The 144,032-nt window shown below is 44.6% G+C and overlaps 1 protein-coding gene and 2 long non-coding RNA genes across 6 annotated transcripts; all 3 read right to left on the reverse strand.

Moving 5' to 3' along the window:
• Positions 1 to 5,611: 5,611 nt before the first annotated feature.
• LOC122931447 (zinc finger protein 436-like) lies at positions 5,612 to 107,334 on the reverse strand. Its single transcript, XM_044285519.1, has 8 exons — positions 107,286 to 107,334; positions 107,089 to 107,212; positions 106,911 to 107,005; positions 96,395 to 96,497; positions 70,095 to 71,129; positions 26,956 to 27,107; positions 20,745 to 20,784; positions 5,612 to 7,855 (listed from the first exon to the last, which is right to left on the reverse strand). Exons 1-8 carry the CDS (start codon positions 107,307 to 107,309, stop codon positions 6,741 to 6,743), a joined length of 2,688 nt encoding a protein of 895 aa, XP_044141454.1. The 5' UTR covers positions 107,310 to 107,334; the 3' UTR covers positions 5,612 to 6,740.
• Positions 45,849 to 49,308, reverse strand: LOC122933240. 2 transcript variants are annotated; one of them, XR_006388398.1, is made up of 3 exons: positions 49,289 to 49,308; positions 46,035 to 46,184; positions 45,849 to 45,905 (listed from the first exon to the last, which is right to left on the reverse strand). It is a non-coding gene; the product is annotated as an uncharacterized LOC122933240 (long non-coding RNA). The 2 variants fall into 2 exon arrangements; XR_006388399.1 differs by lacking the exon at positions 49,289 to 49,308 and adding an exon at positions 49,103 to 49,250.
• Positions 107,335 to 107,406: 72 nt separating the features above from the next.
• On the reverse strand, positions 107,407 to 109,543 carry LOC122930738. 3 transcript variants are annotated; one of them, XR_006388165.1, is made up of 3 exons: positions 109,428 to 109,543; positions 107,595 to 107,738; positions 107,407 to 107,465 (listed from the first exon to the last, which is right to left on the reverse strand). It is a non-coding gene; the product is annotated as an uncharacterized LOC122930738 (long non-coding RNA). The 3 variants fall into 3 exon arrangements; XR_006388164.1 differs by lacking the exon at positions 109,428 to 109,543 and adding an exon at positions 109,248 to 109,360; XR_006388163.1 differs by lacking the exon at positions 109,428 to 109,543 and adding an exon at positions 109,115 to 109,236.
• Positions 109,544 to 144,032: the final 34,489 nt, after the last annotated feature.

A 144,032-nucleotide genomic window follows, 5' to 3' on the forward strand; every position in this document is an offset into this window, starting at 1 on the left:
GGTGCAGCCCATCCCTACTGTAGAGCCTGTAACCGACAGAGAAGTCAGCCCAGTTCTCCATTAACCCAAACCCTTCCTTCCAGCACCAGCTTCTGAGCCACTTATTTAACTCCCTATGCTCCCGTTGTCTCTCTGGTGATGCTTGTGGCACTGGTAGTATTTTTGAAAACACTACCTTGGAGGTTCTAGACTTCAGCTTCTCTCTTAGTTCCCTAAAATAATTTTTAAGGACCTTCCATCTCCCCCTGACTTAGTCATTGATGCCAATGTGTACCATGACCGCCGGGTCTTCCCCAGCCCCACCCAGCAATCTGTCAATCCAATCCGCAATATGCCGAACCCAAGCACCTAGAAGACAACACACTGTTCGGCGACAGATGACCCTGTCTTTCCTCCTAATAATAGAGTCCCCTACCACCAGCCTCTGTCTGACCGTTGCTGCACTCCTTTTCTTATCCTTCCTGCAGCGGTCATCTTCCTGGTTGCTATGAGAAAGGCCCTGCTGCAGTGTTGCTGGTCTTGGGCTTTTATCCCTAATATCAGCCAAACAGGCATAATTACTAGGGCATTCCAGCTCAGGACTAGCCTCCCTGGCACTTTTCCCTCTACCCCTTCTTCCTACATTAACCCAATATCTACTCACATCCAGATCATAAAAATGGCTTCTACCCGTGTGAGTCTTCTGACATCTAACAACATGTGATTTCTGGAGAAAACATTTCCTACATTCTAAACCCTTCGTGACCAAGCCTGTTTGAGCCTTCATGATGAAGCCACATTTTAGAAATCTGCCATGTGTCACTTTAACAGAGAATAAATAAACTCACTAATAGTTTTGAACATTCAAGTAATTCTGACATTTTTCATCACATATTGTACTTTATTTAGGTGATAAAATTCAACTGATATAATTTGAATATATTTTTTCAAAACAATCTGTGAAAATTGTAAAAAACAAACATTTCTTTCCAATTTTTAACTACAATGTCACATATATACATACCGTTCAAAATGTATTTCCATTTGCTTACTTTACGTTTTACTTTTTTCATTAGTTTAGGAGACGTCCAATTTGAATGTTCATTTAAAAAATCTTGATGTATATTTTTCTTCTCTGCACCAAGCCAGGTTTGTAGAGACAAACATCCAAATAATAGAAACCTCTGGAGATGATGCAATTTTTAAACCCACGCATGTGACACACTATTGTTTAGTAGTGTGGGAAACTGAAACAGTCAGGTCCCAATTGTAAAACTATCAGCAGGGGCTGAGTAATATAATATAGCAATGGAGAATCAGGATTAGATCTGATGGTCAGCCATGTTGTCTTACTCAGACATCTTATATTTCTACCTTAAAGCTTAGTTAAAGAGTCACCTTGAATACTGATGTACTGTTGCAAAGAAAATAGAGATCCTTAGGTGATCAATTAAAGCCTATGTTTTCTGATTAGGACAAGCTTTCAAGGATAATGGAATCAGAAGATGATGGATGAAAGGTTAAAGATACATTAGATATTCATTCTCATAGGTGTTAGAAAACTTTTAGCCGATTACCTATAATGAAGTATACAGAGGAGTAAGTCTTCCTTATGCATATTGATGATGGAGGTGGAACTTATGTATGTCAGTGGTTATGAATAGTAAAGTATCTGTGAGGTCACATGTAATGTATAATAATGATGTACTTTAGGTGTGTCACTATTCACTCCTATGGATTGTGGTACACTGCTGCAAACCTGTATTATAATACTTATTATTCCTTTGTTCTCTGGGGTATAAAAGAGCGTGTTTGGGGACACACACAATCAGCACTGCTGCTCCACACCTCTATCTACCTCATGTTATATTCTGCCTTTTCTTTATTTCAATGCTGCCTTGCTGCTCTTGTCTCTGAATAAACAAAAGAATCTTCTCAAGAAGAAGTCGTCTCGAGAAGTTTTGTGTTGCTGCAGCTAATTTCCAACATCCTCCTCCGGAGATCACTGGCACTAAATAGCATTAACTCCCTCATCCATGTATTACCCTCCCGATCAGAAACTTTCCTCGCAATTACCTTTGTTGGTGTCTTTGTGAGATGGGAAAACAGCTCTCATTGTTGAACACTGTGTGCATTAAATTAAATGTTCTGGACTGACATTCTGCTGTTTGGCCACAAGAGGCCGCCGTTTCCCAGGCACAGCTGACTGACTGGATATACATATTTCCATATTCATGAGAGGTGGAGTTGCCAGACTGGAGGAGAAAGAGGAAGTCGCCATCTTGGTATCAAACAGAGACACAAGGAGGAGTGAATTCAGTCACATCCAAGAGTGGGATCAACATTTTGCGACCACAACCATGGTCAAGTTAAGCTGATTGTTGTTCAGGACCCGGATTCTGCCCAGGGGACAGAGGACTTCTGACAGGAGTGCTGATGGGAGCTGGGGAACAAAACTACTTGCTCTGTGGTACCGCATGTTTGTTGAATAGACTGCTTGTTTGGTTCAGAATCATCAGCGGAGACAGAGCAGACCCGGGCCGGTAAGATCGTGCACGCACCTCATTGCGATATTGGCACCTAGAGACTAGACCAGGCCTGTAGTTAGCTAGTTAGGGCTTCTGTTTTGTGCATCAGGCCGTGTTTCTACAGTTCACAAAAGGACTCCGTAATAAAAAGAGACATTGCACAATTGAGAACTGATAGACGTCTCACTGGCTGAATCCAGCTCAGCGTGTTGCGCAGGAGTAATATGCAGGCACGTGCCATAGGACCAGCTACAGGAGGGTGAATATTGTAGTTTATTATAAGATTGTGAACTTTTGTGCTGCACCGCAGGCCAGCCCGTATTATACACCCACCTAATTGTTCGTGTAATTTCTAGGGTAATACCAGGCACGGTGTGGCCATTTTAGCTGTGCCCACCAGTAGGCAAATTAGTGCAATTCTTTCTGGCATCCACTGCAGTGCACCATGCTGTGCAGCACAAGGGTCTCAGCCTGTGGGCTGAGTGTATGTAAATTAATGTTATGTTCCCAGATGTTAAGGTTTGCGTTCTGTGTCATATTGCATTACAAAGTTTGTTTTTGCAAAAGCTGGTGTTAGTTGTTTTTCTCGTTCGTGACTTCACTGTATCCTGGGGAGCCTACCCCGACACACAGCTTACAACTTTGTCCTTCAGTCATTGCAATTCAAGGAAAGCTTGTTGCAGTAATAGCTTTCCCCATGTTGCACACTGCGTATATTCTGTCCCTCAGATGAGATCTATAGAGCAGCAGTAGCTACAGTCTTCATATATTTACCAGTGTGTTGGTGTGTGTATATATATATATATATATATATATATATATATATACATACACACACTGTAAAATAAAAAATCTAGTAAAAAATTATCATTTCTAATTTGTTAAAAAAGATAAAATCAACGACACAATTACCATTGCTACATCTGTAACAACCTGATCTATAAAAGTATCATGCTACTTTTCCAGTGTGATGAACAATGTAAAAAAAAGTTAAAAAACAATAGCTGCTTTTGTCACCTTTCTCTCAAAAAAAGGTACAAAAAGCAATGCAGTTGTAGTGTATGTATCCTAAAACGGTATCAATAAAAACGACAACCCTTCCTGCAAAAAACTAGCTCTAAGATGTCGACATTGGTCGAAAAATAAAAAAGTTATGCATGTTAGTATATGGCAATGCAAAATACAACTGATTTGTATAAATAAATAAAAAAATAAAAAACAAAAAAAAGATTTTATGATGTAAAAGTAGTAAAGCGACCTGCAGAATTAAGTTATCATATCATATATAAAGCAAGGTGAACTCCATACAAAATAAAAATGAAAAAACACTGACAGAATTGCAGTGTTTCCCCATCTCACGTCCCAAAAAGTGGGATAAAAAGTGATCAAAAAAGTGATAAATTACACCTCTATTTTGCTTTAAATTCTGTGGAACACCTAATGGGTTAACAACGTTTCTAAAATCTGTTTTAATAATAGTGGTTAATGAATTAAGTGGTTAATGAACATGAATGGTGCTAATTGTATTTAAATTGTCAAATCTCCATTTTCACTCTTTATACCTAAAATCTATGATTGAGAAATCTAGACACTTGACTCTTAAAGGAAGTTAGACAAACACAGCAAATAGGGAACTGCTTGGCAGAATATGATAAATATAGACATGGAATTTTCCAGATATATGAGATATACCATCATGTTTCTGATTGGTTGCTCTATTAAATACATGTGATTGGACATATTAAAATTAATGTCTAAACGGGTGGTGACTAGACCCACAATGTACATCTAATAAAATTGGCTCGTTGGGCATTTCCTGGCAGAGAATCCTTTAACCAGCAAAGTGTGTCTGGCTGTTTCATTCTTAGGTCGACCACATCCCCTGGCACATGGAGAAAACGTAATAACCAATTTGAATCCCACAGACAAGCGAGTGTAGTCCCCTAGTTTGGGACTTATCCTAAATTGCAGCGACATTTCTATAATCAAAGTGACTTCAGAACTCAATTGGTCCTTAAAGGATAATTTTGGAAATTTTCTTGAAAAATTACTTCTAAAATTCTAAACCTTCTAAATGTTTTAAAATAAAAAATAAAAAGATATTTATAAAATTATGTCAACACAAAGTAGACATATGGAGACTGTTAAGTAATAACTATTTTGTGAGGCATCACTATCTGTATTGAAAGCAGAAAAATTCTAATTTCCAAAATTGTAAATTATTTAAAATTTTCTGGAAATTTAAAAATTTTTTAATAAATAAATGTAAATCAAATTTACAATTAACATGAAGTACTATGTGTCTCAGAATTGTTTAGATAAGTGAAAATATTCTAAAGTTACTACCACATAAAGTGAGATGTCAAATTTGCAAAATTAAGCCGTGTCAGGAAGGTGAAAAATGTCTTGGTCCTGAAGGGGTTGTAACTTCGCCCATGGATCTCGTGGATAACATCCATGGACCACAAATTTTGGGATTTATTTCCTGATACATTTTGGTAAATGTGTAAATATTAAAATATTATTGCTTTAGAGGGGTGAGTTATGGCCTCAATTTAAGTAGGCAATCATAGCCACAGACTTTTCTTGGGAAAACTTGCACGTTATCGATGAAATGCAGAAACCAAATGTTTGCTTCAAATAGATGAGTGACGTGAGCTGCATGTGTTGCCGAGTAAGAGCAGGCTGCTGTTTTTGACGAGACCATATTTTTATTTTACCAATACTTATGGGAGTAGAATAGACAGACTGGAATAGACAGATGTGTCTTTCTGCACAATAAACCATCTTAATAGCTTTTAAAGGGGTTATCCAAGCCTATAAAAAGCTCCCCCATAAGACGGATCCCTCACATTGAATATACTTACCCTGCTCCCCACACTGCTCCTGGTCCCCATACTGCTGCTGCTGCTTCTCCCTGTACGCAGATGAAAACATCCGGTGTCGGGGGGAGGGGGGCAGCCAATAGCAGATGGGGACGAGCCCCCCTAGTGTCACCTGTGATGCTAGGTAGGGTCGTCCCCATCTGCTATTGGCTGCTCCCCCCTACACCACATGTTTTCATCCGCACACAGGGAGAAGCGGCAATGCAGGGCCCAGGAGAGGCACAGGGAGTGGGGTAAGTATATGCCAAGTGAGGAGCCTGGCATTTGGGGAGGTTTTTATTGTCTCTGATAACCTCTTTAACTGATCAAGTCCTAAAACTAATTGTCCAAGAATTATATATAAAAAAATTAAAAAAATCACAATGTGAATACATTGACTCCCTAAAAAGACCCCTGCTTTTTGGTGTTCCCTAAAACTTCAATAAAATTAATAATTATGCACAGTCCAGTAATGGAGAACCGAGTAACAACACAAACTAAACAGAAAATATGAGTAACTTGGCTCCCAAATCCACACGGCCAACCCTTTTTGTTACAATTATAGTTATCCTAGCAGCAGACATCCCAGTAACAGACAAAAAAATTAGGAGTAAATTGATTTCCTCACCCCACAACCATTTTTTGGCATCCCCTAAATGTTACATAAAATTAATAATTATTGTGTGGTATGTTTCAAAGGTAATACATAAATCGGGCATCCCTCCTCCTTCCATGTTTCAAAATTATATTCTGGAGGTAGTGGCGGGGACTGGGGGAGGAAAATAACACTCTGGGAGCTTTCACGCCTCTTGAGACTCATGTAATTACTGAGGTGCAGTGGTATCAAACAGGAGGGTGCTCAATCACCTTCTGGAACCAGAGGAATGCGATTGTCCCTTTATAAAGGAGAAATCTATAATATGTAGCAGTCTGTAATGGGTGGATCGCTATCTTTTTATATCAGGGTCTTGTTTTATGCTTTATCAGTTATGGTTGAAGGACCTAGTCGGAGAGATACGCCCTGAAAAATTTATGATGTGTCACACAGATATTTTTTGACTGTCCCATAAGCCCCTGTATTTGTGGCTTTTACAGGAATGAAGGGAAGTCCCCATACTATGATGAACAATTTCAGTGAAAGGTGATTCACTTTTAACTGTATTTTACGGTTGATCACTGGTATTCATTCAATACAGGAGATCATTTGTGTTCAGGGACCTCTCATAGCATCCCCCGATTATTGGTCCAAGCCCTCAGCTACCTCTGGTAGCTAAAAGCAAGGTGCTGTTTTATTTCGACGCACCAACATAAAAAAGGGTATCTACTAAAATAAAGCTAGTTAGTGACCTTTGTAAAACACATATGGCAGTCAGGAACTAGCTAAACAAGAAGATGGCGTCTCTCTTTTGTGAATTTTTTGATGTCTAACAAGATGTGATTTCCGGGGAAAACATTTTCCACATTTTAAACATAAATATGGCTTCTCCCCTGTGTGAGTTCTTTGATGTTTAATAAGAGCGGATTTCTGGGGAAAAGATTTCCCGCATTCTGAACATGAATATGGCTTCTCTCCTGTGTGAATTCTCTGATGTGCAACAAGAGCTGGTTTCTGGTTAAAACTTTTCTCACATTCGGAACATGAATATGGCTTCTCCCCTGTGTGAGTTCTTTGATGTGTAACCAGACATTTTTTTACAGAAAAATGTTTCCCACATTCTAAACATAAAAATGGCTTCTCCCCTGTGTGAGTTCTTTGATGTTTAACAAGGTCTGATTTATGGTTAAAACATTTTCCACATTCTAAACATGAGAATGGCTTTACCCCGGTGTGAGTTCTTTGATGCGTAAGCAAATATCTTTTTATAGCAAAACATTTCCCACATTCTGAACAAAAAAATGGCTTCTCCTCTGTGTGAATTCTTTTATGTTTAACAAGAGCCGATTTCTGGCTAAAACATTTCCCACATTCTGAACATGAAAACGGCTTCTCCCTTCTGTGAGTGTACTGATGTTCATAAAGATTAGAAACGCTTACAAAACGTTTTCCACATTCTGAACATGAATATGGCTTCTCTCCTGTGTGAATTCTTATATGTCTAATAAGATCTTTTTTTTCAAAAAAACACTTCCCACATTCTGAACATGAAAATGGTTTCTCCCCTGTGTGAGTTCTTTGATGTCTAACCAGTTTTTGTTTTATAGAAAAACATTTCCCACATTGTAAACATGAAAATGGCTTCTCACTTATGTGAGCTGTTTGACATTCAACACCCCTTTGGTGACTTTCATTTTGTGTTACATTCTGTGATGCATCAGAAAATTGGACCAGTTTAAAAGGATCAAATAATACGTTTTTGCTGTGAATGGATGATGATATTTCTTGGATACTGGCATGTTCTTCATACATATCTTGTATGATACCACCATCATCTACCTTAAAATCTGAAGAGATAAGATGTCCCTGTGAGTTCTTGGTATAGTCATCTGCCAAGAATAAAAAAACATTTTATTATTCTTAAATAATAAAACTATAAAATTCTATTGATATACAACTTCTATATATAAAAACTCCATAAAGTTACATGGCATGGACAAAAATTAAAGTATCCATTGACAAAAACAGTGGTGGCCAAACAATCTAATAGTAAACTAGGGCTTCACTATAAAGGTTTGGACCCCATAGCAAATTTTTGAACACCTCCCTTCCTCCCCGAGCAACTTTTCCACGTACCACCTCCCGCAGCTAGCTAAGACCGCTCACGCTTACCAAACAAACCCCCACCCCCCAGTGATGGGAAAAAATAAAAAAATAAAACAAGAGTTTTCAAGAGTTTACTTTCCAGTCTGCTGCCTGGGCTCTGTATGCCGCTTGGTGCCCCAAACAGTAGTTATTCCCCCTTAGTGCCCACAAAGTAGAGTACCACCAAACAGCAGTTATGTGCTTTTAAAGCCACCTTTGTCTGCCATCTTGTCTGGTTACATTTACACGGGTGCTAAAGAAAAGTATAGTAGAACATTTTTTGAAGCTTAAAGGGATTGTCCGGGTTCAGAACTGAGATATCCCCTTCTTCACCCAGGCAGCCGCTCTGAGAAGAACATTGGAGCACTCTCCCTTTCCCTGCGCTGAATCGCGAAGACTAGGGCAGCCTAAAGCCTGCCCATTAGTACTGGTGACTTTACCGGCAACACTGATGGGAGGATCTATTTTTTCCTATGATTAATTCTTAGCATTTTCTTTACATGTTTTTTATTGCTTAACATTAAAGTGGTATTACCATCTCAGACAATGGGGGCATATTGCTAGGATATGCCCCCATTGTCCGATAGGTGCAGGTCCCACCTCTGGGACCTGCACCTACACCGAGAACGGGGCCCTGAAAGTTGTGGTAGGAGCACTGCACATGCGCAGCCGCCCTCTATTCATTTCTATGGGGACGCCAAAAGAAATGAATGGGAGAGGTAGTCGAACAAGTGTGGTGCGCTCCCATTCAGTACTATGGGGAGAGCGCTTGGTGGTGGCCAGACCTGGGGAAACCTACGGTCCTCTGGCCAACCCCTTCCCCGCTCCTTTCTCGGTGTAGGTACCGGTCCCAGAGGTGAGACCCGCACCTATCAGACAATGGGGGCATATCATAGAGATGTGCTACCATCGTCTCAGATGGGAATACTCTTTAAGTAACTCAATAAAGATGATATTTTTACATGTATTTGTGTTGTTTCTTATAAATAGACTTCTGATTTTCTTAAATGCACAAGGGGAGGACTTATTCTTTGCCTGCTCCAGGGACATGGGCAAATAGAGCAATATATCATGAAGAACCTGAAGAATAGTTCTATTCATCCTTCCTGCTAGTTCTTTTTTGTGGTCAAAAATGGTGGCACTTCCTACTACTCTCAAGGCTGTGCAGAGATTTCTATGGTTTGTCAATTACTATATTTCTGCTCTAAGTAAAAATGGAGGCATTGCTGCTGTTTGGTCTCCTGAAGCCCATGTCGACTTTTTAGATATTGATGACCTATCCTTTGCTGTTAAATAACAGTCACTGAGTAAAAACGATATACACATCTGCTCACCTTTTCTGGGATGAAATGGCCACATACCACTGGAGCAAACTTACAACGTTGTGGCATGGTCAATATCTTACCCTTTGAAGGATGACAGGTTGGACATTCTCTCAATATAGGCCTCTATTTTCCATATAATATTTGAATGGGGTCTTCTGTGCTGCCAAAGGATGTCCAGGAAAATTAAAATGTATTTACCTGAAATTTTCATTTCCAGCAGCCTGTAGGCAGCACAGTTACGAATGGGTTAAGCCTCCTATGTACAACTAGACAGATACAGGTTAATAAGCAGTAATAATCAAATAACCCATGACCATGGACTCTATAAAGCTGAGCAGGAGGAAGGAGCCAGTGTATTTTTTATAAAGCAATAATAAATTAATCAAAGAGAGTGAAAGTTGTGCTGACTACAGGATATAAAAATTTCAGGTAAATACATTTTAATTTTCCTGGACATCCTTTGGCAGCACAGAAGACCCCATTCAAATATTCTATGCAAATAGAGGCCTATGTTGAGAGAATGTCCAACCTGTCATCCTTCTAAGGGGAAGATATTGACCATGCCACAACGTTGTAAGTTTGCTCCAGTGGTATGTGGCCATTTCATCCCAGAAAATGCGAGCAGATGGATTGACTGACTAAACAGGTAGCACTTCTGAATAGATCTCCTGAACCACTGAACTACAGTTATTAATTGCTTTCTAGTCGTTATTGGGTCATTAAAGCTAAAGAGACAGGGCCTCAGATTTTCTGATGGAATTTAACCTATCTGACATCAATGTAAAGCCATTCCTCCTTTTCCTGACCTTGTGGATTCTAAATCTCTGAGATAAGGTCACTTGTATGTCCAGATCCTATAGTTAACTAATATGCCCTGTAGAGATGATGTCAACTATCAAGAAGATCTTGAAAATGGTGAATCAGAGAGAAGAATTATCTAATATTTTTATACTGATGGTGGTTGGAAACCTTGCTTGACAACTGTTTCTTGATGATGGTGAATTGCACAATGAGTGTTTTTTTCTTCTTCAATACATTCTACAATAATATCCTGAGGCTTTGTGAGGCAGCTGTCACGGGCTGTAAGTGAGCAACAAGAGCCTACACAGTGAATAGCAACTGACCAGACCCAAACTAGGGAGGATAAAGGGTGACCCCTGTCAGACCCTAAAAACTCTCCCTAAGCTGCTAAGCACATGTCCAGATCCGGATGGTGGATCGAGACATGCCCGCGTACCTAAGGCTGATGACCACTGAAACTCCTACAATAGTGGAAGGGGCACGGCCACCGGTGCCCTGCTCAGTATATGGACGGAACCGGGGTCGCCTCGGATCCAGTCAGCAAAGAAACAGAACACACAATGTCTGAACACTTAACTGAAGGAGCTGCCGCTGCAGTGAAAACAGATCCGAAGTCAGCAGACAATATCCGAAGTACTTGCTTCAGCAGAACACAGATCCAGTGAAAAGATATCACACAGGTGAAGATACTCAAGCGAGAGATACAGCTCAAATGAAAAGTTTAAGCCGCACCTCTACATGGGAGGAGGGGTGATTTAAAGGCAGCGAAATCAAACACAGGAGGGGCAGCTGGGAGGAAGGAAACAGAAAGTAAAGACCTCATCACAGGGGCGGAGAAACAGGGCAGAGGGAACTCCTCCAAGCTCTAGTAGTGACATCATCACAGGGGTGGAGAAACAGAGCTGTGAGAACGTCTCAAAGCTCTGGTAGTGACAGCAGCTTACATAATGTTGACAACCTCAGTAGAAATCCGAGCTTGTCCTTGCCACATTCCACACAATGAGATGTAAAGTGTAGATAAAGACAAAGACACCCCTACTGGAAGAGAAGCTTTGAAGGTCTGAAAAATCCAAAAATCTGTCAGGCTTCAGTAACTGTCCTTTGAGAGTAACTACAGAAATGGGAAGCAGGTCAAGAGATGCCTTCATAGGAGAAGGCCTATGACTCCTGTAAGCTTCTTCAGACTCTTCCTGAGCACTCTCAGCAATAATAGAAGCTGTTGGAATATACATACACCAGATATTCTTCCCAGCTGATCAATAAATCGTCTGATGCTAGAATATGGTGAGAACAATATACAGCAAATTTGGATATCATAGTTTTTCCTCCCTGTGACTATAGCACCCTGAGCTGTTTTTTTCCTCATTTCTTCACTATCCAAGAAAAGATTGTACAGTTGAAGCTCCTCTGCTCTGAATAAACCACCTTGTACCCTGTTTATTGAAATGAACCGTTTGGTAAATTAGCTTGACTGAACAAATATTTGATAGTTGTGAAGGTAAAGATGAAAGTGAGCCAAGGCAAGCCTGATAGCCCTGGATCTTTCAGGTTGTACAACAACCTCTTCTTATACCACTGCCATAATCCTAGACTAAAGACTCCATGCAATGGAAGCACAAGGGGTCACCAACTCAAAAGACATTTTGTGCATAGCAATCATCTAGAAAGATCATTGCAACATTTTTTGGGGATACAGCAGTTACTAGACAACAATTACTGGAGATACCTATTCTTCAACAATGAAGGAATTACGTGAGGTAATAAAAGAGAAACACATAACAATGCTCCAGCTCACAAGTCTCGCAAATCACAAGCTGCTTTCAAGGAATGCGGCTTCATAGATCTTAACCATCCATCCTACCGAGCACAATAGAAGTCAATGGGAGAACCCGAGCATTAAACCAGGCACCCCCTGCTCTGAAGAGGGGAGGGTGTCTGGTTCATAGGAAAAGGTCATAAATTGATGGAAACACCACCAAAATGGTTTGGAAACAGCATGGGTAGGATGTCTGGATGTATCTTCGACTCCCAGGTTGCTGCTGGGAACGATATTATCCAAGTACTACACCACTTTTACAGACTGACAATAATACACACAAACCAAAGATAAAATCGATTTTAGAGGAAAAACCTTATTTCCTGTATATTTACTTGTATATAAAGTGCAAGTGCTGCCAAAAATTACAAGGAAGAGGCACTCCGATACAACCTGTATATCACATAATGGAGGGCCTCATTCACATTGTGGTACAATAGTTCAGGTAGTGGGACTCCTACACTCATAAAGCCTATGCACTAGGTGAAAGGGCTTCCAAAAATTACAAGGAACCGGGACTCCAATGCACCCTTTATTACACAAAGTAGGGCATCATACACCCTTGAAAGATTATGATTGATGGCCTGCTGGTGACCCTTAAAAACATTAGGAGCAAGAGCCTGCTGGTGACCCTCTAAAACATTACGGGTGAGGGCCTGCTGCTGGGCAGACCATCTAAAACATTAGGGGTGAGGGTCTGCTACAGAGCTGATTCTCTAAGGCCGAATGCACACGGCCGTTTTTCACGGCCTGTGAGCAGGTCCGTGGAACCACGGGCTGGATTCCTGCTGAGAGCAGGAGCGCACGGCGTCATTGGTTGCTATGACGCCGTGCGCTCCCTGCTGCCGCCGCAATACAGTAATACTCTGGTATGATCTATACCAGTGTATTACTGTACTGTGGCGGCAGCAGGAAGCGCACGGCGTCATAGCAACCAATGACGCCGTGCGCTCCTGCTCTCAGCAAGAATACAGCCCGTGGTTCCACGGACCGCTCACGGCTGTGAAAAACGTCCGTGTGCATTCGGCCTAAAACATTAGAGGCGAATGCCTGCTTCTGATCTAAGCAACAAAAAAATTATGGGTGAGTGCCTGCTGCTGAGCTGACCATTGAAAAAATTATGGGCGAGTGCTGACCCTGTAAAACAATATGGTTGAGGGCCTGCTGGTGAGCTAACCCTCTAAAAAGATTGTACGTGAGGGCCTGCTGATGTGCTGACCCTGTAAAACATTATGGTTGAGGGCCTGCAGGTGAGCTGACCCTCTACAACATTAGGATAGAGGGCACACTAATAAGCATGTTGATATGATGGAAAAGGAGGAGGATGAGAAAAGGAAGATTGAACCATATACCCTTTTTTGTGGTGGAAGGGGAGCATGGGAATACAGTGTATTCAATACATTATAAAAACACATTTAAAGTGGCTTTATGTTCAGCCACTTTCCTATGGTGGATTATAGAAGTCAGGGGCAGTCAAGGCCTTGTTCATTTTTATAAGAGTCAACCTATTTTCAGTTGACAGGCGGATACGCTTATCAGTTATTATGCCCCCAGCAGCACTAAATACCCACTCTGACAAAACGCTGGAGGCAGGGCAGGGCAGCACCTCCAAGGTGTAGAGCGCCAGTTCGTGCCACGTGTCCAGCTTGGACAACCAGTAGTTGTAAAACACAGAGGGATCATTGAAGACACTAGTGAGCAATGGTTTCCTGATAATAATTCAGTCAAGGGGTTCAGGGTTCCTGCAGCAGCAAGAAGTCTTCTATTCTGAGGGCATCTGATCACTTGAGGCGAAGTGGAGTAAGTGCGTTGAAGTCAAAGGGTATTACATTGAAAAGTAGCAAGTTCAATTTTTTTTTCATATTCAGGTAGATGACTTATTGAACATCGCTCGTATGTCTTTACTTTCTTTATTCACCATGAACAATAGGAAAAGAGACCTTACATCGGTAGAATGATTGAAGACCATATAGATCATCAAACTGATCACTTCGCATAGAAAGTCCACCATGCTCTCAGCTTGGTCTATAGGTTGAGCAATTCACGAGCATTCTGAGTAGAATACCACCCTCGCTATCTGCAATGTTTCAAGGGACACTCCCGCTTTGACAAGTGGTATGCCATCGTCATGTAGCAGACTTACATACCCTGTCGTAGGCTCTCCTATAAAATACATATATTGTTAAAATTATTCATAATTAATTGATGACATTGCGATGGGTACACAAGTACAGGCCACTGTTTGAACTTAAAGTGTTTGTCCCATGAGTAATGTAAAAAATTAAATCATGCATCATATAATACATGACAACCTATTTCTAACAAAGCTAGAACCAGCCCTGTACCTCAGATGGATATAGAGATCTCCCCATTCATTGCTCAGTTCCCAGCGGGCATGTCCTATGTGCTGCAGCTGGTGGCAGTTGAAGGATGGAACTGAGTATCTGTAACCACCTCAGTGAAGTGGACAGAGAAATTAGAAACGGAGCAAACAGCAGGTGGAACAATACAAAGAGTTTGAAAACTGTAGAATATTTTTTGCGGGAAAACCCCTTTAATAGTGACTCTGTCAAGAAATCAAGTATTCACTTATTTTAACTCTGACGCAGACTTCAGTATGAGTAGGTTCTGTATGATGTATACTCTTAGCACAAATGGCTCAGCCAGATTCGCAATACCCTTGTCCTAAAAATAGATGTCAGGGCCATTTTTTGGACCACTGAAGGTGGGGTATGGCCCCTTTTATTTTTGTACACCTATGTAATGAATCCGCTTTCCTATCTATGGATCCTTTCAGATGTGAAGATTGATCTGAGGGAAACACAGCCACTGCTGAAACAGCTTTTGGGACAGCCTCCTACACTTTTCCATCTATTCTCTTGTTCCAATCATTCATCCAGGACTGGTTGACCAGGAAATGGTTTTCTTTGCCAGGTTAGAAAGCCTTTCACATTTAAGCTAAATTTTTTCACTTTCATCCTCTGGATAGATCATTATCTAATCAGCGGGGGTCCGACACCTGGGACCCGGGTGTTGGACCCCCGCCGATCAGATGCTGATGATCTATCCAGAGGATAGATCATCAGTTTAAAAAAACTGCAGAACCCCTTTAAGTAGAGGGCGCTATTGCTGGGTGTATGCAGAGTAGTAAAATAGAAATTGAAACCACCGTCACAACACCAGGTAGCACACAGACCATGAGTGAATTCAACAGGGACCTGAGCCCTTGATACTCAGAACAAAGTAAGATGCTCTACTAACTGAGCATCCAGGCTCATTTAGAGCAAACACCGTTTGGAGGAGTGCACTGACCTAGTATCCGGGCAGTCCGCCCTTCAAAAACAGAAATAAAAAATACATTGGCTCCTGTCTTCAGCTTTGTAGGGTCCATGGTGATTGGTTAATTGATTAATCATTACTGCTTATGAACCTATGTCTGTCTAGGGGTTAATCCATTCATGACTGTGCTGTCGTAGGACATCCAGGAAATAAAACTTACCACCATACCATGAATGATTACAGTGGTCATATACAGGAGCCTGGAGAGTATCGCCCCACTGCTGACAGGACAAATTAATAAAATAGTGACCAGATAATAAACAATTATATCCAGTGACTCACAGGTCTTCTCTGACTAGGGTTGTTTGCTTTCCCTATCTTCTCATGTGGCCCAGGCCTTCATGACGACTTCTTTCAGTGAGCATTCTTATAGTCTGTCTAGCACAGAAATCTATGGCCCCATGTTTTCCAGCACGTCTATACCCTTTTCACAGCCCCCACATCCTGCTGCCTCCTTTAACCCCTTCCAGCCCAGAGCCGTACATGTACGACACTTTAAATATGGTGTCTGCTCGATTGCAGACATTTAACGTCCTCAGATGGTGTGGTGAAATGTGACTAAGGCATCTGGGAGCTGGAGGGCACTCCAGGACTTTCAATGGCTCCCCCTAGTGGATCGGGGAAGTTGGATAGTGTGTGCAGCAGTCTCAGTTCTCCTAAATAATTCATGGCTGCTGTGTATGTTGCTGTGGAGACCCTGCCTGTTTATTGGAGTCTGAGAGTCAATGTTTTGTTTAATGTTTTTAACATTATGAAAAAAAAATAAAAAAATATTTTAAAAAAATCTAATCACTCCCCTTTCCCTAAATAAACAAATAAAAAACAAAGCATCATAGACATCACCATTTCTGAAAACACCTTTACTATTAAAATATAAAAATCTTGATCCCATACAGCAAACAGCGAAACAGAAAACAAATCAAAATGGCTAATTCTCATGTTTTTTTGGTCGCATCACCTCCCCAAAATATGTAATAAAAAGTAATAAAAGAGTTTGACACACCCCAAAAAGGAAGCCAGACCGCTCCATAGACATAACTACAATAACAATAAAGGGGTCAGAATATGAAAATGAAAAGAAAAATTAAACTTTTTAGGGAACACTATACAAATCTGGTATTGCTGTAATCATACTGTCCTGGACAATAAAGGTAACAGGTCTGTTTTACCACATAGGGCACACTATAAAAACAAAGCCCATAAAACTGTTGCAAAATAGTAGTTTTTTTTTCCCCAATTTGACCCCATTTGGGATTTTCTAACTTCCCACTAAAATGAATGCAATTATAAGGGGATTATCAGCTTTTTTTATATTGATGATGTCACGGCAATCACCAGCAAAAAATCTTCTTCCTTTATTTCTCCATGTAAAAACAAACAGGGTAGTTTTGCGCAAAACCACTGTTGCTGGGCGCCCCACATCTGACCACCCTGTTTGTTTTCATATGGAGAAATAAAGGAAGACTTTATGCTGGTGAGTGCCATGACTATATTCTTTGTATGGATATATTATTGGGACTTTGTTCTGTGAAAGAGCACCACCGCAGCAACTATATCACACAGACTCCATGGGCAGTATACACCATATTTTTCGCCCTATAAGACGCACCTAGATTTTTGGGGAGGAAAATAAGAAAAAATCTCCACAGATCCTCCATAACAGTGCCATCCACAGATCCCCCATAACAGTGCAATCCTGAGATGTTCCCCATAAAACTGTCATCCACATGAGAAGTCCACAGAGTGGACCTATGACATAGTGGTGAGGTGGAAGCAGCATGAGGAGACCACAGAGTGGCCCAATGACAGGGTCTGGAGGTGGAAGCAGTATGAGGAGGCCACCGAGTGACACCACGACAGAGTCTGGAGGTGGCAGCAGCAGCATCAGGAGGAGGCCACAGAGTGGCACAACGACAGAGTCTGGAGGTGGCAGCAGCAATAGGAAGCCACAGAATGGCACAATGACAGAGTGTTGATCAAACAAGATACTTCTGGGGGAACCTGCCGGGCATGAACAGGCCTCTAGTAGCTACAGACAATGACAAGACAAAAAGTCAAGATAGCTTTGAGCCCGGAAGAGTCGCGAAGTTCATCAAGATACGTCACTAAAGAGTTTACCGCATATAACCGTAGTGCTGACCACTGAATTCGTTTTGTTTACAATTTTTTTTTCCCATCTAAATAAGTCACAAAAGATTTTACCGCATATAACAGAGCCCGGAGTTGGAGAGGGTGTTCGGATTCCCCCCACACTATTCAGAAGTCTCAGAAATTAACTGTTGCTCCCGACAGCAGCTCCTGAGAAGGTCAGGGAGTGTCACGGTCATCCACATCAATTCGCTCCGCTGAAGGATGATTTTGAAAGTGTGTAGAAGCCACCACGCTGCAGATTTATCATGGAGACATTATGGAGATTTTACCGCATATACTGTAACTACAGTGCTGAACCCTAAATAAAAATTGTTTTTCGACCTAAATACATCAACAAAGATTTTACGGCATATAAGTACATCGCTGAACGCTGAATAAGATTTGTTTTTCCAACAAAATAAGTCACAAAAGATTTTACTGCATATAACTGCAGTGCTGAACGCTGAATACAATTAGTTTTTCCACCGAAATACGTCCCAAAAGGTTTTACCACATATAACTGCGACCGAAATATGTCAATTAAGATTTTACCACATATAACGGAGCACAAAGATGGAGAGGGTTTTCGGATCCCCCCACACTATATGGACATCTCAGAAATGAACCACTGCTCCCGACAGCAACAAACTGGGAAGGTCAGGGAGCGTCCCGGTCATCCGACATCTATTCGCTCTGCTGAAGGATGATTTTGAAAGTGTGTAGAAGCCACACGGGGCCCCCACGCTGCAGATTTATCATGTAGACATCATGGAGATTTTACCGCATATAACCGCAGCGCTGACTGCTAAATAATTTATTTTTCGACCAAAATACATTACCACAACTACAATAAAGATTTTACCACATACAACTGCCGCACTGAGTGACTGCTACCACTGCTACTTCTGTGAACCCCTGCACCACTACATCCCGGATAGGTAGGCTGCTGCGAATCAGGTGCTCAACCCTGGGCATGTTTGGCTCCCAACCTCCCACTGCTGCCACCCTGCTGAATCCCAGCCATGCTTTCAACACATATAACCGACGACGTGAACTGAGAATATATTTTTCTAGTTGGACTGAAATAGGCCAATAAACACTTTCAGGACATATAACCGCCGCCGACGTGAACTGAGAATGTATTTTTCTTTTTGTACTGAAATACAAAATAACACATATAACCTCCGCACTGACTGACTGCCACCGCCGCTACTTCTGTGAACCCCTGCACCACTACTTCCCGGGTAGGCAGGCTGCTGCGAAGCAGGTGCTCTACCCCGGGCACGTTTGGCTCCCGACCTCCCACTGCTGCCACCCTGTTGACTCCCAGCCATGCATTCAACACATATAAGGGTACTTTCACACTTGCTGCAGAGGATTCCGGCAATCCGGATGCAAACTGATGGCATTTGTCAGACGGATCCGGATCCATCTGACAAATGCATTGAAATACCAGATCCATCTCTCCGGTGTCATCCTGAAAAACGTATCCGGTATTATTTTTTTTTGCATTTTTAAAGGTCTGCGCATGCGCAGACCGGAAAGCTGGATCCATTTTGCCGGAACACTTAATGCCGGATCCGGCACTAATACACTTCAATGTAAATTAATGCCGGATCCGGCAAGTGTTCAGTATTTTGGGCCGGAGAGAAAACTGCAGCATACTTAAGAATGACTGAACTGATGCATCCTGAACAGAATGCTCTCCATTCAGAATGCATTAGGATAAAACTGATCCTGTGATGGAACTCAATACCGGAAAACAAAAATGCTAGTGTGAAAGTACCCTAACCGCCGACGTGAACTGAGAATATATTTTTCTTGTAGTACTGAAATACGCCCCTATACGCTTTCACCAAAAATAACTGCAACAGTGCAGTATGTATGTAGTTTCCTTTTTTACTGTAATACGCCCCTATACGCTTTCAACTGAAATAACTGCAGAAGTGAAATGCGTATATATTTTCTTGTCGTACTGAATCAGATACTAAGATATAATCCACTAAAGGCTTTTTAACATAACACTTGCAGCCCAATAACAAATAGCTGGAATGACAGAGCTGTCTAATGGCTATTTGGATCCCCAAATAATCGTTCCCTGCACTTGTGAATCACTTTCCTACCACTGTCCCTAGCGCCTTCTGACGTCTCTCCCTGCACTAAGATGCTGTGAAATGATTACTCCCTATCCTTTCCCTGCACTTAAAAATCTTTTTTTCTGTCTTTTTTCCCACTATGAGGTTTCTCCTATTGCTGTCCCTAGCGCCTTCACACGTCTGTCCTTGCACTCTGAATGCTGGAAAATGGCAGAATCTAAAATGGCTGCCGTATTTATAGGGCTGTGACATCAGGGGGCTGGCTGCTGATTGGCTGCATGCGGTCATGTCAATCTGGGTGATCCCGCCTTCCCAGAGTTCCTTGCCCCATGTCCTCACACGTGTAGCCGCCATTTTAGGAAAATTGTGATTCGTTACCACGAAGCACGAGGAAATTCGCATTCATTGCAAATCGAGTTTTCCTGAAATTCGGATCAAATTCCACTTTGTCAGCTTTAAGGTTCATATCCAGGACATCAACCTGTTGAGATGGTTTTAGAAGAACTAACCTTATAGATAAACCCCTTGTCAGTTACAGAATTAGATTGCCGATGTCTTCTCACAATACAACATAATTTGGGAAGTGATTGTCGTCTTTCTTACTTCCCATGAGGTTTGTTATTTTATGATCTACCATCTAGGTCTCTTTCTCCTAGACCCTACTGACTATCGTAACACCCATAGGGGGTGACTTAAGAACAGATTTATATATCTGGCACAGATTCTGTTGCACGCCAGCACAAGGGCTTATTAAGATCGGTGTCTAAAACGCCAGTGTTAGTTAATGTACCTCGATAGTAAAGACTCTTCTCTTATCTAGGAGCACGTCTCGATGTTCTGTATTGTTAGCACACAATAACTTGATATGACCCTAATAGGGGCTAATGAAATAGGCCTCGTTCACATATTTTATGTCCTTAATCCAAGTATACTTTTTATATCCATATTATAAATGCTTATCAGGACATAATGCTATCACATATACATCCATAATGAATTGGAATTTTAGCTAGAAAAAACCCCAAAAAACAGACAGAACCAAAAAAATTCTACATAAAATTTTAGTATCCAGTGAATGAATAGAATCTGTGAATCTTCTCTGCTTTACTTAGTGGTCACTACTCACCTGGGCGGTTATCTGTAGGAATGTCCTCTGTACTCTGCTCATCACCCCTCACATATGTCTCTGTAACATATATAATGTTCAGATCTTCACCCGGATTCACAAGCTGTGAAAGAAATATTGTAGAAGTCATCAGATGGTTGGAGAAGTTGTGTGGAAGGTTTTATGACTAGAAAAGATCTGGTCATAAAAGATCTAATTAGAATTAGAGATCAGTGAACCACAAGTCGTTTTGGGTCCAGATCTACAATTTTTTTAAAAAGTTTGGTTCAAACCCGAATCGATTTGGATCAAACCCAAGTTGCTCCAATTGCCCTGAAAGTTGGTATATAACGGCCTCTGGCCTCCTAGGACTTTTTAGAAAAACTTCTTATCTCTTTTTGTTTATTTATGAATCTTTTCTTTTTCCCTCCGCAATCTCTGGAAGCAATGACAACAATAGTACATGATGTCTGAGTGACACTGACATACTTAGCTATGGGTAAACGCACATTTGACAGTGTTAACATACAGCGCGTTCTGCTTTTTCATATTCCAAAAATTGTCCCTTATTGGGGGCAGATGATGTTTAAACACACTGTGTTATGGGATAGAAGAAAAAAAAAAAAGTGGCTTGGGGGACCAAGCATCAAAAAAATAAGCCTTGGCAGGGTGGGAACATCTGCCCATACGACACACCAGTTGTACCAGAAGAAAATGTGCCTCATTGTGAACAAGCCAAAATAAATTCTCCCTTTTAATTGGGAACAGCAGCAGTGTGGTGGGGATGTGGAAGAGGTATATAGTGGCATGTGGCTACAATAGTGGCAGAAGTGGCATAGCATGGAACATACAAGGATTTTTATGGGTAGTAGTAGTAATAGTAGTGGCAAATTCTGTGTGTTAATGGTGGTGGCAGTAGGGGATTAGCACCCGGATCTGGGTCCCAGGTCCTGTCCAGCACACAATCATCATCAGAGTCTTCACCCTCCCTGCCACTTTTATTAGACTGTGAGATATCATAGCAGGCTCTTGGTTCCCCCTCCCTTGAGTTTTCTCTAAGGCCCCTTTCACACGGGCGAGAATTCCGCGCGGGTGCAATGGTTATAAGGGAAAATAATAGCATTCTTTTTTGTTTGTTCAACTTTGTGTTTATTAAACAATTTTTATGTCAATGTAGTACACTTTACAGCAAAATTTTCCACATATATCATTACATAGTGTAACAGCCAACATATCGGATAATATATTATTGCCACAGGGAGTGAGAGAAAAGAACGCAACCGGCACTGCTACATGCACCCATGCAGTCACTGAGTGCCGCAGTGCTTTTTTCTTCTGCTATTATAATATATTATTGACTTACAAAAGAAATAAAGTAAACGCACTTCTCATGAAGAAAGAAGAAAATGAAAAAAGAGGGGGAAGAAAAGTAAAAAGGGAGGGGAAAAGGAATAAGTACCTAATAGTTCTTTCTATCGGACTATAGGTGCAAATCAGCATGGTGGAGATCCCAAAGGGACCAGATCTGCAAAAATGTGTCTACCTTCCGCCGTGCCAAGACTGTATAGTATTCCAATAAACATATCTCATGAATGCGGGAATAATAATCTGCCTTAGATCGGGGGGTAGTTATTTTCCAAAAGACGGTTATCAAACATTTTGCTGCAGTGAGAAGATGCCGGAGCTGCCTGGAGACGTGACCTCTCATCCCCCTAGGTGGGACATTCAACAGGTACGTAAGTGGATCCAACCCCACTGAACATCCCAAAACTTCCCACACCACAGAAGCCACCATACCCCAAAAAGGCACCACTCGGGGACACATCCAAAATATATGATAGATTGATGCGCCAACTGCTGAGCAACTCCAACAAGTAATAGGGATGTTTCCATTTAAAGCGTGTAGTACTTCTGGGGGACAGTACCGGTGCATCAACAATTTTAGTAGGGTTTATTTATAAGTTATGTAGGATGAACTAGTGAAAGCCCGTGACCACACCGTGCTCCAAAGATCCAGCCGGAGTTCTCTACCTAACCACTTTTCCCATTTCAACATATATAGATACTTTCCCCCTATCAGATAAGTCTGAGAGGTAAGTAAGTCAAATATATCCGAAATGAGATCTCTAACGGACGGGCCTCGGATACCAATTTTTTCAAATGAGGTGAGGGGGGTATTGATCCAGAAACAGTAGACGAGCGTCAATAATGGGATCTGTTGATAATGATATGTAGAGGAAGAGGGTATATCATATTTACTTTGCAATTCTACAAAGGACAAAAGACTGTTTGTTAGAGGGTTGCGTAAATCATGGAAACGAAAAAGTCCTCTCTTAATCCAGGGGCCAGCCATGTTTGATTCACTACTATTGCCTAGATATGGAGTAAATAAAAACTGGTGCAAAAGAGGAATGTAAGGTAGAGAGGCTACATTTAATCCTGCAAGTTAGCCATAGGCTTCTAGTAAAAGTCATAGGGCCTAGTAGATTTTGAGTTGCAATGTCAGCTGGGCGACTCCAAATCATAGCTCCCATATGAACCGGGGCCAGCCAGAGCCTCTCTATCTCTGTCCATTTATTAAAGAAGTGTAATGTAGTCCAAGAAGCTAAGTGTCTAAGATGCGTGACATAATAATAAAGAGCTATGTCCGGTAGCGAAAGGCCTCCTTGAGTTTTCTTAGAAGTCAGGACCATCTTAGCAATACGATGTCGCTTATTATTCCATACAAACGTAAGAAAGGCAGATTGGATTTGGTGAAAAATCCCCGCCGGCACTCTAATTGGGAGCGTCTCAAATAAGTACAGCAATTTAAGCAAGACCAGCATCTTGATTTCTGCTATACGACCCAGTAAGGATATATGTAGGGGTCTTCACTTATTGAGAAGCGTATTGATGTTAGCTATTACCGGGGGGGGGGGGGGGGGGGGGAATTTGCTCCGTATAAAGCAGAGTAGGTGGGGGTGATATGAACCCCTAAGTATTTTATAGAGCGGTTTTGCCAGGAGTATTTGAATAAATGTTGTAGGGCCGTCAGTGTTCATGGGGGAATATTCAAGGGTAATGCTTCCATTTTTTGGGATTTATTTTATAACCTGAAAGCCTACTGTAGTCAGCAATAGTTGCATGTAGAATAGGGAGCGAGACGATTGGATTTGTTAAATGTCAAAAGGACATCATCTGCAAATAAAGATATAGTAAAGGATCGTCCTTTATTTGAATGCCTTTGATGTCTGGGTTTGCCCGGATCCGAGGGGCCAGGTGTTCGATACTCAGTACATATAAAAGCAGAGATAGGGGACAACCCTGTCGGGTGCCATTTGTAATAGGGCAATACAGAGGAGCATGCATGGGGCAAATTGATACGTGCAGTAGGAAAATAAAGACCTCTAAGTGCCTGTAAAAATGGGCCCGCAAACCCAAATTTCTGCTGAGTGTGAAACATAAAAGACCAGCTAAGGCAGTCGAAAGCTTTTTCTGCATCCAGGCTGAGAAGTAAAGCTTCAATCGACTCCTTATTGACTGCATCAACCAGGTCCATCACTCTTCTCGTGTTATCTCCTGTCTGGCGGAACCGGACAAACCCTACATTGGTCCTTTAACTAGCACATTCTGATGAATCCTTTCCTGGTTTTGGTATGACTGTTATAGAAGATTGAAGCATGGTCTGTGGTATTGGTTCTCCCACCAGGAAAGAGTTAAAAAGAGAGGCCATATGTAAGCAAGCAAGCAAGGAAGCAAAATCTCAGCATATGTTTTATAGATATGTGAAACCATCAGGTCCCGGCGTTTTATTTCGCGGTAGATCTCGTAAAACTTTCCCCAGTTCCTCCAATGTAATCTGCTGATTTAGGTGTGTTAAAGCTTCTTGAGAAAGAGTAGGCAGAATACATTCAGACAAGTAATCATCTAGTACCTGGGATCTGGTCTCTAGGAAGCTCTGAAAGGAGGGAGTACATAAAAATGTCAGCGATCTTTTATAATCTGGGGAGTTGTTGTAGATTCGCGGTCCCATAACTGTTTTGCCAATAGCGTATGGGGTTTATTGCCAAATTCGAAAAAAACACCGTCTAGAGTATCTTAGAAGCGTCTCTGTTTTATAAGTGTAATATCTTTTAGTTGGTTTCTGAGGTCTAGTATCCTCTTGAGTAGGTGCTTTGATGGTCTGGTGGCCAGTTCTTGTTTTGCCTGATGTAACTCTGCCATGTATTTTTTGTAGTGGCTATCCCTGTCTTTTTTAATCTTAGAAGCTGTTGAGAAACTGCCTTATGGGCCTCCCATAATGTCCCAAGTGAGGAAACCGATGATTCATTAGTCTGAAAGTAATTGATTAGGTGAATTCTCAGTTCCTCCCTTGAAGCTACATTGGACAAAAGGGTTTCATTTAAACGCAAATGTGTGCGTTTTGGGGATGAAGCCTCACAATTCAAGTCTACAGTTATTGGGGGGTGATCCAACCAAGTGATAGGGCCCAATGCCGCTGAAGACAACGCTCGAAGAGTCAATAGATTGCCAAAAAAGAAGTCAATTCTAGTGTGCATTTGATGTGGGTGGGAAAAAAAGGAGTATTGTTGTGCAGTTCGATTATCAGTTCTCCATAGATCATACAGAGAATGGGCGTGTATAAGCTTACAAAAGTTTCTAGCAAGATGGGAAGAAGCCTGGGAAGGATGAGTAGGGCGTAAAGCTAGTCTGTCGGCCATGTCAGAGAAGTGGACATTAAATTCCCCTCCCAATATCAAGGCAGAGTTATGGCATGTCCTTAAGATTGACAAAACAGAGGAGAGGAAAGTAATCTGACCTGAGTTAGGTGAATATATATTGCAGAAAGTTACTTTCATGCCAGACAAGGTGCCATGTAAGATGAGGTAGCGAGCCTATGTATCAACCTCAGTTTTTTCAACTTGCAAAGGGCATGATCTAGCTATAAGTATGGCGACTCCTGCTATTTTGGTTGGGGCATTCACCATGAAAGATGTAGGAAACCAATGCTTTGCAAACAGTAGTGACCCCGTTCCTGACAGATGTGTCTCTTGGAGAAATATTATCTCCGCTTTAGACCAATGCATTTCTTGGAGAACAAGTCTCCGTTTAGAGGGAGAATTCAACCCCTTAACATTTAAGGATAAAAACCTAACCATATTGATGTATAAAAGACCTTAGCTGCATTTGATGGGGGGTATGTGATCCCTGTCAGGTATTTCAGGTCCCAGCTGAACCGTCTTTAGGCTGCTCATCACTCTCATAACCACCCACGTTCCTACATGTGCCAGGGGTGGAAAGTACCTCTAAGGAGCGAAGGAGAGAACAAAACAGAAAATAGAATAAGTCATGAGAAGGTAGAGCATAAAACATTCGGTTACTTTTGGAGTCTTATACCATGGCCCTGAAACAATATTAGGCCAAAGACTACCAATCAGATTCCCATTGGGAACATGGCGGAACCCAGAGAGAGAACCACTAAATATTAATAAAAGAGAGTATCAACTGGAGTCAAGACTAACAAGACTCCATACTAATAAAGTGCTATGTAATCCCTCAACAATAATAAAGTAAAGTAAGGCGGAATAAACTGATACTTAATCAACCGTCCAACAATTGTGTAAAGCATCTGGACAGCCTTCAGTTCCTGATGTATCTGTCAGCGGGTCGCTGTCGATTTCAGATGTCGTTTGCATGAGGCGACCGTAGACCAGGTCGGCGGGTGCGAAGGGAGATCTGTCAGGGTCTCCCAGTCAGGCAAAGATGGAGGCTGGATGCCCAAATGTGTGCGGAATTTCCATAAATCATCAGGTGTACCTAAAATTGCTGTAGATGCATTCTTCCTCGCTGAAAGGCTGAAGGGGAATCCCCATCGGTACGGAATAGCATTCTGGCTTTGCGCTTCTGAAGGTTATCCACGACAGATCTTGATAAACAGACACCTGTGAGACCTTGAAATCTAGGCTGCGTAGGGTCTGAGCTTTAGACATTATATCCTCTTTCAGAGAAAAGTCATTGACGTAGAAAATTATATCTCTCGGGGGAACGTTCATAGATTTTAGGATGGAGTGCACTTGGGCGATCAAGAATGGTGTTAAAAAGGTGATGTAGTATTGCAGTAACATCTTTACTTTCTTGGGATTCAGGGACCCCTCTCTGATATTATGGCGTCTGCCTCTGCAAAATCCTCTACATGTCTTTGTAGGTCGCGTAGAAGGGACTGCGTGGTAGTGTGTTCTTTGATATGGCATACCACTGATCTAGCAGCATTGTGATCTTTCTCCAGCTGGTTGAGGCAAAAGCCTATATTCTGGACATCTTTTCGGATAATCGCTACTTCGGCTTTAAGCACATCTTTAACTTCTGATAGTAGGGCTGGGCTTTGAAGTCTTGGTTCGTTGGAAGCTGTTGTATGTGGAACCACCAATTAAGTGGGGGAGTCCCAGGGGGGTCTGGGGTTGCTGAACTTGAGGATAAAGACGACCGATGTCTTGAAGGAGACCGAGACCGTAGGACCAGCGGAACGTCTGAGCAATCTGCAGGCTGAAGCATGGGCATCTCCTCAGGTGCAGGGTATGCAGTTCTCCTATGTTGGGAGACTCTCTGTGGCAGTGGAGCTGGGTCCTGCTCCGATATCTCAGAGGCATATATGACATGGGGTGAGAGAATCCCTGAAGGGGGGCAGATACATATGTCCCCTTCTGTAAGGGTGTAAGCCCATGTTCATTATCAGTGCCTCGTGGTGTATCTAGTGCCAGAGGTGTTAATGTAGCCTCCATTGGCAGCAGTTATGTAGCTTCTGGCTGGGGATTTAGGAGCGGCCTCTGAGAAGTTCTCTCAGCAGAGGGTAACGGAGACTGCGGCGCTGTTTGACGGGGCCCATGCTCATCTCCTACAGCATCCAGCCTCGTGGGCTTTAATTGCTGCCTTACCTTCACATTTGGGATCCAGGCTGGCGCATATTCTGCGCTCCGCTAGGTGCGGGGAGCAAAATAGGAACCAGGAAGGACACTGGCTGTGAGGCAAGTGCTGTCCCGCTTCTGAGCTGCGTGGTGTGGTGAGAGGGCGCCATCTTGGGATCCAGCACGTCCTTTTCCCTGTGCACGAATGTGTCCATAGTAAGAGATGCTGGGGACTCCAGGGGGTCCATGTTGTGTTTAGATGGCTTCCCTGTCCTCCTCTTCCCCATGTTTTACAGGGGGATGCTTATTTTAAGCTTGATGGAGTTTGCCTGGCACGGAGCTCAGTACTCAGACATCCCCCAATAATAGCATTCTTAATACAGAATGCTTAGTAAAATGCAGATTGAGGTGTTAAAAAAATAAAATAAAATTACTAACCAGTTCCAATTGATTGCAAAGCCGGCATCCTCTTCTTGCTTCTTCTGTCAGGAACCGCAAAAGGACCTTTGGTGACGTAATCGCGCTGACGTCAGCACAGGTCCTGCTGAAAGAAGATAGAAGATTTCTATCTTCATTCAGCAGGACCTGCGCTGACGTCAGCGCGATTATATCACCAAAGGTCCTTTTGCAGGTCCTGAAAGAAGAAGCAAGAAGAGGTTATTTTTTAACACCTCAATCTACATTTTACTAAGCATTCTGTATTAAGAATGCTAATTTTTTTCCCTTATAACCATGTTATAAGGGAAAATATTAAAATCTACAGAATACTTAACCCAAACCCAAACTTCTGTGAAGAAGTTCTGGTTCGGGTCTGGGTACCACATTCAGTTTTTACTCACGCGCGTGCAAAATGCATTGCACTCGTGTAGAAAAAACTGAAGAACGCAACACAATCGCATACAAAACTCACCCCACTTGCAGGCAAAATCGCACCATTTTCCGGCGATGCAACCGCATCCTATCCGGTCCTCACACGCGATGCCCGTGTAAAAGAGGCCTAACTGCCTCTCTCGCTGCCCCCACCGCCAATGCTGATGCTACAGGTGCCACAGTTACTACCACCCCAAACTCATCCTCAGGGCAGCCAAAACGGCGATGGCTCTCACACAAATCATTAAAAGAGAGACTCTCTTGACTATCTGTCATAGGTTTACTTGCTACTTCTTAGTAAAAAGGAAGATGTCTATCTAGGAATGGACAGTGAAGTCTAAGAGGGCTTTGTTTTGGGAGGAACGCTGTGACCCCTGGCTCCAAGAAACGGTGTCAGACTCTGAAGTCAGCTCCATGTCATTCTGCTGCATCTCAGAGGAGGAATATGCCATCCAATGCACAATCTCATCCTCTTTCTCCTCAACTATAATGTCGCGCCTTTCCAAAGCCAGCAGATACAACTGCAGCCTACTACTACTACTTCTGGCCAGATAACTGGTGCTACTACTACTCAAATTCTGGCTCTAGGTCTTTCGTTTGGAACCCTTCCTTAGTCCTGATATTTTTGGGCCTCTATACTGCACGATACTGTGTACTGATGTAGTAAACATGTATATGTGGAGCTAGTTTGAATATAATCCCCCACCCAAATTTTTTTTTATTGGAAATGTGTGGAGACAAGATCAAGGGAAAACGTATTTAGGCCTAAATTCGTTATCACTCACAGATAATTTTGTGTGCCACCCTGTGTATTGTTGTAGTAATCACGTAAATGCTGGTAAATTGAACAATCCCCAAAATAATACAGTTCCAACCATGTGGATATAAAATAAAGCAAAACAGATGATTAAGGGTCAGGTTTGATGCTCAATTTCACGTTAACACTCACAGGTAAGTTACTGCCCTAGCTTGTGTATGCTGGTTTCAATAAATTTAACAATCCCTAAAAAAATAAGTCCAACCATCCGCATATAGAATAAACGCAAATGGACGATTGAGGCCTGATGCTCAATTTTCCGTTATCACTCACAGAAAAGTAGGTGCCCAAGCCTATGTATTGCTATGCTACTGATCACCGATATGCTGGTTTAATTAAATTTAAATTTAACCCACTCAATGAAATAAAATTTTAACTGTATGGAAATAGAATTCACGGAAACGGGCAATTGAGACTTGACGTTCAATTTCTCGTTACCACTCGCAGGAGATAACTCGCATGAGGCTGCCAGTAGGCCAGAGGACACACAAATAGACCTGGTTGATGGCCCTGAAAAAGATGGTCTCCTTCTTTTAGTTTGATAATGGCGGAATAGACCGTCTCTGTCTCTCAATAGGTACAGCTGATAAATACAGATTTGCAGCTAAAGGGAATACCGGATGGGTTCCTGCAAATTTGGGAACCCAGGATCCAAGCACAAACATCTACTGTTATAGAGCAGTGAGGGCTGGGCGAGGTGCTTGTGTATGCTAGTTGCTGTGTGTTTTATTAGTATCTTCATGTCTTTAGAGATCTCATTTCCTTCTTCCTGGAAATCTATGTGAACTATTGTGTTTTTCTATATTGTCAGTTCCTCAAAGATACTGTAACCATTATTATGTTATTATGGACCTTGACTGGAACTATGTTGGCCACCTGGTATGTTGGGACCATACGCTAATGTACACTATAGTGTGATACGCACACTGCGTGTTTGCAGCCATGGAAGAATATGTAGTATCGGCCACAAAGAACCATGCATGTGCATATCAACCAAAAAAGGGCCCACAATAAATATAGCTAGTCATACAGTACCAAACAAAGCAAAATCACCAAATTGTACGACACCCAAGATACCATGATAAAACTACCATCTTTATTGAGAATTCATGGTAAAAGTAGATAACAAAGTCACATAAAATACAGAAAAAAAAAGTAAGGAGGGTGAGCCAGCTTACACGGTACAGATAATCTCAAAATCTAACCAATTAATAGACGTAAAGGCAAGTGCCGAGACAAAGCCATTGGTGAAACGCGGGTCGGGAGTGGTGGGTAAGCCGTGTTGCTACTTTTGCTATGTAAGTGTCACAACCAGACAGCTGAGAAGCTCTGACAGAGGCCTTTCAGAACCTCCTCCTTGAGTTTTCTTTGTTGTGGTATTCAGTTCCTCATCTCGTTAGTCTCTCTCAGCTGTCATGTAGTTGGACTGATTGTTTCCCTTTAAATTCCTCCCCATAATGCTTTACTGGGCGGCTTATACTTCTTGTGTGCATGCTAATCCTATTTCCCAGTCTGCTACTAAGTTAAGTGCTGTACATTTATCTGTTATTTTCTGTTTGCTGGATCCCAGGTGACCCTGACTGGTGTAGGGAGCCGGTGGTCGTGTCCCCTCACTATTGTAGGGTGTTCAGGTGTTATATAGTCGAGGTACGTGGATATGCATCCATCCACCTTTGGGATTTTTGCATAGGCTGAGCAGCCAGGGAAAAGTGCCAGCTCTTGTGCAGGGGGTCTCCCTTTTGGTTCCTTAGCTTTGGATCCAGTGAGTCACATATGCATGTTGCATTGTCTTGTTTCCTGTACACCGTCCGTGACATTATAAGCCGCCAAAACCGTCTCAAGCATGGATCCGGTTTCACTTTTGGCTGAACGCTTCCAGGGTCTTTCATTGGAGGTAGCTGATCTCCGTAAGACTTTTTCTCAGCTTCAAGTGACCGGTTCAGCTTGCGTTCATGGAGTTTGTTCTGAGCCTAAGATCTCGCTCCCGGATACGTTCTCCGGGGGTAGTGAGCATTTTGTGCGTTTTAGAGAGGCTTGCAAACTCCATTTTCGCCTTCTTTCCCATTCCTCTGGTGATGAGGAACGGAGGGTGGGGATGATTATATCGCTGCTCAGGGGTAACGCTCAGTCTTGGGCCTTTTCGCTGCCGGAGGGGGCACGGCCTCTCCGTTCAGTGGATGAATTCTTTTTAGCCCTGGGTCAGATATATGATGATCCGGATCGTATTGCTCTGGCTGAGTCTAGACTACGTCTATTATGCCAGGGTAAACAATCCGCAAAGATATACTGCTCAGAATTTCGGAGATGGGCAGCTAATACTGGTTGGAATGATGCTGCACTCCGAAGTCAATTTTGCCATGGTCTTTCAGAGGGATTGAAAGATGCATTTGCCTTTCATGAGAGGCCTATTTCCTTGGACTCTGCTATGTCTCAGGCCGTTCGTATTGACAGGCGTCTTAGAGAGAGAGGAGAGATATCTCCTTCCTGTCATACTCAGTCCCAGGACAGTGCAGCGGTCTCATTCTGTGCGCAGGGGTCTCGGTCACTGTCAGCCCCTTCTGAGCAGGAGCCCATGCAGCTGGGGTTGATTGCTTCTGACAATAGAAGGTTCAGCTCGCATGGGAGGGTTTGTTTTTGTTGTGGAGGTATAAATCATTTGGCAAATGTTTGTCCCTCTAGGAGATTCAGGCAGTTTTCTGGGAGTAATTAAGAAACAAACAGGAAAAAATCTTTTAAAAATGTTCCGTCTGTTACTATTGGCAGGGTTGAGGCGGAAATTGAAGGTTTTCCGTTTGCTTGTAGTTCCCGTTTTGTCCTGCCTGTGGCGCTAGAGAGCAAGAGCAATTTTTGTGGATAGTGGAGCAGCTGTCAATCTCATTGATAATCAATTTGCAATAACTCATGGTTTCCAGGTGCGCACTTTGGGAAAGGATATTCCTGTTTTTGCTATTGATTCCGCTCCACTTTCTCAGAAATCATTAAAGGGCATAGTTCACAATATCCGTTTAATTGTGAGTGATGCTCATGTTGAGGATGTGTCATGTTTCGTCCTTAGCGGTTTGCCTACTCCTCTAGTGTTGGGGCTACCCTGGCTCACTAAACATAACCCCACCATTGATTGGCAAGCGAGGCAAATAAATGGTTGGAGTGACTTTTGCAGAGAGAATTGCCTCACGACATCTGTTTCTGAGGTTGCTACTAAGACTGTACCATCTTTTCTCTCTAAATTTTCGGATGTCTTCTCTGAGAGTGGAGTTCAGGATTTGCCCCCGCACAGGGAGTACGATTGCCCTATTAATCTCATCCCAGGCGCCAAGCTGCCTAAATCTCGTTTATACAATCTTTCCCAACCTGAGAGGATCGCTATGCGTGCTTATATCTCTGAGAGTCTGAGAAAAGGACACATACGACCCTCAAAGTCACCTGTTGCCGCTGGTTTTTTCTTTGTTAAGAAAAAAGATGGTTCTTTAAGACCTTGTCTGGATTTCAGGGAGCTGAACAGTATCACTATTCGTGACCCTTATCCGCTTCCTCTGATCCCGGACCTGTTTAACCAGGTTGTTGGGGCTAAAGTCTTTTCCAAATTAGATCTAAGAGGGGCATACAACCTGGTCAGGGTCAGAGAAGGAGACGAATGGAAGACGGCCTTCAATACCCCTGAGGGCTATTTTGAGAATTTGGTTATGCCTTTTGGTTTGATGAATGCCCCAGCCGTTTTTCAGCATTTCGTGAACGGCATTTTTTATCATTTGATGGGAAAATTTGTATTAGTGTATTTGGATGACAATTTGATTTTTTCTCCTGATTTCAAAACTCATAAGGAACATTTACGTCAGGTCTTGCTCATCCTGCGGGAGAATAAATTATATGCGAAACTGGAAAAATGTGTGTTTGCGGTTCCAGAAATTCAATTTCTGGGGTTTCTTCTCTCCGCTTCTGGTTTTCGCATGGACCCCAAGAAGGTCCGCGCTGTGCTTGAGTGGGAGCTTCCTGAGAATCAGAAGGCGCTGATGCGTTTTTTGGGCTTTGCCAATTATTACAGGAAGTTTATTTTGAATTATTCCTCTATTGTTAAACCACTCACTGATATGACCAGAAAGGGGGTAGATTTTTCTTCTTGGTCAGTAGAGGCGCGTAAGGCTTTTTCTAATATCAAGGAGAGTTTTGCTTCCGCTCCCATCTTGGTGCAACCTGATATTTCTTTACCCTTCATAGTTGAGGTTGATGCTTCTGAGGTGGGTGTGGGGGCAGTCTTGTCTCAGGGTTCCTCTCCTGCCAAATGGCGACCGTGTGCCTTTTTCTCGAAAAAACTCTCCTCCGCAGAGAGAAATTACGATGTGGGAGATAGGGAATTGTTGGCCATCAAGTTGGCTTTTGAGGAATGGCGCCATTGGCTAGAGGGAGCCAGACACCCTATTACCGTATTTACTGACCATAAAAATCTGGCCTACTTGGAGTCAGCCAAGCGTCTGAACCCGAGACAGGCCAGATGGTCTTTGTTCTTTTCTAGGTTTAATTTTGTTGTCACGTTCCGCCCTGGAGTTAAGAATGTGAAGGCAGATGCCCTGTCACGTTGTTTTCCGGGAGGCGGGAATTTTGAAGACCCGGGTCCCATTTTGGCTGAAGGTGTGGTGGTCTCTGCTCTTTTTTCTGAATTGGAGGCAGAGGTGCAGGCAGCCCAGTCAGAGGCTCCTGATCTTTGTCCTCCTGGGAGGTTGTTTGTGCCTCTCGCTTTAAGACACAAGATTTTTAAGGAACACCACGATACGGTCCTTGCTGGTGCACCCGGGGGCAAGAGCCACACTGGATCTCATCGCTCGGAGATTCTGGTGGCCTGCGCTTCGTAAGTCGGTTGAGGGTTTTGTGGCAGCCTGCGAGACTTGCGCTCGTGCCAAAGTCCCTCATTCACGGCCATCAGGTCCTCTCCTTCCCTTACCCATTCCTTCCCATCCTTGGACACATCTGTCCATGGACTTCATAACGGACCTGCCTCGTTCCTCGGGGAAGACTGTGATTCTGGTGGTGGTGGACCGTTTTACTAAAATGGTGCATTTCATCCCTTTTCCTGGTTTGCCCAATGCTAAGACGCTGGCGCAGGCATTTATTGATCACATTGTCAAATTGCACGGTATTCCTTCAGACATAGTCTCTGATAGGGGCACGCAGTTTGTTTCCAGATTCTGGAAGGCTTTCTGTTCTCGCTTGGGGGTTCGGTTGTCATTCTCTTCTGCTTTCCACCCGCAGTCGAATGGCCAGACAGAGCGCGTCAATCAGAATCTGGAGACATATCTGCGCTGTTTTGTGGCGGAGAATCAAGAGGATTGGTGTTCTTTTTTGTCCCTTGCTGAGTTTGCTTTAAATAACCGTCGTCAGGAGTCCTCTGATAAGTCACAATTTTTTGGTGCATATGGGTTTCATCCGCAGTTTGGGACTTTCTCGGGAGAGGGGTCTTCTGGTTTACCTGATGAGGACAGATTCTCCTCGTCTTTGTCATCTATTTGGCAAAAGATTCAGGATAATCTAAAGAGCATGAGTGAGAGATATAAGCGTGTGGCAGATAAGAGACGTGTGCTTGGTCCGGACCTGAATGTTGGTGATCTGGTGTGGTTGTCTACCAAGAATATGAAATTGAAGGTTCCCTCCTGGAAGTTGGGTCCTAGGTTTATTGGGCCTTACAAAATCCTGTCTGTCATCAATCCTGTTGTCTACCGTCTTGATCTTCCTCAGACTTGGAAGATCCATAATGTTTTTCATAAGTCCTTATTGAAACCTTATGTTCAACCCATTGTACCCTCGCCTTTGCCTGCTCCTCCGATTATGGTTGATGGGAATCTTGAATTTCAGGTCTCTAGGATTGTGGATTCTCGTCTTGTCCGCGGTTCTCTTCAGTACCTTGTTCATTGGGAGGGTTATGGTCCTGAGGAGAGGATGTGGGTCCCAGTGACGGACATTAAGGCCTCTCGTCTCATCGGGGCTTTCCATAGGTCCCATCCTGAGAAGGTGGGTTCTGAGTGTCCGGAGTCCACTCGTAGAGGGAGGGGTACTGTCACAACCAGACAGCTGAGAAGCTCTGACAGAGGCCTTCAGAACCTCCTCCTTGAGTTTTCTTTGTTGTGGTATTCAGTTCCTCATCTCGTTAGTCTCTCTCAGCTGTCATGTAGTTGGACTGATTGTTTCCCTTTAAATTCCTCCCCATAATGCTTTACTGGGCGGCTTATACTTCTTCCTGGAGTGTGTGTGCATGCTGATCCTATTTCCCAGTCTGCTACAAAGTAAGTGCTGTACATTTATCTGTTATTTTCTGTTTGCTGGATCCCAGGTGACCCTGACTCCCTCCGTGTCTGGTGTAGGGAGCCGGTGGTCGTGTCCCCTCACTATTGTAGGGTGTTCAGGTGTTATATAGTCGAGGTACGAGGATATGCAACCATCCACCTTTGGGATTTTTGCATAGGCTGAGCAGCCAGGGAAAGTGCCAGCTCTTGTGCAGGGGTCTCCCTTTTGGTTCCTTAGCTTTGGATCCAGTGAGTCATATATGCATGTTGCATTGTCTTGTTTCCTGTACACCGTCCGTGACAGTAAGGATCCTAGTGGTGCCCTTCAGTGTTTCCTTTTTTATTTGCCTTTACTACTTTTGATTGGTTAGATTTTGTGATTATCTGTACTTTGTAAGCAGGGCTCACTCTCCTTATTTTTTATCCGTATCTTATGTGTCTTTATTATGTATTTTTGACATAAATAAAGATGATAGTTTTATCATGGTATCTTGGGCCTAGTACCTTTTGTAAACTAAAACTATCTGCTGGTCTGAGATGACAAGTATTTAATTTTGTATATATGTTGTCTTGACCCATGGGGTCTGAGCTTGATCTGAGCGTATGTTTTTAACCACCTCAGCTCCCCTAGCTTAAACCCCCTTAATGACCAGACCACTTTTTACAATTCTGCACTACACTACTTTCACGGTTTATTGCTCGGTCATACAACTCACCAGCCAAATGAATTTTACCTCCTTTTCCTCACTAATAGAGCTTTCATTTGGTGGTATTTCATTGCTGCTGACATTTTTACTTTTTTTGTTATTAATCGAAATTGACAGAAATTTTTGCAAAAAAAATAAAAAATTTCACTTAAAATTAAATTTCTATATACATTTTTCTCTAAATTGATTGTTCTACATGTCTTTAATAAAAAAATGCAATAAGTGCATATTTATTGGTTTGGGTAAAAGTTATAGCGTTTACAAACAATGGTGCAAAAATGTGAATTTATGCACTTTGACTTTCTGAGCACTTGTCATGTTTCCTGAAGTTCTACAATGCCCAGACAGTAGAAACACCCCACAAATGACCCCATTTCGGAAAGTAGACACCCTAAGGTATTTGCTGATGGGCATAGTGAGTTCATGGAAGTTCACTTGTTGGGTATTTATACTGCCCTGGCATTTTAGGGGACCTAAAGCATGAGAAGTAGTTTGGAATCCAAATGCGCAAAAAATGCCCTGTGAAATCCTAAAGATACTCTTTGGAATGTGGGCCTCTTTGCGCACTTATGCTGCAAAAAAGTGTCACACATGTGGTATCGCCGTACTCAGGAGAAGTAGGGCAATGTGTTTTGGGGTGTATTTTTACATATACCCATACTGTGTGAGATAAATATCTCTGTAAAAGACAACTTTTCCCATTTTTTTTATACAAAGTTGTCATTTTACAGAGATATTTCTCTCACCCAGCATGGGTATATGTAAAAAAAACACCCCAAAACACATTGCTCTACTTCTCCTGAGTACGGCAATACCACATGTGTGACACTTTTTTTTTTGCAGCCTAGGTGCGCAAAGGGGCCGAAATTCCTTTTAGGAGGGCATTTTTAGAAGTTGGATTCCAGACTTCTTCTCACGCTTTAGGGCCCCCATTTTGACCCATTTTGGAAAGAAGACACCCCAAAGTATTCCGTGACGGGCATGGCGAGTTCCTAGAATATATATTTTTTGGCACACATTAGTGGAAAATGTTTTTTTTTTTTTCTCTTACAAAGTCTCATATTCCACTAACTTGTGACAAAAAATAAAATTTTACACGAACTCGCCATGCCCCTCACGAAATACCTTGGTGTGTCTTCTTTCCAAAATGGGGTCACTTGTGGGGCATTTATACTGCCCTGGCATTTTAGGGGCCCTAAAGCGTGAGAAGAAGTCTGGAATATAAATGTCTAAAATTTTTTATGCATTTGGATTCCGTGAGGGGTATGGTGAGTTCATGTGAGATTTTATTTTTTGTCACAAGTTAGTGGAATATGAGACTTTGTAAGAAAAAACAAAAATATAACAAATTTCCGCTAACTTGTGCCCAAAAAAAAAAAAATCTTCTATGAACTCACCATGCCCCTCAAAAGTGATCTTTATAGCGCCTGCAGCGATTTTACGGTGTTTTTGCAGTGATCAGAAAAACAAATTCTGTCACTGCGGTGGGGCGGACTGAACGCAAGTGTGCGCACAAGATCAGGCCTGATCGGATGAACACTGCGTTTTTTGTAGATACTATAGAACATGTCCTATTCTTGTCCGCAATTGCGGACAAGAAAAGACATTTTCTATATAGTTCTGGCAATGTGCGGATCCGCAAAATGCAGAAAGCACATTGCCGGTGTCCGTGTTTTGCAGATCCACGGATCTGTGGATCCGCGGATCCGCAAAACACATACGGACGTCTGAATGGAGCCTTACAGGGGGGTGATCAATGACAGGAAGTTAATAAGTGAAAGGGGGGGTGTAGTGTAGTGTGATGCTTGGTGCTACTTATTACAGAGCTGCCTGTGTCCTCTGGTGGTCGATCCAAGCAAAAGGGACCACCAGAGGACCAGGTAGCAGGTATATCAGACGCTGTTAACAAAACAGTGTCTGATATACCTTTCAAGGGTTAAAAAAATTCGCATCTACAGCCTGCCAGCCGCTGTAGATCCACTCATTTACCTTCCGATCCTGTGTACGCGCGCTCCTGTGTGCGCGCGTTCACAGGAAATCCCGCCTCTCGCGAGAGGACGCGCCGGCGCGTCCAGGAGGAACAGACAGACCGCCGCCAGGACGCAATCCTGCATTTGGCGGTCCTGAGGTGGTTAAATTGATCATTAAAAGGTATTTTTAGATTTATGGGAAGGTGTTCTGGACTATTCTGATTTATACTTCTCTATACTCTATATGCTGCTGAGGCGGTTTCAGTGTTGACTAGTACCTTTTGTAACATGAACGCGCATAGTAGCATCTTAGCGGAGAATGGGCACAACCCTATGTGAAATTCCTAGGTGCGGCAGGCTATGGCAAGGAGTAGAGACCTATAGATACATTGTAGGACAGGCCATTCTTGTGCAACCAAGGTCTGCAGCAATTCAAAGAGGAGAAACCTCTTAAAGGCTGCATAGCCAGAAGATTGTGAGAAGATCCAGACAACATGCAATGTCTATGGTGCAGCTGTAATCCTGCCATCTCCAGCTTTCTCATTATACAACGATAAAACATATAATACTGGTGGATAAAACAAGACTGAACACAAGATCTTCACAGCCTTCTACAGATCATAGGGGACATTTAATGAGATATTGTGGTATATAGTCGGCTGGATCACAAATGGCGCAAAAAAACACTTCACCAGGCACTCACGTAGAGAATGAAAATTCTTCTTCTTTATTGCATATTTTTTTTGCCGTGTAAAAACAATACGTTTCGGGGGTCTAGAGTGACCCTATCCTCCCACACTGCCCAATCATGACATAAGCAGAGTTCATTGCTGCTAGGTAACGGGACCATGTGATCGCGATTGCGATCACATAACTACAAGACAATCCCTTAGGCCTCTTTCACACGGGCGAGATTTCCGGACCCATTCATTTCTATGGGGCTGTGCACATGAGCGGTGATTTTCACCCATCACTTGTGCGTTGCGTGAAAATTGCAGCATGCTCTATTTTGTGCGTTTTTCATGCAACGCAGGCCCCATAGAAGTGAATGGGGCTCCGTGAGAAACACAAACATCCGCAAGCAAGTGCGGATGTGGTGCGATTTTCACACATGGTTGCTAGGAGATGATCGAGATGGGGACCCGATCATTATTATTTTCCCTTATAACATGGTTATATGGAAAAATAATAACATTCCTAATACAGAATGCTTAGTAAAATAGGGCTGAAGGGGTTAAAAAATAAAAAATATTAACTCACCTCATACACTTGCTCGCGCAGCCCTGCTTCTCTAATGTCTTCTTCTTTGCTGTCCAGGAGAAAAATGGACCTGTGGTGACGTCACTGCGCTCATCACATGGTTCATCACATGATCCATCACCATGATGATGGATCCATGTGACGGACCATGTGATGAGCGCAGTGACGTCACCACTGGTCCTTTTCCTCAACGAAGAAGAAAGAAGAGAAGCCGGGCTGCGCGAACAAATGGATTAAGGTGAGTTAAATTTTTTGCATTTTTTTTTAACCCCTTAAGCCCTATTTTATTATAGGGCTTAATCTTCGCCAATATATTCTAACTTGAAGCATCCCCATCACTATGGGAACGCCTTTGTGTTAGAATATACTGTCGGGAGGGGCGTGGCCTAAGAGCGCATGGAGTAAGTCGCACCGCTCATCGCTCCTGCCGGTATCCTGAATAATCGAGTGGTAGCACCCAGTGGATTGCTGATCTTGTCTAACCTGGTGGAAGGAAAGTGACCGGAGGGTGCGGTGGTGACTTTGTGAGCTCCGACATGCCGAGAAAATCAAGCAAAGTGCCGAAGTCCGACAGACCGGAGGTGGGCCAAGATGGCGCTGATGGAGGAGAGGAGACGGCGCTGCTGACGATGAGTCAGAGTGCGGCGGCTAGACTGAGCAAGTATGCTCGTGCTGAAAGTAGAGTGGGCGATTGGGCTGAGGGAAAGGAGGCAGACATGCATACCTCCTCTGACCAGGAGGACGGATCCCTTGACGGTGAGGCCCTGGATGCGGTGAACTGGCCGCCGCTGACTCCTGCAGGCTCAGTTAAAAACACAGTAGGCCCTAAGGCCGCGGCCAGTGAGGAGCCCACTTTGAAAGACATTATGGCTGCTGTGGCCAGCTGTAACAGTACCCTGAAAGTGCTCACAGTGCAAGTCGGCAGCCTGAGATCAGATGTGTCTATAATTAGACATGACCTACACAAGATTTCTGAGCGCACCTCTGAATTGGAGAAAAGGGTGTCCACGATAGAAGATGTAGTACAGCCTTTGCAAATGGCGGCAAAAACAACTGCTAAGGACATTGCTGCTTTATATGCCAAAACTGATGATCTGGAGAACAGGTCCAGAAGGAATAACCTGCCGATTGTGGGGGTGCCAGAAAAGGCGGAGGGGGACAATGCCACAGAATTCGTGGAGAAATGGTTGCATCAGTTGTTTCATGAGAAAGGCCTCTCTTCCCTGTATGAGGTGGAGCGGGCGCACATATTGGCGAAGATTCTGCACTTCAAGGACCGGGACACTATTCTGCGGCAGTCTAGGGACAATGAGGAGATGGTCCTGAATGGGGTTAAAGTGTCCATATTCCCTGACTATTCGAATGAGGTGCAGCGGAGAAGAAGTAGATTTATGGATATAAAGAAAAGGCTGAGAGGTCTACAAGTCCAGTATGCTATGCTGTTCCCTGCTAAACTGCGTGTGGTGGCTTTGGGATCCACCAGATTTTTTGAGGATCCGGAGGAAGCGGCGCAGTGGCTGGACGTCCACGAGCGGCAATTGAGAAGTGGGGCCCTGGACACTTGAAGGAGGCTGAGATATGGTTTCTTAGGTTTACTATATATATGCGTTTGCACTTTAAGGTTGCTTTGATGTTGCACCAGTTAGGAAGTGTGTTATGCAATGCTACCGTATGGTAGATCCTGGGGAGGGAGTAGGTGGTTGGGAGTGTATGATGTTTTTCTCAGCTGTGGGGAGGATTCTCTACCCGAGAAAATGTGTTGTAATATGTTATGATTATAATAGGTTTAGGGGCAAGTTGCTCTCTGATTGCCCTGTTTTAGGGATGGCGGGTAATACACGGGGGACCGAGATCCCCAGTTACGGTAACCTGATTATGGATGGGGGGGGGAAGGGAGTAGGGAGTTAGATAGGAGTAAGATGAGGGGTGGGAAATCTGAATGGATGAGATCTGAGTGGGGTGTGAGATGCAGATATGTCATTATGTTTTACCATGACACAGGGGATTCAAGTTTTGAGCTGGAATGTGAGAGGTATGGCTGATGCGAGAAAACGGCAGAGTATTTTTCACTATTTAGGGCGCTTTCAGCCTGCCATCTTTTTGAAGAGCCGATTTCACTTGAGGAACTGGAAGCAGCACTGGGAGGTATGGCGAATGGTAAGGCCCCGGGGGCTGACGGACTACCTGTGGAGGTATATAAGAAATTGCAGGGGGTGCTCCTTCCGGAATTGCTTAAGGTGCTGGAACACTCACTGGAGACAGGTTCGCTACCACACTCGATGCAGGAGGCTATAATTGTAGTGCTTCCCAAGCCTGGGAAAGATCCCAAATTTCCAGAATCATATAGGCCGATTTCACTTCTCACGGCTGATGTAAAGCTCCTGGCTAAGGTGCTGGCGAACAGGTTGTCCAGGGTGATTCTGACTATTGTACATTCTGATCAGACAGCCTGGGAAGTCGACGGCTATAAACATCAGGAGGATATATGCTAGTCTGAATATCCCGGCAGACAACAGTGGAGACAGGGCCTTGCTTTCTTTAGATGCCGCTAAGGCATTCGACAGTGTAGAGTGGACTTATCTGTGGGGTGTTTTGAGAGTTATGGGTTTTGGGGACCGGTTCGTACGGTGGGTACAGGTATTGTATTCCTGTCCCAGAGCCCGCAGTAGAGCTAATGGAGGGTTGTCGGACAATTTTAGTTTGGCCAGAGGTACCAGGCAGGGATGCCCATTGTCGCCCTTATTATTTGCACTGGCCATTGAGCCACTAGCAGCTCTAATACGCCTGTCACCTCATATTGTGGGGTTCAGATATGGCGAGGTCCAGAATAAGGTGGCTCTGTATGCCGATGATACCTTGCTCTTTCTAGGCGATACTGGGTGATCTTTGGATGCTGCCATGTCACTGATAGATAGATTTGGGAGTTTCTCTGGACTTAGGATTAATTGGCAAAAATCTGCTTTGTGCTTTGATGCCTGTGGATGGACAGGCCTTGCCTGCTGTGCGAGTGGATGACAGAATTCCCTGGGTGAACAAGTTTAAATATTTAGGGCTGTACATAACGCCTAGATTGCTGGACTTTGAAGAACTAAATCTAACCCCCCTGCTTGTTGCTTTCAGGCTTAAGGTGAGAACTTGGTGTAAGCTCTTTTTGTCTGTAGTGGGTAGAGTGAACCTTTTAAAAATGGTAATGATGCCGCAGCTGCTTTATGTACTTAATAATGCTCCTGTCTGGATCCCTCTAGATAGGTTCAAGAAAATACACTCCATATTTAGAGATCTTATTTGGAAGTTTGGCCAAGCAAGGATTAAATTAGAGACGCTGCAATACCCTAAGACGGAAGGTGGTTTGGCAGTCCCGAATGCCTGGATTTATTTCCTGGCATCTCAGTGCCAGCACTTTAAGGGCTGGATTGATTTTCAGGCCTCGGATGTGACGGGGAATTTATTGCGGCATTGGGTGGGTAGTCGGGACCTTATGTGTATATTAGAGGGGGCGGGAATGCATGGGGGGAGAGAGAAAGTCCTAATTATTGAACTTATGAAGAAAGTATGGGCGAAGGTGAAGCAGCTTAGAGGTGTGGGAGGAGTTGGAGAGCTTTCCCCAATATGGGATAATAATTTATTGCCAGAATTCACGTCATTGTCGGGACTTAGGAATTGGGAGTCTCAGGAGGTGCTGAGGATAGGTCAGTTAATCGAGGGCAATGTGTTCAAATCCTTTCAGGGAATACAGCAAGAGTTTAATGTCCCCAAGAGATGGTTCTATCAGTATCTGCAATTGAGGCATGCCTATGATGTCACGGTGAGGAAAGGGTGTCGTATAGCTAAAATGGATGTGGTGCAGAAACTTATTCTTCCGAAGGGAGGGAAGAGAGGACTGATTTCACAGGTGTATACGCTATTGCTGGATAAGTTTCTGGATGGGTTCCCTCGGTCGCGGATGTTGAAGTGGGAGGGTGATTTGGGTGCAGTTTCGAAAGATCAGTGGGATGCTATATTAGAGGCAGTGCCCAGAGTGTCTTTAAGTGAGCAGGCGAAATTATCACAACTCTTTATCATTAACAGAGTATATAAAACACCAGTATTTTTACGGAAAATCGGGGTCAGGAATGATGATAGGTGTCCGAAATGTATGGTGGAAGGAGCGGATTTGGTGCATATGCTGTGGTCGTGCTCTGTGATAGGTAGATATTGGGATGAGGTGCTGAACATGATTAATCGCAGATTGGAGCTGAGATTGCAAAAAGATCCTAAGGTGTGTGTGCTGGGGTATGTGGCGGTGATTGGAGGAAGTGAGTTGGTTAAGGTGGCGGTGGGAAGATTGTTATATGTGGCCAGGAAACTGGTGGCGCAGAGGTGGATCCAGGGGAGTCCGCCAACGATTGAAGAGTTTGAAAGGAGGGTGAATGACATGTCGATCTTGGAAAAAAGTGTGTTTGTCAAGAGAGGCTGCCCATTGAAGTTTGACAGGTTATGGAACGAATGGATGTCTCATACTCATCTAATGCTATAAATTAGGACAGAAGGTTTCTTACTCCTTTTCATTGGGGGGGAGGGGGTGGGGGGGGCAGGGTGGGGTGGGGTTGGAAGGGGCGTTAATATGTTAGGTTTGGGGACATTGACAAGGTCAGCGGTCATATTGTATTTTGGTGATGTATCTTATATGCCATTTCAAGTACTCATGATTGTGTAATGTGTACTATTGTAATAGTCATTTCGTTGGATGACGTGATCTGTGATAGCATCTTATTCTGGTGTTTATAATGGCGTAATGTGAATGTGAGTCCTGGCAATGCTTTCTTAAAACATTCAATAAAAATGATTTGATTTAAAAAAAAGAATATACTGTCGGATCTGATTTTTCATGATCTAACTCAAATCTGATTGTGTATCCTAACATAGAGGCGTTCCCATGGTGATGGGACGCTTCAAGTTAAAATATACCATCGGATTGGAGAAAACTTTGATAGGGACTCCTGACTTTACATTAAAAGTCAATGGGGGATGGATCCGTTTGCAATTGCACCATATTGTGTCAACGTCAAACGGATCTGTCCCCATTGACTTGCATTGTAAGTCAGGACGGATCCGTTTGGCTCCGCGCGACCAGGCGGACACCAAAACGACTTTTTTTTTAAACTTTCCTTCATGTCTGGTGATCCTCCAAAAATCAAGGAAGACACACGGAAGAAAAAACGGACACGGAACCCCGTTTTGTGGACTGTGAAAAAATAATGTCGTGTGCATGAGACCAAAGAAGAAGAATTTTCATTCTCTACATGATTGCCTGGTGGGGTGTTTTTTTGGGCCATTTGTGATCCAGCCGACTATATAGCACATATCCCTTTGGAGAAGTCTTGGGCTCTATCTCCTAAAGCTTCTGGATTCTGCGGCAGCATCCACCCAACCGGACACTCCTTACCCACAAACACACGGTAGAGTTGTGCCTATTTCTAGCACAACTTGAAAAGGTGAGCCTCGATTCTGTTAGCTGTAATCACTCTAAGTTGTGAACATACTACCCTATGGTGCACACTTTACTTTTGCTTTTCTAGCAAAAGTTGCCTGACTTCAGAGATTTAATGAGATCTTATCTCCATCTACCTGATCATCCAGTGGGATATTGTGATGTTCTTCCAAATCATCCTGTGGAAGAAGAGGACTGGGACATCTCTCTGGTGTTTTTCTCTCTTCCTTAACTGTAGGAAACACATCCAGTGACTGAATTAATTCCTTACATACAGATAATGAGAGGACGTGTGTACTTAGTCATGTCTATTACCTGGTGATATGAGGGTCTGGTGATCCTCCATCATGATGTACTTATCTCCATCTACCTGATCATCCTGTGGGACATTGTGATGTTCTTCTAACCCATCCTGTGGAAGAAACGGACTGGGACATCTCTCCGGTGTTCTTATCTCTTCCTTAACTGTAGGAAACACATCCAGTGACTGAATTCATTCCTTACATACAGATAATGAGAGGACGTGTGTATTTAGTCAAGTCTATTACCTGGTGGTGTAAGGGGCAACCTGATCCTCCATCATGATGTCCTTGTACAGATCTTTGTGTCCTTCTAAATACTCCCACTCCTCCATGGAGAAATGGACGGTGACATCCTGACACCTTAAAGGAACCTGACAACACAATGATACAGTCATCACCCAGATCCCTTCATAGCGTTCCTGTATAATGTCCCAGCATTCCCAGCAGTGTCACCTCTCCAGCCAGCAGCTCAATCATCTTGTTGGTGAGTTCTAGGATCATCTCTCTATTGATTTCCTTATGTATCAGGGGGTGAGGTGGAGGCTCCATGATTGGGCTCAGGGTTCTTCCCCATCCTTCAGACACAGGGTCCTGACAGCGCTCACTAGAGGTCTTCTTCACTACTGTGTATTCCTGGTTATGGAGAGACACAGTAATAAATATCACTCCATACATCTCCAGAGTCCCTCACCTCTCCAGTCATGGCCACCTGTTAGTAACGTAGATAAGATGATGACATGTGACATCATCAGAATCTCTCACCTCTCCAGTAATCCGGAAGAGGATCTCTAGGGTGAGATTTATTATATTCTCCGCCATCTTTTCCCTGTCCCTATCCATCCTTGACGGGTCAATCAGGAGAAGGATCTTATATAGAAGATATCCACTGAGCGGATCCTATATTGTAGGAACCTGAATGGAGAGAAGATGAGACGATGGAAAATCCTACAAAATCCCATGTAAAATACAATTACTGGAGATAATAAGAGGAGACATCTGAGGAGATAATAAAGTGTAGATGTTGTGTTTTCTCCCTTTATAGCTGGGGACCAGCACTATGATGGTGGAGGAGGCAGGACACAGGAGACGGGGACCAGCACTATGATGGTGGAGGAGGCAGGGCACAAGAGGCCTGGGACCAGCACTATAATGGTGGAAGAGGCAGGACACGGGAGGCCGGAGACCAGCACTATGATGGTGGAGGAGGCTGGGGACCAGCACTATGATGGTGGAGGAGGCAGGACACAGGAGGTCGGGGACCAGCACTATGATGGTGGAGGAGACAGGACACAGAAGGCTAGGGACCAGCACTATGATGGTGGAGGAGGCAGGACAGGAGCCAGGGACCAGCACTATGATTGGTCTAGGAGGCAGGACAGGAGCAGGGACCCCTTCTATGATGGTGGAGGAGGCAGGACAGGAGCAGGGGCCCCTTCTATCATGGTGGAGGAGGCAGGACAGGAGCAGGGGCCCCTTCTATGATTCTATCACACAGGATAGAAGTCCTTCTACTATACAGCAGATAAATAATGGCTGCAGAGCAGGAGAAAAGTCCTCCCAGTACCAGTATCCAGCCTCCAGCCGCCGTCCCATCACTTACCACAGGAGCCTCCAGTGTCCTGCTCTGTCCTCTCACTCCTGATTCTGCCCCCTGCAGGTCACTGCTGGTAGGGATCTAGGAGGGGGCTGAATGCTAATTCTGATATACACTGCCTGTCCAAAAAAAGTCACCACCTGGATTTAACTAAGCAAATAGTTCTGAGCCTCCTATTGGATAATTACTGCATGGGCGATTATCTTTCAGCTGGCAATAGGTTATTTAATCCCAACTGGTGCAATGAGTTGCTTCTCATTTCTTAAAGGGATTCTGTCACCAGGATTTACCCTATAGAGATATGTATATGTGCCCATCAGTCTCCTTGTTTTGTATGATCCCACTCTTACTGCTCTGTGTGTCTTTTATTCTTCCAAAATGCGATTTTATAGATATGTAAATTATCTTGATAAGGAGCCCAAGGGGTTGTCCCACGATCTGTTGGAGCCCAGCCATACCCATCGTTCCGGAGCCCAGCACCGCCTACCAGTTAATTTATTCACTGCACTTGCCCTGTCGCCATTCCTTCAAAGCGCCGTAATCTCGCGCAGGCGCAGTGTACACAGTAGTCTGCGCCCGTGCAGACTACTGGCACAGGCTTCGTCGATCCAACTGCGCACGCAAGATTACGGTGCTCGAAAGGAATGACGTCAGGGAAAGTGCGGTGAATAAATGAATTGGGCTCCGGAACGATGGGCGCGGCTGAGCTCCAACAGATCGTGTTACATATCTATAAAATCGCTTTTTGGAAGAATAAAAGACACACAGAGCAGTAAGAGTGGGATCATTTAATACAAAACAAGGAGACTGATGGGCACATATAAATATCTCTATAGGGTAAATCCTGGTGACAGAATCCCTTTAAACAACCATGTCGAAAGACACATCTCGCGGTTGTGGAAAAGATGTTAATCTGTTTGAGCAGGGTCAAATCATTGGCATGCATCAAGCAGAGAAAACATCTAAGGAGATTGCAGAAACGACTAAAATTGGGTTAAGAACTGTCCAACGCATTATTAAAAACTGGAAGGATAGTGGGGACCCATCGTATTCAAGGAAGAAATGTGGCAGGGAAAAAATCCTGAATGATCGTGATCGGCGATTACCTAAACATTTGGTGAAATCAAATCGAAGGAAAACAACAGTAGAACTCAGGGCTATGTTTAATAGTGAAAGTAAGAGCATTTCCACACGCATAATGCGAAGGGGACTCAAGGGATTGGGACTGAACAGCTGTGTAGCAGTAAGAAAACCACTAATCAGTGAGGCAAACCAGAAAAAAAGGCTTCAATTTGCTAGGGAGCATAAAGATTTTACTCTGGAACAATGGAAGAAGGTCATGTGGTCTGATGAGTCCAGATTTACCCTGTTCCAGAGTGATGGGCTCATCAGGGTAAGAAGAGAGGCAGATTAAGTGATGTCCCCATCATGCCTAGCGCCTAATGTACAGGCCGGTGGGGGCAGTGCTATGATCTGGGGTTGCTGCAGTTGGTCAAGTCTAGGTTCAACAACAGTACGTGCTCCAAGAATGAGGTCAGCGACTACCTGAACATACTGAATGACCAGGTTACTCCATCAATGGATTTTTTCTTCCCTGATGGCACGGGCATAATCCAAGATGACAATGCCAGAATTCATCAGGCTCAAATTGTGAAAGAGTGGTTCAGGGAGCATGAGACATCATCTTCACACATGGATTGGCCACCACAGAGTCCAGACCTTAACCCCATTGAGAACCTTTGGGATGTGCTGGAAAAGGCTTTGCGCAGCGGTCAGACTATACCATCATCAATGCAAGATTTTGGTGAAAAATGAATGCAACACTGGATGGAAATAAATCTTGTGACATTGCAGAAGCTTATCAAAACAATGCCACTGCGAATGAGTGCCGTAATCAAAGCTATAGGCGGCGATTTTTTTTTTGGACAGGCAGTGTATAATGTTACCAATGAGTGACGGTGAAATCCCTGCAGCAGCAATGGAAAGTTACGGAGTTTACCCGTTGCTGCCTCTTGTACAGATGAGACCAAAGGGTTAATGTCCCCTCTGCCCCAGTTCGGGGGCCGGACAGTCCGGTTTTCAGTCCTCCGTCTGGCGCAGGGCCTGGACGGACACAGGGATGTTCTCCTTTTCAGTAGCTCACACTTAGACAGCAGCACTGCGCTGTCTGAGTGTGAGCTGCAGCAACTGAGTGAGGCTTCTCTCACCCCAGTGAGTCAGTAGAGCCCCCGCTCACCTTCCATTCACAAAGTTCTTCCCTCTCCTCCCCTGTGTTTTTTTGGCCGGCGGTGGGGCGTGGATTTATGAAGTTTGAGGGCGTGGTTTAGGGTGTGGCCGGTGAGGTCCGGCTTTCTAGGGTGAAGCCAGTGGCCACCCTAGCCCCAATAATCCTGACATACAATGGCGGTGACTGTACACATACCTCCACCTGCACCGCTGGACACTGCATCTATGTGTAAGGTGGAAGAGTAGTGGGCTAAAGGACCTTTCATGATGTCACGACCATGTGATCATGTGTGGGAGGAGTCAGGCTCCAGGATGCACTTCTGCAGGTGAAGGAGGTAAAGGACCTGTGATGATGTCATGACCATGTGACCATGTATGGGCGGGATCAGATTCTAGGCTGTGCCACTGGAGGGGCTAAACCATGTGACCATGTGTGGGAGGAGTCAGTTTCTAATCTTCATGAACCTGACACAAACACGTCTGTTCTGCTCTGAGAGAAAGAGAAATAAAAGCCCTGCAACAGAAAAATAAATCAAGAATGATAGTAAAATACTATGGCGTAGACGTATAGCCCGGACTAATTAAAACTAATAGCAGCACAAACTGATATTAAGCACCCCCTTACAGAGTCAGGAACCAGTGGCGGCCAGTTCGCAGTGTTCGCCAATGAACACATGCGGGCTGCCATCTTGACTCACAAGTCCGGCGATGCATAGGTAAGCCCTTACCTGTGCCTGTGTCGGGAGCCGGTTTTAAACAAATGGAACAGCCCGAGAACAGCCCGATGAAGGCCCCCGGTGGCTGTTCTCGGAACTGCCTGCTCCCAGTGACCGCATTTGATTTCAGACCGGCTAGTGGCGCAGGTAAGGGCTTACCTGTGTATCTCTGGACTTGTAAGTCAAGATGGCAGCCCGCATGTGTTTGCTGGCGAACACTGCGAACTGGACATCACTGGTTACAACACCTAAATACAAAAAGAGTTCAGTGATCGGGAACGACTCAAATACACCAGATGGAAAAACGTGAATCCAATAAGATGCCATGGTCCAATAGCTTCAAGTGTGATTCAGCCAAACTATACTATCTTCAGGTTTCTTAAGTATGATCGATTATCCTCCAAAACCTTGAGCTTCGCAGGAAATAACATGACATAACTCCGGGAAGTTGCTTGGCTCTCTGCGTCTGTTTTGCCTCAATGAATTTCTCACATTTCTCATTCCAAGGAGAAGTTTGGGAAAATCTAACTTTCTTGTCTGAAGACATTGATGGAGTCACTTCGACGGTTGAGTTCTAGACTTTTATCCTGATCGCGGTAATTTAGTACTTTAGTGATAAAGGTGCACGGAGCGTCTCCAGGTAGCGGACCCCTGCCAGGGGAAGGAATCAGCCCCAAAGGTAGTGTTGTGAAGACGCCCAAGAAATGAGCACAAATCACTCTGCTCTGTGCCTTCAGGGAAGCCCACCAGCCTAATGTGACATCTCCATAGGTGGTTTACATGTCGTCAGCAGAGATATCGTCCAGAGTCACCACATCTTCTAGGTCAGAGATGCGAGATTCCGTACCATTGGTATGTTGCATCAGCGCGGAGTAGAGAGTCGATTAGAGAGAGTCCGTTTTCCCAGTTAGAATTGATCAGCTTTCCAATATGGCCTTAAAGGGGTTATCCTAACAATAAAACATGCCCCCAATGACCAAGCCTCTCATATAGATTGAACTTACCTGCTCCCTGGCACCCGCATCGCTCCTGAACCCTGCACGCGGATCAAAACATCCAGCGATGGGAGCAGTCAATAGCAGGCCACGACAGGGACAAGCCTCCCTAGCATCACGAGTTCCGGGGATGATGAAGACACTGATGCCATTGACTGGCCCTCACATTCCCCAGACCCCTATCCCATTGAGAGCTTCTAGGTGTCCAGGTGCTCACTTATGCATTGATCCAGGTCTGGGAGGAGATCACCAAGGACACCATCCTTTGTATCATCAGGAGCATGCCCACATGTTGTCATGAGTGCATACAGGCACATGGGGGTCATACACACTACTGAGTCAAATGAGTTGCTGTAATGAAGTTCATTCTAAACGGATCACCTTGTAATTAGAATTTTTTACTTCCACTTTAAAATCCATCCCTCAATTGGTTGATGATCTGATGCACACTGACCATTGATTTTGTTCTCAATTAATTACACATCAGTAAAAATTTTCAACTTGAATTTTTTATTAATCAACATCTGGTGTGTGATTTACGTGTCCCTTTAAAAAAAATATGTAACAGTGTATGTAACAGCGGTTGCTATACGCCACTGTTCCTGGGCGCCGCGCTCAGCGTTAACCTGTGGTTGGTGTTTCCCATTTCATCGCTGCAGTCCTGGGCTCTGTGTCTGTAGGTGGTATTGCTTTTGAGAATTCCGCTCCACAGCTTCCACTCAGCCTTGGACACAGCATGAGGTTGGCTGGTTTCATGTTACACTGCTCTAAGGGCGGAGCGCATCACTCCTTGGGCTGTGTGTAGGGTTGCCACCCGTACAGGATTGGCCCGGACAGTTCGGGTTTAAGCCTTTCTCAGACCCGGGCACAGGATTAATTTCAAACTGCAGTGCAGACTGTATGACTTGCTCGCTGACTGTCCTCACAGCTGGCGGTGAGTGAGCAGGACCATATCGAACCTGAAGAGGACGAAGCCGCTGGTCAGTATGGATTGAAAGCCGGAGAGCTGGGGGCTGCGGGTGGTCAGGAGCACGAAGACGCTGCTGAAGGAGAGCAGGAAACCCTCGCCCCACAGCATGACGGCCGCGCTGGGACTGAGCTTCTCTCACTCCCAGATCAGGCCGGATAACAATGAGACGAGCCGCGGGCCTGAGCTCCTCCCATGTCTGTATCTTTTGCTGCGCTCCTTTCCTATCACGATACCTCCCCTCTCCCCCGTTCTCTGTTACCGGGCCCAGGAAAGCTGCCGGACTCTCACACAACACTCTACAGTCAGTGTGCCAGCCCAGAGTGATGGTTCCCAGGGGATGAGGGCCACATTACTCTAACTGAGGGTCACTAATAGGGGCATTATTCTTAATGGGTGGCACTAATGGGGGCATTACTCTTACTTGGGGCATTATTCTTCCTGGGGGGCACTAATAGGGGACATTATTCATTCTGGGGCGCACCAATAGGGACATTATTCATTCTGGGGCGCACCAATAGGGCCATTACTCTTACTGGGGCACACTAATGGGGGCATTACTATTACTGGGAGCGCTAATGGGGGCTTTAATATTCCTGGGTAGCCACAGTATGACAGTGACTTCACACCCAGTGTTATGCCATGCCCCCAAAACCACCTGAAGATACTATGGCTGCCGAGACAGGATTTTCTGACACCAACCGGCAGTTAGAATGGATGAAATACAATGCTGACACACACAATAAGACAAACTGTTATATATGGGGGGGGCACACCCACACCTAGGCACAGTGCCCTTGCCTTCTGAGACTGAAAGCTGCTTCCTCAGCCTATACACCAACACAAGCGTGAATGACTCTGCCTGTGAAAAGTGGAAGAGAAAATACCCCCTGGTAGTAAAAACCCCCAAACCAGGTGAAGGCATAACCATATACCCCGGTAACTACACCTGTTACTTCAACCCTGGCAGTCAGAGATTCTTGGGCAACTTCACAGAGGGGTACTGCTCATCCTATAGCAACCTGTCCACTAAAACACAGAATCAGAGGGTATCTTTGGGGGACATCTATTGGATCTGTGGAGATGGAAAAATAAGAACTAGGTTAGAAGGCAATTAGTCCGGTGAATGCGCCCTAGCAAAATCTATAATGCCCCTTCACATACTAGATGACCCCACAGTTAGAGGGTATACTTAACCTCTTCAGGACACATGACGTACCGGTACGTCATGATGTCCTGGTACTTAAGGACACATGACGTACCGGTACGTCATGTGTTGTTCCGATCACTGCCGCCCGGCTGGCAGTGATCGGAACAAGGTGCCTGCTCAAATCATTGAGCAGGCACCTAGGCTAAATGCGCGGGGGGGTTCTGTGACCCCCCCATGTCGGCGATCGCAACAAACCGCAGGTCAATTCAGACCTGCGGTTTGATGCGCTTTTTGCCGTTTCTTCCTCCCCCTGCACCCCTGAATGATATTATGTGGGCGGGAGGTGCAGGGGGAGGGTTGCGGGCGGTGCGGGATCGCGATCCCCCGCCCGCCTCCCCTTGAATAATCGTTGGTTTCTAGTGGGTATACCAGGGTGCCAGCACATTGCGGCTGGCACGGCTGACCCTTTCCATACAGTAAAAATCAAAAAACACATTTATCACTGAATAAAAATGAAAAAAAATAAAATTCCCTACACATGTTTGGTATCGCCGCATCCGTAACGACCGGATCTATAAAACGGTCAAGTTACTTTACCCGAACGGTGAACGCCATAAAAATAAAAAATTAAAAACTATGATGAAATTGAAATTTTGCCCACCTTACTTCCCAAAAAAAGGTAATAAAAGTGATCAAAAAAGCATGTACGCCAAATTTGTAACAATCAAACCGTCATCTCATCCCGCAAAAAATGAGACCCTACTTAAGATAATCGCCCAAAAACTGAAAAAACTATGGCTCTTAGACTATGGAAACACTAAAACATAATTTTTTTTGTTTCAAAAATGAAATCATTGTGTAAAACTTACATAAATTAAAAAAAAGTATACATATTAGGTATTGCCGCGTCCGTATGGACCGGCTCTATAACAATATCACATGGCCTAACCCCTCAGGTGACCACCGTAAAAAAATAAAAATAAAAACGGTGTCATCTTACGTCACAAAAAGTGTAATAGCAAGCGATCAAAAAATCATATGCACCCCAAAATAGTGCCAATCAAACCGTCATCTCATCCCGCAAAAAATCAGCCCCTACTTAAGATAATCGCCCAAAAACTGAAACAACTATGGCTCTTAGACTATGGAGAAACTAAAACTTTTTTTGTTTTAAAAATGAAATCATTGTGTAAAACTTACATATGTATACAATTTTTTTTATTTATTATGTATCGCCGCATCCGTGACAACCTGCTCTATAAAATTACCACATGATCTAACCTGTCAGATGAATGTTGTAAATAACAAAAAATAAAACTGTGCCAAAAAGGTATTTCTTGTTACCTTGCCGCACAAAAAGTGTAATATAGAGCAACCAAAAATCATATGTACCCTAAACTAGTACCAACAAAACTGCCACCCTATCCCGTAGTTTCTAAAATGGGGTCACTTTTTTAGAGTTTCTACTCTAGGGGTGCATCAGGGGGGCTTCAAATGGGACATGGTGTAAAAAACAAACAGTCCAGCAAAATCCAGCCTTCCAAAAACCGTATGGCATTCCTTTCCTTCTGCGCCCTGCCGTGTGCCCGTACAGCAGTTTACGACCACATATGGGGTGTTTCTGTAAACTACAGAATTAGGGCCATAAATAATGAGTTTTGTTTGGCTGTTAACCCTTTCTTTGTAACTGGAAAAAAATATTAAAATGGAAAATCTGCCAAAAAAGTGAAATTTGGAAATTGTATCTCTATTTTCCATGAAATCTTGTGCAACACCTAAAGGGTTAAAAATGTATGTAAAATCAGTTTTGAATACCTTGAGGGGTGTAGTTTCTTAGATGGGGTCACTTTTATGGAGTTTCTACTCTAGGGGTGCATCAGGGGGGCTTCAAATGGGACATGGTGTCAAAAAAACAGTCCAGCAAAATCTGGCTTCCAAAAACCAAATGGCGCACCTTTCACTCTACGCCCCGCTGTGTGGCCGTACAGTAGTTTACGGCCACATATGGGGTGTTTCTGTAAACGGCAGAGTCAGGGCAATAAATATACAGTCTTGTTTGGCTGTTAACCCTTGCTTTGTTAGTGGAAAAAATGGGTTAAAATGGAAAATAAGGCAAAAAAAGGAAATTTTCAAATTTCATCCCCATTTGCCAATAACTCTTGTGCAACACCTAAAGGGTTAAAAATGTATGTAAAAGCAGTTTTGAATACCTTGAGGGGTGTACTTTCTTAGATGGGGTCACTTTTAGGGAGTTTCTGCTCTAGGGGTGCATCACGGGGCTTCAAATGGGACATGGTATAAATAAACCAGTCCATAAAAATCAGCCTTCCAAAAACCAAACGGCGCACCTTTCACTCTACGCCCCGCTGTGTGGCCGTACAGTAGTTTACGGCCACATATTGGGTGTTTCTGTAAACGGCAGAGTCAGGGCAATAAAGATACAGTCTTGTTTGGCTGTTAACCCTTGCTTTGTTAGTGGAAAAAATGGGTTAAAATGGAAAATTAGACAAAAAAAATGAAATTCTCAAATTTCATCCCCATTTGCCAATAACTCTTGTGCAACACCTAAAGGGTTAACGACGTATATAAAATCAGTTTTGAATACCTTGAGGGGTGTAGTTTCTTAGATGGGGTCATTTTTGGGAGGTTTCTATTATCTAAGCCTCACAATATGACTTCAAACCTGAACTGGTCCATAAAAAGTGGGATTTTGAAGATTTCTGAAAATTTTCTAAATTTGCTTCTAAACTTCTAAGCCTTGTAACATCCCCAAAAAATAAAATATCATTCCCAAAATGCTACAAACATGAAGGAGACATATGGGGAATGTAAAGTCATCACAATTTTTGGGGGTATTACTATGTATTACAGAAGTAGAGAAACTGAAACTTTGACATTTGCAAATTTTTGAAATTTTTTGGTAAATTAGGTATTATTTTGTGCAAAAAAAATAATTGTTTTGACTTCATTTTACCAGTGTCATGAAGTACAATATGTGACGAAAAAACAATCTCAAAACGGCCTGGATAAGTCAAAGCGTTTTAAAGTTATCAGCACTTAAAGTGACAGTGGTCAGATTTGCAAAAAAATGGCCTGGTCCTTAACCCCTTAAGGACCGAGGACGTACCGGTACGCCCTATTTCCCGAGTCCTTAAGGACCGAGGACGTACCGGTACGTCCTGACTTAAAATCTGCATTCCGGCGCCGCAGGGGTTAATCGGAACGGGACGCCGGCTGAAACCATTCAGCCGGCATCCCGTAACAACGCAGGGGGGGGTCATTTGACCCCCCCGTGTCGGCGATCGCAGCAAACCGCAGGTCAATTCAGACCTGCGGTTTGCTGCGCTTTTTGCAGTTTCTGATCCCCGCGGTCCCTGACCGCGGGGATCAGAAACTTCTGAGTGCCTAAAATCAATATTGCGCACCCCCCCCTGCACCCCTGTATGATTTGATGGCGGCGGGAGGTGCAGGGGGGGTGTCGCAGGCAGTGGGGGCGTTGCGGGAGGCGGGCGGTGCGGCAGGCGGGATCGCGATCCCCCGCCCGCCTCCCATTGCATAATCGTTGGTGTACAGTGGGTATACCAGGGTGCCAGCACATTGCTGGCACCCTGGTATAAACGGCTGACATCGTTGATGCGATGTCAGCCGTTTAACCCTTTCCATACAGCGGTCCGTATGGACCGCTGTATGGAAAAGGTTAACAGCGCAAGGAGCTCCCTCCCTCTCCGATCGGGGGGCTGCTGTGCCTTTGCAGCCCCCCGATGGGAGAGGGAGAGAGCCCCCAGACAGCCCCCCGAAGCCCCGTCCTCACCCTTCCCCGTCTGCGAAGTTCTGACCATAACTGAGCAGACGGGGAAGGTTCCCATGGCAACAGGACGCCTGCTCAGGCGTCCTGCTGTCCATGGTGCTGAACAGATCTGTGCTGAAAGCATAGATCTGTTCAGTGTAAGTAAAATACAGTGCAGAACCCTATATAGGTTCTGTACTGTATTATACAGACATCAGACCCACTGGATCTTCAAGAACCAAGTGGGTCTGGGTCAAAAAATAAAAAGAATAAGTGAAAAAAGTTAAGAGAAAAAAATAAAACATTTATCACTGAATAAAAATTAAAAAAATAAAATAAACTACACATATTAGGTATCGCCGCGTCCGTAACGACCTGATCTATAAAACGGCCATGTTACTTTCCCCGCACAGTGAACGCCATAAAAATAAAAAAATAAAAACTATGAGAAAATTGAAATTTTGCCCACCTTACTTCCCAAAAAAGGTAATAAAAGTGATCAAAAAAGTCGCATGTACGCCAAAATAGTACCAATCAAACCGTCATCTCATCCCGCAAAAAATGAGACCCTACTCAAGATAATCGCCCAAAAACTGAAAAAACTATGGCTCTTAGACTATGGAAACACTAAAACATCATTTTTTTTGTTTCAAAAATAAAATCATTGTGTAAAACCTACATAAATAAAAATAAAGTATACATATTAGGTATTGCCGCGTCCGTATCGACCAGCTCTATATAAATATCACATGACCTAACCCCTCAGGTGACCACCATAAAAAATAAAAATAATAAATTGTGCAAAAAAAGCAATTTTTTGCCATCTTATGTCACAAAAAGTGTAATAGCAAGCGATCAAAAAGTCATATGCACCCCAAAATAGTGCCAATCAAACTGTCATCTCATCCCGCAAAAAATTAGACCCTACTCAAGATAATCGCCCAAAAACTGAAAAAACTATGGCTCTCAGACTATGGAGACACTAAACAATTTTTGGGTTTTAAAAATGAAGTTATTGTATAAAACTTACATAAATAAAAAAAATTGTATACATATTAGGTATCGCTGCGTCCGTGACAACCTGCTCTATAAAATTACCACGTGATCTAACCTGTCAGATGAATGTTGTAAATAACAAAAAAAAAAACGTGCCAAAAAAGCTATTTCTTGTTACCTTGCCGCACAAAAAGTGTAATATAGAGCAACCAAAAATCATATCTACCCTGAACTAGTACCAACAATACTGCCACCCTATTCCGTACTTTCTAAAATGGGGTCACTTTTTTGGAGTTTCTACTCTAGGGGTGCATCAGGGGGGCTTCAAATGGGACATGGTGTCAAAAAAACCAGTCCAGCAAAATCTGCCTTCCAAAAACCGTATGGCATTCCTTTCCTTCTGCGCCCTGCCGTGTGCCCATACAGCGGTCTACAACCACATATGAGGTGTTTCTGTAAACTACAGAATCGGGGCCATAAATAATGAGTTTTGTTTGGCTGTTAACCCTTGCTTTGTAACTGGAAAAAAAATATTAAAATGGAAAATCTTCCAAAAAAGTGAAATTTTGAAATTGTATCTCTATTTTCCATTAAATCTTGTGCAACACCTAAAGGGTTAACAAAGTTTGTAAAATCAGTTTGAATACCTTGAGGGGGTGTAGTTTCTTAGATGGGGTCACATTTATGGAGTTTCTACTCTAGGGGTGCATCAGGGGGCTTCAAATGGGACATGGTGTCAAAAAACCAGTCCAGCAAAATCTGCCTTCCAAAAACCGTATGGCATTCCTTTCCTTCTGCGCCCTGCCGTGTGCCCATACAGCGGTCTACAGCCACATATGAGGTGTTTCTGTAAACTACAGAATCAGGGCCATAAATAATGAGTTTTGTTTGGCTGTTAACTCTTGCTTTGTAACTGGAAAAAAAATATTAAAATGGAAAATCTGCCAAAAAAGTGAAATTTTGAAATTGTATCTCTATTTTCCATTAAATCTTGTGCAACACCTAAAAGGTTAACAAAGTTTGTAAAATCAGTTTTGAATACCTTGAGGGGTGTAGTTTCTTAGATGGGGTCACTTTTATGGAGTTTCTACTCTAGGGGTGCATCAGGGGGCTTCAAATGGGACATGGTGTCAAAAAAACTGTCCAGCAAAATCTGGCTTCCAAAAACCATACAGCGTACCTTTCACTCTACGCCCCGCTGTGTGGCCGTACAGTAGTTTACGGCCACATATGGGGTGTTTCTGTAAACGGCAGAGTCAGGGCAATAAAGATACAGTCTTGTTTGGCTGTTAACCCTTGCTTTGTTAGTGGAAAAAATGGGTTAGAATTGAAAATTAGGCAAAAAAATGAAATTCTCAAATTTCATCCCCATTTGCCAATAACTCTTGTGCAACACCTAAAGGGTTAACGAAGTTTGTAAAATCAGTTTTGAATACCTTGAGGGGTGTAATTTCTTAGATGGGGTCACTTTTATGGAGTTTCTACTCTAGGGGTGCATCAGGGGGCTTCAAATGGGACATGGTGTCAAAAAAACTGTCCAGCAAAATCTGGCTTCCAAAAACCATCCGGCGCACCTTTCACTCTACGCCCCGCTGTGTGGCCGTACAGTAGTTTACGGCCACATATGGGGTGTTTCTGTAAACGGCAGAGTCAGGGCAATAAAGATACAGTCTTGTTTGGCTGTTAACCCTTGCTTTGTTAGTGGAAAAAATGGGTTAAAATTGAAAATTAGGCAAAAAAATGAAATTCTCAAATTTCATCCCCATTTGCCAATAACTCTTGTGCAACACCTAAAGGGTTAACAGAGTTTGTAAAATCAGTTTTGAATACCTTGAGGGGTGTAGTTTATAGAATGGGGTCATTTTTGAGCGGTTTCTATTATGTAAGCCTTGCAAAGTGACTTCAGAGCTGTAGTGGTCCCTAAAAATTGGGTTTTTGTAAATTTCTGAAAAATTTCAAGATTTGCTTCTAAACTTCTAAGCCTTGTAACATCCCCAAAAAATAAAATATCATTCCCAAAATAATTCAAACATGAAGTAGACATATGGGGAATGTTAAGTCATCACAATTTTTGGGGGTATTACTATGTATTACAGAAGTAGAGAAACTGAAACTTTGAAATTTGCTAATTTTTCCAAATTTTTGGTAAATTAGGTATTTTATTATGCAAAAAAATTCATTTTTTTGACTTTATTTTACCAGTGTCATGAAGTACAATATGTGACGAAAAAACAATCTCAGAATGGCCTGTATAAGTAAAAGCGTTTTAAAGTTATCAGCACTTAAAGTGACACTGGTCAGATTTGCAAAAAATGGCCTGGTCCTTAAGGTGAAAATGAGCCTGGTCCTTAAGGGGTTAAGGTGAAATAAGGCTGTGTCCCTAAGGGGTTAAAAAAACTATTTATTGAGGTAAAAAAAGGAGTCCTCCCCACAAGGGAGCTTTGACCCACATGTGTATATAGACGCAATAGGAGTCCCAAGGGGGGTCCCCAACAAGTTTAAGGCCAGAGATCAGGTGGCAGCTGGATTTGAATCCATACTACCAATAGTGACAATCAACAAGAACGTCGACTGGATAAACTACATATATTATAATCAGCAAAGATTTGTAAACTACACCCGTCGTTAGAGGCTACTTCTGCTGTGGCCTTTCAGAAACAGGATGGCCCTAGATATGATCCTAGCTGAGACTTGGGGAGTTTGTAAAATGATTGGGGAAACTTGCTGCACCCAGATAACACTGGCCCCAAAGGGAAGGTAACTGAAGCAATAAACAAGCTTACTAACCTCTCAGAGGAATTAAAACATAACTCAGGGATAACAGACCCATGGGATGAGTACTTTGGATGGTTCAAAAATTGGAAATCCTTCTTCACCCAGATAGGTATGGTGATAGTATTGATGCTAGTATTAATGTCAGTAGTGTTATGTTGCATTGTACCATGTGTCCGAAAAATATGTGAAAAAATTGTGATTTCAACTACTGAACATCCCATCATGCTGCTATGTGGTGAAGAAGAAATGGAAACCAAAGAATTCAACACAAATTCCCCCACAAATTACGATGTCGTACCGAGATAGGGAAAGATGAATCCCAGGGTACTATCATAAGTCAGATTAACCGGGAGTCTACCCAAAAGGAGTAGGTTGTCGCCACTGTGGGTGAAGAGGATTGCGAATGGTATTCCCGGGGGTTCACTAGGCAGGGAAAGTTCTACAATCAAGAATCCAAGGGGGGACTGTTATGGAATATAATGGACACTTGCTTGTTACTTACAAAATGGTGTCTGTCCGAGAGACAACCCCCAGTATGCATTCTATGATTGAAACTATTTGCAGCAAAGACTTGAAACTGTCAGGAATTCCTCTGAGTCTATCATACATACAGTACAGACCAAAAGTTTGGACACACCTTCTCATTCAAAGAGTTTTCTTTATTTTCATGACTATGAAAATTGTAGATTCACACTGAAGGCATTAAAACTATGAATTAACACATGTGGAATTATATACATAACAAAAAAGTGTGAAACAACTGAAAATATGTCATATTCTAGGTTCTTCAAAGTAGCCACCTTTTGCTTTGATTACTGCTTTGCACACTCTTGGCATTCTCTTGATGAGCTTCAAGAGGTAGTCACCTGAAATGGTCTTCCAACAGTCTTGAAGGAGTTCCCAGAGATGCTTAGCACTTGTTGGCCCTTTTGCCTTCACTCTGTGGTCTAGCTCACCCCAAACCATCTCGATTGGGTTCAGGTCTGGTGACTGTGGAGGCCAGGTCATCTGGTGCAGCACCCCATCCCTCTCCTTCATGGTCAAATAGCCCTTACACAGCCTGGAGGTGTGTTTGGGGTCATTGTCCTGTTGAAAAATAAATGATGGTCCAACTAAACGCAAACCGGATGGAATAGCATGCCGCTGCAAGATGCTGTGGTAGCCATGCTGGTTCAGTATGCCTTTAATTTTGAATAAATCCCCAACAGTGTCACCAGCAAAGCACCCCTACACCATCACACCTCCTCCTCCATGGTTCACGGTGGGAACCAGGCATGTAGAGTCCATCCGTTCACCTTTTCTGCGTCGCACAAAGACACGGTGGTTGGAACCAAAGATCTCAAATTTGGACCCATCAGACCAAAGCACAGATTTCCACTGGTCTAATGTCCATTCCTTGTGTTCTTTAGCCCAAACAAGTCTCTTCTGCTTGTTGCCTGTCCTTAGCAGTGGTTTCCTAGCAGATATTCTACCATGAAGGCCTGATTCACACAGTATCCTGTTAACAGTTGTTCTAGAGATGTGTCTGTTGCTAGAACTCTGTGTGGCATTGACCTGGTCTCTAATCTGAGCTGTTATTAACCTGCGATTTCTGAGGCTGGTGACTCAGATGAACTTATCCTCCGCAGCAGAGGTGACTCTTGGTCTTCCTTTCCTGGGGCGGTCCGCATGTGAGCCAGTTTCTTTGTAGCGCTTGATGGTTTTTGTGACTGCACTTGGGGACACTTTCAAAGTTCTCCCAATTTTTCGGACTGACTGACCTTCATTTCTTAAAGTAATGATGGCCACTCGTTTTTCTTTACTTAGCTGATTTTCAGATTAAATACTTTGGCACCTTTAGGATTGAACGAAAATCTAGGGTTTAGCTCCTTCCTGTAAAATGCTGTGTCTTTTAATTAATTTTATGGGGATAATAAAGTAAATTTTAATGTCTAAAATTCTTTTTAGGTAACATATAATTTTAATAGTAGGTTATATAAATTTTGTCAAATTTGTCTTGATAGGTTGTTGATTTATCTATTTTTCATATATCTTCATTATAGGTCTTTTCCATTTAGGAGTTCATGGCGGAGAAGTGTATACCACCCCAAAGAAATGTTGTTTTTCAGGGGAGGCCTTCATCATCTGAGTCCAAATGTTATATTCTAATTTATTGGGATAGCAGAGGGAATAGTAGGTTAAGAATACTTTGCAGCATGATTAGAGAATTGTTTACTAAAAAAGGTCTTCTCATGAAATTGGCACTATCCATTATGTCCAATATTAATTTATGTCATTATATGCTGCTAATGTTTTTATTTTATATGTTTGATCATAATTGCACATAGGGTTCACTAATGGAAAAAATTTTGTTAATATGTGATTAAATATCTATATGCACTTTAGCACTATTAAATTCCTCATTAATTGGCGGATATTAAATAATTTAATTACACACGATTTGATGTATTTTAATGCACTTTAGCTTTACCTTTTTTTTGATCATATGTAGCATTTTAGTAGTGTTATTTTCACTGTATAGTAATTCGTTTTCACTGCTCAGCACTGCTATTTATTAATTATGTATACATATACCTTTTTGGTATAATATTTATTATTGATATAAATGTTTATTTTGTGATGTTGTCAATCATTAGTTAATCCACAGAATGACCACTATTTTGTACTGACTTATAAAATCAGCTAAATCTATGCTTCCCTCCTGTTGATAGAGGTTAGTTTTTAACACCTCCCCTATAATACCAACACATTTTTGAATAAGAATATTGTCCCCATTCTCTTACCGCCCTTATGTTCAATAGCGAATGCTAGCATTACAAGTGACGAGATCGGCTTAGTGCGCATGGCGGTCCGACGGTCAGCAGGCTTCCCTCTGTCTCCAAGGAGATCTGGTGTCGGTGACGTGACTTGTGACTGCCCTTGCCGGTGTCTGACTCGGGAGACGGGCGGAAGTGGATTCAATGCGGCCGGTTCTGATGAGTCATCCGCCTACATTGGCCGTCATCCGACACACTGCACATGTGACTACATTTGACTCCATTCATTGGATAAGACTTCATGTTAAATACCGATCACCTATCCCCATCTAATTACTCCTCCTGAGGACGCAGAACGGCAAAACATACGTCGGGGAGACTATACACCTATCCTTACTGGTACGTAATTTATTTGGTCTTTGGTTTGCTGTTTGGGAACATTCTTTACTTGACTGTTATTCCGACTGCCTAATAGGAATGGGGACTGTTTCTAACTTGATACTGGGTCACCATATAAATGAGAGTTAATCCTCACTGTGCCCCATGCAATATTGATTTATAGAGCCCCCATTTCCTATTATGGCATCCACCACTGACAATTTTCTCCTTGTATGAGATATACTCCATTAAGAATAGGTGTAGCAATTTATTGGATACATCCACTATAAGGCTTATTTATCATCATTATATGTAATGTGTAATAGATGTGGAATTATGTTTATATTGTGATTTGTGTAATAAAGATGATATATTTTAAATTTATGGGACGTGTAGTACTCAGTGAGGTTGATATTGATCTTTTTGAGTATCCCAGTGACAGCATTTGTTACTATATCTGACAAATTAGGTATTTATTAGCTGCTTTTTTCTTGCCATAATACAAATTCTAACAGTCTATTCAGTAGGACTATCAGCTGTGTATCCACCTGACTTCTCCACAACACAACTGATGGTCCCAACCCCATTTATAAGGCAAGAAATCCTACATATTAAACCTGACAGGGCACACCTGTGAAGTGAAGACCATTTCAGGTGACTACCTCTTTAAGCTCATCAAGAGAATGCCAAGAGTGTGCAAAGCAGTAATCAAAGTAAAAGGTGGCTACTTTGAAGAACCTAGAATATGACATATTTTCAGTTGTTTCACACTTTTTTGTTATGTATATAATTCCACATGTGTTAATTCATAGTTTTGATGCCTTCAGTGTGAAGCTACAATTTTCATAGTCATGGAAATAAAGAAACTCTTTGAATGAGAAGGTGTGTCCAAACTTTTGGTCTGTACTGTATATATATATATATATATATATATATATATATATATACATATATATATACACACACACATACACACACACTGTAAAATAAAAAATTCTAGTAAAAAAATCTCATTTCTAATTGGTTAAAAAATAAAATCAACTACACCATTACCATTGCCACATCTGTAACAACCTGATCTATAAAAGGATCATGCTACTTATCCAGTGTGATGAACAATGTAAAAAAAAGTTAAAAAACAATAGCGGTTTTTGTCACCTTTCTCTCAAAAAAGGTACAAAAAGCAATGTACTGTATGTATCTCAAAATGGTACCAATAAAAACTACAACCCTTCCTGCAAGTGCTAGTTCTAAGATGTCTACATTGGTCGAAAAATAAAAAGTTATGCATGTTAGTAAACTCCTAGTCTGAAAGGACCTTTAATTTCATCTACAGGCAACATTCTGGTGCACATGTGAGGCCTGGGCTAGATCAGCCAGTCTTGGGTTGAACTTAGAGCTCTCTCCCTCCTCCCATTGTAAGCATGCTGGAGGTAACTGGGCCTTTGCTGTGAGTCGGACCTTGAGCGCCTGTAATTTGCCCACTGGCTCCTGGTATTGCCCATACGGCACAGGTAGGTTTAGCGTTAGGGACTGCAGAGTGCACCTGTCCTTGTAAAAGTTATTGTTATATTGTTTGATTGTTTATCACATTCACACATTTGCTATCATGTGTAGGATGTCTGTTGTGGTACTTGTGGTCCGCTGCGGGCATCCTCCATTGTATGCATTTTTGCTGGGGATGGTCATTAGCAGCGGAACACAAGTGCAGGATCTGCCCCGCCCCCGTCCGGAATAGATGCGCCACTGCATATGGGGTTCACACTTCCTGCTTTTCATTACCACGCCAATTTGTAGTTTATGTTAGTATATGGCAATGCAAAATACAACCGATTTGTAATAAAAAAATATATATATTTTATGATGCAAAAGTTGTAAAGCGACCTGCAGAAATAAGTTATCATATCATATATAAAGCAAGGTGAACTCCATAAAAAATAAAAAAACACTGACAAAATTGCAGTGTTTCCCCATCTCACGTCCCAAAAAATGAGATAAATAGTGATCAAAAAGATAAATGTACCTAAAAATTGTGCCAGTTTTCTTGCTCAGTCAACAACAAAAATAAAAACGTTATGGCTCTTAAAAAAACATTTCAGTAAATTCCATGTTACAAAATCCAGATGTCGCTCCTTCCATTTGAGCCCTTCAGTGCGCCCAAACAGCAGTTTACGACTAAATATAGAGTATATATATATATATATCTATAAACTGCAGAATCAGTATTGAGGTTTGTTTTGCTCTTATCCCTTGCTGTGTTACAGGAAAAATTTATTCAAATGGAAAGAATGAAACTTTTAAAATTTCACCTCTATTTTGCTTTAATTTCTGTGGAACACCTAAAGGGTTAACAACGTTTCTAAAATCTGTTTTGAATATCTTGAGGGTGTCATTTCTAAAATGTGGTCATTTATGGGTGGTTTCTATGAAAGAAAAAAAGTGGTTAATGAACATGAATGGTGCTAATAGTACTTAAATTGTCAAATCTCCATTTTCACTCTTTTTTACCTAAAATCTATGATTGAGAAATATAGTCACTTGACTCTCAAAGGAAGTTAGACAAACAAGGCAAATAGGGAACTGCTTGGCAGAATATGATAAATATAGACATGGAATTTTCTAGATGTATGAGTAATGCCTGTGTGTGTCATTTTTAATACCATCATGTTTCTGATTGGTTGCTTTATTAAATACTTGTGATTGGATATATTAAATATAATGTCGAAAAGGGGGGATGACTAGACCCACAATGTACATCTAATAAAATTGGCTCATTGGGTATTGCCCGGCAGAGAATCCTTTAACCAGCAAAGTGTGTTTCCCTGTTTCATTCTTAGGTCGACCGCATCCCCTGGCACATGGGGAAAACGTAATAACCAATTTGAATCCCACAGACAAGCGAGTGTAGTCCCCTAGTTTGGGACTTATCCTAAATTGCAGTGACATTTTTATCATCTAAGAACTCAATTGGTCCTTAAAAAGTTGATTTTTGGAAATTTTCGTGAAAAATTGCTTCTAAAAATCTAAACCCTCCTAAATGTCCCAAAAAATTAAATAATATTTACAAAATGATGTCAAGATAAAGTAGACATATGGAGAGTGTTAAGTAATAACAATTTTGTAAAGCATCACCATCTGTATTAAAAGCAGAAAAATTCATATTTCCCAAATTTTTTTTTTTATAAATTAAGGTAAATCAAATATACTAATAACATGAAGTACTATGTGTCTTGAAAAAGCAATCTCAGAATTGTTTGGATAAGTGAAAACATTCCAAAGTTACTACCACATAAAGTGAAACGTCAAATTTGCTAAATTAAGCCGTGTCAGGAAGGTGAAAAATGTCTTGGTCCTGAAGGGGTTGTAATTACGCCCATGGTGCTCGTGGATAACATCCATGGACCACATTTGTTGGATTCATTTCCTGATACATTTTGGTAAGGGTGTAAAAATTAAAATATTATTGCTTTAGAGGGGTGAGTTATGGCCTCAATTTAAGTAGGCAATCATAGCCACAGACTTTTCTTGGGAAAACTTGCACGTTATCGATGAAATGCAGAAACCAAATGTCTGCTTCAAATAGAGGAGCGGTGTGAGCTGCATGTGTTGCCGAGTAAGAGCAGGCTGCTGTTTTTGACAAGCCCATATTTTTATTTTATCAATACTTACAGTTGCAAGAAAAAGTATGTGAACCCTTTGGAATGATATGGATTTCTGCACAAATTGGTCATAAAAAGTGATCTGATCTTCATCTAAGTCACAGCAATAGACAATCACATTCTGCTTAAACTAATAACACACAAAGAATTAAATGTTACCATGTTTTTATTGAACACACCATGTAAACATTCACAGTGCAGGTGGAAAAAGTATGTGAACCCCTGGACTAATGACATCTCCAAGAGCTAATTGGAGTGAGGTGTCGGCCAACTGGAGTCCAATCAATGAGATGGGATTGGAGGTGTTGGTTACAGCTGCCCTATAAAAAACACACACCAGTTCTAGGTTTGCTTTTCACAAGAAGCATTGCCTGATGTGAATGATGCCTCGCACAAAAGAGCTCTCAGAAGACCTACGATTAAGAATTGTTGATTTGCATAAAGCTGGAAAGGGTTATAAAAGTATCTCCAAAAGCCTTGCTGTTCATCAGTCTACGGTAAGACAAATTGTCTATAAATGGAGAAAGTTCAGCACTGCTGCTACTCTCCCTAGGAGTGGCCGTCCTGTAAAGATGACTGCAAGAGCACAGCGCAGACTGCTCAATGAGGTGAAGAAGAATCCTAGAGTGTCAGCTAAAGACTTACAAAAGTCTCTGGCACATGCTAACATCCCTGTTAGCGAATCTACGATACGTAAAACACTAAACAAGAATGGATTTCATGGGACGATACCACAGAGGAAGCCATTGCTGTCCAAAAAAAACATTGCTGCACGTTTACAGTTTGCACAAGAGCACCTGTATGTTCCACAGCAGTACTGGCAAAATATTCTGTGGAAAGATGAAACCAAAGTTGAGTTGTTTGGAAGAAACACACAACACTATGTGTGGAGAGAAAGAGGCACAGCACATCAACATCAAAACCTCATCCCAACTGTGAAGTATGGTTGTGGGGGCATCATGGTTTGGGGCTGCTTTTCTGCAGTCAGGGCCTGGACAGGATTGCTATCATCGAAGGAAAAATGAATTCCCAAGTTTATCAAGACATTTTGCAGGAGAACTTAAGGCCATCTATCCACCAGCTGAAGCTCAACAGAAGATGGGTGTTGCAACAGGACAATGACCCAAACCATAGAAATAAATCAACAACAGAATAGCTTAAACAGAAAAAATATGCCTTCTAGAGTTGCCCAGTACGAGTCTTCACCTCAACCCGATTGAGATGCTGTGGCCTGACCTCAAGAAAGCGATTCAGACCAGACATCCCAAGAATATTGCTGAACTGAAACAGTTCTGCAAAGAGTAATGGTCAAGAATTACTCCTGACCGTTGTGCACGTCTCATCTGCAACTACAGGAAACGTTTGGTTGAAGTTATTGCTGCCAAAGGAGGTTCAATCAAGGGTTCACATACTTTTTCCACATGCACTGTGAATGTTTACATGGTGTGTTAAATAAGAACACGGTAACATTTAATTCTTTGTCTGTTATTAGTTAAGCAGACTGTGATTGTCTATTTTTGTGACTTAGATGAAGATCACGCACACGGGGAGAAGCAGCAGTGCAGGGACCTGGAGTGGCACAGGGAGTGGGGTAAGTATATTCAATGTGAGGAGCTTTTTATTGTGGGGAGCTTTTTATTGTCTTGGATAACCCCTTTAACTGATAAAGTCCTAAAACTAATTGTCCAATAATTAAATTAAAAAAACAAAACAAAAAAAAACACAATGTGAATATATTGACTCCCTAAAAAGACCCTTTTTAGTGTTCCCTAAAACTTCAATAAAATTAATAGTTACAGACAGTCCAGTAATGGAGAACCCAGTAACAGCACAAACTAAACAGAAAATATGAGTACGTTGGCTACCAATTCCCCACGGCCCACCCTTTTTTCATAACAATTATAGTTATCCAGGCAGCAAACATCCCAGTAACAGACAATAAAAACTAACAGAAATTATGATTAAATAGATTTCCTCACCCCACAACCCTTTTGGCGTTCCCTAAATGTTACATAAAAAGTTATAATTATTGTGTGGTATGTTTCAAAGGTAATAACAGAGGCCTGGCTGTGATGGACACATGGCACAATAAATCGGGCATTCCTCCTCCTTCCATGTTTTAAAATAAGTTCTGGAGGTAGTGGCGGGGACGTGGGGGAGGAAAATAACACTCTGGCCAGGCCCCCGAGACAATGAAGGGAGGGGAGGGGGTGGTTTACACATAGGTATTGTAATATGTAATAGTATTATTGTATTGGTTTTACTATAGATGTATACCCAAAAGGGAGTTTATGTAAAATTCACCCTGGAAGGTATTGTTTTTCTTTTTCTATCTTTGTCTTTTGTGTTATAAAGAAAACTAATAAAAATGATTTTTTTTTAAAGTGCAAGTGCGAATGTAGCCGTTTTTCCACCTGCTTGGACACTAGTTGTTGCGGGAATCCAGCTCTATTTTTTGACTGTCCCATAAGCCCCTGTATTTTTGGCTTTTACAGGAATGAAAGGAAGTCCCCATACCAATCAGGGGCTTGAGGTTAATTTTTTTTTTTTCTCCATTTGATTAACAATTTCAGTGAAAGGTAATTCACTTTTAACGGTATATTACGGTTGATCACTGGTATCCATTCAATACAGGAGATTTGTGTTCAGGGACCTCTCATAGCAGCCCCAGATTATTGGTCCAAGTCCTCAGCTACCTCGGGTAGCTGAAAGCAAGGTGATGTTTTATTTCGATGCACCAACATAAAAAAGCGTATCTATCAGAATAAAGCTAGTTAGTGACCACTGTAAAACACATATGGCAGTCAGTAACTAGCTAAACACAAGATGGCCTCTCTCTTTTGTGAATTTTTTGATGTCTAACAAGATGTGATTTCCTGGGAAAAGATTTTCCACATTTTAAACATAAATATGGCTTCTCCCCTGTGTGAGTTTTTTGATGTGTAACAAGATGGTATTTCCGTGGAAAAGATTTCCCACATTCTGAACATGAATATGGCTTCTCCCCTGTGTGAATTCGCCGATGTGTAACAAGAGCTGATTTTTGGTTAAAACTTTTCTCACATTCTGAACATGAATATGGCTTCTCCCCTGTGTGCGTTCTTTGATGTGAAACCAGACATTTTTTTACAGAAAAACGTTTCCCACATTCTAAACATAAAAATGGCTTCTCCCCTGTGTGAGTTCTTTGATGTTTAACAAGGTCCGATTTACGGTTGAAACATTTTCCACATTCTAAACATGAGAATGGCTTTACCCCTGTGTGAGTTGTTTGATGCGTAAGCAAATATCTTTTTAGAGCAAAACATTTCCCACATTCTAAACATAAAAATGGCTTCTCCTCTGTGTGAATTCTTTTATGTTTAACAAGAGCTGATTTCTGGTTAAAACATTTCCCACATTCTGAACATGAAAACGGCTTCTCCCTTCTGTGAGTGTACTGATGTTCATAAAGATTAGAAACGCTTACAAAACATTTTCCACATTCTGAACATGAATATGGCTTCTCTCCTGTGTGAATTCTTATATGTCTAATAAGATCTTTTTTTTCAAAAAAACACTTCCCACATTCTGAACATGAAAATGGCTTCTCCCCTGTGTGAGTTCTTTGATGTCTAACCAGTTTTTGTTTCATAGAAAAACATTTCCCACATTGTAAACATGAAAATGGCTTCTCACTTTTGTGAGCTGTTTGACATTCAACACCCCTTTGGTGACTTTCATTTTGTGTTACATTCTGTGATGAATCAGTAAACTGGACCAGTTTAAAAGGATCAAATAATACGTTTTTGCTGTGAATGGATGATGATATTTCTTGGATACTGGCATGATGTCTCTCTGAGTTCGTGGTATAGTCATCTGCCAAGAATAAAAAACATTTTATTATTCTTAAATAAATAAAAATATACAATTCTATTGATATAAAAACTCCATAAAATTACATGACATGGACAAAATTAAAGTATCCATCGACAAAGACTGTGGTGGCCAAACAATCTAATAGTAAACTAGGGCTTCACTAGAAAGGTTTGGACCCCAAGCAAATTTTTGAACACCTCCCTTCCTCCCCGAGCAACTTTTTTCACATACAACCGCTTTGTGCCCCACATAGTAGTTATTCCCCTTTAGTGCCCACAAAGTAGAGTACAACCAAACAGCAGTTATGTCCTGTTGAAGCCACCTTTGTCTGCCATCTTGTCTGGTTACATTTACACAAATGCTAAAGAAAAGTATAGTGGAACAGTTTTAGAAGCTTAAAGGGATTGTCCAGGTCGAGAACTGACATATCCCCTTCTTCACCAAGGCAGCCGCTCTGAGAAGAACATCGGAGCACTCTCCCTTTCCCTGCGCTGAATCGCGAAGACTTGGGCAGCGCTAAAGCTCTGGGACCTGCACCTACACCGAGAACGGGGCCCTGAAAGTTGTGGTAGGAGTACTGCACATGCGCAGCCGCCTTCTATTCATTTCTATGAGGCCGCCGAAAATAGCCAAGCACTGGCTCAGCTATTTACGTCTGCCCCATAGAAATGAATGGGAGGGGTGGCCGCAGAAGTGTGGTGCACTCCCATTCAGTACTATGGCGAGAGCGCTTGGTGGTGGCTAGACCTGGGGAAACCCAGGCTCCTCTGGCCACCCCCTTCTCCGCTCCGTTCTCGGTGTAGGTGTGGGTCCCAGAGGTGAGACCCGCACCTATCAGACAATGGGGGCATATCCTAGAGATGTGCCCCCATTGTCTCAGATGGGAATACCCCTTTAACTAACTCAAAGATTATATTTTTACATGTATTTGTGTTGTTTCCTATAAATAGACTTTTAATTTTCTTAGATGCCCAAGGGAAGGACATGGGACGTCGGCAATAGAGCAATATATCATGAAGAACCTGAAGAATAGTTCTATTCATCCTTTCTTCTAGTTCTTTTTTGTGGTCAAAAATGGTGGCACTTCCTACTACTCTCAAGGCTGTGCAGAGATTTCTATGTTTTGTCAATTATAGGAGGCTCATATTACTGCTCTAAGTAAAAATGGAGGCAATGCTGCTGTTTGGTCTCCTGAATCCAATGTCGACTTTTTAGATATTGATGACCTATTCTATGCTGTTAAATAACAGTCACTGAGTAAAAACAATATATATACACATCTGCTCGCCTTTTCTGGGATGAAATGGCCACATACCACTGGAGCAAACTTACAACGTTGTGGCATGGTAAATATCTTACCCTTTGAAGGATGACAGGTTGGACATTCTCTCAACATAGGCCACTTTTTGCCATAGAATATTTGAGCGGGGTCTTCTCTGCTGCCAAAGGATGTCCAGGGAATAACCAATCACCATGGACCCTATAAAGCTGAGCAGGAGGAAGGAGCCAGTGTATTTTTATAAAGCAATATTAAATTAATAAAAGAGAGGGAAAGTTGTGCTGACTAAAGGATATGAAAATTTTAGGTAAATACATTTTATTTTCCTGGACATCCTTTGGCAGCACAGAAGACCCCATTCAAATATTCTATGGCAAATAGAGGCCTATGTTGAGAGAATGTCCAAACTGTCATCCTTGAAAGGGTAAGATATTGACCATGCCACAACGTTGCAAGTTTGCTCCAGTGGTATGTGGCCATTTCATCCCAGAAAAGGCGAGCAGATGGATTGACTGACTAAACAGGTAGCACTTCTGAATAGATCTCCTGAACCACTGAACTAGAGGCATTAATTGCTTTCTAGGCGTTATTGGGTACTGTGTTTTTCGCTTTATAAGACGCACTTTTCCCCCCCAAAAGTGGGGGGAAAATGGCCGTGCGTTTTATAAAGCAGATACTTCGCTGGCAGCTATGCTGCACAGCGCGACCAGGGAAGTATCAGTGTAGAGGGAGGAGGCGGGGACACTCATGGTGGGGCCCGGTGCAGTAAATCTACTCTAATACACCGGGCCCCGCAACTGTTAAATACATTCAATCCGATCCATATCTTAATGTATACCGCACTGTTCTGTACTTACTGTAGTACCGTATGTATAGCATTATGACGGCGCAGACCGGCAGCTCCCTTGGTCATGCGCCCCGTGCCGCAGCTCCCTCGGTCATGCGCCCCCTGCCGCAGCTCCCTCCTCATGCGCCGCCTGCCTGTTCATTCATAAAGTGAGATAAGCAGCCAGGCTGCGCATAAGGAGAGAGCTGTGGCAGGAGGGGTAGGGTGCGCATGACTGAGGGAGCTGCAGGTCTTCGCCGTCTTAATGCTATACATACGGTACTACAGTAAGTACAGAACAGTGCGGTATACATTAAGATATGGATCGGAATGAATGTACTTAACAGCTGGGGGGCCCTGTGTATTAGAGTAGAATCACTGCACCGGGCCCCACCATGAGTGTCTCCGCCTCCTCCCTCCACACTGATGCATCTGATGGGGGATCTGTAGATGACACTTATGGGGATCTGTGACAGATCCCCCATCAGTCTCATCCACAGATCCCCCATCAGTGTCATCCACAGATCCCCCATCAGTGTCATCCAAAGATCCCCCATCAGTGTCATCCAAAGATCCCCCATCAGTGTCATCCACAGATCCCCCATAACAGTGCATCATCCACAGATCCCCCATCAGTGTCATCCAAGATCCCCCATCAGTGTCATCCAAAGATCCCCCATCAGTGTCATCCAAAGATCCCCCATCAGTGTCATCCAAAGATCCCCCATCAGTGTCATCCAAAGATCCCCCATCAGTGTCATCCACAGATCCCCCATAACAGTGCATCATCCACAGATCCCCCATAACAGTGCATCATCCACAGATCCCCCCATAACAGTGCATTCATCCACAGATCCCCCATAACAGTGCATCATCCACAGATCCCCCATAACAGTGCATCATCCCAGATCCCCCATAACAGTGCGTCAATCCCGAGAATACAGGCATCCACAGATCCCCCATAACAGTGCCTCATCCACAGATCCCTCATAACAGTGCGGCATCCACAGACCACCATTAGTTCAAAACCTACCAAAAGCATACCTTTTGGTTCAAAATATATATTTATTTTTTTCCTCCTCAAAAACCTAGGTGCGTCTTATCATCAGGTGCGTCTTATAAAGCGAAAAATACGGTAATTGAAGCTGAAGAGAAAGAGCCTCAGATTTTCTGATGGTATATAACCTTCTGACAACAAGGTAATGTCATTCCTCCTTTTCCTGACCTTGTGGATTCAAAATCTCTGAGATAAGGTCACTTGTATGTACAGATCCTATAGTTAACTACTATGCCCTGTAGAGGCGATACCAACTATCAAGTAGATCTTGAAAATGGTGAATCAAAGAGAAGAATTATCCAATGTTTTTATACGGATGGTGGTTGGAAACCTTGCTTGACAACGGGTTTTTGATGATGGTGAATTGCACGACCAGTGATTTTTTTTCTTCAATACATTCTACAATAATATCCTGAGGTTTCGAGAAGCAGCTTAAATAATGTTGATAACCCCAGTAGAAATCCTAGGTTGTCCTTGCCACATTCCACACAATGAGATGTAACTTGTGTAGATAAAGACAAGGACACCCCTACTGGAAGAGAAGCTTTGAAGGTCTGAAAAATCAAAAAATCTATCAGGCTCCAGTAACTGTCCTTTGAGAGTAACTACAGAAATGGGAAGCAGGTCAAGGGATGCCTTCATGGGAGAAGGCCTATGACTCCTGTAAGCTTCTTCAGACTCTTTCTGAGCACTCTCAGCAATTATAGAAGCTGTTGGAATATACATACACACAGATTTTCTTCCCAGCTGATCAATAAATCGTCTGATGCTAGAACATGGCGAGAACAATATAGAGCAACTTTGGATATCATAGTTTTTCCTCCCTGTGACTATAGCACCCTGAGCTGTTTTTTTCCTCATTTCTTCACTATCCAAGAGAAGGTTGTACAGTTTAAGCTCCTCTGCTCTGAATAAACCACCTTGTACCCTGTTTATTGAAATGAACAGTTTTGTAAATTAGCTTGACTGAACAAATATTTGATAGTTGTGAAGGTAAAGATGAAAGTGAGCCAAGGCAAGCCTGATAGCCCTGGATCTTTCAGGTTGTACAACAACCTCTTCTTATACCACTGCCATAATCCTAGACTAAAGACTCCATGCAATGGAAGCACAAGGGGTCACCAACTTGAAAGACATTTTGTGCGTAGAAATCAGCTGGAAAGATCATTGCAACAGTTTTTTATGAAAACAGCAATTACTAGACAACAATTACTGGAGATACCTATTCTTCAAAAATGAAGGAATTACGTGAGGTAATAAAAGAGAAACACACAACAATGCTCCAGCTCATAAGTCTCACAAATCACAAGCTGCTTTCATGGAATGCGGCTTCATAGATCTTAACCATCCACCCTACAGTCCAGACCTTAATCACAGTGATTACTTTCTATTTCAGGAGCCTGAATATTTTTTTGATGTGAGCAATAGTGTTGATCGAGCACCAAAGTGCTCGGGTGTTCGGGTCGAACACCTCGGGATGCTCGGGTGCTCTACTAAGCACAATGGAAGTCAATGGGAGAACCCGAGCATTAAACCAGGCACCCCCTGCTCCGAAGAGGGGAGGGTGTCTGGTTCATAGGAAAAGGTCAGAAATTGATGGAAACACCACCAAAATGATTTGGGAACAGCATGGGTAGGATGACTGGATGCATCTAGGGACTCCCAGGTCGCTGCTGGGAACGATGTTGTCTAAGTAGTACGCAACTTTTACAGACTGACAATAATACGCACAAAACCAAAGATAAAATTCCTGTATATTTACTTGTATATAAAGTGCAAATGCTACCAAAAATTAAAAGGAAGAGGCACCCCAATACAACCTGTATATCACATAATGGAGGGCCTCATTCACATTGTGGTACAATTGTTCAGGTAGTGGGACTCCTACACTCATAAAGCTTATGCACTAAGTGAAAGGGCTTCCAAAAATTACAAGGAATCGGCACTCCAATACACCCTTTATTACACATAAAGGAGGGCATCATACACCCTTGAAAATTATGATTGATGGCCTGTTGGTGACCCTCAAAAACATTAGGAGCAAGGGCCTGCTGGTGACCCTCTAAAACATTAGGGGTGAGGGTCTGCTACAGAGCTGATTCTCTAAAACATTAGGGCAAGTGCCTGCTGCTGATCTGAGCAACAAAAAAAAATGATGGGCGAGTGCCTGCTGCTGAGCTGACCATTGAAATACAGTCAGGATATTGGGACACCGACACATTTTTGGCTCTATACACCACCACAATGGATGTGAAATGAAACTAACAAGATGTGCTTTACCTGCAGACTGTCAGCTTTACCTGCAGACTGTCAGCTTTACCTGCAGACTGTCAGCTTTACCTGCAGACTGTCAGCTTTACCTGCAGACTGTCAGCTTTAATTTGAGGGTATTTACATCCAAATCAGGTGAACGGTGCAGGAATTACAACAGTTTGCATGTGTGCCTCCCACTTGTTAAGGGACTAAAAGTAATGGGACGGAATAATAATCATAAATCAAACTTTCACTTTTAATACTTGGTTGCAAATCCTTTGCAGTTAATTACAGCCTGGAGTCTATAACGCATAGACATCACCAGACACTGGGTTTCATCCCTCGTGATGCTCTGACAGGCCTCTACTGCAACTGTCTGCAGTTCCAGCTTGTTCTTGGGGCATTTTCCCTTCAGTTTTGTCTTTAGCAAGTGAAATGCATGCTCAATCGGATTCAGGTCCGGTGACTGACTTGGCCATTGCAGAACATTCCACTTCTTTCCCTTAAAACACTCTTTGGTTGCTTTTGCAGTATGCTTTGGGTCATTGTCCATCTGCACTATGAAGCGCCGTCCAATGAGTTCTGAAGCATTTGGCTGAATATGAGCAGATAATATTGCCCGAAACACTTCAGAATTCATCCTGCTGCTTTTGTCAACAGTCACATCATCAATAAATACAAGAGAAGCAGTTCCATTGGCAGCCATACATGTCCACGCCATGATACTACCACCATCATGCTTCACTGATGAGGTGGTATGCTTAGGATCATGAGCAGTTTCTTTGGGTCTCCATACTCTTCTCTTCCCATCACTCTGGTACAAGTTGATCTTGGTCTCATATGTCCATAGGATGTTGTTCCAGAACTGTGAAGGCTTTTTTAGATGTCTTTGGCAAACTAATCTGGCCTTCCTGTTTTTGAGGCTCACCAATGGTTTACATCTTGTGGTGAACCCTCTGTATTCACGCTGGTGAAGTCTTCTCTTGATTGTTGACTTTGACACACATACACCTACCTCCTGGAGAGTGTTCTTCATCTGGCCAACTGTTGTGAAGGGTGTTTTCTTCACCAGGGAAATAATTCTTCGGTCATCCACCACAGTTGTTTTCCGTGGCCTTTCGGTGTTGCTGAGCTCTCCGGTGCGTTCCTTCTTTTTAAGAATGTTCCAAACTGCACCCCGGGATGTAGGAAACTGCTACACTTTGTGGCAGCGGCGGGCACCAAGGCAATTTTGCAAGTCTGGCTACAGCCCACAATTCCCCCTTTTAAATTATTCTTGGAGAAACTATCTTATATCATGCGCATGGACTGGGTGGAGGCGTCACATCAAAAAGACAAAAAAGTAGAACATTTCTTTCAGATGTGGGAAAGCTTTATTAATACTGCCGTTACATATCCGTAAGGCCATACACGAATGCTTTTCGGGTACCACATGGTTTCTGCAACAGATGACAGCTGGCGAAGAACCGGTTCTACTATCCTGATTGGGGGGAGGGGGGGGGACATTTTTTTCAGCCTAATGTTGGCTTGCTTCACCGATAGTGACCGCTCTTTGGATCTTATCTTGAGAGTTGCCAGCAACAGATTCCAAATGCAAATAGGAGACTTGAAATGAACTCTGGACCTTATATCTGCTCATTGTAATTGGGATAATAAGGGAATAACACACATCTGGCCATGGAACAGCTGAGAAGCCAATTGTCCCATTACTATTGGTTCCTTAACAAGTGGGAGGCACATATGCAAACTGTTGTCATTCCTACACCGTTCAGCTGACAGTCTGCAGGTAAAGCACATCTTGTTTGTTTCATTTCAAATCCATTGTGGTGGTGTATAGAGCCAAAAATGTTACAATTGTGTCGGTGTCCCAATATTTATGGACCTGGCTGTAAATTATGGGCGAGTGCTGACCCTGTAAAACATTATGACTACAAAATTCTCACTAAATTGTGAATAGACTGAACAAGGTTATATCATCTATTATACATTAAAACCAGTCTGGTTTTATCCCTGGCAGATCTACCTCTAGTATTATACGTAGGGCACAGGTTATTGCCCAGTTGGGATGTGCGGACCGGAAATTGTGGGCTTTGGCCGCCTCAGATACCGCCAAAGCGTTTGATTCAGTTGAATGGCCTTATTTAGTGCAAGTCCTGCAGTTTTTTGGCTTCGGTCCCACATTCATCAAATGGGTCAATGTTCTGTATAGATCCCCGACAGCGAACATAATGATCAATGACTCCTTGTCATCTACATTTAAACTGTACAGGGGTACCAGGAAGGGATGTCCCCTATCTCCCCTGCTGTTCGCGGTGGCCATTGAACATCTGGCATTGAGGATTCGCCAGGATGATGTTTATAAAGGTATTGCGTTGGGAAATAGAGAGGACAGGCTGGGCCTATATGCTGATGACCTCATTTTGTACATGGATTCCGTAGAATGTACCTTACCTAGAGCGATAACCATTATTGAGCAGTTTGGGGCATTTTCTGGACTGTGTATAAATTGGGCCAAGTCGGCCATTATGCCTCTGTGGGCCTCGGACTGGCCATTGGTGTACCGGAATTTGATGGTAGTGGACAGGTTTAAATATTTAGGGGTAATCATTACTAAAGTCCCAGCGTCCTCACATGTGCAGACAAGTTTAAATCTTGGAATACTTTACCGTTGTCCACCATGGGCCGCATAAACATAATCAAAATGATTCTCCAACCCAAAGCCTTGTACCCTATTGGAACACGTGCACCTGTCCCACGCACATTCTTTGATAGATTACACTCTCTAATGGTGACATTCATATGGGGTAGGAATAGACGGAAGTTAGCCATTAAATCTGTACAGAGGAGCTGGGATCAGGGTGGGGCGGCTTTACCAGACCTACATTTGTATTTTCTTGCTGGTCAGTTGCGGTACTTGGTGCCATGGGTGACCCGGGATGTTCTTCCTAACTCTGAATACTATCTGCGGGAATTCTTGCAGCTCCCCACCCTGTGGCCTGTCCTCGAGGGCCGGACATCCATATCAGGCTCGCTCCTACCGATTCATAAACTGGCACATCAGGTGTGGAGAGCTGCAAAGTTACAGCAGTACAAGGATCTGCCGGCATGATATTCCATTGTGGAATAACCCATTGTTTCCGCATTTACTGCACTGTGAAGGGGAGATGGTATGGAAAGGATATGGTGTATGTTATTTGAGAGATCTGTATTAAAATGGTATCCTGTTCTCCTCCCAGCTGCAGACTTAAGTGGGAGTACTGAGGCCGCACTTCTTTAGGTACCTGCAATTGAGACATGCCCTCCAAGCCCAGTTAAGGGATCTGAAAAGGCCTGTGTCCGCGTATCCACTAATCAGGGTTTTCAGGACCCAAGGTCAACGGGGGCTGATATCCGCCATTTATACACATTTGCTCAACCTCAAAATCTCAGCTTCTCCAATTGGGTGCGGAGCATAAATGGAGAGGGAATATACCCACTTTAACGGATGAGGAATGGGGAGAGGCTCCAGTGGATATACCTCCTTCTCTCACTAACAGATTAACACAACTCTTCATATTGAACAGGTGTTACTTAACCCCGACCAGGCTTTTCAAAATGGGTAGGAGGCCACACACGGAATGCCATAGGTGTTTACAGTTGAATGCGGATTTTTGGCATCTAATGTGGGACTGTAGACACATACAGTCGTTTTGGAAAGAGGTGGTGGACGTAGTTTCCTCCCTGATTCCGGACTCACTGGTGGTTTGCCCCAAATCTTGCCTTCTGGGTATTGTAGAGGACGAGTCACGTTCACGTTATACACTCACCTTCATCAGGGAGGCCCTATTTATGGCCAGGAAAGCCATTGCCCTTAGATGGATGGCGGACAGACCCCCTACGATTGGCCAGTGGAAAACCCTTGTTAACAACATCATCCCCTTTGAGAGGATTATTTATTCCCGCAGAGGTTGCCCCCAGAAATTCCAAAAGAAATGGGGGCCGTGGTGCGCTTCTCCTCTGACTGCTACGGCAGTCCACCTACACTCTATGGCTTAATCACTATGCTCATTCCATTGCGTATTTTCAGGATACTATGGATGTTTATTGGCATGATGTACTAATGATGTTGTGTCTTGACTTTTGCTCTGTGTAAAGATACTGATTATTTTCTTATTTAATTTTTTTCTCTTCAGTATTGTAAGGCATTGCATACTGTACTGTTCTTTGTCTGAACTGTTATATTTCTTGCTTGCTATTCTTCAATAAAGCAAGTTTAAAAAAAAAATAAACACTAATTGCTGTTCCCCAGCGTCATGTTCTTGTGACTCTGGATGCTGAAGAGGTTGGGAATCGGGGCACAAGATCTCAGGTCCCTCTTCAAGCGGGCTTGGCGAAAGGGCCAAATCAATTAATGGCGATGAAAAGAGGTCCTCGGAATATGGAAGTGTGGGATCACTTGTTTGGCCAGACTGTAAATGGTGGGAGGAAGGAGGATCAGGGTGAGAATTGCGTGGACCAGAGTCCTGGTTACTGAGACTGGACTTGGTGGAAGACAGGCTGGTGCTTAACCGACTGGAAGCACTATCTGCTGCAATCCAACCGACCATCTGCTCGCACTGGGCTGACTTCAAGAGTGGTGTCCTGCGCCGCCCTGCAAACTGGGACATGAAGCTAGGTATCGTGGATGATTGTTTTTTTTTTGTGCTCTGGCAGCACAGTTTCGCCGCGCCCAGGGCCTCTGTGTGCACCATCACGGCCACTTCCCCGTCTTCTTTATATTAAAATGTTATATGTTATAAAGGATCGTTTATAGGCAAAATGTGGATAAATTTAATTGTTTTCGCTAATATTTTTCGCAATATCTGGGCATGACACACACACACATACTTTATTTACATTTGACCCACTAACACGTGTTGAGACATGACAAGCTGATTATTTACAATTGGCCACTAGGACCAGTAATTGTCTCTGGGTTTACACGTGTTATTGTGGTATTAAAAATTAACATTTATTACTTGTCCTTAAAATTTCCTTAATCTAGAACTCCCTTAATTAAAAATATCAACCGTGTCTGCATTGTCACTGGTAATATCTAAATATTGTTGCAAGACCACTGGAGGGCAATCTTCACTTTTTTCTGCCTAGCTATCTCAACTATCTCCGCACAGTCTGCTGTACCCTGTTTGGTGCACACTGTTTGTTTCACAGTGCGCTACCTATTGAGAGCAAATTCCCTCCTAGCGTTGACTAGTTGCTTCTTATTGTATCAAAACTTCTTGCTTTGCATGACATGGCTGGCTAAAATGTACATGTTTCGCCAAACACTTGCAAAATTAGTTTCCACCCCCCAGCCATCTGAGTGTCCGTTGGCAAGGAAGAAAGCCCCAGGGGGTCCATGCTTCAAGGAGAAGGTCACACCTCAGGCCACCACTTTGGAGCCAAGCTGAATCCTGCAGGAAACCCCCCAGCATGGGGTATCCGCCCTTGCCCAGGATCAATGAGCCCTCCCAGACATGTTGGCACCTACCTTTCATAAGGAATTATGAATCGCCTGGCCATCGCAGGCGCAAACCGGATACATATTTGTGTCCCGGTGGCCACGAGGTACGTGCCCATGGTCTTTGTTTAATGTCACAAGGTCAGGGGAGGGAGGTATCCATATCTCCCCATAGAAACCACATAGCGGTACCAGGTTTGGACTCTACTTGCAGCCGGAACCTAGGAAGGTCCATTGGTCCCAGAACCATCTCCCTGTGACCCTCTGGTCTGAAGCTATGAACCCTAAAGGGTTTTGTGGGTCATTTGCTGCCAGCCCAGAAGAGGGGGAGTGGACCCCTCCCTGAGGCCGGGAGGGGAGGGGCTGGCTACAGGTTAAAAGTCTGGTGCCAGCAAGTAGGCGGGTCGTTCTCTGAAGAGGGGTCATATCCTACACATGTGTTTAGAGGGACCCAGGAAATAGCCGAGATCACTGCCCTTCATGTGGACTCCAGCAAAGAACATCTCAAAGGAACTTTCATCTTACCCGGTAACTGATTTTTACACTGCTTAACCCTGTTGTAACCATATAACCTGTATCTGTAACCTCAGACCACTGTATATATTGTCTGTGTATATTGTGTTAAATCTAGTGTGGCCATATGGCGATTAAATCTATAATTTAATTTTATGCTATCTTGTATCTCGATCACGAATCCCCACATCCGTGTTTTGGCCTACCGGGTTGGTTTCTGACCCTATATAATCCCGTTAGCGGACCGGGCTTATATCAAACGAGAACTGGTGGCACATACCGGGGCTCAGGGGGGCGCTGTTTCACTGCGGCAGTGAAAAGGCTCTCTCAGCTTGTTGCCTCTCTGTGCCCGCGTGGACAGGCGATGTGTGCGTAAACTATACCAACCTGACCTTACGTGCTCCACTGGAGGGCGTAACTTCACGTTTTTGGTAAAGCCGTGACCATACCAGGTCTCGTGAGCTCGACGTAGTTGACGTCAAGCGGGCACGAGGTGTGGTATTCATCACATATTAATAGACGAGACTGCCACGTCCCCTGTTAGGTCCCCGGGACCTGTCTCCTGGCCTCCTTCTGACTCGGCAGCCACTTGGTCGGAAGGGGAAAAGCCATCAGACCCCTGAGGGGCCCCTAGGGCCCCAGCACTCCCACTGCGCGTGACAGCAGCTATGGCCGCTACCACTGCTTGTAGTGCCTGCTTTCCCTCGGCTCCCGACCAAGTCGCCAGTCCAGAGGGACTAACCTGGCACTCTGATATCCCAGTGGGGGAGGAACCCTGCACTGAGGATTCACCTGGCAGCCCTACTTCTCCTGGGACAGCCTTGACCTAATTTGCATCCTCCTCCCCCGCAGCTGTCTGCCCCCTGCTTGTCCCCTCAGTCACCACACTGCCACAGCCTGGGGTTTCAGCCCAGCTGGCAGGAATGCCCCCCTCCCCACTAAGGGGAGAGGCACCCATTACATCCCTCACCCCCACATCCCCAACAGGCATTTTAGGTACATTCACAGTATCATCGGGGGGGACATTACTGGTACATCACATTCTGGGGAATCGGACATCTGGGAGGTCAGTGGCCACATACTTAGACACAAGCCGCCCCAGGTCTGTCCCCAGCAATATTTGCGGATACCCCCACCTCCCTTACTCCTCGACCGGCGCCCCAGTCCAAATAGACCTTGGCGACGGGCAGCTCCAGTTCTACTCCTCCAATCCCGGAGACAGTGAGGGATCTCCCGGGCAGTAAATCATGGGGTTCCACCAGTTCAGGCCGTACCAGTGTCATTTCAGCGCCGCGTCTCTAAGTCCCATGGCCACGGCCTGGCCCACGGTGACCGGTTGAACATTGTCAGGGGACCTCCCACCACCCCCACCCACACAGTGGATGGTTTCTGGGTTGATGACTGGGGACGGCTTTAAAGTGTCCTGGCTGCTTACACAGGTGACACAGTCGGGGTTCCCCCACCGACGTGGAAAGTGCAGCAGGGGCCGGTGCCCACTTGGGCCTAGGGGCAGGGGTAGCAGGTGCAGCGCGAGTCTTACCCCCTTCTCCAGCCGACAGGTTTCCGGGCCTCTGAAGTCCTGTTGGTGCATTCATCGGCCAGGGCTGCTGTTGTGGAGGCCCCCTTTGGCTTCTGGTCTCGGAGGTACTGCTGTAGGTCCTCCGGGCAGTTCCACAAAAACTGTTCTGTGGTGATGAGCTCCTTCAGCTGCTGGACCGTGGTGAGCTCCAATCCCGTGGTCCATTGGTCGACCGCTCTCAGCAAGGCCCTCGTGTGATCGGCCCAGCTCTGAGTAGAACCCCGATGCAAATTCCTGAGCTTTTTCCGGTACGACTCAGGGGTTAAGCTATACTGCCTGACCAGAGCCTGTTTGATGTCCTCATAGCTCAGGATGGTCTCGCTGGGCAGGTACCCGAAGATTTCAAGGGCTTTTCCCCTGAGCCGTGGCGTGAGGAATCTGACCCACTGGTCCTCTGGCAGCTGGTATTGATGGCAGGCTGTCTCAAATGCCAACAAAAAGGTGTCCAGGTCCCCATCTTTGTCCAGTAGGGGAAAGTCCTCCACCCACAATTTGGGAATCCGGAAAAAAAAATGCCCAAAAAAAAAAAGAGTGGATCTAAAACAGAGATGACACATGAACCGAAAATTTGCATGTCTTCTGTGTTTTGTACCCACTCCTGCTTTTGGCTACCAATTCATAAGCCAATTCTGATGGGACCATATAGGCCTTAAAGCTGCTACACAGAGAGGATCCATTGTGGGTCTCATTTTTCCTTCCTTCTGACAGATCAGAAGAAGTGTCAAATAAATGATGATGTCAGCCAGGGCGAAAACCAAAATAGTGGCCAGTCATGAAGTGGGGAAGGGTGGGAAGAGCATGAGAAGTCCACAAAGTCGACCTATGACATAGTGGTGAGGCGGCAGCAGCAGCATGAGGAGACCACAGAGCCCATTGACAGGGTCTGGAGGTGGAAGCAGTATGAAGAGGCCACGTATGAAGAGGCCACCAAGTGACACAATGACACAGTCTGGAGGTAGCAGCAGCATGAGGAAGCCACAGAATGGCACAATGACAGAGTGTCGATCGACCAACATGGTTCTGGGGGAACCTGCCGGGCATGAACAGGCGCCTCTAGTAGCTACAGACAATAACAAGACAAAGGGTCAAGATAGCTTTGAGCCCAGAAGAGTCACGAAATTCATCAAGATACGTCACTAAAGATTTTAACGCATATAACTGCAGTGCTGAACACCAGGGCTGTGGAGTCGGAGTCGAGGAGTCGGAGGCAATTTTGGGTACCTGGAGTCGGAATTGGCAAAAAAATGAACCGACTCCGACTAGATTTAAATTGGAATAAAAATAAAAATAAAAAAAAGCAAGTTTAAATGTCCCAATTCACAAAAAGTTATAATTAACCCCTTAAGGACTCAGCCCTATTTCACCTTAAGGACTTGCAAATCTGACCAGTGTCACTTTAAGTGCTCATAACTGTAAAACACTTTCTTACCCAGGCCGTTCTGAGATAGTTTTTTTCGTCACATATTGTACTTCATGACACTGCTAAAATTTTTGCATAAAAAATACAATTTCTACCCAAAATTTTGAAAAATGAGCAAATTTCAAAGTTTCAGTTTCTATACTTCTGTAATACAAAGTAATACCCCCAAAAAGTTTGATGATTTTACATTCCCCATATGTCTATTTCATGTTTGTAGCATTTTGGGAATGATATTTTATTTTTTGGGGATGTTACAAGGCTTAGAAGTTTAGAAGCAAATTTTGAAATTTTTCAAAAATCTTCAAAATCCCACTTTTTATGGACCAGTTCAGGTTTGAAGTCATATTGTGAGGCTTAGATTTAGATAATAGAAACCTCCCAAAAATGACCCCATTCTAGAAACTACACCCCTCAAGGTATTCAAAACAGTTTTTTCAAACTTTATTAACCCTTTAGATCTTCCACAAGAGTTAATGGCAGATTGAGAAACAATTTCGAAATTTCTATTTTTGGGAAATTTTTCCAATATAATCAATTTTTTCCAGGAGTAAAACAAGGGTTAACTGCCAAACAAAACTCAAAATGGGTTGCCCTGATTCTGTAGTTTGCAGAAACACCCCATATGTGGTCGTAAACTACTATTTGGCTAAACGGCAGGACATGGAAGAAGGGGAACGTCATATGGTTTTTGGAAGGCAGATTTTGCTGGACTGGTTTATTTACACCATGTACCCTTTCAAGCCCCCTGATGCACCCCTAGAGTAGAAACTCCATAAAAGTGACCCCATCTAGGAAACTACAGGATAAGGTGGTTGTTGTTTTGGGACTATTTTAGGGGTAAATATGATTTTTGGTTGCTCTATATTACTCTTTTTTGAGGCAATGTAACAAAAAAAATTTATTCTAAAATTGTTTCTACATTCGCTATTTAGTTTTGTGGAACACCTAAAGGGTTAACATAGTTTGTAAAGTAACTTTTGAATACCTTGAGGGGTGTAGTTTCTTAGATGGGGTCACTTTTTGGGAGTTTCTAGTCTAGGCTACATCAGGGGGGGCTTCTAATGGGAGATGGTGTAAAAAAATAAATAAATAAAAAATGTCCATCAAAATCTGCCTTCCAGAAACCGTATGGAGTTCCCTTCGTTCTATGGCAGGGGGGGGGGGGGGGGGGGTTTGGGGTCTGATAGATGAAAGAAAGTTTTGAATAAAAGTGCTTTTTTTTTCCTAACTTTTCCCTTCTTTCCCTGCCTAACGGTGCCTCTCCCTCACTGACCCTAACCTACCTGGGTGGCGATGGGTGCAGGAGGGTGATGGATGGCGATTAGGGGGGACTCAGGAGCTGGTGCTGGACGATGCTGCCGGGTGCTTGTGCAGAACAGGAAGACGAGGGGAGAGAGGAGCGCAGGAAGTTTGAATCTCGCGCCTCTCTCCCCTGCACCAATCAGCACCCTGGACAGCAGGCATCAGCACCACGGCCAGCACCGCCTCCTCAAATCTTCATACTGCGATTGGTGGTGTGTAATCACGCCACCGATCGCAGTCTTTTTACGGTTCATCGGGTCACAGGACACCCGAATGGACCGTAAACGCAGAAAACCGCAGGTCTGAATTGACCTGCGGTTTTCTGCGATCGCCGAAACAGGGGGGGGGTCGTCAAATGACCCCCCCCCCCCGCGTTGTTACGGGATTCCGGCTGAATGATTTCAGCCAGCATCCCGTTGCGATTAACCCCCGTGGCGCCGGAATCCCAATTTAAAGTTAGGACGTACCGGTACGCCCTGAGTCCTTAAGGACTCTGGAATTAGGGCGTACCGGTAAGCCCTGCGTCCTTAAGGGGTTAGTTACCGTATTTTTTCGCCCTATAAGACGCACCTAGGTTTTTGAGGAGGAAAATAAGAAAAAAAATATTTTGAACCAAAAGGTGTGCTTTTGGTGGGTTTTGAACTAATGGTGGTCTGTAGGTGGCATTGGTATGGGGTGTCTGTGGGTGGCACTGTTATGGGGGATCATTGTGGGGGCATCTGTGGATGACACATATATAGCATCTTATCTTATGTGTCATCCACAGATCCCCCCCATAACAGTGTCCCTGTGTAGTGAATGGGGGCCAACATCTGTTTCTGCAATGGCAGCGGGGCCCGGTGCCTGCTTCATTCATAAAGTGGGCGGAGTAGGCGCGTGACGTAGTGAGCTACGCTATGAGCGCCCGCCCGGCCTCCTGCTTTAAGATGATTGGAATACTTTAACAATACCCACAAGTTAGATATGATTACTGTATGCTACAGTGAGCGGGGCCCGGTGTAGAAGAATACAGTGACTGCACCGGGCCCCGCTGCCATTACAGAAATAGATGCCGGCTCCTCCTCCCTCTCAGCCTATTCACCGGACGGTCGCAGTAATCGCCCCATAAGACGCACTGCTATTTTCCCCCCACTTTTGCAAAAAATACGGTACTTCTCTACTGTAAGAATAAAGGCCAATTCATGCAGTGCGTCACGTTACCGCAAAACGGACACGTTAAGTGATCATGAAGAAGCATGCTTTACATGTGCTTCACTATATGGCACGCAACGCACAGTTAAGGAGCGGCAATACTTATACTTTCCGTTGTGTTGTGTTCCGCTGTTACAGGGAACGCAGCGCCCATGGTAACCGAGCCTCTCACTGATAGCTGATTAAGTAAATATGTTTTTTGCAGGACTAGACACTTGTATAAGTGACGGTAATGGATAGTCAATAGCTCAAGACTGAAGCTGTATCCATCAGAAAAACTGCTGTCATTCAGCTAAGGCTATAAAAACTTATAAACTCAATTGTTAGCTAAAACTTTAAACATGACTATGGGATTCTACTAGGGAAATGATGTTTTACAATAAATGCCCCTTCCTGGATCCTCCCACTGCCCGATCTTCAGCAGAAGATCAGCACACAAAGGAGAAGGCAGCAGCTTCCTGACCAGCAGTTCTGTGGTAATGATATGGTAATGACATTCGCATATTAAATATAAAGGAGTCTGAGTCGGGGAGTCGGAAGTACCAAAAACGGAGTAGTCGGAGTTGGACCATTTATCTACCGACTCCACAGCCCTGCTGAACACTGAATTAATTTTGTTTTTCGACCAACATACTTCAATAAAGAAAAAATATAGGGGATTCAGCCCGCACAACCTTTAGCAGGTGCAGATTGCAATCTGCACCTGCTAGGGGTTGTGCGGGCTGAATCCCCCATATTTTTTCTTTGTAGTATATATATATATATATATATATATATATATATATATATATATATGGCGTGGCGCTCTCCAAGCACCTGACCAGTTAGTCTGCCCTGGAAGCTGGTTTTAAAGTCAGTATAAAACCGAGTCTGCTTATACAGCACCTACCAGTAGCCATTTGGCTCCAGGAGAAGTATATAGTGGGCTCAGCATGCATGTTGGTACTTGCATCCCTGGATCCGATGAAAGCTGTAATGGCACCGGACAGGGTTAAAAGCAGAGTGTGCTTGGCGTGCATGCCGTACCTGCGCTCCCTGGACTTTGTGTGGCTGTCATGACCCATAAAAGGTAGGAACTAGTGTTAGGGATACTTACTACAGTGCTGAACACATTTTTCTTTCCCACTGAAATGAGTCACAAAAGATTTTTCTGCTTATAACAGAGCCCGGAGTTGGAGAGGGTGTTCGGATTCCACCCGCACTATACGGACGTCTCATAAATGAACTGTTGCTCCCGACAGCTGCTCCTGAGAAGGTCAGGGAGCGTCCAGGTCATCCGCATCTATTCGCTCCGCTGAAGGATGATTTTTAAAGTGTGTAGAAACCACACGGATCCCCCACGCTGCAGATTTATCATGGAGATTTTACCGCATATAAATACAGCGGTGAACCCTGAATAAAAATTGTTTTTCGACATAAATATATCAACATCAACAAATTGAACGCTGAATAAGATTTGTTTTTACAACAAAACACGTCACAAAAGATTTTACCGCATATAACTGCAGCGCTGAACGCCGAATACAATTTGATTTTCCACCAAAATACGTCCCAAAGGTTTTACCACATAACTGCGACCTAAATATGTAAATTAAGATTTTACTACATATAACGGAGCACAGAGATGGAGAGGGTTTTCGGATCCCCCCACAGTATATGGACATCTCAGAAATGAACTGCTGCTCCCAACAGCAGCTCCTGGGAAGGTCAGGGAGCATCCCGGTCATCCGGCATCTATTCACTCCGCTTTCCGCTTTCAAGACATATAACCGCTGCCGACGTGAACTGAGAAGGTATTTTTCTTTTTGTACTGAAATACAAAATAACATATAACCGCCGCACTGACTGACTGCTACCGCCGCTACTTCCGTGAACCCCTGCACCACTAGTTCCCGGGTAGGTAGGCAGGCTGCTGCGAATTAGGTGTTCTACTCCGGGCACGTTTTGCTCCCAACCTCCCACTACTGCCACCCTGCTGAATCCCAGCCATGCTTTCAAAACATATAAGGGTACATTCACACTTGCGGCAGAGGATTCCGGCTGGCGGTTCCGTCACCTGAACTGCCTGCCGGATCCGGCAATCCGGACGCAAACTGATGGATTTGTCAAACGGATCCGATATTTTTTTTTTGCATTTTTAAAAGGTCTGCGCATGCGGATCCGGCACTAATACACTTCAATGTAAATTGATGCCGGCAAGTGTTCAATATTTTTGGCCGGTGAGAAAACTGCTGCATGCTGCGGTATTTTCCCTGTCCAAAAAATTTCAGAGGGACTGAACTGATGCATATTGAACATTCCGTTCTACATTCTCTACATTCAGAATTAATCAGGATAAAACTAATCAGTTTTTTTCCGGTACTGAGCTCCTGTGATGGAACTTAATACCGGCAAACACAAACGCTAGTGTGGGAGGCGAAGCCTAACCGCTAATGGAGGAAGACGCTCGATATCCCTGCTCCTCCACTGCAGTCTATATCTGCAGCTTTCAGAGCCCTAATTTTAGCCTGGACATGGTAAAATACGGCAGAGATCAACGCCCAGATGCCACGGGCCTCTCTCAGCAGACGAAAAATTTGTCGACGTCCATAAATTCTTACAACAGAAGCCCACGGGCTCCCTGCAGAAGTCACCTAAGATGGCGACCAGAGACTCAGCCGCGCCAGACAGTGAAGAAGACTCTGACCTCCGCAGCGGCGATACACATGGCAGGGGTGAGTCAGACCTCGCAGCTACGTCCAAAGCTTTTTTTAAATCTACAATAACTCAGGCCTTGCGCCCGGTACTTACGGAACTCGCTGAAATCAAAGCGGCCATTAAACATATAGGTGCTAGAGTGGAAGCCCTGGAGACCTCTTGCACGGCCATTATATCGCACTCCTCAGCCCTGGAGGTTAGGTCAGTGGAAGACCTCACCCACATTAACAAAGCATTGACCTTGATAGAGGACCAAGAAAACAGAAACAGAAGTCGTAACATACGCATTAAAGGACTATCTGAATCGTGGTAGTCTGAATCTCTCCAGAAAGTGGCTTTGGAAGTCTTTGGAGTTTAATTTGTGAGAATGCGGCGAAAGCAGTCATAATTGAAAGAATACATAGGTCACTGGGACCCAAACCCTCGGGCTCTGACCCTCTTAGGGATGTGATTTGTGGCTTGCTGTCTTTTGTGGACACTGTGAAGATCTTAAATGCTGCAAGAGAGAGTGCCTGTGCTGTATGCTTGGTCTGAGCTGGCGTTCTATCAGGACGTAGCTTCGTATATATTGGTGAAAAGGAGGATACTCAGGCATTCATACTGCGGAAGGAACATCACCTACTCTTGGCTTTATCCCGTTCGGCCTTTCAATTTCACATAATGGCAAGTGTATACGTATCCATAGATCTTACTAAAGCCTGGTCGCTACTGGACATGGAGACGCTAGAGATCCCTTCATGGCTGCCGGCAGATACCGACATCTCTATGCTGTCGCTTCCGACGCAAGACCCCTGGCATTCAGCTACAGACATAAGCGTCCAAGACAGGGTCTGAAGGCCCCACAAGACTCACCTGACCCGACTTGAGCGGTATCTCCGTTGTTTGCGGTCCTGATGTGACCTTGTTTGTCATGCCCCCATGGGGGCTGTGAGTCGCTCGGTTCCAGTTCTATACAGGGGCGACCGCACAGCTTTTGGATGCTGCTGACCGAGTCGCCGTCTGAGTTTTCAGGTCGTATAATAGCCCAGCCCTATTATTGGCAGATTATGTTAGAATATGTTTTCATGGCCTGTTGTGAGACATCCTCGTGAATATTTTCTTGTTTTTTGTTTTCTCACCATAATTAATGTTATATATTGCTCTGGTATTGCCCCATGCTAGATGGCGGCTACCATCTCTATGTTATTCAGAATTAATGCACGACACTGATCTGGCCCCTGCATTCGGGTGTACTGTGCACAACTGCGCATGTTGTGGGGTCGTGTGACTTCACTGGCCCATGGAGATTTGCCCTGTTATATTAACCAACTAGCTGGTGAGCACCCGTTTGCCTAGGCTTCTGATAGAGCCATGCCTATGAAGCTGCATTATAGAATTTCTCATGTTCTATGTACCATGTCCATTTCCTACTGTAACTGCAGACACACTGCTGGTCAGGACAGCTTCTGTCTTTGCTGATACTTCCACCCCTACTCCCCCTCTTATACACACTAGTGTTGTCTAGCCTTAAATTCATATCTCTTATATTCTCAACTGTAAATGGAGAAACAGTATAAGAGTACCCCTCCCTTTCTTTTCCCTCCCTCCCTCTTTTGTTCCCCATAGGTCCTGCCAACTAATTCACCTCATGCTCCCCACCTTCCTTCACAAATGGATTACACCATCACTAATTTTAATGTTAAAAGGTCTCAATTCACCTAACAAGAGAAGCCACATTTTTCTCTTGCTCCATAAATTGAAAACTAATATTATCTTTTTAGAAACCCACTTTAAATCACATCGTATTCCCAAACTGCCTAGCTCGCCCTTCTCACAATGGTTCCACAGTTGTAACTCCTCAACAGCATCCAGGGGTGTCTGAATAGCAATCCACAGGACAGTACCTTTGATATTTAAGCAATTGTTTACAGAGACGGAAGGGAGGCTCCTGTTGGTTAAGGGCGAGATAGGTACGCAGATGCAAACACTAGATAATTTTTACCGGCCAAAGACGGGTTAAATCCCTTGGCTGCTGAAAGCCTTGGATACGCTACAGTTGTTTGCGGAAGGGATTGTAATATTCGGAACAGACCTCAAATGTTACCCTGGACCCTTTGGTGGACTAGTCCACATCCAGGTCTCAGACCCCCGCCAAGCTTTTAAGCAAACTGAGGGCAAAACTACAGGACATGCACCTAGCAGACGTTTGGAGACTGGGTAACCCAGGCATGAGAGACTACACCTTTCACTCCGCTCCTCACAAATCGTTTCAACACTTAGACTATATTTTTGTCTCGGCCTCGTCTCTCTCTCTTTTCTCCTCGGCCCAAACTGACCCCATCACGGTCTCAGACTATGCCCCTTGTTCGGTGCAATGCTTATTCTCGCAACTCCCCCGAGGAGAATGGTTATGGAGATTGAACGAATTGCTACTAGATTCTGAAACTAAATGTGCAAAGGTTAGTCAGCAACTTTAATCGTTTTTTTAAAAGTATCTCCTCGCCCCAAACGTCTCCGTCCTTACTTTGGGAGACACACAAAGCCTACATAAGGAATATACGAGAGAGAAAGAGAGAGAAGAGAAAGAGAAAGAGAGAGAGAAAGAGAGAATTTGAAGACATCTTATTACCGCATTTAGTTGCTTTATGTAACTATTTACTATCTGGGGGGACCCTTTTCCCACAAGCTCAAGAGGCGCACATCACACTTATACATAAAACTGGAAAGGATCCACAATTATGTAGAAACCATTGCCCTATCTCTCTCCTTAATCTAGACCGTAAATGATTTGGGCCAAACTATTAGCTACACGTATAACCTTGTTGCTTCCACGTCTTATTGGAAAAGGAGAAAGTAGGGTTTGTTAAATATAGAGAAGGAAGAGACAATTCGTGCAAGTTACATTTCATGTTGTACATATAGCCCATAAATACAAAAAGCCGCTGGCTCTATTAGGAATCGATGATGAAAAAGCATTTGATCGAGCTAGCTGGGCCTTTATGGAGGCCGCCCTCCACAAATTCCATTTCCCTCCAGAATAGATTTCAGCCATTTTCACCATATATTCACAAGCATCTGCTAGGATCAAGGTGAATGGCACCCTCTCTCCTCCCTTCAACATAAGGAAAGGAACGAGGCAGGGCTGCCCAATCTCCCCCTCTCTGTTTATTTTAGTGGTAGAGACGTTGATTCAGAGTATTCGTCAAAACCCCTGCCTAGTAGGCTTCAAAATTGTCCCTTCACACTTAAAATGCATCGCCTTCGCAGACAACTTGTTGTTTTTGCTCTCTAACCCGGTAAGCGATCTCCCACTACTCACGAGTCTACTCGAGGACTTTGGTAGGTTGTCCAACTTTTAAGTGAAAGTGATAAAATCTGAGGTACTTAATGTTTCAACACCAGCCAGGGAAGTAGCCGTAGCTAAACAACACTCTTACCCTGGGCATCCGCTTCACTCAAATACCTAGGGATCCAGTTACCAGGTAACTTAATAAACTTTTACAAGCTTAACTTTATTCCCCTCTTAACCGAGCTGAAACGCCTCTTGCAAAATTACGACTTCCCTTACATCTCGTGGATGGGTCGCAAGAACTTGCTAAAAACATACAGTATATAACTCCAAAGATCTTGTATACCCTGGCAATGATACCCATTCACTTGCCTGCAACCTTTTTTAGCTCTATTAGGGCCACCCTTTCAAGATTCTTGTGGAGGGGGAGCAGATCGAGGTTACCCTATACTCTGTTGATTAAGAGAAGGGAGCATGGAGGGATAGGTTTACCAGACATCCTATCCTACTACAAGGCTATTCATCTTAACAGATGGATAGAACTTCTCAAGCCTAGCAAACAGTTGGATATGGGGGTAGTGGCTCGGCAGTCCCTGGGCTCTGACTTATCGAAAACCCTTTGGGCACCTAAAGCAAGCTTAGCTCTGATTTCGACCCTTTATTAAAGGGCAAGTGCTTGGTATGGCTGACCCTGAGAGATGTGTTGGCTCCTATTCCATCCCCTCTTCTTCCGTTGAGTTTGATCCCCAGGGTTCTAACTAACCTTGACTCAAAAAAACAAACGCTAGTGTGAAAGTACCCTAACCGCTGACGTGAAATGATAATATATTTTTCTTGTTGTACTGTAATACGAACCCAATACACTTTGACCAGAAAAAAGTTAGAGAGTTGAAGTGTGTATATATTTTTCTTGTAGTACTGAAATACGCCCCTATACGCTTTCTCCAGAAATAACTGCAACAGTGCAGTGCGTATACCTGTATATTTTCTTGTAGTACTGAATCAGATACTAAGATATAAGCCACTAAAGGCTTTTCAACATAACACTTGCAGCCCAATAACAAATAGCTGGAATGACAGAGCTGTCTAATGGCTATTTGGATCACCAAATAATTGTTCCCTGCACTTGTAAATCACTGTCCCTAGCGCCTTCTGACATCTCTCCCTGCACTAAGATGCTGTGAAATGATTCCTCCCTATCCTTTCTCTGCACTTATAAATCATGTTTTCAGTAAAAAAAAAAAATTCCACTATGAGGATTTTCCGCTTGCTGTCCCTAGCACCTTCACACGTCTGTCCCTGCACTCTGAACGCTAGAAAATGGCAGAATCTAAAATGGCTGCCGTATTTATAGGGCTGTGACATCAAAGGGCTGGCTGCTGATTGGCTGCATGCAGGCATGTCAATCTGGGTGCATCCCGCCTTCCCAGAGTTCCTTGCCCCATATCCTCACACGTGTAGCCGCCATTTTAAGGAAAATTGTGATTCGTGACCACGAAGCGCGAGGAAATTCGCATTCGTTGCAAATCAATTTTTTCTGAAAATTCGGATCGAATTCCACTTTGCCAGCTTCGATTCGATCATCTCTACTGGCGACTGCATTAGTTTTAAGGTTTATATCCAGGACATCAACCTGTTGAGATGGTTTTAGAAGAACTAACCTCATAGATAAACCCCTTGTCAGTTACAGAATTAGATTGCCGACGTCTTCTCACAATACAACATCATTTGGGAAGTGATCGTCGTCTTCCTTACTTCCCATGAGGTTTGTTATTTTATGATCTACCATCTAGGTCTCTTTCTCCTAGACCCTACTTACTATCGTAACACCCATAGGGGGCGACTTAAGAACAGATTTATATATCTGGCAGACACAAAGCCTACATAAGGAATATACTGGTGGCCATGAGTTTGAGGGAAAGGAGAGAGAGAGAGAGAGAGAAAGAAAGAAAGATAGATCATATCCTTGATCAACCGTCTCACACTGAGAAGCTCAATAAAGTCTCCTTATTAAGGGCTTATTAAGATCGGTGTCTAAAACGCCAGTGTTAGTTAATGTACCCCGATAGTAAAGACTCTTCTCTTATCTAGGAGCACGTCTCGATGTTCTGTATTGTTAGCACACAATAACTTGATATGACCCTAATAGGGGCTAATGAAATAGGCCTCGTTCACATTAGGTATATTTTATGTCCTTAATCCAGGTATACTTTTTATATCCATATTATAAATGCTTATCAGGTGTTATCACCCATAACGCTATCACATATACCATATTTACTTTGAATTTTAGCTGAAAAAAAACCAGACAGAACCAAAAAATTCTTCATAAAATTGTAGTATCCAGTGAATGAATAGAATCTGTGAGTCTTCTCTGCTTTACTTAGTGGTCACTACTCACCTGGGCGGTTATCTGTAGGAATGTCCTCTGTACTCTGCTCATCACCCCTCACATATGTCTCTGTAGTATTAATATTGTTCAGATCTTCACCCAGATTCACAAGCTGTGAAACAAATATTGTAGAAGTCATCAGATGGTTGGAGAAGTCGTGTGGAAGGTTTTGTATGACCAAAAAAGATCAGTAATTAGAATTAGAGATCATTGAACCACTTGATAGTCGTTTTGGGTCCACAGTCCCGATTTTTTTTTTAAAGTTTGGTTCAAACCCTGAATCGATTTAGGACGAACCCAAGTTGCTCCAATTTCCCTGAAAGTTGGTATATAACGGCCTCTGGCCGCCTAGGACGTTATAGAAAAACTTCTTATCTCTTTTCGTTTATTTATGAATCTTTTCTTTTTCCCTCCTCAAGCTCTGGAACGCAATGACGACAATAGTACACTGATGTCTGAGTGACACTGACATACTTAGCTATGGGTAAATGCACATGTGACAGTGTTAACATGCAATGTGTTTAAAAACGCACCACGCCGGCACAGGTGTTCTGCTTTTTCATATTCCAAAGTTCCAAAAATGGCCCCTCATTGGGGGCAGATGATGTTTAAACACACTGTGTCATGGGATAGAAGAAAAAATATATATTAAATAATAAGCCTTGACAGGGTGGGAACATCTGCCCATACAACACACCAGTTGTACCAGCAGAAAAAGTAGCCTCATTGTGAACGAACCTAAAAAAATTCTCCCTTTTAATTCGGAACAGCAGCAGCAGTGTGGTGTGGATGTGGAAGAGGTATATAGTGGCATGTGGCTGCAATAGTGGCAGACGCAGCATAGTATGGAACATACAAGGATTTTTATGGGTAGTAGTAGTAATAGTAGTGGCAAATTCGTTGTGTTAATGGTGGTGGCAGTAGGGGATTAACACCCCGATCTGGGTCCCAGGTCCTGTCCAGCACACAATCATCATTGGAGTCTTCACCCTCCCTGCCACTTTTATTAGACTGTGAGATATCATGGTGGGCTCTTGGGTCCCCCTTCCTTGCGTTTTCTCTAACTGCCTATGTCGCTGCACCCACCACCAATGCCGATGCTACAGGTGCCACTGTTACCACCACCCAAACTCGTCCTCAGGGAAGCCCAAACGGTGACGGCTCTTACACAAATATTATCAGAGGAAATCTCTTGACTATCTGTCATAGGTTTACTTGCTACTTCTTAGGAAAAAGGAAGGCGTCCATCTAGGAATGGACAGTGGAGTCTAAGGGGGCTCCACTGAAAGTCTTGTTTGGGGAGGAACAGGAGGAACGCTGTGACCCCTGGCTCCAAGGACTCTGAAGTCACCTCCAGGTCATTCTGCTGCGACTCAGAGGAACAGGGCTTCAGATGGCGACCAAAATGGTCGCCAATGCGACTTAGAATTTACAAATGGCGACAAGACTTTTTAGTCTTGTCGCCATTTGCGACTAGACCCGCCGCCGCAGCTCTGCAGTTGAACAGCGGCGGGCACAGGAGATGATAGTTCTCTGCCCCGCCGCCGATGTTCTTCTCAGCAGCGCAGAGGAGAAGGAGTCTCTCCCCCCCCACCACTGTGCTGCTGCCGCCGCCGCCTCCGCCAATAAGAAGAGACGGGAGGAGGAGGAGAGGGGCTGTGGCCACTGCGCCACCAATGAAGAAAACTGACCTGTAATACAAATACAGGAGGCGGGTGCTGGAATCAAATAGCTGGCACCTGACCTCTATGACAGGGAGCTGCGATCAGCGGCAGTTGAGTTAACCCTTCAGGTGCGGTACCTGAGGGGTTAACTGCTGCTGATCGCCGGCACCCACCTCCTGTATTTGTATAAGAAACGTTGGTGGCACTGTGCGCGCCCACCCCCCCCCCCCCAACACCCCAGTATAAGAAGCATTGGTGGCTCAGTGGGCAGTGCCAATGAGGGTTAAAAAAATAATTTAAAAAATTAACTCACCTCCTCCAATTGATCGCGTAGCTGCCGGTCTCCTGTTCTTTCTTCAGGACCTGTGGTGACGTCACTGAGCTCATCACATGGTCCATTACCATGGTGATGGATCATGTGATGTATCATGTGATGAGCACAGTGATGTCACCACAGGTCCTTTGACAGGTCCTGAAGAAAGAACAGGAGACGATCAATTGGAGGAGGTCAGTTAATATATTTTATATTTTTTAACCCTCATTGGCACTGCCCACTGCGCCACCAATGTTTATTATACTGGGGTGTTGGGGGGGCGCACTGCGCCACCAATGTTTATTATACTGACCTTCTACTATGCATTCTGTATTAAAGAATGCTATTATTTTCCCTTATAACCATGTTATAAGGGAAAATAATACAGTGAATAGACTGTCACCTAGAAACCATGCGTGAAATTCGCTCCGCATCCGCACTTGCTTGCGATTTTCACCCAGCCCCATTAACTTCTAAACGCACAACATAGAGCATGCTGCGATTTTCACGCAACGCACAAGTGATGTGTGAAAATCACCGCTCATGTGCACAGCCCCATAGAAGTGAATGGGTCCGGATTTAGTGCGGGTGCATTCCGGTATTTTGATTTGACACTAATACATTCCTATGGGGAAAAGTGCTGGACCCGGCATTCAGGCAAATCTTCAGTTTTTTCGCCGGAGATAAAACCGTAGCGCGCTGCGGTTTTATCTTTTGCCTAATTAGTCAAAATGACTGAACTGAAGACATCCTGATGCATCCTGAACGAATTACTCTCGATTCAGAATACATGGGGATATGCCTGATCAGTTCTTTTCCGGTATAGAGCCTCTAGGACGGAAAAGAAAAACGCTAGTGTGGAAGTACCCTAAAATATTAAGTTTAAATCCCTCTTTTCCCAATTTTACATATAAAATATATAAACAATAAATAAGTAAACATATTACATAGCGCTTTATTAAATTATAAAAAAATATCTCCTATGCGGTGAGCATTCGCCATTTTTTTGTCACCTTGTCACCCCAAAAAATAGGATAGGACTGTTCTATTATGGGCCGAACGTTTCATAAAATGCGAAATGCACGTGTTTTTTTTTTGGCTTTTTTTTTTCCACGGTATTGAGTATCGCAATACTTTTTTATGGTGACGAAAGCGAATCAAAATTTTGGTATCAAAACAACCCTATGCCGATCTGATCGGCGTAGCGTTGTCAAGAAACCAAAATTTTGATTCGGTTTCAATTTGGCTACAAAAAGATTTTCAGTTCAGGAGCCAATGGCTACTAGGTATTTTTTTTAGTCTGGAGCACTGAGGAATATGCCATCCAATCCACAATCTCATCCCCTTTCTCCTCAACCATAATGTTGCGCCTTTCCAAAGCCAGCAGATACAACTGCAGCCTACTACTACTACATCTGGCCAGATAACTGGTGGTACTACTACTCAAATTCTGGCTCTGGGTCTTTAGTTTGGAACCCTTCCTTAGTCCTGATATTTTTTGGGCCTCTCAGATATGTTGTGCACAATACTGTGTATTGATGTAGTAAACATGTATATATGCTGCTAGTTTGAATATAATCCCTCCAATTTTTATTGGAAATGTGTGGAGACAGAAATAAGAGAAAACGGATTTAGGCCTAAATTCGTTATCACTCACAGATAATTTTATGTGCTACCCTGTGTATTGTTGTAGTAATCACGTATATATGCTGGTTTCATTAAATTGAACAATCCCCAAAATAATACAATTCCAACCATGTGGATATAAAATAAAGCAAAACAGATGATTAAAGGCCAGGCCTGATGCTGTTAACACTCACAGGAAAGTTACTACCCTAGCCTGTGTATGCTGGTTTCATTAAATTGAACAATCCCCCAAAAAAGAAGTCCATCCCATATGGATATACACTCACCTAAAGAATTATTAGGAACTTATAGGAACTGTATAGTTCGGGTTCGTACCGAATTTTGGGATGTCCGTGACAGGGACCCGAACCCGAACATTTTCGTAAAAGTCCGGGTTCGGGGTTCGTCGTTTTCTTGGTGCTTTTTGAAAGGCTGCAAAGCAGCCAATCAACAAGCGTCATACTACTTGCCCCAAGAGGCCGTCACAGCCATGCCTACTATTGGTATGGCTGTGATTGGCCAGAGCACCATGTGACCCCGCCTCTATTTAAGCTGGAGTCACATAGCGCCGCACGTCACTCTGCTCTGATCAGTGTAGGGAGAGGTTGCAGCTGCGACGTTAGGGCGAGATTAGGCAGTGATTAACTCCTCCAAAAGACTTCATTCAGAGATCGATCTGCAGCTGTGGATGATTGAACTGCTGCTATTCAATTGCTCAGTTTTTAGGCTGCCCAGAATGTTTTTCAGTCACTTTTTTCTGGGGTGATCGGCGGCCATTTTGTGTCTTGTGGTGTGCCAGCACAAGCTGCCCCCAAGTGCATTTAACCATCAATAGTGTGGTTATTTTTTTGCTATATCCTACATCAGGTGCTTGGCTGTGCTTGCTATTTTATTGAGGGGTGAAATACAATTGCCAAAATAGCAGTACCCTAAATCTGGTGTTTCAGCTGTGGCCAGCCAATTGTAATACTGTCTGCTGTCTGGCAAAGGATATTTTTTTGTTCTGGGTTGAAATACAATTCCCAACTTAGCAATTTCCTAAATTAGTGGTTTCTGCTGTATCAGGGCTACTTTAAATCTATCCATAAAAGGGTATATTAGATTCAAGGTGCACATAGGGTCATTCTCAATAACTTCACACACGCTACTGTGCATTTCCAAGTCGAATTCTGTCAGTAAACCTATACCTGTCACCCAGCGCCTAAATACTAGGCCTCAAATTTATATCCAGCTAAATCTGTGGTTACTGCTGTGCCTGTATTAGTGTAATACGGTACCTAAATAGATGCCAGAATAGTGTTAGGTGTCTGTAAAAAAAGGCCTGAATTTGAATTCAATACATGGGGCCAAATAATATTTTTGTTATTGTGGTGAACCCCAAAGGCAGCTTCAAGGAGTTCCCTGGCATGGCACTTCTTCAAACAATGTGCTGACGACAAGACCCGAGTGGTTTGCACGCTGTGCCATCAGAGCCTGAAGCGAGGCATTAACGTTCTGAACCTGAGCACAACCTGCATGACCAGGCACCTGCATGCGAAGCATGAACTGCAGTGGAGTAAACACCTCAAAAACAAGGAGGTCACTCAGGCTCCCCCTGCTACCTCTTCTGCTGCTGCCGCCTCGGCCTCTTCCTCCGCCTCTGGAGGAACGTTGGCACCTGCCGCCCAGCAAACAGGGGATGTACCACCAACACCACCACCTCCGTCACCAAGCATCTCAACCATGTCACACGCCAGCGTTCAGCTCTCCATCTCACAAACATTTGAGAGAAAGCGTAAATTCCCACCTAGCCACCCTCGATCACTGGCCCTGAATGCCAGCATTTCTAAACTACTGGCCTATGAAATGCTGTCATTTAGGCTGGTGGACACAGACAGCTTCAAACAGCTCATGTCGCTTGCTGTCCCACAGTATGTTGTTCCCAGCCGGCACTACTTCTCCAAGAGAGCAGTGCTTTCCCTGCACAATCAAGTATCCGATAAAATCAAGTGTGCACTGCGCAACGCCATCTGTGGCAAGGTCCACCTAACCACAGATACGTGGACCAGTAAGCACGGCCAGGGACGCTATATCTCCCTAACTGCACACTGGGTAAATGTAGTGGCGGCTGGGCCCCAGGCAGAGAGCTGTTTGGCGCACGTCCTTCCGCCGCCAAGGATCGCAGGGCAACATTCTTTGCCTCCTGTTGCCTCCTCCTCCTACTAGGCTTCCTCCTCCTCTTCTTCCACCTGCTCATCCAGTCAGCCACACACCTTCACCACCAACTTCAGCACAGCCCGGGGTAAACGTCAGCAGGCCATTCTGAAACTCATATGTTTGGGGGACAGGCCCCACACCGCACAGGAGTTGTGGCGTGGTATAGAACAACAGACCGACGAGTGGTTGCTGCCGGTGAGCCTCAAGCCCGGCCTGGTGGTGTGTGATAATGGGCGAAATCTCGTTGCAGCTCTGGGAATAGCCGATTTGACGCACATCCATTGCCTGGCGCATGTGCTGAATTTGGTGGTGCAGAAGTTCATTCACAACTACCCCGACATGTCAGAGCTGCTGCATAAAGTGCGGGCCGTCTGTTCGCGCTTCCGGCGTTCACATCCTGCCGCTGCTCGCCTGTCTTCCCGCTCACCGCCTCATATGCGACGTGCCCACCAGGTGGAACTCCACCTTGCACATGCTGGACAGACTGTGCGAGCAGCAGCAGGCCATAGTGGAGTTTCAGCTGCAGCACGCACGGGTCAGTCGCACTGCGGAACAGCACCACTTCACCACCAATGACTGGGCCTCCATGCGAGACCTGTGTGCCCTGTTTCGAGTACTCCACCAACATGGCCAGTGGCGATGACGCCGTTATCAGCGTTACAATACCACTTCTATGTCTCCTTGAGAAAACACTTAGGGCGATGATGGAAGAGGAGGCGGCCCAGGAGGAGGAGGAAGAGGGGTCATTTTTAGCACTTTCAGGCCAGTCTCTTCGAAGTGACTCAGAGGGAGGTTTTTTGCAACAGCAGAGGCCAGGTACAAATGTGGCCAGCCAGGGCCCACTACTGGAGGTGAGGAGGAGGAGGATGAGGATGAAGCAGGGTCACAGCATGCTCGGGCCCATCACTGGTGCGTGGCTGGGGGGAAACGCAGGACGATGACGATACGCCTCACAGAGGACAGCTTGTCCTTACCTCTGGGCAGCCTGGCACACATGAGCGACTACATGCTGCAGGGCCTGCGCAACGACAGCAGAGTTGCCCACATTTTAACGTGTGCGGACTACTGGGTTGCCACCCTGCTGGATCCACGGTACAAAGACAATGTGCCCACCTTACTTCCTGCACTGGAGCGTGATAGGAAGATGCGCGAGTACAAGCGCACGTTGGTAGACGCGCTACTGAGAGCATTCCCAAATGTCACAGGGGAACAAGTGGAAGCCCAAGGCGAAGGCAGAGGAGGAGCAAGAGGTCGCCAAGGCAGCTGTGTCACGGCCAGCTCCTCTGAGGGCAGGGTTAGCATGGCAGAGATGTGGAAAAGTTTTGTCAACATGCCACAGCTAACTGCACCACCACCTGATACAGAACGTGTTAGCAGGAGGCAACATTTCACTAACATGGTGGAACAGTACGTGTGCACACCCCTCCACGTACTGACTGATGGTTCGGCCCCATTCAACTTCTGGGTCTCTAAATTGTCCACGTGGCCAGAGCTAGCCTTTTATGCCTTGGAGGTGCTGGCCTGCCCGGCGGCCAGCGTTTTGTCTGAACGTGTATTCAGCACGGCAGGGGGCGTCATTACAGACAAACGCAGCCGTCTGTCTACAGCCAATGTGGACAAGCTGACGTTCATAAAAATGAACCAGGCATGGATCCCACAGGACCTGTCCGTCCCTTGTCCAGATTAGACATTAACTACCTCCCCTTAACCATATATTATTGGACTCCAGGGCACTTCCTCATTCAATCCTATTTTTATTTTACCATTATATTGCGGGGCTACCCAAAGTTGATTGAACCTCTCCTCTGTCTGGGTGCCGGGGCCTAAATATATGCCAATGGACTGTTACAGTGGTGGGTGACGTGAAGCCTGATTCTCTGCTATGACATGAAGACTGATTCTCTGCTGAGTCACTGACATGAAGCCTGAATCTCTGTTATGGGACCTCTCTCCAATTGATATTGGTTAATTTTTATTTATTTTATTTTTATTCATTTCCCTATCCACATTTGTTTGCAGGGGATTTAACTACATTTTGCTGCCTTTTGCAGCCTTCTAGCCCTTTCCTGGGCTATTTTACAGCCTTTTTAGTGATGAAAAGTTTGGGTCCCCATTGACTTCAATGGGGTTCGGATTCGGGACGAAGTTCGGGTCGGGTTTGGATACCGAACCCGAACATTTCCGGGAAGTTCGGCCGAACTTCTCGAACCCGAACATCCAGGTGTTTGCTCAACTCTATTAGGAACACCTGTTCTATTTCTCATTAATGCGATTATCTAGTCAACCAATCACATGGCAGTTGCTTCAATGCATGTAGGGTTGTGGTCCTGGTCAAGACAATCTCCTTAACTCCAAACTGAATGTCAGAATGGGAAAGAAAGGTGGGCTACAACAGCAGAAGACCCCACCGGGTACCACTCATCTCCACTACAAACAGGAAAAAGAGGCTACAATTTGCACGAGCTCACCAAAATTGGACTGTTGAAGACTGGAAAAATGTTGCCTGGTCTGATGAGTCTCGATTTCTGTTGAGACATTCAAATGGTAGAGTCGAATTTGGTGTAAACAGAATGAGAACATGTATCCATCATGCCTTGTTACCACTGTGCAGGCTGGTGGTGTAATGGTGTGGGGGATGTTTTCTGGGCACACTTTAGGCCCCTTAGTGCCAATTGGCCATCGTTTAAATGCCACGGGCTACCTGAGCATTGTTTCTGACCATGTACATCCCTTCATGACCACCATGTACCCATCCTCTGATGGCTACTTCCAGCAGGATAATGCACCATGTCACAAAGCTCGAATCATTTCAAATTGGTTTCTTGAACATGACAATGAGTTCACTGTACTAAAATGGCCCCCAGAGTCACCAGATCTCAACCCAATAGAGCATCTTTGGGATGTGGTGGAACGGGAGCTTCGTGCCCTGGATGTGCATCCCTCAAATCTCCATCAACTGCAAGATGCTATCCTATTAATATGGGCCAACATTTCTAAAGAATGCTATCAGCACCTTGTGGAATCAATGCCACGTAGAATTAAGGCAGTTCTGAAGGCAAAAGGGGGTCCAACACCGTATTAGTATGGTGTTCCTAATAATTCTTTAGGTGAGTGTAGAATAAACATAAACGGACGATTGAGGCCTGACGCTCAATTTTCCGTTATCATTTACAGAAAAGTAGGTGCCCAAGCCTATGTATTGCTATGCTACTGATCACCTATATGCTGGTTTAATTAAAGTGAAATTTACCTACTCAATAAAATAAAATTTCAACTGTGTGGAAATAGAATTCACGGAAACGGGCAATTGAGGCTTGACGTTCAAGTTCTCGTTACTATTCGCAGGAGATAACTCGCGTAAGGCTGCCAGTTGGCCAGAGGACACACAAATAGACCCGGTTGGTGGCATCCTATTAGTTTGGTAATGGTGGAATAGACAGTGTCCGTCTCTCAATAGGTACAGCTGATAAATACAGAGTTGCAGCTAAAGGGAATACCGGATGGATTCCTGCAAATTAGGGATCCTAGAATCCAAGCACAAACATCTACTGTTATAGAGCAGTGAGGGCTGGGCGAGGGGCATGTGTATGCTAGTTGCTGTGTGTTTTATGAGTATCTTCATGTCTTTAGAGAGCTCATTTCCTTCTTCCTGGAAATCTATGTGAACTATTGTGTTTTTCTATATAGTCAGTTCCTCAAAGATACTGTAACCGTTATGAAGGACCTGGACTGGAACCATGTTGGCCACCTGGTGTGTTGGGACCATACGCTAATGTACACTATAGTGTGATACGCACACTGCATGTTTGCAGCCATGGAAGGATATGTAGTATCGGCTACAAAGAACCATGCATGCGCATATCAACCAAAAAAGGGCATCCCAATAAATATAACTAGTCATACCGTACCAAACAAAGCAATATCACCAAATTGTACGAGAACCAACATACCATGATAAAACTACCATCTTTATTGAGAATTCATGTTAAAAGTATATAACAAAGTCACATAAAATACAGAAAAAAAAATAATAAGGAGGGTGAAGCATGCTTACACGGTACAGATAATCTCAAAATCTAACCAATCAATAGACGAAAAGGCAAGTGCTGAGACAAAGCCATTGGTGAAACGCGGGTCGGGAGTGGTGGGTGAGCCGTGTTGCTACTTTTGCTATGTAAGGATCCTAGTGGTGCCCTTCAGTGTTTCCTTTTTCATTTGCCTTTACTACTTTTGATTGATTAGATTTTGTGATTATCTGTACTGTGTAAGCGGGCTCACACTTCTTATTATTTATCCATAACTTATGTGGCTTTATTATGTATTTTTTACATGAATGTTCAATAAAGATGATAGTTTTATCACGGTATCTTGGGTCTAGTACCTTTTGTAACATGAATGCGCATAGTAGCATCCTCTCAGGGAATGGTGCAACCCTATGTGAAATTCCTAGGTGCGGCAGGCTATGGCAAGGAGTAGAGACCTATAGATACATTGTAAGACAGGCCATTCTTGTGTAACCAAGGGCTGCAGCAATTCAAAGAGGAGAACCCTCTTAAAGGCTGCATAGCCAGAAGATTGTGAGAAGATCCAGACAACATCTCCAGCTTTCTCATTATACAGAAATAAAACATATAATACTGGTGGATAAAACAAGACTGAACACAAGATCTTCACAGCCTCCTACAGATCATATGGGGACATTTTATGAGACCTTAACTCCATCTACCTGATCATCCTGTGGGACATTGTGATGTTCTTCAAAATCATCCTGTGGGAGAAGAGGACTGGGACAGCTCTCCGGTGTTCTTCTTTCTTCCTTAACTGTAGGAAACACATCCAGTGACTGAATTCATTCCTTACATACAGATAATGAGAGGACTTGTGTATTTAGTCAAGTCTATTACCTGGTGGTGTAAGGGGCAACCGGTCCTCCATCATGATGTTCTTGTACATATCCTTGTGTTCTTCTAAATACTCCCACTCCTCCATGGAGAAATAGATGGTGACGTCCTGAAATCTTATAGGAACCTGACAACACAATGATACAGTCATCACCCAGATCCCTTCATAGTGTTCCTGTATAATGTCCCAGCATTCCCACCTCTCCAGTCAGCAGCTCAATCATCTTGTTGGTGAGTTCTAGGATCTTCTCTCTACTGATTTCCTCATGTATCAGGGGGTGAGGTGGAGGCCCCATGATTGGGCTCAGGGTTCTTCCCCATCCTTCAGATACAGGGGCCTGACAGCGCTCACTAGAGGTCTTCTTCACTACTGTGCAGTCCTGGTTATGGAGAGACACAGTAATAAATATCACTCCATACATCTCCAGAGTCCCTCACCTCTCCAGTCATGGCCACCTGTTAGTTACATAGATAAGATGATGTAATGTGACATCATCAGAATCTCTCACCTCTCCAGTAAGCCGGAAGAGGATCTCTAGGGTGAGATTTATTATACTCTCCGCAATCTTGTCCGTGTCCATCCTTGATGGGTCAATCAGGAGAAGGATCTTATATCGAAGATACCCACTGAGCGGATCCTATATTGTAGGAACCTGAATGGAGAGAAGATGAGACGATGTAAAATCCTACAAAATCCCATGTAAAATACAATTACTGGAGATAATAAAGTGTAGATGTTGTGTTCTCTCCCTTTATAGCCGAGGACCAGCACTATGATGGTGGAGGAGGCAGGACACAAGAGGCCGGGACCAGCACTATAATGGTGGAAGAGGCAGGACACACGAGGCCAGAGACCAGCACTATGATGGTGGAGGAGGCAGCACAGGAGGCCGGAGACCAGCACTATGATGGTGGAGGAGAGAGGACAAGAGCTGGGGACCAGCACTATGATGGTGGAGGAGACAGGACACAGGAGGTCGGGGACCAGCACTATGATGGTGGAGGAGGCAGGACACAGGAGGACGGGGACCAGCACTATGATGGTGGAGGAGAGAGGACAAGAGCTGGGGACCAGCACTATGATGGTGGGGGAGACAGGACACAGGAGTTCGGGGACCAGCACTATGATGGTGGAGGAGGCAGGACACAGGAGCAGGGGCCCCTTCTATGATGGTGGAGGAGGCAGGACAGGAGCAGGGGCCCCTTCTATGATGGTGGAGGAGGCAGGACAGGAGCAGGGGCCCCTTCTATGATGGTGGAGGAGGAAGGAGAGGAGCAGGGGCCCCTTCTATGATGGTGGAGGAGGCAGGACAGGAGCAGGGGCCCCTTCTATAATGGTGGAGGAGGCAGGACAGGAGCAGGGGCCCCTTCTATGATGGTAGAGGAGGCAGGACAGGAGCAGGGGCCCTTCTATGATGGTGGAGGAGGAAGGAGAGGAGCAGGGGCCCCTTCTATGATGGTGGAGGAGGCAGGACAGGAGCAGGGGCCCCTTCTATAATGGTGGAGGAGGCAGGACAGGAGCAGGAGCCCCTTCTATGATGGTGGAGGAGGCAGGACAGGAGCAGGGGCCCCTTCTATGATGGTGGAGGAGGCAGGACAGGAGCAGGAGCCCCTTCTATGATGGTGGAGGAGGCAGGACAGGAGCAGGAGCCCCTTCTATGATGGTGGAGGAGGCAGGACAGGAGCAGGGGCCCCTTCTATGATGGTGGAGGAGGCAGGACAGGAGCAGGGGCCCCTTCTATAATGGTGGAGGAGGCAGGACAGGAGCAGGGGCCCCTTCTATGATGGTGGAGGAGGCAGGACAGGAGCAGGGGCCCCAGGAGAAAAGTCCTCCCAGTCCCAGTACCCGGCCTCCAGCCTCCGTCCCATCACTTACTACAGGAGCCTCCAGTGTCCTGCTCTGTCCTCTCACTCCCGCCCCCTGCAGGTCACTGCTGATAGGTATCTAGGAGGGGGCTGAAGGGAAATTCTGATATATAATGTAACCAATGAGTGACGGTGAAATCCCTGCAGCAGTTACGGAGTTTACCAGTTGCTGCCTCTTGTACAGAGGAGACCAAAGGGTTAATGTCCCCTGTGCCCCAGTTTGGGGGGCCGGACAGTCCGGTTTCCGGGCTCCCTGTGGCTGACTGAGGGGAGAAGCGCCCGCCGCCCCCGCTCACCTTCCATTCACAGAGTTCTTCCCTCTCCTCCCCTGTGTTTTTCGGCGGAGGCGTGGCTTCAAGTGGTTTGGGGGCATGGTTTTGGGCGTGGCTGGTGAGGTCCGGCTTTCTAGGGTAAAGCCAGTGGCCATCCTCTGCCCCAGTAATCCTGACATACAATGGCGGTGACTGTACACATACCTCCACTGGCACCGCTGGACACTGCATGCATGTGGAAGGTGGAAGAGTTGTGGGCTGAAAGGACCTTTCATGATGTCACGACCATGTGATCATGTGTGGGAGGAGTCAGGCTCCAGGATGCGCTTCTGCAGGTGAAGGAGGTAAAGGACCTGTGATGATGTCATGACCATGTGACCATGTATGGGAGGGATCAGGCTCTAGGCCGTGCCGCTGGAGGGAGGGGCTAAAGGACCTGTGATGATGTCATAACCATGTGATCTTGTGTGGGAGGAGTCAGGCTCCAATCTTCATGAACCTGACACAAACACGTGTGTTCTGCTCTGAGAGGAAGAGAAATGAATGAAACACTCCGGCGTAGACGTACAGCCCGGACTGAATGAAACGCTCCGGCGTGGACGTACAGCCCGGACTGAATGAAACGCTCCGGCGTAGACGTACAGCCCGGACTGAATGAAACGATCCGGCGTAGACGTACAGCCCGGACTGAATGAAACGCTCCGGCGTAGACGTACAGCCCGGACTGAATGAAACGCTCCGGCGTAGACGTACAGCCCGGACTGAATTAAACGCTCCGGCGTAGACGTACAGCCCGGACTGAATGAAACGCTCCGGCGTAGACGTACAGCCCGGACTGAATGAAACGCTCCGGCGTAGACGTACAGCCCGGACTGAATGAAACGCTCCGGCGTAGACGTACAGCCCGGACTGAATGAAACGCTCCGGCGTAGACGTACAGCCCGGACTGAATGAAACGCTCCGGCGTAGACGTACAGCCCGGACTGAATGAAACGCTCCGGCGTAGACGTACAGCCCGGACTGAATGAAACGCTCCGGCGTAGACGTACAGCCCGGACTGAATGAAACGCCCCGGCGTAGACGTACAGCCCGGACTGAATGAAACGCTCCGGCGTAGACGTACAGCCCGGACTGAATGAAACGCTCCGGCGTAGACGTACAGCCCGGACTGAATGAAACGCTCCGGCGTAGACGTACAGCCCGGACTGAATGAAACGCTTCGGCGTAGACGTACAGCCCGGACTGAATGAAATGCTCCGGCGTAGACGTACAGCCCGGACTGAATGAAATGCTCCGGCGTAGACGTACAGCCCGGACTGAATGAAACGCTCCGGCGTAGACGTACAGCCCGGACTGAATGAAACACTCCGGCGTGGACGTACAGCCCGGACTGAATGAAACGCTCCGGCGTAGACGTACAGCCCGGACTGAATGAAATACTCCGGCGTAGACGTACAGCCCGGACTGAATGAAACGCTCCGGCGTAGACGTACAGCCCGGACTGAATGAAACGCTCCGGCGTAGACGTACAGCCCGGACTGAATGAAACGCTCCGGCGTAGACGTACAGCCCGGACTGAATGAAACGATCCGGCGTAGACGTACAGCCCGGACTGAATGAAACGCTCCGGCGTAGACGTACAGCCCGGACTGAATGAAACGCTCCGGCGTAGACGTACAGCCCGGACTGAATGAAACGCTCCGGCGTAGACGTACAACCCGGACTGAATGAAACGCTCCGGCGTAGACGTACAGCCCGGACTGAATGAAACGCTCCGGCGTAGACGTACAGCCCGGACTGAATGAAACGCTCCGGCGTAGACGTACAGCCCGGACTGAATGAAACACTCAGGCGTAGACGTACAGCCCGGACTGAATGAAACGCTCCGGCGTAGACGTACAGCCCGGACTGAATGAAACACTCCGGCGTGGACGTACAGCCCGGACTGAATGAAACGCTCAGGCGTAGACGTACAGCCCGGACTGAATGAAACGCTCCGGCGTAGACGTACAGCCCGGACTGAATGAAATACTCCGGCGTAGACGTACAGCCCGGACTGAATGAAATGCTCCGGCGTAGACGTACAGCCCGGACTGAATGAAACGCTCCGGCGTAGACGTACAGCCCGGACTGAATGAAACACTCCGGCGTAGACGTACAGCCCGGACTGAATGAAATACTCCGGCGTAGACGTACAGCCCGGACTGAATGAAACGCTCCGGCGTAGACGTACAGCCCGGACTGAATGAAACGCTCCGGCGTAGACGTACAGCCCGGACTGAATGAAATACTACGGCGTAGACGTACAGCCCGGACTGAATGAAATACTACGGCGTAGACGTACAGCCCGGACTGAATGAAATACTACGGCGTAGACGTACAGCCCGGACTGAATGAAATACTACGGCGTAGACGTACAGCCCGGACTGAATGAAACGCTCCGGCGTAGACGTACAGCCCGGACTGAATGAAATGCTCTGGCGTAGACGTACAGCCCGGACTGAATGAAATACTACGGCGTAGACGTACAGCCCGGACTGAATGAAATACTACGGCCTAGACGTACAGCCCGGACTGAATGAAATACTACGGCGTAGGCGTACAGCCCGGACTGAATGAAACGCTCCGGCGTAGACGTACAGCCCGGACTGAATGAAATACTACGGCGTAGACGTACAGCCCGGACTGAATGAAATACTCCGGCGTAGACGTACAGCCCGGACTGAATGAAACGCTCCGGCGTAGACGTACAGCCCGGACTGAATGAAATACTCCGGCGTAGACGTACAGCCCGGACTGAATGAAATACTACGGCGTAGACGTACAGCCCGGACTGAATGAAATACTCCGGCGTAGACGTACAGCCCGGACTGAATGAAATGCTCCGGCGTAGACGTACAGCCCGGACTGAATGAAATACTACGGCCTAGACGTACAGCCCGGACTGAATGAAATACTACGGCGTAGACGTTCAGCCCGGACTGAATGAAACACTCCGGCGTAGACGTACAGCCCGGACTGAATGAAATACTACGGCGTAGACGTACAGCCCGGACTGAATGAAATACTCCGGCGTAGACGTACAGCCCGGACTGAATGAAATACTCCGGCGTAGACATACAGCCCGGACTGAATGAAATACTACGGCGTAGACGTACAGCCCGGCGCACAAACTGATATTAACCCCTTACAGAGTCAGGAACCATTACAACACCTAAATACCAAAAGAGTTCAGTGATCGGGAACGACTCAAATAAACCAGATGGAAAAACGTGAATCCAATAAGATGCCATGGTTCAATAGCTTCAAGTGTGCTTCAGCCAAACGGTACTATCTTCAGGTTTCTCAAGTATGATCGATTATCCTCCAAAACCTTAAACTTCGCAGGAAATAACATGACGTAACTCCGGGAAGTTGCTTGGCTCTCTGCGTCTGTTTTGCCTCAATGAATTTCTGACGTTTCTTATTCCAAGGAGAAGTTTGGGAAAATCTAACTTTCTTGTCTGAAGACATTGATGGAGTCACTTCGACGGTTGAGTTCTAGACTTTTATCCTGATCGCGGTAATTTAGTACTTTAGTGATGAAGGTGCACAGATCGTCTCCAGGTAGCGGACCCCTGCCAGGGGGAAGGAATCAGCCCCAAAGGTAGTGTTTTGAAGACGCCCAAGAAATGAGCACAAATCACTCCGCTCTGTGCCTTGAGGGAAGCCCACCAGCCTAATGTGACATCTACTTAGGTAGTTTACATGTCGTCAGCAGAGATATCGTCCAGAGTCACCACATCTTCTAGGTCAGAGATGCGAGATTCCGTACCATTGGTATGTTGCATCAGCGCGGAGTAGAGAGTCGATTGTAGAGAGTCCGTTTTCCCAGTTAGAATTGATCAGCTTTCCAATATGGCCTTAAAGGGGTTATCCTAACAATAAAACATGCCCCCAATGCCCGGGCCCCTCAAATAGAATATACTTACCTGCTCCCTGGCACCCGCATCGCTCCTGAACCCTGCACGCGGATCAAAACATCCAGCGATGGGAGCAGTCAATAGCTGGCCACGACAGGGACAAGCCTCCCTAGCATCACGAGTTCCGGGGATGATGAAGACACTGATGCCATTGACTGGCCCTCACATTCCCCAGACCCCTATCCCATTGAGAGCTTCTAGGTGTCCAGGTGCTCACTTATGCATTGATCCAGGTCTGGGAGGAGATCACCAAGGACACCATCCTTTGTATCATCAGGAGCATGCCCACATGTTGTCATGGGTGCACACAGGCACATGGGGGTCATACACACTACTGAGTCAAATGAGTTGCGGTAATGAAGTTCATTCTAAACGGATCACCTTGTAATTAGATTTATTTACTTCCACTTTGAAATCCATCCCTCAATTGGTTGATGGTCTGATTCCTACTGACCATTGATACGTAATTTTGTTCTCAATGAATTACACATTTTATATCAGTAAAGATAGATTTTTTTATAAATCGATATCTGGTGTGTGATTTAAGTGTTCCCATTTTTTTTAGCAGTGTATGTAACAGCGGTTGCTATATGCCGCTGTTTCCCCGCTTATCGCCGGGTGCCGTGCTCAGCGCTAACCTGCGGTCGGTGCTTCCCTTTTCACCGCTGAGGTCCTGGGCTCTGTGTCTCTAGGTGGTATTGCTCTTGAGAATTCCGCTCCACAGCTTCCACTCAGTCTTGGACACAGCATGAGGTCGGCTGGTTTCATGTTACACTGCTCTAAGGGCAGAGCCATCACTCCTTGGGCTGTGTGGTTAGGTCCGGTGACCTCGCTGACCAACCCTGGCTCTCCTGCAGGTACCCGTGCTAAGCCTGCACGCGAAGTACAACACCAAAGAAGAGAGAGGCGAGCACAAATAGCAAGGAATATAAACTTTATTATAGTCTCAAAAAGAGACAGAAAATCCAATAAAAGACAATGAGAGACAATACAATGGTGAATGGAGAACACAGGATAAAAATGGGACACCAGTAGGCAATCTACATATCAATACTGGCAAGGTCATGAGAGTACAACATAGTATGTAAATAACCCAAAATAGGTATATAGTATATAGATCCAGCCAGGGCTGTCAGAACAGTATTAAAGTCAAATACAATACATGAATGTATAAAGTGCAAGGATAATATATACTGAACTGTTATTGAAGAGCCATAGAATAGATACCTGAGTGGTGAACCAGAGAGCCCCGACGCACGTTTCGCGTAAGCTTCCTTAGGGAGGGTGTGTATGTAGGTCAAGCTAATAGGGTACCTTTTATAGATGGATGATTGATTAAAACTATGGGCAGCTGGAGAGGGACATGTGTGGCCACACATGGACGGGAGGCGAGTGCGCTCCACCGTGGAATGCACCGCGTCACTTCCGGTCATCGGAAGGAGCGCACCGCATCATGGAATGCAGTGCGCCACTTCTGGTTCAAAAGGAGAGGAGGAGGGAGGGATAACTACATTGGGGTATAGGTGTATGGTGTATATTAGATAGCAGAGATGATACCATTATGCATACCAGATTATACGCAGATAATACATACAAATATAAAATAATAAGATAGGACATACCGGAAATGCCTACCACAGGCATGGAACGCAAACACGATCACATGACCATGTGGAACGCATATATCGGTACGCCGAAAGGAAACAGTGCTATAGGTAAAACTGGTGAAACGCAAACATAATATTATATAAAATCCATAAGTGATGGGCCTAATAAATTATGTATACAAATATGGGGGTATGGAAACCGTGGAAAATAGAAAAAGACCACAGTTTGAATAAATATGTAGGTGTACCACTGCATGCTACTTGCGCAGAAGCACACGTGATTAAGACGATAGTGCAGCACCGCGGAGGCGCGTGTGCGCCAGCGCCCACACAAAAGATGTATGGGAAGTGCAAGTGTATGGGGGAAACACAGTGACAAGGTGTACGTAATGACAGTGAAAAATCCATATCAATAAAACATACACAGATCCGCTATCTGCAATAAGTGAAGATGCTAATAAAGTATAACCAAAGACATGAACAAATTCTAATGACAATACCTATAAAATAGTATTTATATAGATGTAGGAAAATGCAAAGGCAAATATAGTCAGCGGCACCTGTATATAGGGTCCTCCGTAAAGTCTTCTCCGAGGGAGGGGTTAGTATCAGATAGGAGATGGATCACATACAGGACGGCCACACCTAGATAGCTAACAAAAAGAGACATAATTATAAACCAAGAATCACAGAGATAGGAGACAGAGATACAGGCATACAAATAACAACCTGCAAAATGGTCATACCTCCAGATTAGTAAAACCTAAAAGCAACAATGTGTGAATGTATACCGGCCGGACATACACCCACACATGTGTATGAAAACACATAAATAGACAATTCATAAAGGAACACCAAAAATAGATAAATAGGAATCAGGAATACCTCCGGCGTGGTCAGTCTATACGTATGAAGGAGCAATTATAGAAAGGGGGCGAAGCTGAGACCCTCGTTCAGCCCATGGGGGGTGACTGTGTCGAGCTGGAAAATCCATTTAGCCTCGCGTTGGGCTAGTATACGTTTCCAATTCCCACCCCTACTACCTACAAAGACCCTGTCTATACCTCTTACATTCAAAAGGGAACCATCACAAGCATTGTGGGCCTTGAAATGATGTGGAATTGTTTTGAGACAGGTGTCGTCCTCCTCATTAGCAGCAGACTGTATCCCCAGAACATGTTCTCTGGTCGGTAAGACCCACATATTGAAGCCCCCATGGACAGCTCGCAGCATAGACCACCCCAATAGTGTTACAGGTGATCGTGTGAGTAATTTGGTAGATCTTATGGCCTGTGGAATCTGTAAAAGAGGTCGTGGGTAGAATATTGGCACACGCAACGCAGTTGCCGCATGGACGACAACCCCATTTGGGGCCCTTGGAACCAAATAATCTAGGAGGGGTTGTCCCCTGATAATGGCTGTGGACTAGAGCATCCCGGATGTTACTATCTCGTCGGAAGGTAAGGAAAGGTCTGGGGGGGGTAGATGTTGTTTCAAAATCGGGTCCATATATAGAATATTCCAGTGTTTCTTCAACGATTTCAACACAGCATTATAGCCTGAATTGAAAGTGGTAATAAACCGTACCATGCTACTGTCCCCTTCGGCCGTTGTTGTAGGAGGACATCCCTGCCAGATCGCCTAGCTCTGAAGTAGCCTTTCTTCAGTGAAGGTTCAGTGTAGCCCCTCTCCCTAAATCTTTTGGTCAGTTCCTGCACTCGCTTTTCAAAGAGATCGTCATTGGAGCATATTCGCCTGAGTCTCAAATATTGACCCGTGGGGATACCTTCAATCAGTTTCCTTGGGTGTGAAGATCCAGCATGTAGAAGACTATTGACAGAAGTAGGTTTCCGATGGAGATCAGTAAAAATGTAGCCGTCCTGGTCCACTTGTAAAAGTACGTCCAGGAAGTCCATGTCACTTCGACCAGATTTGTATGTAAGGTGGATGTTGAGATGATTCTTGTTCAGGTTCGTCATAAAGGAATCCAATTCCCTAGTCGTGCCCTGCCAGATCATAAGCACTTCATCGATGTAAAGATTCCACATGTGCACCCTATCAATGGAAGGGACAGGGTCAGTAAGGAAGAGACCCCTCTCCCACAGCCCCAGGAAAAGGTTAGCATAGGACGGCGCACAAGCCGCCCCCATGGCCGTTCCCTGGAGCTGTAGGTAGAAGAATCCTTTGAACATAAAAAAATTCTGACTAAGGGCAAAATCTAAGATCTGCAAAATAAAAGAGGCATAATCACCTTCAACAACTGACATTGCCAAGAACTGAGCCACTGCTGTCATCCCATCCTTGTGACAAATGGAGGTATATAGTGATTCCACATCACAGGTCACGATTAGCATGTCCTCCTCCAGCTGTATGTCATTTAGTTTACGCAGAATGTCGCCATTATCTTTAAGATAGGAGGGAAGACTCTCAACCATAGGTCGTAAGACATGGTCAACTGATCTGCATATGGGTTCACACATGTTGTTATTACCTGCCACGATGGGACGGCCTGGTGGAATTGACAGCTGCTTGTGCACTTTGGGTAGCAGATAGAACGTGGGTATGGTGGGGTAAGTAACAAGTAGACAATTCAATTCCTTTTGACTGATAATGCCCCGGTCATGAGCAGAGCGCAGTATCTTCCCTAGAGCACCCTGAAAGGATTTCAGAGGGTTAAAGGTCAGTTTTTTATAACATAGGCGAAAGACCTCCTTCTCATATAATGTGGCTGGCCAGACCACCACATTACCCCCTTTATTGGAAGGTTTTATAATCAAATCCTTCATATTGCTCAATTGCTTAACTGCCAGACGTAAATTGCCATTCATATTTCCATAGCAAAACCTGGTTGAGGTCTTACTCAGGTCGTCGGTTACCAGTTTGACGAAAATGTCTATATTAGGGAACATAGACACAGGAGGGAACTTTTTGGATTTCAGCACCAGAGTGCTCGGCAGTCTACTTACTGGGGCAGGGTCCTGTTCGTCCAGCAAATCACATAAATCTTGTATTGCTCTTTGTTCATTGTCCAAAGGTGTACTCAGGCGGTCTCTGTCCTTTAAGTCCAGATCTTTTATCGCTGTAAAGACATCAAATTTAGTGGTCGGAACAAAATTGAGGCCCAAACTTAGAACTTCTAGTTGGGCCTCAGTAAGAATAACAGCCGAAAGATTGATTACCTGGGCTCTAGGCGGACCTGCATCCCTTGTGCGGTATCTTTTGTTGGTTTTCTGATTGTTAGGCAATTCCTTCCGTTAACCACCATATCTCGTAGGACGGGAACTGGCCACATCATCACCTCTTGCCCCTTCGGTATTGGTCGAAGCATAGGAGGAGACAGACGCACTTCTACTCCGTGGTGCCCCCCGAGGAAGCTTACGCGAAACGTGCGTCGGGGCTCTCTGGTTCTATTACCATATACCTATTTTGGGTTATTTACATACTATGTTGTTCTCTCATGACCTTGCCAATATTGATATGTAGATTGCCAAGTGGTGTCCAATTTTTATCCTGTGTTCTCCATTCACCATTGTATTGTCTTTCATTGGATTTTCTGTCTCTTTTTTGAGACTATAATAAAGTTTATATTCATTGCTATTTGTGCTAGCCTCTCCTTTGGTGTTGTACTGTTGCTCCTGGTAATGACCCCGCCTGCCTGACTACGCGTGTACTTCTGGTATCAACGCTGATATCTCCCGGGCCGCCTGGGTCCGATGGCAGTGACTCAGGGATTGCTCTTGAGTAGCCCCTGGCAACTACCCTAATGGCTTAAGTCTATCCTCACTATCTGAGGCACTAGTAAAAACAAAGTAGTTGCTTAGACACGCCCCTCAACAGTATAGCCAGTCAGTGGCACAGTGGGTTCACACATGCTGATCCGTGACAGTACACTGAGGCCATGGACCCCGCTGGTCACTCCAAGCCTGTCGTTAAGGAATTATTTCATGAAGTGAGGCGCCAGAGCAAACGTCAGGATGTCATGATGCACTTCATGCAAAATGTTGCTGCTGCTCTGAATGCCATCTCTTCTCCACCTACTGCAGGGTTGCCAGTGGCTGCCACACCTACATTTCCCACACCAGTGAATTCGGATTTGAGTGCCACCGGTGTGCAACTCCAGTTGTCATCACACTATGGTGCAGATCCAAAGACCTGTCGTGAATTCCTGAACCAGTGCCTGATCCACTTTGAGTTGCATGGGCAGAAGTTTCCCACTGAGCAGTCCAAAGTTGCCTTCATTGTGTCCCTGCTGTCTAATGAGGCCCTTGCTTGGGCAAATCCTATTTGGGAACGTGGAAGTCCAGAGACCACTAATCTGCAGTCTTTCCTGGTTACTTTCCGGCTGGTCTTTGAGGAGCCTGGCTCCACGTCCTCCGCTGCATCAGCTCTGCTGCGTCTATGACAAGGTTCCTCGTCTGTGGGTGAGTACGCCATCCAGTTTTGTTCCCTGGCTGCCGAACTTGCATGGAACAATGAGGCTCAACTGGCGGTATTCTGGGAGGGTCTTTCTGACCAGATTAAGGATGAATTAGCTGATCGAGACCGTCCGTCTACTCTGAATGACCTGATCACCTTGGCCACAAGGATAGATATGCGTTTCAGGGAACGTTCTAAGGAGGTTGCATGCACCAGAAGGCCACCTCTTTTGACTCCATCCTTCCAGAGGCCGGTCCTTCCTCTAGTGTCCACCCCACCTCTCAGCATGCCCAGACTGCCTACAGTTACCAGCCTACAGCAGTGCATGGTGGGAGTTGTAGTTTTACAACAGCTGGAGAGCCACAGGTTGGCCATCCCTGGTCTAGGTCATTTGATTTTGCAGACCAGCAGGAGGAGCCCCAATTCATTGTAGATCCTGCTTTCTTGATCACAGTGGCTCCTGTCCTGGTAAGAGACATTCCTCCCGGGAGAACATTTTTGCCATCTGCCAAAAGGAAGCGTATCCTAACTGGCCGGTCACCCAGGTATTCGCAGGACCACAGAACTGGTGTCTCGCCACTACTGGTGGCCTACATTATCCAAGGATGTGCGTGATTATGTCTTTGCCTGCACCGTCTGTGCTCAGAATAAAATCTCCAGGTTGCAAGGCATTGCCATACATTATACAGCTCTGCGCTGTACATTAGACACACACAGCTCTGCACTGTACATATAACACACACAGCTCTGCACTGTACATAATACACACACAGCTCTGCACTGTACATAATACACACACAGCTCTGCACTGTACATAATGCACACACAGCTCTGCACTGTACATTATACACACAGCTCTGCACTGTACATTATACACACAGCTCTGCGCTGTACATTATACACACAGCTCTGCGCTGTACATTATACACACAGTTCTGCACTGTACATTATACACACAGCTCTGCACTGTACATTACACACACAGTCCTGCGCTGTACATTATACACACACAGCTCTGCACCTTACATTATACACACAGCTCTGCACTGTACATTATACACACAGCTCTGCGCTGTACATTATACACACAGCTCTGCGCTGTACATTATACACACAGTTCTGCACTGTACATTATACACACACAGCTCTGCACTGTACATTATACACACAGCTCTGCGCTGTACATTATACACACACAGCTCTGCACCGTACATTATACACACACAGGTCACGTGTCTCTTTAAGGGACATATCTTTAAAGCATACGTGAGTTTTCAAAATAAAATCTGCATATAGGCTGTGCATTTATAGCAGTGAAGGAACAGGTGTTTTTGATCTTCCCTAAAGTCTTTTTCATCCATATTTTTCCTCTCTTCTGCTGAACAGCTAGATACATTTCTCTCCGCAGAAGGGGTGGCTGCCTTCTTTGGAATATGTTAGCACTGTACTGCTGTGACATCCTTTCCCTTACTTCTAAGTATGTTTCCAGCTCTGGAGCTCACAGACCAGATAAGGAGGCAGAGATCACACTTAGCCGTGTCCGGATCCACTAAACACAAGTACCGGCTGTGTTTACCCCATATCACGGTGCAGACCCATTTAATTCACTGAGTCTGAGACCCACAAGATGCGGTGAAAGATAGGACATCTTTTGGCGGCATGGACCTGGAAGACCTTCCGTGTTTTTCAGTTCTCTGTGCCCAAAAGATAGAACATGTCCTTTTGCTACATCTTGCGTATTGTAGACCTATTGAAGTCAATGGGCCTGCACCGCTATGTGGGGTGACCATATTATGGTTTAAAAAATTATGATACTTGGGGCAGGAAGTGCTCGTTATTTATAGTAACCCCCCCTACCGCCCCCCAGGAATCCAAGACATTTTAGGTAACAATCTCACCAGGAAAAAATGTTTAGGTCCCAGGCAGAGAGGTTAAAAGGTCCCTCCCACCTCCACTTACCAGTGTTCTTCCTGTCCCTAGAGAGGATAGACGCAGAGAGGTTCCCTGATCTCGGGTTGAAGAGATTCTACAAGAACTTTTAGGGCCTAAGGCTGGGACTAGGATCGGGGGGTGTCCAGCCTCTCCTTCCAGGTCTCTAATAGTCTAGCTAACACCTCTCGGGGCAGAGCTCCCTCACCAGTCCGAGCCTAAAGGTGGGTTCTCTGATGGCCTGGGTTTGATCGTTGGGTTCATCCTCATCGTTCCTACCCTATAAGTGGCCGTGCCAGTACCTCTTATGTGGAAGTCTCCTGGCTTGCTCCTAACCCTGATGAAGTGGGTAATGCAGCTGGTGGTTACCTCACTATGGACGACTATGGGTTTATGGAGCTTAGATCTGCTGTTTAATTGGAGTTTAGAAGAATCACGCTTCAGTGCGCCTGAAACAGTCAGTGTCTGGAATGGGGTATTTTCTCCTCTCCTTACCAACACCCCATATGTAAGTGTTGGCAGAAGCTGCATGACAATATTGGTGCTCGCTTTGGCAGCACATACTCTAAGATTGGTAAGTAAACCATGCAAACTATTTGTCAGGTAAGAAAACCAGGCATGTGTTTAACCAGCTGGATTGCCTCAACAGTTCTAATTAATTGAGAATCTGTGTGTGGATCTAAATAGGAACTCAGACGACGATAGTAGCATCACCTGTTTCTTTAATGAGGACTGAATGTGTAGTTAAAAATTTCAGGCTGCATTCAATTGACAAGGTCTTAGACTTAAATCTTTCAGGTCTAGCAACCTGGCTTAGTTATGTCTGACTTGATTCCTTTATCTAGGAAAAATGTATACGGTGCCTGGCGTGTGCGCCTCATAGCCTGGCATGTGCGCCTCATGGCCTCTGTGACCAGCGTGCCGCCTCATGGCTTCTGTGCCCGCCATGCCGCTTCATGGCTTCTGTTGCTACTACCTTTCTCTGTGCATGGCCTGCTGCTGCTTGCCTTTGTGCATGGCCTGCTGCCGCTTGCTGCCTCCATGCATGGCCGTCTGTCACTTGCCGTCTCCGTGCATGGCCGGCTGCCAATTGCTGCCTCTGTGCAGGGCCTGCTGCCACTTGCTGCCTCCGTATATGGCCTTCTGCCACTTGCTGCCTCTGTGCATGGCCTGCTGCCACTTGCTGCCTCCGTGTATGGCCTGCTGCCAGTTGCTGCCTCCATGTATGGCCGGCTGTGACTTGCTGCCTCCGTGAATAGCCTTGCTGCCACTTGCTGCCTTCGGGCAGTGGCCTGCTGGCCCTTGCTGCCTCCGGGCAGTGGCCTGCTGCCCCTTGCTGCCTTCTGGCAGTGGCCGGCTGACACTTGCCTCCTACTGGTGCCCTGACACATAAAAATAACAAGATAGGAGGCAGGAAGTTAAATTAAAGCTAAAGTTAAGACTATGCACTCTACTATCATTTGGGGATTGGAGTAGCCTACAGTGCCTATTCACGATCTACAGTTTAGCGCACAGCTGTATTTGGAGCCACATTTCTCCATGGACAATATTAATAGAAATTGTATGTAATTCAAGGCGTGCAAGACATATATGTGTACCGGCCATGTGTAACAATACAGCCTGGACCGCAGTGGCTCCCTGTGACAATACGCTGGCTTGCGCTCCAGCGTGGAACGCACCGGCCGTCTGCGATGATACGCTGGCTTGCGTTCCAGCGTGGAACGCAGCGACCGCCTGTGTTGTTACGCTGGCTTGCGCTCCAGTGTGGAACGCAGTGGCCGCCGGGCCTTCTGTGACTCCGCCCACTTACCATTCAGCCCTTAAATTGAAGACAGGTGCTAAGCAGGGTGTTCCACTAATGGAGTGCGCACCCTGCTAGCTCCATGGTATCTGAAGACTCTGTCCACATATCAAAACCTGGATGCCTAACTACATCGTGAAGGACTGTCTACCTTCTTGCCACTGGCTTTCTAGCCAGGGCCAACTAACCGCAAGTATATGCCTGTTACCTGCTCTGATTAATGTCCTGGAACTCAGAGTGAACCTACTGCATAGTGTATACCAAACTGTGGACATGCTATACAAACTCTGAACCTACTGCATAGTATATATCAAACTGTGGACATGCTATACTAACTCTGAACCTACTGCATAGTATATATCAAACTGTGGACATGCTATACTAACTCTGAACCTACTGCATAGTATATATCAAACTGTGGACATGCTATACTAACTCTGAACCTACTGCATAGTATATATCAAACTGAGGACATGCTATATACTAACTCTGAAGCTATTGCATACTAGATGCTAACTCTGAACGTTGCACAAGCTTATACTAACTCGTGACTCCTGTAATTCTGAGAGTCCCTCCTTACCATCAGTAAAACTAATTAGATGGATAGCGGTAAATGATTTTGTTACCCCAAACTCTCCACCTAAGACTGAGAGTGACGCCTGGGGTACATACTGAGTAACCGCGAATCCCACAGCCAAACACAAGGGTGGTGGGATATTAGTGGATGTCCATTGCTTCCGCAGTTGAGATCCTAACTGATCAATTAGGTGCGTTACATATTAGTGGAACCCAGATGGATCCAGCGGAGGTTGCAGGTCACCTCGTCACCCTCACTAAGAGGGTGGAGACCCTCAATGTGACTGTACAACATCTCCAGCTAGAAAACCAGGCACTACGGCAACTTGTCACTCAGGGGCCAGGACACCACCGTGATGGACCTGAACCCAAAGTAAGCCCACCTGAGTTATTCTCGGGTGACCGAAGACAGTTCAGGGATTTCCTGAACGCATGCAAATTAATGTTTGAGATGCAGCCCCGGACATACCCAACTGACAGATCAAAAGTACTTACCATGATCTCATACCTCAGGGGGGAGCCCAGAGCATGGGCCAATACTTATTTAGAAAAAGAAGACCCAGTCCTGGAATCCTTTCCGCTGTTCCTTGAAAAAATGGCCCTTCTCTACGAGGACCATAGTAAACAGCTGACCGCTGAGACCGCTATACGCAGCCTTAAACAAGGGAAACGACCTGTAGAGGACTTTATTGCGGAATACACTCGCTGGGCCCGGGAGACTGAATGGAATGATATCACTCTCAGGAATCAGTTCCGTCTAGGTCTTTCTGAGGCCCTGAAGGATGAATTAGCCCGAGGAGAATTACCACTTACACTTAATGCCTTGATGCAGAAGGCCACCACCATTGACAGACGGCTGAGGGAACGCAGAGCCGAGAGAGTCTCAGGCTTCACACCCAACCCAAGACCGTTCTGCCAGGGTCCTGCTGTAGAGATGATGGAGATTGGGGCGATCCGAGGACCTCTGACCGAGAGAGAGAAAGCCCGGAGACGTAACCTCAAGCTCTGTCTATACTGTGCGTCTGCTGACCATACTGTTGACGGATGTCCCGCGATACGTAAGAAGTGCGAAGGTAAGAGCGGCACGTCTTGTACCATAGGCAGTACAAAAAATAGTACTGGTGGTTACATTTACACGTCTCTCACCTTACAGTGGGACCAAAACCGGATTACCGTTGAAGCCATGGTGGACACGGGAGCTTCGGGGAATTTTATCGACACGCATCTGGTCGAGCGAAATAAAATTCTCCACATGAGAAAAAACGTTCCTATATCCGTGAGTTTCATTGACGGTACCACTTCTAGTTTTATCCACAGTCAGACTCAACCCCTCATGGTGACATGTGAAAATAACCACACAGAATTCTTATCCCTTGATATCATACACTCTCCATTGTTTCCCGTGATTCTTGGGTTGCCATGGTTGCAAATACACCAGCCAACCCTCCTATGGAAACAGGGGAGAGTTCAGTTCACGTCACCTTATTGTATGGAGACCTGTTTTCCCCTTAAATCTCTCATGCACGTGGGAGTGAACCAGGTCCCCAGCCAATACGCAGACTTTGCTGAGGTGTTCAGCGCAAAGAAGGCGGAATCTCTTCCGCCCCATAGATCTTACGATTGCCCCATAGACGACCTGTAGAGGACTTTATTGCGGAATACACTCGCTGGGCCCGGGAGACTGAATGGAATGATATCACTCTCAGGAATCAGTTCCGTCTAGGTCTTTCTGAGGCCCTGAAGGATGAATTAGCCCGAGGAGAATTACCACTTACACTTAATGCCTTGATGCAGAAGGCCACCACCATTGACAGACGGCTGAGGGAACGCAGAGCCGAGAGAGTCTCAGGCTTCACACCCAACCCAAGACCGTTCTGCCAGGGTCCTGCTGTAGAGATGATGGAGATTGGGGCGATCCGAGGACCTCTGACCGAGAGAGAGAAAGCCCGGAGACGTAACCTCAAGCTCTGTCTATACTGTGCGTCTGCTGACCATACTGTTGACGGATGTCCCGCGATACGTAAGAAGTGCGAAGGTAAGAGCGGCACGTCTTGTACCATAGGCAGTACAAAAAATAGTACTGGTGGTTACATTTACACGTCTCTCACCTTACAGTGGGACCAAAACCGGATTACCGTTGAAGCCATTGTGGACACGGGAGCTTCGGGAATTTTATCGACACGCATCTGGTCGAGCGAAATAAAATTCCCCACATGAGAAAAAACGTTCCTATATCCGTGAGTTTCATTGACGGTACCACTTCTAGTTCTATCCACAGTCAGACTCAACCCCTCATGTGACATGTGAAAATAACCACACAGAATTCTTATCCCTTGATATCATACACTCTCCATTGTTTCCCGTGATTCTTGGGTTGCCATGGTTGCAAATACACCAGCCAACCCTCCTATGGAAACAGGGGAGAGTTCAGTTCACGTCACCTTATTGTATGGAGACCTGTTTTCCCCTTAAATCTCTCATGCACGTGGGAGTGAACCAGGTCCCCAGCCAATACGCAGACTTTGCTGAGGTGTTCAGCGCAAAGAAGGCGGAATCTCTTCCGCCCCATAGATCTTACGATTGCCCCATAGACTTGCTGCCGGGTAGTGAGATACCCACGGGTAGAATTTATCCATTGGCACAACCAGAACTTGTTCACCTCAAACAGTACCTAGAAGAGAACTTACGAAAAGGTTTTATTCAGCCTTCAACCTCCCCGGCAGCAGCAGGGATGTTCTTCGTGAGAAACAAAGATTCAAGCTTAAGGCCCATTATAGATTACAGAGCCTTGAACAAAGTAACAATCAAAAATCGCTACCCCTTGCCGCTAATATCCGAACTCATAGAAAGATTACAAACAGCAACAATCTACACCAAGCTGGATTTGAGAGGCGCATACAACTTAATTAGGATCAGAAAAGGGGATGAATGGAAGACAGCTTTCCGCACTCGGTATGGACTCTTCGAGTATACAGTGATGCCCTTCGGGTTGTGCAATGCCCCTGCCACATTCCAAAATTTTATTAACGACATCTTTAGGGATCTACTGGACGTATGTGTAATCATCTATCTTGATGATATACTAGTGTATTCTGATAACTTACACGATCACAGGAAACATGTCCGTTGGGTTCTCGCACGGTTAAGTGTTCATCGTTTATACATCAAACAGGAAAAATGTGTATTCGAGACTACCTCTCTTCCCTTTCTCGGATACATAATTTCACCCAAAGGTATCCAGATGGATCCCTCAAAAATCACTTGCATCCAAAATTGGCCGATTCCGGATTCCAGGAAAGCTCTTCAACGGTTCCTGGGGTTCTCAAACTTCTATAGGAAATTTATTAAGGATTTCTCCGCTACCACTAAGCCACTAACCCGTTTAACTAGTGTCAACACGAAGTTCGTTTGGTCCAAGGACGCCCAATTAGCGTTTGAGTTATTAAAGAACAGGTTCACTACGGCACCGATACTGACTCTCCCAAATCCGAACCATCACTACGTGCTGGAAGTAGACGCATCCCAGGCAGCCATAGGAGCTGTTCTGTCCCAGCGAAGCTCTTTTTCAACTCCGTTACATCCTATCGGCTTCTACTCCCGGACGCTAAATACAGCCGAATTCAATTACCCCATAGGCGAAAAGGAACTCCTCACCATAAAATGCTCCCTGGAAAATTGGAGGCATTTACTAGAAAGATCAATACACCCCATCACAATTTATACGGATCACCGTAATCTACAATACCTGAAAACCAATAAAACATTATCAGGCCGTCAAGTACGGTGGAGTTTTTTTTTTGACAGGTTTAACTTCCAAATTACATACCGACCAGGCTCAAAAAATGGGAAGGCCGACGCCTTGTCACAACTGGCTGAAATTCGCACCTCCGACACGGCCCCCACATGGATCATTCCACCGAAGAAACTCGTCCTTGCCACCATAACGTTGGAAACCCAGCTCAAGGATGCTCTAATTAATGACCATGCTAATACCCCCCCTGGTCTTTCGCAGAATCAACAGGGTCTCCTTTACAAGGACAGCCAACTGTATATACCACCCTCCCTCACCAATCAGGTGATCAAACTTTGCCATGATTTACCCCTCGCAGGACATCCCGGCATTGCTAAAACCACAACCCTGATACGCAGGAACTTCTGGTGGCCAAAGATGACCAAACAAATTGAGGAATACGTTTCCACGTGCGAGACCTGTGCCTCATGTAAAACTGACAGGAACCGACCTTATGGTCTCCTAATGAGTCTTCCCATCGCCAACAGACCCTGGGAATGGGTCTCGATGGATTTCATAGTTGAACTTCCCCTTTCCAGAGGAAACAACACCATCATGGTGGTAGTGGATTTGCTGACTAAAATGGCACACTTCGTGCCCCTCAAGAAATTACCCTCCTCCAAGGACACGGCCGTGGTATTCCTGTCTAATATTATTAAGTTACATGGAATTCCTAGCCAGGTCATATCAGACAGGGGTTCACAATTCGTATCCAAATTCTGGAGAGCACTTTGTTCCAGACTTCAAATCGACCACAGAATGTCTACCGCCTATCACCCCCAAACTAATGGGCAGACTGAAAGAGTGAATCAGTGTCTGGAACAGTTTCTCAGATGTCACTGCTCATTTCTCCAGGATGACCGGGAGGGCCTACTTCCTCTCGCTGAATTCGCCTATAATAATTCTACGAATTCCTCTACATTACATACTCCATTCTTTGCTAATTACGGATTTCACCCTAGGTCTCTTCCTCAAACCAGCCTTCCCACAAACGTTCCAGCCACAGACGATTATCTGACCACTTTGCAAACTACCCTTAAGACGCTAAAAGACAACCTTCAACGGGCAAAAGAAAGACAGAAGCGTTACTACGACCGTCATAGGAGAGAAAGTCCTCCCTACCAGGTCGGGGACTCGGTTTGGTTATCAACAAAGAACCTTCGGTTGGGGGTACCTTCCAAGAAATTGGGAAGACAATTCCTGGGTCCTTTTCCGATAGAAAGGATTATTAACCCCAACACTGTGAGACTCACCCTTCCTCCTCGATTACAGGTACATCCCACATTTCACGTGTCACTACTGAAGCCGTTTAGACCTAGACCGTTCCCATCAAATGACCCTCGACCCTTGCCTCCGATAGAGGTCCAAGGAGAAGAAGAGTTTGAAGTTGAGCAGCTCATTGATTCCAGAAGAAGACGGGGGAAGATCCAGTATCTCGTTAGATGGAAGGGGTATGGTCCCCAGGATGACTTTTGGGAAGATGTGCAAAACGTTCATGCTCCCAGACTCCAAAGATTGTTCCATAGAAGATTTCCCAACCGACCCTCTCCTAGCGGGGTACCCCGGAGGGGTCCCTTAAAGGGGGGGGTACTGTAACAATACAGCCTGGACCGCAGCGGCTCCCTGTGACGATACGCTGGCTTGCGCTCCAGCGTGGAACGCACCGGCCGTCTGCGATGATACGCTGGCTTGCGTTCCAGCGTGGAACGCAGCGACCGCCTGTGTTGTTACGCTGGCTTGCGCTCCAGTGTGGAACGCAGTGGCCGCCGGGCCTTCTGTGACTCCGCCCACTTACCATTCAGCCCTTAAATTGAAGACAGGTGCTAAGCAGGGTGTTCCACTAATGGAGTGCGCACCCTGCTAGCTCCATGGTATCTGAAGACTCTGTCCACATATCCAAACCTGGATGCCTAACTACATCGTGAAGGACTGTCTACCTTCTTGCCACTGGCTTTCTAGCCAGGGCCAACTAACCGCAAGTATATGCCTGTTACCTGCTCTGATTAATGTCCTGGAACTCAGAGTGAACCTACTGCATAGTGTATACCAAACTGTGGACATGCTATACAAACTCTGAACCTACTGCATAGTATATATCAAACTGTGGACATGCTATACTAACTCTGAACCTACTGCATAGTATATATCAAACTGTGGACATGCTATACTAACTCTGAACCTACTGCATAGTATATATCAAACTGTGGACATGCTATACTAACTCTGAACCTACTGCATAGTATATATCAAACTGAGGACATGCTATATACTAACTCTGAAGCTATTGCATACTAGATGCTAACTCTGAACGTTGCACAAGCTTATACTAACTCGTGACTCCTGTAATTCTGAGAGTCCCTCCTTACCATCAGTAAAACTAATTAGATGGATAGCGGTAAATGATTTTGTTACCCCAAACTCTCCACCTAAGACTGAGAGTGACGCCTGGGGTACATACTGAGTAACCGCGAATCCCACAGCCAAACACAAGGGTGGTGGGATATTAGTGGATGTCCATTGCTTCCGCAGTTGAGATCCTAACTGATCAATTAGGTGCGTTACACCATGTGATTTATAGGGTATAGTATACTCTACACCTGGAGATAGTATGGGTCAGCCTGAAGTTAAAGGAACATTAGTGTGACCAGAGCACTGAAATTTTATAAATATCCTACCCAGACCTGTTATAATGGGAGGCAGCTCCATTCTGGCTGGGAATTTATCTTGTATGGATTATAGCTATCCCTTCTATTGCAATAAATTGGTATATCTACCTCAAGATAAGTGATATTCATTAAATGTCAACTTATGCCCAACTGAACTCTTCTCTATGTTATTCTATTTGCACCTAAGGGTGCTGATGTCATGAACATTAGGGACCCTGCCTTCATTGCACTTAATACCCATAACCTCTAGGGCACCTCTGGGAAGGAGACTCCCCTCACTGCTTGCCAACCAGGTAACTACAAAACGGCAATAGAGACTGTGCATTCCTCTGTCCACATTCACACTTACAGCCATGCTCACACTATCAGCTGCAGTTCTGTACGCTGAACAGGTCCTGTAACCTTTTGCCAGTCCTCAGTCCCTATGTCTCTAAAGATCTTGTGAAATGCTTAAGACTGCCTCTGACCTTGAAGCTATGCGGGCAGGTGGGTTCTTGGTTGGCCTGGTTTCGTCGGGAGGGTTCTTTCTTTTTTCTTGAGTTCATAGTTACCTCTTCGTTGATGCCCATGCCTGCCGTGTGCCAGTGCCATCAGCTTGGCTCAGTTTCTTGCATATACCTCGTAGACATTCTGGAGTAGGGCTGAAATGATTACTCGATTAAATAGAGTAATTCAACACTAAGAATGTTTTTGCATCGAGGATTTGTTTGTGTCATGTGACCACGGAGTGTGAATAAAGCGCTTGCTATTACTCAGCGCCCCGTGGTCATCCGCTGGCCGGTACGTCGCTGCACTTTCTTCCTGACACATCGTCAGGTCAGTGCACTTCTTTATAGATGAGCAGCTAACACCATTCACACATATGTGTTCATGCATGTCTGTGGTTTTCACGGCTGAAGAACACGTAGTCACTCTGGCAGATAACGGAAGAACATATGGCTCCACTGTGCACAGCGCCCGGCACCGTCCTGTACATGCAGCCGCTCACCCATGTGTCCTCTGTCACAGGTCACGTTACCCAGCAATGCCGCGGCTTCCCTTTTCCAAAAGTGCCTTGCGATAGCCCGTTCAGCCACTGCATGGCGATTATCTATGGAGTCCCAGGCGGGGCTGATGCTGGTTCCCGGTGTGAGTAGATCTGCGCTCCAGTCACCATGCAGGAGCTCATCGCTTGTGTGGATCACATTCGCTTCGACCTGGAGCTGGCTGTGGAATAACAGCTGGGGGCACAACCTCTCCCCTTCCTGGGCATGGACAGTAAGTGATGAGGGGGCCAATGGGGCAGGGTACTCTGCAGCCAGTCCATATTCCCCGCCTGGTGCCCCCCTGTGTCAGACCTGTGTGGCTGATATCACGGCTCCCAGTAGGGTTGTCACTCAGAGTAGCACTCCATGCTCACTGGGGGTCAAGCTGATGGCACGGGGGGGCAGCTGATAGCACTGGGGTGGCAGCTAATGGCACTGGGGGCAAGCTGATGGCACTGGGGGGCAAGCTGATGGCATTGGGGGGCAGCTGATTGCATTGGGAGGGCAGCTGGTGGCACTTAGGGGGCAGCTGATAGCACTGGGGTGGCAGCTGATGGCACTGGGGGCAAGCTGATGGCATTGGGGGCAGCTGATTGCATTGGGAGGGCAGCTGGTGGCACTTAGGGGGCAGCTGATGGCACTAGGGGGGCAGCTGATGGCACTGCGGTGGGGGAGAGCTGAAGGTGTGGCAGGCGCAGCACTATGAAGTGCCTTTTGCGTTGTGGTATTAGAAGAATTTTGGTATCTCTGAATTTTAGTATAACCAGACTGTCTATTACTCTGTAATTCCTCTAGCGCTGTTCTATGTAAACAGTAGGTTTAAAGAGCAGACCAAATGGTTGAAATAACTTCTTTATTAACTTTTCTTCATATAACACTGCCGCCTCCGCAGCAGATAGTCCATGTACATAACACCTGTTGAAAAGATATCACAAAATGTCGGTATGCATAAGATGGTGGTTCAACTGTTCAATCTTGTCATTCAACATAAAATGGTGGATATATTTCTCTCTTGAGTATCTGTACTGTCACTTTAAGTTATTTAAGCACTTTATGATCTCTCTGAGAGGTATATCTGAGGTCTAACTAATAGTTCTACTTGCATTATGCAGTTAGTAGTGATTGTCTGCAGATTGGTTGAGTATGATCTGGTATGGTTGTATGCAATTTGGATTGCAATATGGAATCTGAATGCCTGCAATTTGTAGCTTGCAATTTGTGATTGCAATTGTATGGTTGCAATTAGTGGAACTGTAAGTAAACACATATACAGTGGATATATAAAGTCTACACACCGCTGTGTCAGGTTTCTGTGCTGTAAAAAATGAGATAAAGATAAATCATTTCAGAACTTTTTTCCACCTTTAATATGACCTATAAACTGTACCACTCAATTGAAAAACAAACTGAAATCTTTTAGGTAGAGAGGAGAAAACTAAAAAAAAAAAATAATGTGGTTGCATAAGTGTGCACACCCTCTTATAACTGGGGATGTAGCTGTGTTAAAAATTCAGCAATCACATTCACAATCCTGTTAGATAGGAGTCAGCATACACCTGCCATCATTTAAAGTGCCTCTGATTAACCCCAAATAAAGTTCAGCTGCTCTAGTTGGTCTTTCCTGAAATCTTCTTAGTCGCATCCCACAGCAAAAGCCATGGTCCACAGAGAGCTTCCAAAGCATCAGAGGGATCTCATTGTTAAAAGGTATCAGTCAGGAGAAGGGTACAAAAAAAAATCCAAGGCATTAGATATACCATGGAACACAGTGAAAACAGTCATCATCAAGTGGAGAAAATATGGCACAACAGTGACATTACCAAGAACTGGATGTCCCTCCAAAATTTATGAAAAGACGAGAAGAAAACTGGTCTAGGAAGCTACCAAGAGGCCTACAGCAACATTCAAGGAGCTGCAGGAACATCTGGCAAGTACTGGCTGTGTGGTACATGTGACAACAATCTCCCGTATTCATCATATGTCTAGGCTATGGGGTAGAGTGGCAAGACGAAATTATGAACAGTTCCAAATACCAGTCAATATTGGCACAAAACCTTCAGACTTCTGCTAGAAAGCTGAACATTATGAGGAACTTCATCTTTCAACATGAAAATGACCTAAAGCATACATCCAAATCAACAAAGGAATGGCTTCGCCAGAAGAAAATTAAAGGTTTGAAATGGCCCAGCCAAAGCCCAGACCTGAATCCGATTGAAAATCTGTGGGGTGATCTGAAGAGGGCTGTGCACAGGAGATGTCCTCGCAATCTGACAGATTTGGAATGTTTTTGCAAAGAAGAGTGGGCCAATCTTGCCAAGTCAAAATGTGCCATGCTGATAGACTCATACCCAAAAAGATGGAGTGCTGTAATAACATCAAAAAGTGCTTCAACAAAGTATTAGTTTCAGGCCTCATGCACACGACAGTTTTTTTTCACGGTCCGCAAAAACGGGGTCCGTGGGTCCGTGATCCGTGACCGTTTTTTCGTCCGTGGGTCTTCCTTGATTTTTGGAGGATCCACGGACATGAAAAAAAAGTCGTTTTGGTGTCCGCCTGGCCGTGCGGAGCCAAACGGATCCGTCCTGAATTACAATGCAAGTCAATGGGGACGGATCCGTTTGATGTTGACACAATATGGTGCCATTTCAAACGGATCCGTCCCCATTGACTTTCAATGTAAAGTCTGGAGTTCTTTTATACCATCGGATTGGAGTTTTCTCCAATCCGATGGTATATTTTAACTTGAAGCGTCCCCATCACCATGGGAACGCCTCTATGTTAGAATATACTGTCGGATATGAGCTACTTCGTGAACCTCAGATCCGACAGTATATTCTAACACAGAGGCGTTCCCATGGTGATGGGGACGCTTCAGGTTAGAATACACTACAAACTTTGTACAAGACTGCCCCCTGCTGCCTGGCAGCACCCGTTCTCTTACTGGGGGATATGATAGCACAATTAACCCCTTCAGGTGCGGCACCTAAAGGGGTTAATTGTACTATCATATTCCCCTGTAAGAGATCAGGGCTGCCAGGCAGCAGGGGGCAGCCCCCCCTCCCCAGTTTGAATATCGTTGGTGGCACAGTGTGCCCCCACCATCGCCCCCCCCCTCCCTCCCTCTATTGTATTAAATCGTTGGTGGCACAGTGTGCCAACCACCATCGGCCCCCCTCCCTCCCTCTATTGTATTAAATCGTTGGTGGCACAGTGTGCCAACCACCATCGGCCCCCCTCCCTCCCTCTATTGTATTAAATCGTTGGTGGCACAGTGTGCCAACCACCATCGGCCCCCCCCCCCTCTATAGCAGTAACATTGGTGGCAGTGTGCGGTCTCAACAGTAGAAGATTCATACTTACCTGCTTGCTGCTGCGATGTCTGTGTCCGGCCGGGAGCTCCTCCTACTGGTAAGTGAAAGGTCTGTGCGGCGCATTGCTAAAGAACTGTCACTTACCAGTAGGAGGAGCTCCCGGCCGTTCACAGACATCGCAGCAGCAAGCAGGTAAGTATGAATCTTCTACTGTTGAGACCGCACACTGCCACCAATGTTACTGCTATAGAGGGAGGGGGGGGGGGCGATGGTGGTTGGCACACTGTGCCACCAACGATTTAATACAATAGAGGGAGGGAGGGGGGCCGATGGTGGTTGGCACACTGTGCCACCAACGATTTAATACAATAGAGGGAGGGAGGGGGGCCGATGGTGGTTGGCACACTGTGCCACCAACGATTTAATACAATAGAGGGAGGGAGGGGGGCCGATGGTGGTTGGCACACTGTGCCACCAACGATTTAATACAATAGAGGGAGGGAGGGGGGGGGCGATGGTGGAGGCACACTGTGCCACCAACGATATTCAAACTGGGGAGGGGGGGGGGTCTGCCCCCTGCTGCCTGGCAGCCCTGATCTCTTACAGGGGAATATGATAGTACAATTAACCCCTTTAGGTGCCGCACCTGAAGGGGTTAATTGTGCTATCATATCCCCCTGTAAGAGATCGGGTGGCAGCAGGGGGCAGTCTTGTACAAAGTTTGCAGTGTATTCTAACTAGAAGCGTCCCCATCACCATGGGAACGCTTCTGTGTTAGAATATACTGTCGGAAATGAGTTTTCACGAAGTGAAAACTTAGATCAGAAAAAGCTTTTATGCAGACGGATCTTCGGATCCGTCTGTATGAAAGCAACCTACGGCCACGGATCACGGACACGGATGCCAATCTTGTGTGCATCCGCGTTCTTTCACGGACCCATTGACTTGAATGGGTCCGTGAACCGTTGTCCGTCAAAAAAATAGGACAGGATACACGGATCACGGCCTCGGCTGCAAAACGGTGCATTTTCCGATTTTTCCACGGACCCATTGAAAGTCAATGGGTCCGCGAAAAAAAACGGAAAACGGCACAACGGCCACGGATGCACACAACGGTCGTGTGCATGAGGCCTAAGGGTGAGCAACCATATTATTTTTATATTTTTTCTTCCCTCTACCTAAAAGATTTACAGTTTGTTTTTCAATTGAGTTGTACAGTTTATAGGTCACATTAAAGGTGGAAAAAGTTCTAAAATTATTTATCTTTATCTCATTTTTTTACATCACAGAAACCTGACATTTTAACAGGGGTGTGTAGACTTTTTATATCCACTGTATATCTAGTTCAGTATACAGCTCTAAACACAATACTAACAATATGAACATTATATAACTGTTTTTAACTACCTATTTTGGCCTCTTGTTCCCAGTGAATGTCTATTCAGCTCCTATCTCTGGTGAATAATGATTCTAGCAGCTCCTGCTAGGGGAATTCCCAGAAAGGCTGTGTGTGAGGCTGGCTGTGATTGGTCTACACTTCTGCCCAGCAACAACAGATTAACACTATGCTTTCTGTTGTTTCTGCTGTGTCCCTGAGCTTACCTTACATTACAAAATGAATCTTAAAGGCATATTATCTTTTTCTGCTTCTGTGAACGGAAAATATATCCAAAACATGATGTCAGAGTAAATAACTCTGCTTTTGTCTTTAACACATAAACATAGGAACTGTATTAAGGCTATTGGCAGGTCTAGCTGTAAACATATATAAGCTATACTAGCAACCTAGGACAGGTCCTAGCTGGCCAGCTACAGAAGGCACTGAGGGAACTGAGCTGATGGCACTGGGGGATAGTGGAGCTGATGGCACTGGGGGATAGTGGAGCTGATGGCACTGGGGGGGGGGGCTGATGCACTTGGTTGATCGCACAGGGGGGAACAAAGGGTTTTGGAGACTGATGGCAGGGGTCTGAGTTTTTATAAAGGAAAACAGTCTATTAATTAATTTTTTCTTTATAGAATACTCGATTAATCATAAAAAATACTCAATAGAATACTCGATTTCTAAAATAAACGTTTACTGCAGCCCTATTCTGGAGTTAGTTGTTTTATCATATTCTAACAATTAAGCTCTGGAGAATGAACTGCAATGGGGGTCTACAGTACATATTTACTTAGTGTAGTGGTTATATATGATGTTACAATTTTTTATCTGGTTTAGGGTCCATTCACACATCTGTGTGTGTTTTGCGGATCCGCAAAACATGGACATCGGCAATGTGCGTTCCTCATTTTGCGGACCGCACATCGCCGGCACTTAATAGAAAATGCCTAATCTTGTCCGCAATTGTGGACAAGAATAGGACATGTTCTATTTTTTTGGGATCGGAATTGCGGACCCGGAAGTGCGGGTCAGCATTTCTGGATCCGGAGAGCACATTGTGCAGCCCCATAGAAATGAATTGGTCCGCAATTCCATTCCACAAAATGCAGAACGGAATTGCGGACGTGTGAATAGAGCCTTAGAGCGAGTCGCTTTTACACAATGGTACTTACCATATAGACTAGGCTTAGAGGTAAAGGGCATCCTTTTTATGGCCAATGTCTAATAAGACAATTTATTCTTCCTCTAGTTAAGTATTTAAGTCAGAGGTAGGTCTGTTGATCATGGATTCAGATAAAAAATTCTGTCATCAAGATTTAGTTTTCTAGCAGAATTTAAAAAGTTTCTGTCTCAGGTTCATTCCTGATTCTATGAAATGGTATCTCTATCTAATGATAAATATCTGAGATATGTTGTCCTTAGACTTGGTCCCCCTCTAAATTATAATTTTGTACGTCTCCTATTGTGCTGTCATGAGGGATGACCTGGAAAATAGGAATTAGACTTACCGGTAATTCGGTTTCCAGAGATTCCCTCATGACAGCACCCGTATACATTCCCTCCCTTACTAACTACTATGTAAATACTGCATATAAGATTTTCTGATGATCTTAATAAATCGGTTGCATCCATACTGGTGTAGTTATCTGGAAAAACACTGGTGGGTGGAGGTGGGAGGGACCTTTTAACCTCTCTGCTTCCTTTCCCAAAAAGGTCAAAGGGGAACATCCTCCTGTTGTGCTGTCATGAGGGAAACTCTGGAAACTGATTTACCGGTAAGTCTAATTCCTATTTTTTTTCACTTTGCCCCATTAAGCCTAACTGGGGATGATTAATGACCGCAGCTCAGCTAGATTATCTGCTGCCTGCCATTGTCAGACCTTCTGCTGATCCAGGTCTGGGAGGAGATCACAGAGGACACCATCCTCCGTCTCATCAGGAGCATGCCCAGATGTTGGCAGAAGTGTGTTCAGGCTCGTGAAGGTCATACACTCTACTGAGTCACATTGAGTTGCTGTGAAAAAAATCATTAAGATTGGATCTGCCTTTGATTTTAATTTTGTTGATGTTTTTTTTTAAAGGTCAGGTACACTTCCATTGTGTTAGAAGACCATGCTACGAGTAAGAATAAGTCTGTTGGTTTGAAATCATTGTTGTTGTGTGCAGGATATATCCTTCAGAGTTCTTCTACAAATAGCTAGTTGAGCTCTGCCTGCATACACCCTTGAAGTGATGACCTAAGCTTTGTATAATGACCTTTCAGGGGTGGAGGGTCCAACCATTCTTGATTTGTAGACATATTTACATGGCTGATCAGCTGAGATACATGTGATCACCCTCCTCCGATAATGGGTGCCGTGTCCTACCCGTTTGAATGGAGCTCTTGAATCCCATTCAGCATTAAAAAAAATTGTGCAGCACTGCTACCTCAGACCTGTAAGACTCCTTGGATGGGTAGGTACCTACAGTCACAATATCATGGATACCTGGATGTGGACATGTATTTCATTAATCTCTTACAGTGTTGTGCTGGTATTCAAAGGTCTTGGACTGAAAAAAATCAACCTCCTTTCTGAGGTGATCCGATCTCCAGCGCCAGTACCCCTGAGGTGTGCCTGTTGGGTCTTCTTGATGAGGAGCAGTAGCATCATCATATATGTATATGGCTATGTGAGATTATTTTCCTAACATACAGAACTATAGTGATTAGATAGATGGACTGAAGACTTCCTAGCCTTGCTCAGTGGGGAGATTTATCAAGACTGGCATTCCCCTACGCCTTGATATCCCTGCGCTTGGGTGAGAAGCCTCTTATTTATTTATAGGCAAATACCTCTTAATAAATTAGGTGCATCTCTACCCTGCTGTGTGCCAGAAACTGAAGTCTACTCCAGCCAAGGGCTGGTATAGTCCTCAGCTGTAACTTATGCTAGTTTCTGGTGAAAGGCTGCTCCAGGCTAAGCACCTGGAAATGGTCTGGACATATACAGGGGGGTGTAATGAAGGAGCCACCTGTGTCTGGCTGGTGAAAACGAAATTGTGGGAGCTGCTCGTGCTTGTTGGCAGATCCTCACTACTGGTGTCTGTCTGGGGCATCTGGAGCCTGTTCTCCTTGTGTGTATGCCGCTACGTAAGCACTGCTCCCAACATCTCACAGTTAGGTCAGAATGGCCAAGATGGCAGGCAGTTTGTTAAAATGACCATCCTGCTTTTTTCCATCCAAAGATGAATTCCTCTGAAAGTCTTTGAACTGGGCAAAATGTTTTTGAGTGCATCGTAGAAGCATGTCTAGCAGTCAACGATCTCTGATCGAGAGGTACAATACTTAAAATAAAGCGTGTTTTATAGGACGACAGGGAAGCACTTTTAGGCTCTTTCTGGCAAGGTCCAGGGTGTACTCAGACCACACCTGTAATTACTTACATATCTGCCTGAGACATGGCAGAAAGCGTTGACACCCCTGAAATTTTTCCTGAAAATGTATTTGCCCCAGAAAATTATTGCAATGACACATGTTTTGTTATACCCATGTTTATTTCCTTTGTATATACTGAAACAACACAAAAAAACTGAGAAAAAGGCAAATTGTAAATAATGTAAAAACACAAAATGCAATCACACACTGCAACCAGCACTCTGCCTTCCCTTTATGCTGGATGTTGAATAAGGCATTGGTGTACATTTTGGCCAAAGCGTAATAAGCCACTCACCGCGTCAAGGTTGCCTTCATGAGTGGTCCCTATCACTAGTTCCTACCTTTTATGGGCCATGACAGCCACATAAAGTCCAGGGAGCGCAGGTACAGCATGCACGCCAAGCACACTCTGCTTTTAACCCCGTCCGGTGCCATTACAGCTTTCATCGGATCCAGGGATGCAAGTACTCACATGCATGCTGAGCCCACTATATACTTCTCCTGGAGCCTAATGGCTACTGGTAGGTGCTGTATAAGCAGACTCAGTTTTATACTGACTTTAAAACCAGCCTCCAGGGGGCAGATTGACTGGACAGGTGTGCTTGACTGCTTGGAGATCGCCACGCCTCCAATACGTACTACAAAGAGAAAAATATGGAAAATTTCAGCCCGCACAACCCCTAGCAGGTGCAGATTGCTATGGCGAAATAGAGATCTAAATGTAAAAACACAAAATGCAATCGCACACTGCAACCAGCACTCTGCCCTGCCTTTATGCTGGATGTTGAATAAGGCATTGGTGTACATTTTGGCCAAAGTGTAATAAGCCACTCACCGCGTCAAGGTTGCCTTCATGAGTGGTCCCTAACACTAGTTCCTACCTTTTATGGGCCATGACAGCCACATAAAGTCCAGGGAGCGCAGGTACAGCATGCATGCCAAGCACACTCTGCTTTTAACCCTGTCCGGTGCCATTACAGCTTTCATCGGATCCAGGGATGCAAGTACTCACATGCATGCTGAGCCCACTATATACTTCTCCTGGAACCTAATGGTTACTGGTAGGTGCTGTATAAGCAGACTCAGTTTTATACTGACTTTAAAACCAGCCTCCAGGGGACAGATTGACTGCATTGTGTGCCTGGTTGCAGTGTGCGATTGCATTTTGTGTTTTTACATTTATATCTCTATTTCGCCATAGCAATCTGCACCTGCTAGGGGTTGTGCGGGCTGAAATTTTCCATATTTTTCTCTTTGTAGTACGTATTGGAGGCGTGGCGATCTCCAAGCAGTCAAGCACACCTGTCCAGTCAATCTGTCCCCTGGAGGCTGGTTTTAAAGTCAGTATAAAACTGAGTCTGCTTATACAGCACCTACCAGTAGCCATTAGGCTCCAGGAGAAGTATAAAGTGGGCTCAGCATGCATGTGAGTACTTGCATCCCTGGATCCGATGAAAGCTGTAATGGCACCGGACGGGGTTAAAAGCAGAGTGTGCTTGGCATGCATGCTGTACCTGCGCTCCCTGGACTTTATGTGGCTGTCATGGCCCATAAAAGGTAGGAACTAGTGTTAGGGACCACTCATGAAGGCAACCTTGACGCGGTGAGTGGCTTATTACGCTTTGGCCAAAATGTACACCAATGCCTTATTCAACATCCAGCATAAGGCCTCTTTCACACGACAGTATGTCCATTTCAGTGTTTTGCGGTCCGTTTTTCACGGATCCGTTGTTCCGTTTTTTGCTTCCGTTGTGGTTCCGTTTCCGTTCCGTTGTTCCGTTCCGTTTTTCCGTATGGCAAATACAGTATACAGTAATTTCATATTAAAAATTGGGCTGGGCATAACATTTTCAATAGATGGTTCCGCAAAAAACGGAACGGATACGGAAGACATACGGATGCATTTCCGTATGCATTCCGTTTTTTTGCGGACCCATAGACTTTAATGGAGCCACGGAACGTGATTTGCGGCCAAATATAGGACATGTTCTATCTTTAAACGGAACGGAAAAACGGAAATACGGAAACGGAATGCACACGGAGTACATTCCGTTTTTTTTGCGGAACCATTGAAATGAATGGTTCCGTATACGGACCGTATACGGACCGCAAAAAACGGCCCGCAAAACGGAAAAAAAAAACGGTCGTGTGAAAGAGGCCTAAAGGTAAGGCAGAGTGCTGGTTGCAGTGTGCGATTGCATTTTGTGTTTTTACATTTATATCTCTATTTCGCCATAGCAATCTGCACCTGCTAGGGGTTGTGCGGGCTGAAATTTTCCAAATTGTAAATAATGTCACACAAAACTCCAAAAATGGGCAAACAATTTTGGGTAAACAACTTTGTTTCAAGCGTGTGATGCTCGTTTAAACTTACCCGTGGCAAGAAACAGGTGTGGGCAATATAAAAATCAAACCTGAAACCAGATAAAAAGGGGAGAAGTTGACTCAATTTTTGCATTGTGTGCCTGTGTGTGCCACACTAAGCATGGAGAACAGAAAGAGGAGAAAATAACTGTTTGAGGACTTGAGAACCCAAATTGTGGAAAGATATCTCAATCTCAAGGATACAAGTACTTCTCCAGACATCTTGATGTTTCTTTGTCCACGGTGCGCAACATAATCAAGAAGTTTATAGCCCATGGCACTGTAGCTAATTTTCCTGGACTTGGACGGAAGAGAAAAATTGATGAAAGGCTGCAATGCAGGATAGTCCGGATGGTGGATAAGCAGCCCCAATCAAGTTCCTAAGAAATTCAAGTTGTTGTCCTGCAGGCTCAGAGTGCATCAGTGTTAGCGCAAACTATCCGTCGACATTTGAATGAAATGAGACGCTATGGCAGGAGGACCCCACTGCTGACACCGAGACAAGCTATACTGCAGTTTGCCAAAATGTACGTGAGCAAGCCAAAATCCTCCGGAAACACATCTTATGGACAGATGAGACCAAGATAGAGCTTTTTGGTAAAGCACATCATTCTACTGTTTACCGAAAACGGAATGAGGCCTACAAAGAAAAGAACACAGTACCTACAGTCAAGTATTGTGGGGGCTCAAAGATGTTTTGGGGTTGTTTTGCTGCCTCTGGCATTGGGTGCCTTGACTGTGTGCTAGGCATCATGAAGTCTGAAGACTACTAAAGGATTTTGGGTTGCAATGTACAACCCGGTGTCAGAAAGCTGGGTTTGTGTCCTAGGTCATGTGTTTTCCAGCAGGGAAATGACCCCAAATATACTTCAAGAAGCACCCAGAAGTGGAGGGAAACAAAGCACTGGAGAGTTCTGAAGTGGCCAGCAATGATGCTGGATCTAAATCCCCTTGAACACCTGTGAAAAAATCTCAAAATTTCTGTTGGGAGAAGGCACCCTTCAAATATGAGAGATCTGGAGAAGTGTTCAAAAGAAGAGAGGTCCAAAATTCAATTTAACAGGTGTAAGAAGCTTGTTGATGGTTATAGGAAGTGATTGATTTCAGTTATTTCTTCCAAAGGATGTGTATCAGAAATATTAAGTTGAGGGTGCCAGTGAATTTGTCCAGCCCATTTTTGGAGTTTTGCGTAAAAGGTATATACTTTTTGGCTTTTTTTCTGTGTTATTTTTTTTTTCAGTTGTTTCAATACACACAAAGGATATAATGCAATACTTTTCTGGGAGAAATACTTTATTTTCTGGAACAATTTCAGGGATGCCAACACTTTCAGCCATGACTATAAATACAGGACTACTGTAGAGAGGAAGATAATCCACTGGTTGTAGTATCTGCAAAGTTAGTGTTCAGAAAGCGTTAGTGATGATTGTGTTCTCTGTTCTAATGTGAATGTGCCCCAGCCACTGCTGTTTCCCATGTAGTAACCGTGACATCACCACTTAAGAAGTCCGTGTCTGTGATAGGACCTAATCCCATACTACACATTTCAGAAGACATATGCAGTTTCTTTCCTTGGGAATCCATAGAGGTAGAGGTAAATAGTTACATAGTTGATACGGTTGAAAAAAGATTTAAAGAGGACCTTTCATCGGTCCAAACATTCTGAACTAAGTGTCATGATCTGTACAGGGCGCCAAGAGATCTCACTGCACTTACTATTATCCCCGGGCGCCCCTCTGTTCTCCCGCTATGTTCTTCGGAGAAAAAAAACTCCCAGGCTGTGAGCTCTGCGCTGCGATTGGCCAGCGCTACAGCCTAGGAGAAGAAGACGCCCAGGAGAACAATGGCAGTCTCCTCCTACTATAACCAAGTCCACTAAGTCTCCGCCTACTATTACCAAGTGACCGAACATACCGGAGATATGGAGATAATAGTAAGTGCAGTGAGATCTCTGGGCGCCGCTGTATATATCATGATACTTAGTTCACAATGTTTGGACCGATGAAAGGTCCTCTTTAAGTCCATCAAAGAAGTTTTTTTCGGACGCGGCAATACCTTATATGTATACTTTTTTTTTATTTATTTCACTTTAACACAATAATAGCATTTTTGAAACAAAAAAATGATGTTTTAGTGTCTCCATGTTCTAAGAGCTATAGTTTTTTATTATTTTTTGAGAGAGGGCTCATTTTTTTGTGGGATGAGGTGACGGTTTTATTGGTACCATTTTGTGGGACATACGCCTTTTTGATCACTTGGTGTTGCACTTTTTGTGATATAAGGTGACAAAAATTGCTTTTTTTGACAGTTATTTAATTTTTTTTTTATGGTGTTTATTGGACTGGGTCGATTATGTGATATATTTAGCCGACCACGGACGCGGCAATACCAAATATGTCTATTTTATTTAAATTTTTCTATTTTTAACATTTTTTTTATTCCTTACTTTTTTTTTATTTTATTTTTTTAACACTTAATTTTTTTATTTTTTATTTTACACTTTTCGTCCCCCATAAGGTCATACAAGACCTCTGGGGGACACTTACTTTACTTTTTCATTTTT

The sequence above is a fragment of the Bufo gargarizans genome, chromosome 3 (assembly GCF_014858855.1).
Source record: "Bufo gargarizans isolate SCDJY-AF-19 chromosome 3, ASM1485885v1, whole genome shotgun sequence".
Lineage (NCBI taxonomy): Eukaryota > Metazoa > Chordata > Amphibia > Anura > Bufonidae > Bufo > Bufo gargarizans.

Coding starts and splice junctions, on each gene's coding strand:
- LOC122931447 (XM_044285519.1), bottom strand. CDS start 107,309: ATGATTGAGCTGCTGACTGGAGAG. Junction 96,498..106,910: donor ATGTCCCACAGGATGATCAG/GTAGATGGAGTT, acceptor TTTGTTTCACAG/CTTGTGAATCTGGGTGAAGA. Junction 20,785..26,955: donor ACAATGCTGCTAGATCAGTG/GTATGCCATATC, acceptor GTGAGGGGTGAT/GAGCAGAGTACAGAGGACAT.